The 144,179-nt window shown below is 41.5% G+C and overlaps 1 protein-coding gene and 1 long non-coding RNA gene across 7 annotated transcripts; one reads left to right on the plus strand and one right to left on the minus strand.

Moving 5' to 3' along the window:
• The first annotated feature begins 3,740 nt into the window (after positions 1-3,740).
• On the plus strand, positions 3,741-77,213 carry KCNQ2 (potassium voltage-gated channel subfamily Q member 2). 6 transcript variants are annotated; one of them, XM_072110901.1, is made up of 17 exons: positions 3,741-4,276; positions 31,331-31,421; positions 32,143-32,269; positions 33,325-33,500; positions 35,820-35,948; positions 41,360-41,470; positions 41,782-41,877; positions 43,969-44,063; positions 44,880-44,903; positions 46,444-46,512; positions 51,596-51,625; positions 64,872-65,095; positions 65,862-65,970; positions 66,054-66,185; positions 67,665-67,772; positions 71,002-71,125; positions 71,943-77,213. In XM_072110901.1, exons 1-17 carry the CDS (start codon positions 3,975-3,977, stop codon positions 72,666-72,668), a joined length of 2,673 nt encoding a protein of 890 aa, XP_071967002.1. In that variant the 5' UTR covers positions 3,741-3,974; the 3' UTR covers positions 72,669-77,213. The 6 variants fall into 6 exon arrangements, with proteins under 6 accessions (XP_071967002.1, XP_071967004.1, XP_071967003.1 ...); XM_072110902.1 differs by having other exon boundaries at positions 3,742-4,276; positions 65,865-65,970; XM_072110903.1 differs by lacking the exon at positions 44,880-44,903.
• A 52,945-nt stretch (positions 77,214-130,158) lies between these two features.
• Positions 130,159-142,077, minus strand: LOC140066058 (uncharacterized). The gene is made up of 3 exons (XR_011848094.1): positions 141,284-142,077; positions 131,592-131,725; positions 130,159-131,220 (listed from the first exon to the last, which is right to left on the minus strand). It is a non-coding gene; the product is annotated as an uncharacterized lncRNA (long non-coding RNA).
• Between the last annotated feature and the right edge of the window lie 2,102 nt (positions 142,078-144,179).

Below are 144,179 nucleotides of genomic sequence, written 5' to 3' on the forward strand. Positions count from 1 at the left end.
GTAGTCATAGCGCAGCACACAGCACGGCTGCTGCTGCTAGTGAATTAATGGATCTTCCCAGTGGCGTAACTAGAGGCTGATGGTCTCCAGTGCGAAGTCTGAGCCAGGCCCCCGACTATGATATATGATTTATAGTAAAAGTCTTCTCATATGGGAAAGTGACACCATAAGGGCCCCCTTAACCTCTTGGGCCCTGGTGCGACCACAACCTCTGCACGCCCTCAAGTTACACCCCTGGATCTTCCTCTGAAAGCAGTAGCTGCCGCAACTTTCACTAGCTGCCACTGCCAGGAAGCACAACCTCACCCCTGCTTTCAATCTAGCTGCTTTATATAAAATCTAGCTGCTTTATAAGAAAAAACCTTCCTCATCTATGGCCTGCTAGCAGGGAGCCTTTTTATGGCCAGGGGAACCCTGGGCAATTGTCCTGTTTACCTTGCCAGCATTGCCTGCCCAGTTTCTTAAGTGATGGTTATTTTTTGTCTCCTGACTTCTGTCTCCTTGCTATTGCGATGCCTAGTGGCCTAACAAAATCCCAGTGGGCCCCGTTAGAACTCGTGGTTCCCCATAAACCTAAACCCTCGCTGCCATCCCCATCCGACATGTTATACTTCAGAATACATGTATACACTCCACAGACATAAGCGCACTTACACCATATATACATAACACACTTATAAAATCAACATCATATATACTCTACACACACTATATTTATGTTACACATACAAAAACACACACCATATATAAGAAACACTCAAGTATAGCTGCACATAAATATATACACACACCAATACCCACATACCTGTACAATACTAATAATGTTGCAGTAATCAATGCACCACATACATAAATATATACCAGCTTGGAATATACTGCACATTTCTATATAGCGCCAAAAAAGTACTGCACTCCAGGTCAGCCATAAGGGAGATATAGACATCACTTACTGCATAACTCAGTCGTAGCTCCGACCTTCTGCCTCTGCCTTCTAATCTTGGTGGCTCCTTGCAGATGATAATTCTTCTCTATCAGTTACAGAACTTTGAGAACTTCTCCAGAAATGATTTATCTCTACAGAATTCACCACAAGACGTCTTCAGCTCTGTGCAGCACATCCAGAAACTGCACCTCTACACCATAGTCACTTACAGTATATTGTCACAAAGATAAAAGCCATTTCCTAATTTATATACTGCCCCCCCACTAGAAGTTATACAGCAAAAACATCCTTTTATAAATGTAGGTTTATTCCCATCAATGAATATTTACTCCAGTACCCCATTCATTTACATGTACCCTGCACCCCATCATAAAAGTAGCCCTCTCACCGATCTATATGTAGTCAGCAGCATCCCCAGCAATATGTAGCAGCCCCTCTTACTAGTTAATACACGGTTCAGCAGCCCCACCAACCCCAAAATGGTAACACTGGAAAAAGCTTCTCATCCCGCAAAAAAAAATGCTGTCACATGGCCCCATGGCCAATGAGGAAACTAAAATCCTGGCAGCACCAGAACAATCCTTCCCTTCTGTGCCTCGCTGTACGCCCGTAAAACAAGTAACAGCCACATGTGGGGGGTCTCTGTACTCAGAAGAAATTGCATAACAAATTGTAAGATGAGTTTCTCTTTTTATCTTTTGGAAATGTGTACATTTTAGGGCTAAATGAACGTATAACTGACACAATTTTACCATTCTAAATTTCACCTCCATTTTGATGTAATTACTATGAAGATCTCACGGGGTTAACAATCTTCCTAAAATTGTTTCTGATAGTTTGAGGGGTGCAGATTTGAAAATGGGTTGGTTATATAGGGGGTTTTGATGTTAAATATGTAAAATTTCATTCAAAACAGTATTTATCCCCAAAGTGGTCAATTCTGAAAATACGGAAAACCGATATTCTATTTGTAAGCCGCGTAACGTCAAAATGAATTATCCAGACATTTCAAAAATTATGAAAATGTAAAGTAGACATATGGGAAATGTTATTCAGCAACTTATTTAAGTGGTAAATCTATCTGCCTGAAAACGCGATGATTTCGAAAATGGCAAATTTAAAAAAATTTTCATAATTTTTTCTTTTTTCTGTAAATTAACGCAAAACTTATCAGCCAAAATTAACCACTAAAATGAAATACAACATGTGAGGAAAAAAACAATCTCAGAATCGTTTTGATAAGTAACAGTGTTCAAAAGTTATAACCATATAAAGCGACGCAAGTCAGAATACAAAAAATTGGGCTGAGCTTCAAAATGGCTTCGTCCTTAAGGGGTTAAAGACTAAATTTCAGAAAGACCCACAAAAAGCAGCAGAAAACCACTTTGGTAATTGTCTGGCAGAGCACTACAAACGCAGCGTCCAGTGATGTCCATACGGCAGTCAAAGGGTTTTCAAGTAATAGAAATTAACATTTTATTTACAGTTATTACATTTGTCCAATTTCTTTTGAGCCTCTGAAATGAAGGGATTTTATTTAAAAATGCTTTAGTTTCTCATATTTTTATACAATCATTTTGTTCAACCCACTGCTGCTGAATTAAAGCTGAAAGTCTGAACTTCAACTACATCTGAATTGTTTTGTTCAAAATTCACTGGCCCAGATTTATCATTGTGTCTGCGACAGTTTTTTGTCCATCTTAGTACCAAAGAGAACTTCTTTGGCGCTTACACATGTACTTATGACGTGTTTGTACCACTTTTGTGTTGCAATTGCACTTTGTCTGACACTTTAGAAAACTGTGCACCTAAAGTGACGAGGTAGTGCTTAGTCTGAGTTTGCGCCACATTTATTACTGAGTTTATTACAATTCCATTGCAACAGCAAGAAGCAAAGTGCACAAAAAAAAAGGTGCAATTGTGTCACATCCTTAAAACAGACCAGATTTACTAAAAGGGTGGGCCACTACTGGATTATCTGGCGCGAAGTGTACATGAGACAGATCGCACCACTTTTGATATATCTGGGTCATTGTGGTAATGTGAAGAACTAAGAACAACCAGAGCTAACTGGATCTTCCATATTATAAGGGAAGCAGGGGAAATGTCCGGACTGAGGGATTGTGCCCTAGTCACGCCCAGTGCAGGCGGGCCGGTGCGATGCCAGTGACAGGGTGCAATCCAATGTGCACACATCTTGGGGGTGGCCGGGAGTCAATAGTGAACAAGCTGCTTGAATATGGGACTGGAAAGCGGCGAATATAACAAAGATTGGGCTGGAAACCTTACTATGAGCAGCGTGAAGAGCCCCCCCTTACATACAATAACCTGGCTGTGGTAGACACACAGGAGGAGGGAACACTGAGATCTCTTTAACCTCTGAGCTGCCAGTGCACAGCATATACAATGCATACTGTGGCTGAAGGGGCAGGGTCTAGCATGGATGCAGGCGGCTGAGATCTAGGAGCTTTCTATAGAGCAGGGAATAATCAATGCATATGGTTGCTGATTGTCTACAGGCTCTTTTCATCAGCCTTTAAGCCTTTCTGAAAACAATGTATGTGATGGGTCTCAGTGCTGAAAACAAATGAAATGAAGTATTCACAACACAGCTAGAGGAGTACTAGCAGATGTAGCTGCAGAGGTAATTGTTGCAATATAAGCAGTGAGGTTCTGCAGCAGCTCTGGCACACCAGTAGTGTGTGCCTGACAGAGGGAGTGCATTACTAGGCAGCTCCTCCTTCTTGTGATAAATTCTGATACCCTGGCTGTCATGTGCAGTCTCTATACTGGAGTAGGTAGAAAGGGTTAAACAGGGAGGTGAGTGGCTGCCTGTCAAGGAGGAGCCAGCGCTTCAGAAAGCAGATTGCAGAGATTCAGTGTTCATCACTGATATTGAGCAGCTGCATTGATAATACCAAACCTCCCACCATCCAGGGTTATGAGCCCCCTACCTGAAGAGACCGGTCCGGTCTGTCCACCATCCAGTATGGAGCACCGGTGAGACCCCTACAAGTCTCATTTATTAAGCATGGTGCAGAAATCCCGCAATGGGGGGGTCTACCCTGGCCCCACCGGAGAGAAGAAACTGAAGGTGGGCTTCGTGGGGCTGGACCCAGGGGCCCCGGAATGCAGCAGGGACGGGGCTCTGCTTATTGATGGCTCTGAACACAATACAAAGAGAAGCAGTATCCTCAGCAGCAAGGGCCGCTCCGCTGTGCCTGGTACCGGGAAGCCCCCAAAACGCAACGCCTTCTACCGCAAGCTGCAGAATTTCCTCTACAATGTGCTGGAGAGACCACGGGGTTGGACCTTCATATACCATGCTTACGTGTGAGTACACTGGGATGGGAGAAGAATACACATTAATGGGGTGCTGACAAAGCCCATTGATAACTAGAGAACAGTGCAATATGGGTGTGCAATACAACAGAGGGTCAGTGCATAACTGGGTTCTCCATTAATTAGCTATAGCCAACTGCAGGGCATAGACACCACTGGAACATATCAATAAATGGGTGATATCTGTAGACTACAGTTGATATTTAGGGGTGCTCTTAACATTGGGTATTTACTGAACAATAAGGGTGTTTACAGACTGGGCACACTTATCAGTAGAATACAGCTGGTAAATGAGGGTGCAGAAGACTTAAGGTTAGACCAGAAGATAAAGAACTGGTCCTTTGGATAAGTATGTCTGTAAAAGCAACTCGGGATAAATAGTTAGATTGCACATAGTGATGACTATTCTGTAGATTTGAAACTGTGATAACCTGATACAGAACTCGGTCTAAAAAAAATTGTGACAAATAAGGAAATGTAGGGTGAGCAAAAGATGGGGTGCTACTGTAGTATTGACACAAAAACTGTAGGTAGAGCAGTTATGTAAGCCTTGAACCTCAGATATAGGAGTGGTCTTCTAAGACAAATCTCTGATTCAGATTTTAGGGATGTTGGTCAGGAGAGTTAAATAAAAGACTACATCTAAGGGCTATACCATCAGTACAGATTTATCGTTGAACTTGTAAGTTACATATCTAAAGTCAAAATTTGGGGTTTCATACACAAACAACATGTCTTGGAGACTACAAAATTCTGGGTACAAAATGGAAGTCATGTGGCTTGTCATGTTCCTAGAAAGACTTAGCAATATGCGATGCTGTATTTAACAGTGTAAAATACATATTCCTAAAAAACAATGTTAGTATTGACGGTGAGGAATGGCACTTTGATAACTAAGATACATTTTTCTTAACCATTTAGATATACCAAGACAGGTGGGATGCTCTGAAAACTTCTTGAGTCACAGCTATTCATATATACCTATAGATTATAATGTGTACTGTTGTTTACAATAAATGATGAAGATTTGAGGACTAGGCCTTTGTTAGTCACGTTTCATCTTCGTTCAAATAGAGGATGAATTACATAAACATTCTCCAATTTGAGATTATGAGAATTTTGGAGAGGATGTGCCCCTGTACTTACTAAGATCTTTTTGCATCTTCAGATAACTATTTCCCTAGACCTATACTGAATGTCTGATGCTGGATGTTAGTTATGCTCTTAATTCAAGAAAGGTCCTGCTTACTGGCTGGTTAAACTCCCCTTTTTGTTGTGTTTGGTTTTGACCTGTTTATTTCTTCTATCATTCCTGGCTTGTTTCTATATTATATATGACTGTAAATGTTTCTGGATTCTTGTAGAATTAGGATCTTTTTGTCGCTTCATTGCTAATTTCTGTTAATATGGCTTACTGACCCAATTATGGAGTAAACAGCAACAATTTATTATCATTTATTCATTTATTATCATCATGCACCAAGAATAATCATTTAAATTTTTGGCGCACATAAAGTCCTGCCTTGCGCCAAGCCACATTCATGTGTAGCAGTGTAGAAGCAGACAGATAGTTGGAAATACCATGGTCATATCTTACAACACAGGTAATAAATCCCCTTTACTACCTCTTGACAACCACACCCAAACAATGTCTTCCTCAAATTGGATAACATAACTCTTAAGCTATCACTGTAGTTCAGGATCTTGTATGAGCCTACCTCCTGCACTATATCTTTCTACAATCTCGGAAGACGGCCTTGTGTGATGATTCTATCATAATGGTCCACACAATGGTTATATCCTAATGAATGGTTGGTTCTGGCTGTGGCATAAGCATAGCACTGATGTTTTTATTAGAATCCTGAGCAATAGAATGAGAGTAGGAGGCAATATTGTCTGTGGACTTGGTCCATCCTACAATTTGTAGACACAAAAGGGGGCAACCTTCCATTCAAAACATCCACAACGTCAGAGCCAAATCTCTTCTGTGGGTTGAAGATGTAGAGATAACATACTGTATCTATCCTCATGGGAGTCATGTTGAACCTTAGCCATTACCCAGAACATAAAAAATACATTCCTTGGAATTTTCTTGTTCTTGGAATGACCGCATGATTGATCTTCCCAGGCAATTACCCCACTGATTGTCAGCTGTATGTGGTAGGTTTTCATAGTGCAGAATGGTGCATTAGACCCTAATACACAGACACTGATCAATGAAGTTCATTGCAACCATCAGCTGGTGTGAAACGACTCAGCAAGGTGCGATTCCTTGTCTCTTGCATGGAAGTGAGCCTTGTATTATTACCTGAAGACTGAAAAGAAGTGGAAAACTATATATTTTTTATTTTTAATATTTTAAATTCTGTCATTGAAATACATTTTGCAAAAATAGTCATTCAAATACAAAGAGAAAATGTAATTTATAGCCTTAAAAAATCAGTTAAATCTAGATTGTATATATACATTAATGTTTAGATAAAGCTGCTGATGTCAGGGTGGATTCATCTGATTCTCTAGAAGAGGGCATTGGACTCTTTATGATGTATTAGAGCAGTGGTTCTCAACCTGTGGGTCGGGACCCCAGCGGGGGTCGAACGACCAAAACCGGGGGTCGCCTAAAGCCATCGGAGCCGCAGTTTTACTGTGTTTTTACTGCGAGTTGCATGGTTTGGGGTCACCACAGCATGAGGAACTGTATTGCGGGGTCACAGCATTAGAAAGGTTGAGAACCACTGCCCTACTGGCTCTCAGTTCTCTGGCTTGGTAGGGAGGAAGTGGACACATATGGCAAATGGTGGTGTGAATAATTAGTGGACACCGGAGCCAGGTGCCCCAGAGGCTCGTGCAGCATTTTAAAAGGAGATTTTCTCAAAAACTAAGAGATTAAAAGCAAAAAGAAAGGATTCTTTTTCAAGTGACACACCTTGGCCTGTAAGTGTGCTTGGATTAGAAGACTGCTGTATAGTCTTACAGTGAGACTATTAATGGACTTTACATTCATGCACTGTATCAGTTTTTGGTATGTGTCATTTTGTATACAAATGCTTTGATAAAGTAAGATATTTTGCATCACATATATTCCTTTTATGGATATCTGATTGTCTACATGTGTGGTAGAGGTGTGGTAAGGACCTCTCTATCCTATTCTGAATCCGCTCTAGAGAAATTGGGTCTGCTCTATTCATTTGTACGGCTGGCTTAGAAGCCCTGCATTCATGTGGAAGATTTCCTTTAGTGGTATTTAAACTAACATTATTCCTTTCATTATATTTTCGTCTGAAATCGTGGCTTATGTGGATGTGTGCTGTACGGCACAGTCGTGTTTGCAAATTTAAAATAAGTTATTTATATAACATCATAGAGAATAACAATAATATTGAACTTTCATATAATTACATTTCAGTTCAAATTGACATTTTAGCTTTTTTTTGGATTAAAGGCCTTTGATAATAATAACATGACAAATTGTTTCTCTGGAGAGTAATGAATGTTCACATTTGTCACATATACATGGGAAGAAAACTATGCTTGCGGAAAAATCAAAGTGATATTAATCAAAGTAGTCCTAGTTTTTCTATTCGGCATATTACTGACAAAAACAGATACAACAAGTTATCATAAAGCTGTACATTAAAATTGGTACCTGTTTATGCTACTTTTGTACAACTCCGACTCAGGAGCTGTTCACAGTATGGACAGCAGAGAGCTTCAAGAAGAGTCTATATCCTTTTTTTTACATCTAAAGAATATGGACGGTTATGTTAGGATATAGAAGTCTTTCTTTTAAATCCCTCCCTTATCCAATCCCTTCCCTTCCTTGGTTAACTTGATTTAATTTTGGTTAACTTGGTTAATTGGTAACCAAATTCAGACAGAAAGGAAACAGAAATGTATTAAGCAAAAAAAACCCTGAAATATCACATGGTCATAAGTATTCAAGCCCTGTGCTGTGACAATCATATTGAGCTCACATGCTGCCCATTTCCTTTTAATCCTCCTTGAGATGATTCTACTCTTTCATTGGAGTCTAGCTGTGTTTAATTAAAGTGATTGGACCTGATTAGAAAGGCTCACACCTGTCTATATAACAGTGTAGAGCATAAATGATAATCATGAGACGGAACACTGGCAACTATCACCTCAGCCTCCACCAGTTGGGGCTTTATGGCAGAGTGTGCCAATGGAAACCTCTCCTCAGTGCAAGACAAATAAAAGTACTTTAAACAGTTTGCAAAAAAAAAAAAATACATGAAGGACTCCAAGACTTTGAGAAATAAGATTCTCTGGTTCTAATACCATGTCAACCAGTGAAACATGGTGGTGGCAGTATCCTGCTATGGGGGTGTTTTTCAGATATAAGGACAGGATGACCGGTTGCAATTGATTGAAAGAGGAATGCGACCAAATACAGAGATATCCTGGTTGAAAACCTCTTCCAGAGTGCTCTGGACCTCACACTGGGCCAAAGACAATCTTCCAACAAGACAATGACCCTAAGCATACTGCTAAAATAACAAAGCAGTGGCTTCAGAACAACTCTGACCATTCCTGACTGGCCCATCCATAGCCCCGAATGAAACCCAATTGAGCATCTCTGGGATGACCTGAAAATGGCTTGATTTGGCTGTCCCAAATCCAGGTGTGAAAAACTTATGGCTGCACTAGCGCAAAAGCTGCTTCTACTCAATACTGAGCAAATAGGCTGAATACTTATGACCATGTGATATTTCAGTTCTTCTTGTTTAATAAATTAGCAAAATATCTACACTCACCGGCCACTTTATTAGGTACACCTGTCCAACTGCTCGTTGACACTTAATTTCTAATCAGCCAATCACAAACCGAGCATCAGTATGGGGAAGAAAGGTGATTTGAGTGCCTTTGAACGTGGCATGGTTGTTGGTGCCAGAAAGGCTGGTCTGAGTATTTCAGAAACTGCTGATCTACTGGGATTTTCACGCACAACCATCTCTAGGGTTTACAGAGAATGGTCCGAAAACGAAAAAACATCCAGTGAGCAGCAGTTCTGTGGGCGGAAATGTCTTGTTGATGCTAGAGGTCAGAGGAGAATGGGCAGACTGGTTCGAGCTGATAGAAAGGCAACAGTGACTCAAATCGTCACCCGTTACAACCAAGGTAGGCAGAAGAGCATCTCTGAACGCACAGTACGTCAAACTTTGAGGCAGATGGGCTACAGCAGCAGAAGACCACACGGGGTGCCACTTCTTTCAGCTAAGAACAGGAAACTGAGGCTACAATTTGCACAAGCTCATCGAAATTGGACAGTAGAAGATTGGAAAAACGTTGCCTGGTCTGATGAGTCTCGATTTCTGCTGCGACATTCGGATGGTAGGGTCAGAATTTGGCGTCAACAACATGAAAGCATGGATCCATCCTGCCTTGTATCAACGGCTCAGGCTGGTGGTGGTGGTGTCATGGTGTGGGGAATATTTTCTTGGCACTATTTGGGCCCCTTGGAACCAATTGAGCATCGTTGCAACGCCACAGCCTACCTGAGTATTGTTGCTGACCATGTCCATCCCTTTATGACCACAATGTACCCAACATCTGATGACTACTTTCAGCAGGATAATGCGCGATGTCATAAAGCTGGAATCATCTCAGACTGGTTTCTTGAATATGACAATGAGTTCACTGTACTCAGATGGCCTCCACAGTCACCAGATCTCAATCCAATAGAGCAGTGGTTCTCAACCTGTGGGTCGGGACCCCAGCGGGGGTCAAACGACCAAAACCGGGGGTCGCCTTAAGCCATCGGAGCCGCAATTTTACTGTGTTTTTACTGCGAGTTGCATGGTTTGGGGTCACCACAGCATGAGGAACTGTATTGCGGGGTCACAGCATTAGAAAGGTTGAGAACCACTGTATTAGAGGCTAATGGTTATTACACACATTACCCACTGTGGACTTTAGATCCAAAGAAAGTTTTATATTGCCATTACGTACTGCCTGAAAAATGCCTCCTTTTTCTAAAGCATGTGATGGATCTTCTTTAATGATATAAGGTGAATTCACTTTTGGAAGTTAGGCAGACCTTGGCAAGACTATGCTATTGTTATTTGTCATTTTACAATTTGTCTTGAAACATTGAGTGGTGACGGAGGTGTTCTCAATAATAGTAAAAGCAACATTTTCATATCTCATTGAGGGAATTAATCATATGCCAGTGCAACGTGCGGTGGCGTATGATGGAAACCACATTGCGGGGGATGCATTAGGAGGCTTGGAACATCCAGGGCCTCTTGGCATGGAGGTGTCATAAAGGGGGAACTGGGAAAAAATTCGCATTTACTGACTTTTCGCTTGTACATACAAAACTAATGTACAAATCCTGATAAATTTCCACCCCTAATTCTGTTTAATTATGTTTTTAACAACTGGTTTATTTTAAAGTGTTTTATTTTATAAATGTCATAAATGTGCCATAAATGTGTTATCTGAATTCCTATGTCTCCTTTTATTATGGTGAGGCTCTCTTAAAGCAAATGGAATCACCTATAGAGGTAAGTGAGTGTTGTGCTCCTGGCTCTTTTCCTAACTCCCATACTACTTTACTCACCTATGGGGGAGAATGGGGGGGGGGGCGGTCTGCTGTACAATATGTGAAGACCCCACCTATGGGATCTTCAACTATATGGCATTAATGGCATTTTCTGTAGACTGGTTGAGAATGCACATGCGCTTCACAGTATGTATAAGCAACAATGTATCTTTGTAAAGCATACATAATGAGTAAAGTAAAGAGGAGTATAATACAAAACATTGTTTTGTAACCTTGCCCAGATCTGTGCCTTGCCACAATTCTGTTTCTTAGTTGCTTTGGCAGTTCCACAGACCTAGTGATTATCATGTGCTCTGACATGCCCTGTGAGGTCATATATAGACAGATGTGTGCCTTTCCTAATCATGTCCAATTGGTTTAATTAAACACAGCTGGACTCCAATGAAGGAGTAGAACCATCTCAAGGAGGATCAGAAGTAAATGGACAGTATGTGAATTAAATATGATCGTCACAGCAAATGGTCTGAATACTTATGTATTGCAGTTTTTCTTGTTTAATTAATTAGCAGTGTACGTTAATGAGCCAAAAAAAAACTTTTTTCATCTTACCAATTAGTGAAAAATATAAAGGGGTTTACAGCGGTACTCACTGTAAATGATGGTTTGGCGCAGTTATTTTGAGACACCATTTATCTAGTACTATCTTTTGGGTATTTTCTGCTTGACACTATTTTCTGGAGTTACTAAAAATTGTGACATTATATCAGTAATTACCATATTTGGAGGCCACTGTGAATATTGCAAGTCAGGAATTGGTGATAGCAGCAGCTGGAAAAGCTTCAGCTGGTAGAATTCGTCATGGTGACCTGGGCATATTGAAAGATTAATGACCCGGTATCAGTGCAAGATAATTGGAAACTACACCCGTAGAATAGTAGAATAGTGCAGCTCTGGAATACTATACAGACATGCACACAACCATGTACTTCAACAGGCCGTAACCCAGGCGAAGCACATGGCCGGGAGGAGAAGGGAAGGGAATTGAGCGCTCCTCACCCATCCCTTCTCCATATGAAGCAAATCGGTCCAAAGATAGGATTATCTTTGCAGTGCAGCCTCCCAGCTCTATTGTGGTGCAGTGAGAAACATTGGGGCACATTTGCTAAGAATGTAGGAAACTGCACTAAAAGTGTTCTCCCTGTGTCTAATGCTTGGTGCAACAGATTCATTAAGAACCTGCTACAGAATCATGAATCTGGCGCTTCACTGCACTGGCCCAACAAAGTTCAACAACTTTTTTGTGGTGCACCTTTAACATAGGGCATGCAACAGACTTTGCATGTTAAATCTGGCGCACGGTCTGACTGAGCACCAGAAAGCCCCTTAATTTGTGTCACATGGTGCTTAGTGCAACCATGGCGTGAGACACATTTGTGGTGAAGACACTTCTTAAATACTTGTGCAAGCAGTTTCCACTAGAAAAAATGTGCAAAATCCAAAAGAAAACTGGCGCAAAGCCCTTAGTACATATGCCCCATTGTGTTCCCCTCACCATTTCCTGGTGTCATAGACCTCTATGGGGGCCGTTATTTGGTCGCAATTTGTACAGTCAGATCACGGTCCCCAATTAGGCAGTGTGCATGGAGCCTACTGCATTTACATGTTGTCCAAAATTTTCTATAGCCAAAGCAGCAGTGACATAACAAGACTCTAGGGGGCCCCAGTGCGAACTAAGAATCAGGGGCCCGTATACCTAAACCCTCCCTGCTGCCTCCATCCCTCATATTTTACTTCAGAATACACATATACCATATATACACTCCACAGACATATGCTCACATATACAGGTGGTCCCCTACTTAAGAACACCCGTGCCTTCCTCCCCCCATAAATAACTTATCTGTCTGTGGCTTGTGGTTCTCAGTGTACAGGCGGTCCCCTACTTAAGAACACTCTACTTACATATGACCCCTAGTTACAAACGGACCACTGGATATTGGTAATTTATTGTACTTTAGTCCTAGGCTACAATAAACAGCTGTAACAGTTATCAAAGGTGTCTGGAATGAAGCTTTATTGTTAATCCTGATTCTTTAACAACCCAACATTTTTAAAATACAATTGTCACAGAGACCAAAAAAGTTCTGGCTGGGATTACAATGATAAAATATACAGTTCCGACTTACATACAAATTCAACTTAAGAACAAACCCACAGACCCTATCTTGTATGTAACCCGGGGACTGCCTGTATGTGTCTGTGAGCTCCGTCCTGGACTGCAGGGGGCGGGGCTAGAGTGCAGGGAGCAGAGGCAGAGAGACAAGCTCTGTGAGGCATCAGGCAAGATGGCAGCCGACCCTAAAGTAGGGTTGTGTCTAGGGGCTAAAATTGTGTACACCAGGACTGACAGATACAGGTTGGAATTATATCTGTGAAATGCTGTATTTTTGTTAATAACAGTGAATTAGAGAATGTGTTATTTTGTTATCCTGAGTATATTTAAGAAACTTGTCTTCGTGGGAATACCCCTTTAATTAAATGTAACACACCACTGTCCCCTCCCTAATATATACTGCAGAAAGACCCCCTTACATATAAACTGTCCAGTAACTGCCAGGCCTCATTATTAATTTTACTATCCTGCAGTCCCCATTTATTATTACACTGACCAGCAGCCAATAAACGCAGTACTCTTTTCCCCCGCTTTGGAAACCCTAAAGCTCCCCCTCACTCCACTTTATCAGAGGCTCGTGCTCTGCCTGCACACAAACTGTGATTTGCTGAATCAGAATGTATGTTGGCAGAGTGCACTGACTTGTTTTTGTCTGCGCCAATCTGGTAATCTTAACGGTAACCTTTCTCCACAACCCCCATTTTTGACCCTGCACATGTTCCAAAAACCAATTAACATATGAATTGCATATGTGCTTTTCTTATGTTTGTGGGTGGAGGTTACTGGCCCTCTGACTCCTGGGTGGTGGAGGGGTTGGGTGGAATTCAAGTTCAAACGAATGTCTCCTCCTGGATCTTGGAACCAGCCCACGCCCACAATTCCCTCCTTTCACGAATGGGAAGCAGCTAGGAAGCAAGGGAGAGACGTCTATTTCCTAGCTGCCGCTCATCCATGATGTCAGCTCACCACAGAAAGCCTTTTTCGGCGCTCTGACATGCGCCGGGAGTGCTGAGGACGAGTTGCCTCATCTCCACTCTCAACGTTCATGCTTTGTGTTGCCCAGCAAGTTGCTAGGCCGTGAGGAATTTGTGGATCCTCCGGCGTCTCATCTAGCTTCCATCAGTAACTGAGCGTCAATCTTGTATTCCCGCTCAGTCACTGAGGCCTCAGTAAACATCTACAGGCATCTTCTCTCTTATATTTCTAACAATGTGCATACTTTTAGTGGTGGGGGCAGTGGCTGGCATTACTATGGGGCACTGGCTGGTATTATTGTGAGGAAAGTGGCTGGTGTAAGGGGGATAGTGGCTGGTGTAAGGGGGATAGTGGCTGGCATATACAGGGTTGGAGGTTGCAGGAATATATAGGAGTCAGTGGCTGGCATAGATGGGGGCAGTGGCTGGCATCTATAGAGCGCCATGTCTGACATATACAGGAGAAAGGGTGGCTGGCGTATACAGGGGAAAGGATTGCTGGCATATACAGGGCGAAGGGTGGCTGGCATATACAGGGCGAAGGGTGGCTGGCATATACAGGGCGAAGGGTGGATGGCATATACAGGGGGAAGAGTGCCTGGCATATTCAGGGGGTGGTGGCTAATATATATAGCTGGGCAATGGCTGTAAATGCCAGCCATTGCCCACCTGTAAATGCCAGCCACTCTTCCCTCTGGTTATGTAACAAAAGATTGCTCAGTCACTGAGGTTCTTGTTTGTTGATCCAGCAAACAGGACAGTACCACCCAAAAGACTTGTCAAATAAAATTTCTTCATGCTTTATTTCAGGACCATAAACAAGTTTACAATATTCCACGTATCAGCTTAAAAAATCCCATTACAGCAACGAGTTTCAAATGCTCAATGCATCCTTCCTCTGTGCGGTCAGATGGGGCAGGCATCTATCCAGATAACTTACAGTAATTGATTATAGCAAACCTATACAACATGACAAAAGCACATATGGCATTGTCATTTTATGTGCTTTTGGAACATGTGCTGGATCCAAAATAGGGATTGTGGTGACAGGTTCCCTTTAAAAGACATCTCAAAGACATATAGATTTATAATTGATTATCTTTCCATTTTCTCGCAGACAGCGGATGCAGGCCCCCTCCAATCCCAGTAGTGGTAGCCGTCACAGGGGGATCTTACATCTTTACCTTATACAAATATTGATTTCACAAAATTTGGTAACCTCGAAAAGCCCCATGTAAGCCTTCAGATGGATTTATTTCTAAACATTTGGTTACTGCCAAGCATGGTGATAAGTTATGTATTCTCCCCAGAGAATTTACTTTATTCATCAGCTGGGTAATAACATGAATAATCCGTATCTCAAACATTTCCTCTTTTTAAAGAACAAGTTAATAAATTAGGAATCTATTAACATGACAGTGTGTTAATATTTATCATGAATCTGAAAACTGGTATTAATGCAGTAACCTGGGAGTGATGGGCTTGCTGGGTGTTGTAGTGTCACGTGGCGGTATGCAGCCCTAGAGTTCCCAAGTATCACACGGACCCCTTTAGTTCTTCCGGAACATCTTTGTGCAGTGTGCAGGGTAAATAACTTCTATCACAAAGTTCAGGTGAACCAGATACTTTATACTGAATGAAGTGCCAGAAAACTATCACAGTCATTTGCCATATAACAGTTGGTTGGCAGTGTATAGCGGATAGATTCTCCAGTAAACCTCTTCACTCTCTCTCTCTCGCTTGGGATGGCAAGGATTAAGGGAACAGTCTCTTGTGCAGAGTAGGAAAAATGGAGGCTCCTAGCTCAATTACTTTACTGCAATCCAGGGGACTTCCACAGCTTGGCTTACCATGGGTTGTGAGGTGGTTCAACTCGATTACCGGATCCGTCTTCTTAAGCATATTGCACTGGGGAACCCATTAAAGGCAACAATACTCGACAGAGAAGGCCTTCACTGAATGTTATCTTCTCTGACAAATAACTGCAGGAATGTCGTAAAGAAAAATACTAAAATTTCCTCCTAGTTGCGGAGCTTGGCTCAAAAGTGTGTGTAGTATGCTTTGGATCAAAATAACCAACCTGAGTCTTCGACTCTAGCCACCAGGGCAGCTGCTTAAGGTAGGTCATAGATGGAGAGAGCAGAAGCAGGCCTCTGCCCTGGCTGAACTCTAGCCCACCACACTCTAACTGAGTAGGCCCAGGGAAAACTAAACACCTCCTATGGGGGTATTGACCTTGCACAGGGTCTCCCCAGCCAAACACCAGGGACCCCTGTGTAAATTCACAATGTAAGAATTTCACAAAGGGACTTCCGGAGGGTTCCAGAATATTCTGAGTGACAGAGGAGAGAAGATCCCAACAGTGACCCATCAGCTATTACATAACTGTAGCAATCACATTTTTATCACAATGTCAAGACAGTATAGGTAGTATAAAAGAATATCAATCTGAAAATAGGTGCTTTTGGGTAATCCTGTAAAACAACAAAGTGCAAATATAACACCTGCCATCAAAAGTACAGGAAAACCCTAAAACATACCAAAGTGGCCCCTCTGGGTCACTGCATTAACACTGGTTGCAATATACAGTAATATGATAGTGCTCCAATGCATCATATTGTCCTAATTGTCTTAATAAAAATCTTCCAAATGGTTTGTGAACCCGTACTTGCAATTACAAATAAGCCATGTGTGTAGTCTGGACCTGCAGTCAGGTCATGGAAGGGATTGTACTAAGACAGGACTCACATAGGGCATGGTTATATATGTTTGCGCTAAATGAGGGCTCCCCCATGTCACCATAGAGAATAGTATACACATTCCCAAAAAGTTTTTATAGTAAAAGAGCTTTTTATGAAAAAAACATAAGTTGGATGGAAGTTTACCTCCTCTGTATGCAGAACTGTCCCAGTCCCATGGGAGTGGTATGTAAGGAGTGGTTCCGCCCCTCAGGAAATCGCTCCGTCATGCATCGATTTTAACTAAAGAAAAAAAAAACTCCTATATCTCCTCCCCTTCTGTCACTTACCCCCTGAGGACATCAGGACATGTCTGCCCCACTCCAAAATGGCCACTCCCAAGTGACTAGGGACACCGCTCTGCATACAAGAACGTAAACTTTCATCTAACTCTTTTTTTGGAAAATAATAGTTTTACTATGAAATCTCTTTGGCAATGAGATGTGCACTATTCTCTATGGGGACATCGGGGAGCCAGAAAAGGACTCCTGATGACAAATTCCATTTAAATCACCTTGAATTCCCTACTTCACAAAATTGCCACCCTGGACAAAACTTCCCCCCCAATTCTAGGGAGTCATAAACTCTGTTTTTTCTGGCACTAGAACGTAATAAATATGCCATAAAGACAACAAAAATGCCAGTCCCAATGCCAGAAAAATGACTTAAAGGAAACCTACCATTTCAAATGGTCGGTGTAAGCTGTAAACACTGAGCACCAGCTCAGGGTGAGCTGGTGCCGGTGCTTAGTTTCGTTAGTGTTAAAACCGCGGTATTGCGGTTTTAACACTTTTTAAACTTTATAGCAGAAACTGCTTCGGCGCTGCGTGCGCACGATCGTGCGCGTGCCTACATAGGAAATGCCGCAGGCGCCGAAGCAGCTTCTGCTATAAAGTTTAAAAAGTGTTAAAACCGCGATACCGCAGTTTTAACACTAACAAAACTAAGCACCGGCACCAGCTCACCCTGAGCTGGTGCTCAGTGTTTACAGCTTACACCGACCATTTGAAATGGTAGGTTTCCTTTAACTGCCATAATACATCTCCCCCAATATTAAGGGTGCGTTCATATATTGCAGTTAAAACTGTATCATAATCAGTTTTTATGTGGTTTTAGGTGTAGTTTCTTTAACTGGTGAAAGACATTAAAGAGGACCTGTCACCCTGGAAAACGTGCCCCCCATAATCCTCCCCCCAGCCCCTTTCTTCCTAGCCATTTTTATTTTAAATTTATGTGCAGTAAATTCATTTAAACCGATCCGACCTCTTACTCTAAGAGGTCGGATCGTGTATCTGGTGTGCTGGAAATCGGCCTTATTCATTAGGGGGCATGCTGACACACCACCAGCACGCCCCCGCCGGCAGTCACATTGTAGGAGAAGCCGTCAGCATCGCATCGCTGACAGCTCTCCACAGTGTGGCCGCACCGCACTAACACTGGCTTCGGCCGCAGCCTGAACTCACATTGCCGGCTGCCGATGCTGCCGGCTTCTCCTACAATGTGACCACTGGCATGGGCGTGCTGGGGGTGTATCGGCACGCCCCCTAATGAATAAGGTCGACTGCCAGCACACCAGATACTCGATCCGACCTCTTATTTAGTAAGAGGTTGGATCAGTTAAAATGAATTTACTGCACATAAATTTAAAATAAAATTGGCTAGGAATAAAGGGGCTGGGGGGAGGATTATGGGGGGCACATTTGGTGGGTGGGTTTTCCAGGGTGACAGGTCCTCTTTAACTGAACAGATGAATTTTATTTTGAAAGGGAATCCTGTTCTATAAATGTGATTCACCTGTTCAGTTCATGTCTTCAGTTGTTAAATTGTTGAACCACCGCAAAACTTGTTATGACGCACTTTGAACTGCAACGTGTGAATTCATCCTAACACAATGTTAACGCAATGTGATTAGGCAAATCTCCTCTCCACAGCTGTGGAATTGAGTGAATGCGACGTGTGACCGCACCCTAAGATGAGTCAGCTGAGGGGTGTAGGGGGTGGCATAATTCCACTTAGTTCTGTAATACCCAAATTCCTTAACACTCACAACACCTTGCACTATCAAGTAATGTAATCTTTACTGACTGAATTCTTTTTTTGCTGGTCTATATTGCTGTGCACCCCTCTGAGTTTTAAACTGTGTTTTCATTTGATTGATGGTGCAATATGCAGTGCTGAATAAGATTATATTTGATAATATTTACTATATTTTTTTCTTATTCTCAACTATTCATATATTTGAGGGCATTCTACCATTTGGTCACACACTATATATTATTTATTTATCATTTATCATTTATTGTTTATCAATGTGCTTTTCTTGTCTATGTATAAAGATTTAAATTATTACAGCACCTCTCTTTTTTTATTATATATATATATATATATATATATATATATATATATTCATGTACTCTTTGTTCAAACATTTCATCCAGTGGTGTAACTACATTGGTAGCAGCCAAGGAAGCCACCATGGGGCCCACAGTGTCAAGGGCCCTAAAGAATGGAGGATGTGCACCATTATATACATATTATGCTGCACATTATACAGCATAGTATGTATATAACATATAGGTGATGTATATATGCTGTATATGTGTGTGTGTATCTGTTATGTGTATATGCTGCATGGTGTGCATATACTGTATTTGTATATATATTTGCTGTACGTCTGTATATGGTATTGTATATGTGTATATATGATATATGTATAGCCTCTATATGTATGTAAATTTGTTTGCAATGTATAAATGTGTATAGAAATGTGTGTATGAGTGAAGAATGGTATGTTTATGTATATAAGCATATAAATGTGTGTTTGTATGAGCGTAATATTTTACACTTGGTTTTTCACCTAAAAAGTCACAGAACAAAGAAAACATCTGTCTTGGAAAGATACATTTAGGAGCACTGCAACAGACAAAACCAACAGACCTGGCATAGTTGCACAAATGCACCTAGAAAAAAGGTTTTATTTGTAATCTATAGTATATTTTTTTACATTTTCAAATTAACTTAAAATGAACATTATTAATGAATTCACTTTTGTTTAGGTCATTTTGGTATCTAATGTCCTACATTTACACTGGCCCCTGTGCCAGTTTTCTGTCGGATTTTGCACATATTTTTTCAGTGCAAACTGCTTGCACATGTATTGAAGAGGTGGCCAAGACACATTTCTAGTGCATGTGACACAATTGTGGCGCACATGACAATTTGTGGAGCATGCTGCACTATACCCGATGCAACACCATGATAGTGTACGAGGGCAGAACTTGGCCTAATTGCATATGCATTTCTAGGGATATGCAAACAATCAGTAAAAGAGGCCCGCCCCTCTACGCTAGCACCGCGTTTGTAATACGTGTTCCAAATATAACAAAAGTGGTGCAAGCTGCCTTTGTGCAGTTTGTCTCACTCATGTGCAGGTTGCACCAGGTAATCCAATAGTGTTGCACCTGTGTGTATTAAACTAAAAAAAACCCTCTGTTTCTTACCTTACCTCATTTTGCCGCAGCAGTCCCTTCCTCTTCTCCCTGGCTCAGACAGTACCTCGGGGGAGGAGGGGGGATGATCCTGCCTCCTCCTGGCCATGAGAAGCCTGCTGCTTCAGCTGCTCCTCAGCTCTAATGTACGGGACCAGGAGGAGGCAGGAGATATTGGGGGAGAGGGGCAGCCAGGGACAATATCCCAACTCCCATGACAGCAGTTGCAAACCAGGACTGTCCCGCCAATTCCAGTGCGGTTGGGAGGTAAGAAAGTGGCACAAACTCCGGCTAAACACTGATATGCCTCTTTAGGTGCACACTTTTCTTTGTCTGTTGGACAAAGTGCAACCACAACACAAAAGTGGCATAAACAGTTCTTAAATACACATACAAGCTCCAAATGCACTTTTTCTGGTGCAAACACAATGACATATCTATACCAGTTGTTACTGATCACATGAGTTTCCATGGAAATGAATACGCGATCGGTCCCTGTGGTTCAAATGGAAAGTTTGAAAACAGCTGAGCTGCTGACCTTAGTCTTCTAACCCTAAGATTCTAATCTTAAACCAATAACCCAGTAATCATAAACTTGCCCTACACCACTAACCCTGACATATAATAAAGTTCCAGCTGCCTTCCCCCTGGGTTGGTTCCACCATGCACCCCTTTAAAGGGTGGTAATTTTATGGGTGCACAACTACAGGCTTGAGGGGGTCTCCTAAGAAGCTACATATTTTGGCTGGTATTTATGAATCTTCTGTGGTGTCAGAGTTGCAAATTTGGCCTCTGATCTTATTCACATGCCTATTTATCTTGGACATTTGTTGTCTTTGTTCCCCATTGACTATGCAAAATCATATCCTCAATTGTTACAATATATTCTGTACAGGAACCCAGTGACGGTGACATTAATTTATAAATCATTCTTGAGGTGGTGGCTGCTGGGCGGCTGGGAATTGTCCATGGTTCATTATCATGTTTTTCATAGTGACAAACTTTTATGTAGCTGGATCCATTTTTAAAACTTCCTTTCCTTCCTTTACCAGTCTATCGTTACTTTTACCATGAATTAGTTTCTGCACTGCTGACTCTGGAGTGAATAAGGCTGTTATTTTGGAGCAGTCCACATTTATTTGTCTGCTATCAAAACATTTATGAAAGTGTTTGCCTTTAGGGTTGTGATGAATGGAGTCAAATTGGTTTAAAATACCTGTATAAAAATGCTACATGGCCTGAACTCACCTACATTGCAATAGAATATTACAGTATGTAGTAATATGTCATAATACTAAACTTTCTCTTCTGGTTCCCTATTACATCCTGCTGGAGGCAGAGTGTAACCAAGATCTTTAGATGACATGCCCAGGAGACTTGAAGAATAACTCCTGGCTGTTATGACCCCACTTAAATATCAGAAATGTTGGCACCCATATACATGTTAAATGTCAGCACTGATCGGGAGCGATAATCATGAGAATATAGTAGACACCCTCCCTGTATGGAGAGGAAACAGTCTGTGACTCCTTTTACATACAGTGTTAATAAGCACACATGGTTCATGTAGAGAAAGCAACCTTAAATTAGATTGGTTTGTTATGCCCTTTGCACAGGGTATCTTCATCACTTACATCCTTCACATTATTCCTGTGATTTAAGTGCTGTTGTATAGTGTGAATAATTCTCATTTTACACCTATGAGCTGCCGTGACCGTGATCTCATGATGCCCCATAGAATTGAATAGAGTGCTGCTCACAGATAGGTCAGGGCCAGGAGACTTACAGCATTAAGAATTTTGCTGTAAACTGTAACCACAGCAAGATCTACCAACATACTATTTGGAAAGAAAGACTATCAAGAAGAGAAACCTAATAAAATGGCTTAATATGTTTTTTTTTCTATAAAAAATGCCTGTTTTCCATAGCCCCTGACCTAGTTACCTTTTCACTATTGACAATATACATTTATCTCCTATCCACAGGTTTTAGGGTAAATGTCTTATTGTGGGGGGTCCACCAGAGCTGCTCTGTATTGAGATGCCTTGTTCTAATTATTGGTAGCGTCCTGGCAGTCCTATGAATGGGGATAAATGCTAATACAAACCCTAATTTTAAGGGAAATTCCCTTTAATTAGCATCTGCTGTATTTTAAATGACTGTAGCAGTCCCCCCATACATCTCACCACAGCTAATCACTGCACCAATTAGAGAAACCAAGTACAGAACCCCCCCGCAATCTGTCAGCATTAAACTCCAGATGTCCCCAAATTCTCCTCAATTGATTTTTCATTTGCTTTTTAACTAGGTTACAGCAAGCAGAGGAGGCCTGGTATTCAGCGGCTGCAAATGAACTCCACTGCCATGAAGAAGACATTGCCAGGCTCCTCTGCCATTTATCACGAGTGCTGGCATTAAACCTGTGAAAATTATTCATTATTTCCTGGGTGGTGTAGATGTATCTGCAACTTAAGTGGCCTAAGAAATTGTGCAGAGGGTCAGATGTCAGAGGAGAGGCTGGGTTAGGGGACCAGGCTGCAGCTTGTAAATTCCCGGATATGGATAGTGATGGAAGGATGTTGGGGCTCAGAAGTTACTATATGTCATGCTAAAAGCAGAGCACTTGTACTCTATGCCCTTTATATGGATTTTTTGGTCCCAGTGGTAGTACATTAGACTGTAGGATTTACTGTTTTCTTTGCTTTAAATGGATGTAGTGGGTTGGTTAGCTATTATAGGCCACTCACTATAATTCATAGAGTCATCTTTTTAGCTGTGCGCTCTATCCATTTCTTAGTCATGTCTGATGTAAGGAGAGAGGTGCTATTACACATAGTTGTCAACTTCCAAGGCCTGATTCATACAACAATGTGCAGTATACAGGACATGAACAATGGACCGTCTACCTTTGGTTAGTAGGACATGGGTGGGCTCTGCTCACGTTGCCGGTGAACATCAAAATTGTTAGTCAAAGGAATACGATCAGCTCTATCATTTGGTGTCTGGGTGCCTGCCACTTTCACTGCCTCATCGCACCTCACCTACTGTACATTAGACCTCAATGGGGGCCGTGAGCTAGCCGCAATTTGTGTGGATAGATCACAGCCCCCAAATATGGTCATGTGCATATAACCAAAGAAGGAAAACACAAAAGGATTAAATGGAAGGAGATGCGCCGTTTGCAAATATACCGTAAATTTTATTTGCACAATTTGTTTCCAAGCTATCCCTGATTGGGATCATGAGGCCAAAGTAACGTTAAGAAGATTAAGTGGTAGACAAAATCACCATATTCACAAACTATTTATTTAGGACGGAATACTTAAAGGACATCTACCAAAAGCATCAAGTATTGAAAAACAAAGTAGCTCCTCAGACCCATTTGCATAATTTTTAAAACCTTTTTTTCTTAAAAACATTGGCATAGATAGCTTAAAGAAGAGTGGAGGGAGCACACACCATCCTGTAAGTGAACTTCCTTGGTTTACAATCCTTGATCCTGACGTTAGATTTCGTGAGATCCCCTAAAAAATACAGACCACAGATTAGATCACCCAAATAAATAGAGACGAGGCCAGATTTTGCATATTTGAAGATACAGGTTCTGCCTATCTTTTATTCTACGTCTGGAACATGATCTTGAAAGGCAAAATATTACATCAGGAGCAATTTCAGATTCAAGTTTGCTTTCAGATTTACAATATTTCTTGTGGTTCAAAGTCATTAACACTGAATTTTGAAACTTTGGAAATGTGATGTGCTTATGTGTAAATGTGGTGCTGAGTACAGTGTTCATTTTAGGACATGATCAGAAGTCAGTCATAGGTCACATGATGGCACGTTTGATGCCTAACACTGACACCTGAATCTGACACCTGATACTGACACAGTCTAAGGTGTCAGGTGCCAGATTTTAGGCGTACAAGCCCTGATAAATCTGCCCCATACTGCATAACTTACATGTTCATTTACATGCCTGAATCAAATAAGACATCATATAGAACAGTTGCTGTCCATAGGCCACATATGATATTGCTCAGCCACATTTACCCTCATGAAGCAATATTAGACACATCCTATAGATAAGAGTGGGGCTACATCTGCTGTGTGAAGGGTTTCAGTTTTAGGATACAAACCAGAATAGTTTTATTCACTGACATCTATGATTGATTGTGTTGCAGAGGTGTTTAACTTACATTTTATATCTAGACTGAATACAGATGGAACAGTTGTAAACTATTAGATCTCTACAGGTTTTCAGCCTCTGCTGTGTCTTCAGATGTTGAGAAATTAAGTCATTACTTGTACTTGTAGCTTTTTATTGTACTATGAACTATTGTCAGTGCTCTGGCAATGAGTGGGTTAAACCTAAGACATCACTTAGTCTGCTTGCCAAGGATGAAGAAAAAACATCATGTCAGCATAAATGGACCTGAATCCAGCTCCTCCTGATGCTGCCGGGTCCAATTTCATCAGTTAAAAGCTTTAAGTAAATGAAATGCAGTTTTATTGCAACTGATTTGTGTTTATCCTCTTGTTTTTCATCCATATTTGTGAGCAATCTCCCAACATATTTGTCTCAACTACCTTATGCCCATGCGGATGGTGCCTTTGCCATCGATCGACTCGCCAGATTCCTATGTCCTCCACCTATATGGTAGAGTTTAGACTATATGTTCATTAGTGAGATGGGAGGCTTGAGGCAGGTTGTACATCATGGGCCAGATTTATCAAGCTGTCTAAAAGTCAGAATATTCTTAGTTGCCCATGGCAACCAATCACAACTCCCCTTTAAAATATTGATGAGCAATGGTAAAATAAAATCTGAGCTGTAATTGGTTTCTATGGGCAACTAACAGGGGCGTAACTAGGAGAGACTGGGCCCCATAGCAGACCTCTGAATGGGGTCCTCCCTTCGCCAGGCAGTCTTCTTATCCCAGGGTGGTTGAGGACTCATATCTGTTTCAGTGACAGCAGACCACATGGGGGAAGCAGACAGCAAGCTAGAGATGAGAGATTCCTGGTCCATCTGTCTCCTCCCCCATCATTTCTTATCTGAGTTCCCAACTCAGCTGTGTATTGTAGATTATTTCACTGTTATATACATATTATGATGTGCAATGTGCAGCATAATGTGTATATAAAGGTGCACATTTGCCATTCTTGTGTCAGGTTGGAAGCTGGGGCCCCCTGACACTGTGGGCCCCATAGCAACCACTATGGCTGCTACCACTGTAGTTACACCCCTGGCAAGAATATTCTGACTTTTAGACAGCTTAATAAATCTGCCCCTATGTCTCTGAATTCACTAGAATGAATGACTATGCTACATATGAGCTCAGCCTGCACTGTCATGTATGTGCTGTTATAGGAGATGTCCCCTGTAAAACTTTTGTTGGCACTAGACTACAATATGACTGTGAGGCAAATTATACATTGGGGAAAAAACGGGTAGCAGAGCTGGGTTTCAGGAAAAGAAAGCACAATCCAGCGTGACTGTCCAGCAACTTCAACTTTTATTCACATAGAACATCTAATAGTCAGAACTGGGGTTGTCAGATGTTGAAGATAAAAATCTGTTGTATCATCTAGCAATGGCTAGCCTGTGTTAGATGCAGTAGTGCTAAGTTTGTTTCAAAGGCAGCAGTATTGAGTTTGTCAATTGGCAATATATGTCATGGATGGTTTCACATAGGACTGCTGGTAAAACTAATACATTTGGGGGGATTTAACAATGTGTCTCAGATTCCGCCAGTTTCTAGCTAGAAAACACTTATCGTTTGCTGCGCCAGATTTATCACTGTGATGATGAATCCTGGTGCAGGATAAGACTGTCGGTTCCTACTTTAGACCTACTTTTAGTTTGTCTAAACTGTGCGCCAGAATTTTGGGCGCATGGACGATTTCCCACAAGCCACACTCCTTTCTAGTGAGGCCACGCCCATTCCCCCCAAAGGTCACGCCCCTTATTCAGACAAGTTGGAAAGCTGACAAAAAATTGTCTAAAAGCCTTGATAACTGTGGTGCAAGACATTTTAGACAGTGTTTTAGGCGCAAAACCACCAGAATTGTGGTACAAGTGCGTTTATACATCCCCCCCCATTCTGTGAAATCAAACTGCTATTTTACAATATTCAATAATTCAATTTACTTTACCTCTGCTACATATTTGGGTAAAATTGTGCACTACAATTGGTCCATTTAATTTTCCTCCATAAAGGAATGATTTTTCTGGAATTCTGGGTAATTGTTTTGATTGGATTGATTTTATGAGTGACATTTTCTGTATATGTCTGGTTCTTGGGTCAGTAACATTTTGGGGGCATTTTCTCTGCATAGTACGTGTCTTTTCTTGTGCCCAAATCCATTCTGCTCCAGATTTATTAGGTGTCAGTGGCAAAAGATTTTTTTTCTGGGTTTTTTGGTCACTCAATTTGGGCACAGCTTTTGCATCCCGATACTTCTCCTGCACTTCTTGTTTCCTGACACTTTTTTGGTGCACAATAAGACCACCAAAAGCAAGTCTACCAACTTCTTAAAGGGAACTTGTCACTAGGAGATCCATTTTTAGCACCCCCCAGTCCCCACAGAGCAAAGTACATACACCAAATTTTTTATACAAAAACTCTTTGGCAGTGTATGTACTATGTTCTGTGGAGACTGGGGGGTGCTGAAATGGGTCTCCTGGTGACAGGTTCCCTTAAACCCCTTCATGAGTGTGCTTTGTCATTTCTGACGTTCATTTGTTCTTCATAGGGTGCGCCAAATACATTAACACAGCTAAAATCTGGTGGCAGAAAATAGCCTTGCGCCACACATTAATTAATGTGCGCCATTGTGTTATTCATAGTCTGGCACCAGAGATTCTTCAGCCATCAAGGGAAAGAGAAAGGTTTTTTGAGCGGCAGGTGGGCAGAGTTATGGGGCTACATATTCAAAGGCACAGACCTTCTCAATACAAGCAGAGGACAATTGTATGCTGAGGCCTCTTTTGAATTAGATGTGGGCAGACACGTTCCTGTGGGCATGATGTTGGAGGTCTTGTTCCGAAATCCTGATGTAGAGAACATGAGTGCAAACCGCCATGACAAGTATTAGGTCAGTACCAGTTTTCAATATCTGAATATACACAAGAGCATAAGAAATAGAATAAAATGGAAAGTTGCTAAATTTTCCGGCCTAGGGCTGACTATGGATAGAGAAGTCTGGTCAGCAGGTCATCACAACGTTAGATGATGTAATATTGGAGACACCAAAGTGAATATTTGCTATTGTAAGAGCAGCCAGCAATTTAAGTAAATATAACATTAAAATCCATCATGTTAAACCAGGGACAGTTAATATAATTTTCTTATGTTTGTTATCCATGGCCTCCTTCCTTCTAAAATCAACTTTTAAAATTAAGATAATGAGCCTCTGTGATCAAGCTTTGCAGAATATAACACTGTCTCGCTGTCTTTGAAGATCCTCCAAAGGTCCTGAAATGTCTCTTGTGTACATGTCTATTGAGAGCATGAACAGATGTTTGAGGCGGATTTCTTGGGTGAAGGTCCTTCTCAGTATAGAATTTGATGAGTGGTTTGGGTGGCCAAGGTCCCCGTAGGAGGCTTGCACCCAAAACGCCTATATATACTATATAATCCCCTACTGTGGACAATGACCCAGACAATTATGTTGTAACATTAGGGCAAGGCTCCATATCACAGTGTTACAATAGAGTAGAAGAAAGGGTGGAAGCGTGGGAATCCAAGGACTGAAGAAACAGAAGAGAGCATATGGTCTCCAGCAGCACAGAGTTCCATAGAATATGTGTGCGTGCACTTTTTAGGTGGCAGTGATCTATATACTGTACTTTTTGGACTATAAGATGTACTTTTTAGCAAGAAAAAATCTTGCTAAAAAGTGCCTGCGTATAGACCGAAGGTCACGAGGATCCAGCACTGCCGTACATTCTTGACCACTGTAAGGCAGATCGGGTGATGCCCTGATATAGAGCTGCACCCGATCTCCCAGAGAGGAGAGCCTCTGCACTGACTGCTCTCTCCTGAGTGTCCTACAGGACCTGTGGTGATGTCAAAATCATGTGACTGATCACGTGCTTCATGCTGACCTGGGACAGGGTAAGAAGATGGGGAAGGGGGGAAGTGTGGGGGGTTCTGTGTGTATAGCTCAGCTGTGTGTGTAACTGTATGGATGATGCAGAGCTGTGTGTGTAACTGTATGGATGAAGCAGAGCTGTGTGTGTAACTGTATGGATGAAGCAGAGCTGTGTGTGTTACTGTATGGATGGTGCAGAGCTGTGTGTGTAACTGTATGGATAGAGCAGATCTGTTTGTGCTGTGCTTTAGTGCGACCAACAGGGATATTTTAATTGGTGTAAAATATATTTTTCCTATTTTGCAAGTCTAAATCTGGCTTATGGTACTTATGTTTGATACCAGTGAAGACTGTGCTGTAAAGGTTCCTCAGCTGTCACCCCCTTCACTTATATATATAATATCATCCAGGGGCACCATCTCATAACTATCTCGTATTATGTTAGCCGGTCCCTGTGATGACAGTCTTGGCTTGCGGCTTCTAGAGCTTCCTGATAAATTTATAAAATGTGTGTTTTTACTAAAACCACAGCTTAATTTTCCATCTCATTATCTAGTTATATTATCTCAGAATAACGGGATGTTATAAATGTCTCCAGGGCAAGTACGAATACAATGGGTGTGTATTACTCCTGGGACATTTGCCGGGTGTAGTTAACCAAGGTGCTGACTGTAGAAAAACCACAAGGAAGTGCTGAAGTCAAGTTATTAACTGGATATTGCTCTCTTCTCTAAATTTGAGATGACCCCCGGGAGTGAGGAAAAAGGATCCCTTCACTCTCTCCCCAATAATTGTTCTGTGTTTGCTGTGCTGTACCTTGGTACCTCTCTTGGGAATCTGTCCATCAACCATCCCCCTTCTCTGCAATTAACAAAGCCATGTAATTCCTGTAGGTGTTGGTTTCTCATATGTCACGTAGGAGGCAGGAGAACAGGAACATAATATGTAATGCTTTTGTACGATTGCAGTGTACAAGTGATATGGAGGAGTGCTCCTAAAATGTGCCTTACCCAAAAATACACAATTTTTTATCTGTAACACTAAAGAACAATTAGAGGTTATGGAAATTTTACAACACGTGCAGATATACATATTGTACAATGGGATTCCATTACAGTACACAGTAGGGGTGCAGCTATAGGGTGTGGAAAGGTAGTTATATCCTCTAGAGACTGATGGGGCCTCATAATAGGGGAAAAATTAATAGTTATATTCTTGTACATAGGGGGCAGTATTATAGTAGTTATATTCATGTACATTGAGAGCAGTATTAAAGTAGTTATATTTTTGTACAAAGGGGCAGTATTATATGAGTTATAGTCTTGTACATAGGGGGCAGTATGATAGTAGTTATATTCCTGTACATAGGGGGCAGTATTATAGTAGTCATATTCCTGTACATAGGGGACAGTATTATAGTAGTCATATTCTTGTACCATGTGTACATGTAGAACGTGAAGACGGGTGGCACTACTGAGTGTGCGCTGAATACACTGAATGTTGGTCTCCATATTTCATCATGATCTCTGCAAGGGATTACCAGCATTTGACATATAAGTCGTGGATTGAGGGAAGTTGATAGGAGAACTGTGGTGCTCTAGATTCCCAGCATAGATATATCCAAATGTTGAAAACAAGTAATGGAATGGCACTCACCGCGATACTCACAAAAACAAGATGTGTTCGTTACAATTCATGGGGAGGGGAGGACGCAGGGACTCACAACATGACAAATAGGACAGCTGTTTCGCGCACACGGCGCTTCATCTGGCTTGTCTGTTCATATTCTTGTACATAGGGGGCAGTATTATAGTAGTTATATTCTTGTACATAGGGGGCAGTATTATAGTAGTTATATTCTTGTACATAGGGGGCAGTATTATAGTAGTTATATTCTTGTACATAGGGGGAAGTATTATAGTAGTTATATTCCTGTACATAGGGGGCAGTATTATAGTAGTTATATTCTTGTACACAGGGGGCAGTATTATAGCACTTACATTCTTGTACATAGAGCAGTATTCTAGTAGTTATATTCTTGTACATAGGCGGCAGTATTATAGTAGTTACATAGAGAGCAGTATTACAGTAGTTATTTAATTGTACATAGGGAGCAGTATTATAGTAGTTATAGCCTTGTGTATAGGGGCAGTATTATAGTAGTAATATTCTTGTACATAGGGGGCAGTATTAATAGTAGTTATACTCTTGTAAGTAGAAGCCAATATTATAGTTATTGTATTCTTATACGTAGGGGGCAAAATTGTAGAAAATAGATTCTTGAAAATACGGTAGTATTATAGTAGTGTTATTTTTGTACATAGGAGGCAGTATTATATTAGTTATTTTCTTGTACATAAGAGCAGTATTATAGTAGTTATATTCATGTACATAGGGGGCAGTATTATAGTAGTTATATTCTTGTACATAGGGGGCAGTATTATAGAAGTTATATTCTTGTACATAGGGGGAAGTATTATAGCACTTACATTCTTGTACATAGAGCAGTATTCAAGTAGTTATATTCTTGTACATAGGCGGCAGTATTATAGTAGTTATATTCATGTACATAGAGAGCAGTATTACAGTAGTTATTTAATTGTACATAGGGAGCAGTATTATAGTAGTTATAGCCTTGTGTATAGGGGCAGTATTATAGTAGTAATATTCTTGTACATAGGGGGCAGTATTAACAGTAGTTATACTCTTGTACTTAGAAGCCAATATTATAGTAATTGCATTCTTATACGTAGGGGGCAAAATTGTAGAAAATAGATTCTTGAAAATACGGTAGTATTATAGTAGTGTTATTTTTGTACATAGGAGGCAGTATTATATTAGTTATTTTCTTGTACATAGGAGCAGTATTATAGTAGTTATATTCATGTACATAGGGGGCAGTATTATAGTAGTTATATTCTTGTACATAGGGGGCAGTATTATAGTAGTTATATTCTTGTACATAGGGGGCAGTATTATAGTAGTTATATTCTTTTTCATAGGAGGCAGAATTATAATAGTTGTAAGTCAATGTTCTCTTTATTTTCAGGTTCTTGCTTGTCTTCTCCTGTCTTGTGCTTTCTGTGTTTTCCACTATTAGAGAGTATGAGGAGAAATCTGAGGGTGCCCTCTACATACTGGTATGTAAGAAAAATAGCAATAATGTGTGTAATATAAACCATAATAAGGTGAAGTGATGTGTTATGCAGTCTGGGACTATAGTAAAGCATCCAGAGAGCTTCACCAATCAGCATCTTAGGACCCTATATTTCAGTACAGCTGAGCTTTAATAGAAACTGTCATTGCAAACAAAATTTTATATTGTGTTAGGGGTGAGTGCTGTGAACATTTTTTTTAATATACTTTAGTTTCAGAAACATTTCTTAGTTTGTAAAGAAACAGCTGCAAAGTGCCCCTTATTACTAACTTCACTTCTCAGTTGTTTAGGCTGATTTGTCTACCAGGTTGAAGATTGAACTCTTTCCTCTCCTGTTTGTTTTGACAGCTCTGAGCAGTGAGTGTTAACCCTCTCTGCTCCCTCCCCGCAGAAGTATGTTATAAGCATTATTTTTAAACATCAAGCTGAAAGTGAAGGGTTGTAGAAACACAGGGAGATTATAAGTGACCTCATAATGGATCTCTACAAGAGAGTTTCTTAACAAACTAAGCATTTCTTGGTCAAGTATATTAGAAAAATGTTCACACACACACGCAATATTGAAAAATTATCTTAATTGATAGCTACACTTTAAATTCCAGACAGATACCATTGACAAGTGTAATACAATTTCTGAAAGAATGGAGCCATGTTTTAGTTTCTGAATAAACAATTTTAAAATCCAAATCTTTTTCTTCTCACAGGAAATTGTTACCATTGTTGTCTTTGGGGTAGAATACTTTGTCCGGATTTGGGCTGCTGGTTGCTGCTGCCGTTACAGAGGGTGGAGAGGACGGCTGAAGTTTGCTCGCAAGCCATTCTGTGTCATTGGTGAGCCCATTTTGGCCATGTTTGAGTGTATAATCTTCTTTAAAGGAGTTTTCCGGGAAAAAAAGTATTGATGGCATTTGTGAAATGGGTCCTAAAAATCAGATCAGACCCAACATATCAGCTCTTCACAGAAGCTAATAAACAGAGAATGGAACAGGAAGAGAACAGCTCCATTCTCGGTGTAGTGGTCAGACCAGATTATTGCAGATTGAATGAAATGTATCTAAGTGCTCCCTTTTCCATTCTCTTACATAGGAGAAAAAAAGTTGATCTGTGGGAGTCCTGTTTGTAGGGCCAACACAATCTGATGACATATTCTTAGAATCGAACATCAATGTGTTTAGCCCAGAAAACTTCTTAAAGGGAACCTGTCATCAGGAAGGTCATTTTTACATGGTGACAGGTTCCAATAGCCTATGGCATGTTGGTTTCCAATATGCCTTTGTGATTCATCTGAATAATTGTTTATTTAACATTAGCTGCCAGCAGTGTGTGGTGAGTCCTGGGGGAAGGAAGGCAGTTCCAATGGACAAGTCATCTTCTCACAGCCACAAACAATTCTCATTTGAACTGCTCTCCTACGGGACTCACCACACGTTGCTGACAGGGAGCCAGGTATTTGTTGGAACCTACCACAGTGTAAAAATGACCTTCATGATGACAGGTTCCCTTTAAACTTTCCTCTTGGATGAACATGTAGAGAAATGTATATGTTGAAGACAAGATTTAATAATAATAATAATAATAATAATAATAATAATCTTTATATAGCGCCATCAAATTCCATAGCGCTTTACAAATAATAGGGGACCTATGTAAATATAATTACATTACAGAGTAAAAACAGTCATATGGAACAATGGGGGTGAGGGACAAGATTTTGCATGATTCTAGCAATAGATGCCTATCCTTGTATGCCTGTATAACTTTGGGGCAGCATCTGATGTTGCTGGCTGCAGTGCCATGAGACATCCAAATTCCCTTCTGTCAATTAAACCATTTGGAATGTTTAATATGTGTAAGAATATAACCCTTTTTATTTACTCTCCTTGCAGACATCATGGTGTTGATAGCATCAATAGCAGTCCTTTCTGCAGGGTCACAGGGTAATGTCTTCGCCACCTCTGCACTTAGGAGTTTGAGGTTCTTGCAGATTCTGCGAATGATCCGTATGGACCGGAGAGGTGGAACATGGAAGCTTCTGGGTTCTGTGGTTTATGCACATAGCAAGGTATAAAGACATGTCATGTATGTTTAATCTTTGAAAGGGTGGTTAAAATAAAACATATCTAGTTAGGGAAACCCCCACAAGGATTTGCATATTTTAGGAGATGCAGTCAAAAAGAGACTCACCTTTATCTATGAACACAAAAATGATCACTTAATTGAATCCCAAATGTGGTTCAAGCTTAAGACTGCAGTTAAAAAGAACCTGTCACCAGCTTTTACCCCACTAAACTACTAGCCCCCACAGATAAGATATGAAATTGCCTTTCTAGAATGTGCTAGAGATGTGTCAAGTATAGTGGTTGCATGGGTAGTGTCACTTCTGAAGCCCTTATGTTCTATAGTACTTTTTTGTGACATATTAAACATAAGGATCTCATCTATTAGCTCAAATGAGGTTTATGGCTTTGAGATACAGAACCAGAGATATAGGCAGTTAAAGACATAGGGGCACATTTACTTACCCGATCCCTGCACAATCCCCGATCCGGAATGTTCGACGAGGATGAACTCTGCTGCGATTCACGTTGATCCTGTGCCCGATATCCGGCATGTGTCGCATCTCCGCTCAGGTCTGCCGGAGTTCATCATCTTCTAGGTACTATAGAACAGGAGATAGGGGCATCTGAAGTGACACTACCTCAGCCTCCACTAAACTTGACAGATCTCATGTGAAAATTAAGTGAGAAGAGTCAAATTTCCCTTTCCCAGGGCACAGAGGTGCCGATCATTGCCATGGCAACCTTGAGGTCCAATAAAGACCCAAGGGCTGCCTTCAGTAGCAGTCTGTTAGGATTGTGCTTACAGCACAATCTAACAGTGCAGCTGTCAGCCTATGCAAAATGTACATTGGTATTGCAGTATATTACAATGAACAAGTGATCAAATGGAAAAAAAAGTGTAATTAAAAAAAGAATTAAAAAAGAATGAAAGTCCCCATCCCATGCAATAATCAAATATCCGTAACAATCCGTACAATTGTCACTGAACCCGTACCGTGAACGCCGTTCACCAAAAAACTTCACAAAAATTATTACATTTCCACATTTACCCCAACATGATACCAAGATAAAGTACAGCTTGTCGCACAAAAAAATAAGCTCTAAAACAGCTCTGTAAACAAAAAAATGTTACATTTGTTACTTGGCGATGCAAAAACAAGTGAATTTCTCACAAAATGACTTCTATATTCTGCAAAACAAGTTAACCTTAAAACATCTATATAAATGGGGTATTGCCATAATCCTGATGACCCATAGAATAAAGATAACACATTATAACTAGAAATAATGATTTTTTTAACCACCACCAAGAAAGAGTTAATAAAATCTGATTATTAGCTATTGAACCCCCTGTAAATGATGTACCTGAAAAGTGGATCTCGCCTACAAAAGAAATAATCCTCCATATGTCCAAATTACAAAAAATAAACATTTTTATAACCTGTAAAATTTGACGATGCAGATCTGTCCTGGATGGCGCTCCTTCCGTTCTATGCCCGGTCGTGTGCCCATACAGCAGTACCACCACATATGGGGCATCCTCTCCACTTTGTGGAGTTTTTCGTCATTTAATACTTTGTGACGGTTTAATTTGTGGCCAAAACTAATGTATTGTCTAAAAAAATGCCAGCTTTTAAATTACACCTCCATTTTGTTTTAACCCCTGTGAAGCACTGACGTAACTGTATTTGGGTGTCCTCTGCTCTAGATATTTCTTTCTTAAAGGAAATCTACCATCAAGATTGAGCATGACAAACCAGGGGCACTTATAGATCCAGGCACCATGACTATCGTAATCTTCTTATATGATCTATCCATGGCTTCCTTCTTTGGACTCTAGAGAGGTTACTAGAGCCCATCTGTGCTGCAGCTTCACGGGCTATTACACAGTCTCTCTATCCTGTGCTCCTTTAGCACTTCACCTCTGTTCGTGATGTAATCTCACTTCAGCAAAGTTAGTTTCAGCACAGAGTGGGAGTGGGGAAGTGCTCCTGCACAGTGTAAGCTACAGCCCTTCTGTCTTATTAGAATAATTTTAAAAGTTGATTTTAGAAGTAAATAGGCCATGGATAATAAATATAAGAAGATCATTAAAGTTACAGTGTCTGGATCTATGACCAAATGTCCCTGGTTTAATGCCCTTTAAAATAGAGGTCTAAGAATTCTCTGGATTTTTTTATTAGTTATAGAACTAGGAATGGATGATAACAGGAAGAAAAAGGTTGCAGTAAACAGCACGGTTAATGGAGAGGGTATGGAATTAAGTTGCAGGATTCCTTTAGGAAGAATAATCTTGACTCTGACTTTATTTTCACTTTTAGGAACTGATAACAGCCTGGTACATAGGCTTCCTATGTCTCATCTTGGCTTCGTTCCTGGTGTATTTGGCAGAGAAAGAAGAGAACAGCGACATGTTTGATACTTATGCCGACGCCTTGTGGTGGGGACTGGTGAGTGCCTGAAGAATCATAGGGAACTTGTAGAAAACCTCAGATTTTTTTATTCATTTTAAAATGTATCTTAGTTTTGTACCAAGTGGAAAATGATGATCCAGGGATTCTTTTGTTGTAACATTTAAGAATTGTACTGGATTTCTATGCAGCTTTCCATGCAGAATCCACTGCAGATTACAGTACTGTTTAAGTCAAAGTGATTTTATTATTAATATGCACAAAAAGTAACAGATTTACCAAGTTGTTTGCAACAGAATTCCGTAACAAAAATCTCTCTAAAACACGTTGCACCCCAATTTATCAAAAGGTTTTAGACCACTTTATACCCTTTAAACACATAGGTGTGGCTCAGATTGAGACGTAAATTGCAGATTTTTCTTCACCCTTTAATAGGAGGTGCAAAGTAAGACTAGACTGTATTAAATGACGCCAGAATCCGACACTTTGATAAATCTTAAATTTATTGGATAACTGATCTAACCACATAATAAAAACAAGGAACAGAACACAGTATACATTGTGACCTTATGTGGGTCCTGTATTTTCTAATTCAATATATGTGGAGACTCATATCTACCACACTGAGTCCAATAGCCAGCACAATCCCCTAATATATAATATACAGTATCAGCAGAAATCATGTAGTAACAGGGCTATGCAAATTATGGGATTGTTCTGGCTATTGGAGTGAGTCTCCACATAAGGATCTTCAAAGGTCCTAAAATGGCTCTTGTCTACATGTGTATTGTGAGCAGGAACAGATGTATAAAGATTTCATGGGTGCAGATCCTTCTCAGTATAAAATTTGGGGGTTTTGGGTGGCCATGGGCCCCCTAGAAGATTTGGGCCTGGGCAATGGGCCAAACCACCTATATTATAATCCACTACTGGGCCTATTCTAGGCTGCTTTATATTTGTCCCTTTCTCTGCATTGTTATAGGTGTTGACTTTGATAAATCTGGCACAGTATAGGAGTGTCACAGCCTCCCCCTTCGTTGTGCGCAAAGCATAGTGATGCACCAAACTATTGCCCAAAGGAATATGGACATGTCAAATGCAGTTTTTTTTCAATGGAAATTGAAAGTTGACCTGTCCTGTTGGAACATAGCCTAGAGGTCACCTTGCCTAGCCAGGCTGAAAACTGGGAGCAGTTTCAGAAAGATATTTCCTTTTAGGTATAAAAGGCTAATCTAAGGTATCCTATCTGCTATGTACAGAACAAACATTATGAGAAAGCATCTTCAAAGCTCCCATGAAACCTGAACTTCATAAATAATTGACGATGAAGTAAAATCACTGCTTCCTAGAATAATTCTGTAACTCGCTATTACAAGCTATAATATAATATGAGAATGCTCCAATCTGTACAGGTCCATATTAATGTGGATTATAGTAGATTAACTCTTGCATATAGAGAACAGTATAATATTCTATTACACACAATACAGTATTATAGTAGTTATAGACAGATGTATGGGGAAAGTGTTATAGTTGTGATTTTCTTGCATATTAGTAATACAGTTGAAGTATACCGGGATTTTGTATGTTAGGGGAGTTTTAATGTAGCTATATTCTTGTACACAGTGACGTTAAATAATAGTTATGTTTTAGTATATAAAATAAGTATTATATTTGTTATACTCTTGTACATGGGGGAATCTTTATTGTAGTTGTATTTTTTACATTTTGTATATAGGAGGAGTATAATGAGTTGTATTGTTGTACATAGGGCTATTAAAGTAGTTAATAGAAAACAGTATTACCGTATCATTGTTGTTATAGGTGCAGCATTATACTAGTTTTATTCTTGTACATTCGGGAAGTTATTTTAAATAGGGTCTGTGTTATAGATGTATTATTGTAATATATATAATGTATAGAGACAGTGAAATATAATTCTACATTTTTCAACCATTATTAATAATTAATACAGTACATATGTCTGCATTACTGGTAGATGACTTGCACTTACTGTGCATTTGCTGTTTTACTACAAATAAAATTTTGTTATGAGGTTTGTTTATGATCACAGAATCTGAATACAAGTGCATCAGCATATATGTAATACCATTATGCAACGAAAAATGCAAATTGAAAATCTGCTACCCCTACTGTACTTTCCAGACTTGTGAATGTAGTGCCTTTATAAATAATTATGACCCCTTTAGGTCTATTATCAGGCTGACTTTTAGGTTATCTGCACATGTTGCGGAATGGCTGTGGATTTACCCCAGCGATTTCCACCAGAAGCATGCTTAATTGGTTTTTTTCTGATGACGATATTGGGGGATATTTATCAGGACCTCTGCGCACCGCCAGTGGCGCAGAGGCCCTGAAATAATCGCAAATGCTTGCTTATTGCTTGCTAGTTTTTTGCAATTGTCTTCCCCAAACCGCCACCTTCACGCCAGTGGGGCGTGAAGGGGGGGGGGGCGCGGCCGGCCGAGCGGAGGGCGCCACCAGCCGGGAGTGGGCCGGCGCGGGTCGTTACTGTCCCCGCACCTGCGCACTCGCTGCTCCCGGCGACTTTTCATACGTTTTTTTTTTCAGGTGCTTTTTTCTACGCCAGGTCCTGCCTGGCGTAGGATAAATACTGCGCTGCTGGCAGCCCGATACATCAAGAGGCGGAAGCAGAGGTCGCATTAACCCCTCTAGAAGCGTCATAGACGCTCCTAAATGCAGTATTACTCCTTGAAAACTGCCCCATGCGTCTAAACACGCACTGACTTTTCACCTTATTTGGGACGAGTGAGGACGGCAGGGCATAGCAGAAGGGCTGCTGCAGCCCCTGACTTACACAGCCGCAGCTGAGAGGAGATGGATGAGCTGTTGTATGTGTGTGAGCCTGAGCCGTGCAGCCCCTGACTTACACAGCCGCAGCTGAGAGGAGATGGATGAGCCGTGCAGCACCTGGACACACCCCCTCCCTAACCTGATGCTGTTTCTCTTTGGCCGGGTCAAAGTGGGCGGGGCTACCCGAAGCCACGCCCACCCTACGTGCCGATGTCACTGCACCATCGTTGTTGCACATATCAAAGGCTGGAGCTGACCCAGAGGAAAATGTGGCTACAAGTCACCAGGGATCTGGAGGCTTGTGACCAAGGGCTGAAATGAAGTGAGTAGTCACATCAGTGCAAGATCTGTAACCGCCTGCTGCCCAGGTTATATATGGAAGAGTTATATCATGTATATAAAGTACAGAAAAGAGCAACACTTGTAGCAGGAGGACTTTGGTGCAAATTCCAGAACCTTGACAAGGTAAAAGTTAAAAAATGGCAGCACTCCAAGATTCAAGGGGAAAAATGTGTTTATTCCCATGTGTAGCTTTTCAGCTGCTCATAGACCTTGAATCTTGGAGTAGTGCCATTTTTAAATTTTAGGCCCCTTGAACACGAACATTGTGGGGACATATATCCAGTTTGTGGGTGGATATCTGTCCCCACAGACTCCAATGGCACATATGTGCCACTTGACCACAGTGTGCATGGGGAAAAGATAATTACAGCCCGGCATCCCTATGGACAGGGGAGGGGTGAGCACCACACTTCACTACGCTTCTCCAGCAGAACATATGCTGGTTCTGACATGGGCGTAGCACAAATTCATGTGAAAGTAGCCTTAAGTTGTATTTACATGGTGCGTTGTACTTGAAAATGAATTGTAAATGCTTCAAGCGAAACACATGTGCATTGTTATAAGAGTGACCACGTTTTTATATGGTAAGGATTATCATTGACTTAAAGGGGTTGTCCGAGTTTATTTAAAAACATACCTTTTCCTGCACTACCGTTCCGCCACTGCCGTCCTTCTGTCCATCAGTGCCGTACCTGTTTGTTTACAGAGGCAGGCACGCTCCAATCCGGCATCTTCTGCCCGCCTGGAATGTCCACCCATCCCCTGTCCAGGCACCTGATACAGCATTAACATCAAAGTGCATCAGCTACTGGGACAGGTGGGCATGCTAGGCAGGTGAAAGTTGCCCGATCACAGCGTGCCTGCCTCTGTAAACAAACGGCACAGCATTGAAGGACAGCGGCAGGACAACTGGTCTGCAGGAAGTTTTTTTTTTTTTTTTTACAGCACCCCGCAGGCTACCAGAAGATTTTTTAATAGACTCAGACAACCCCTTTAAAGTTTTTTTTACTAAGCACATGCATATTATGAGAATTCACAAGCGTTTTGTCATCCTTTAGGCACGATGTGTTTGCAATCTATTACCAAATGGAAGCTAACCACCCCATGTAAAAGCAGCTCTAGGTCAGGAGACACATGGGGCGGCTTGACCGCAGCATAGCCACATAGTAATTGTCTACTCTACAGAGACTTCCAGTGACAGCAAGGTGGATGGAATGAGCAAAGTGCACTGGACAGTAGTCTTTGCATCATAGAGAAATATGATGCTAGGACTCCCTGTCTGCCAGCCAAACAGCAACGCTGCTGTTATAATAGGAGTCCAGTGCACTCCCCATATTACTACAAATTCCATACTCTTCCTTGACTAAAAATACTCCTCAGAAATGCCAAGAGGAGTATTTTTACTCTGCCAAAAAAAAGTTAGTGCGACCTCTGGGCGGAAGCCTCTTGATGTATCGGGCTGCGAATTTGCCAGCGTATGATAAATATCCCCCATTGCCTTGATTCTGCCTCAGCCAGTAATCAGAGCCCAATCCAGGCATTACAAAGGTTGATTTCTGAACCACAATCTGCAGCAATAAGTGACCGGTCACATACTTGCTGCATTTCTTTTTTTTAAGCTTTGTGTGTATGGGATAGTTATCAGTCCCATACACTGTATTAGACTGCATTCACACGAATGTATGAAAACGGCCATATATACATGTAGCATATGGCCCAATTCATTACAATGAGTAATACGGCCATATTGTGCACCGTGCCATACCATTTTAGAGATGTAAAAAATGTAGAGCGTGTCCTATTTTCTCATGTATTTCCATTCCGTATGCCCTATAGATTATGGGAACATATAAAATACGGGTTTCCTAGGTGCTGCATAAGGCTGTGCCACGTATGCTGCCGTATATACGTGCAGTATCTGGGGATCTTGGGGCTGACTAAATTTAGTAACATCATTTGCCAACCCACAGTTTTTTTTATATGGATATAGTGACGTACGAGCAAATACGGATGAAAAAGCCTCACATATATAGGGCTTCATACAGCATGGAAAAACAGGAATGGAGAAATCATATGTTTGTGTGAATGAAGCCACTGTGGGGGTCATTTATCTGGAGTCGGGACATAAGAGGAAAAAAGAGAAAATACTAAGTTAAATAACCCCCATAAAATTGCTGTTCAGCAAATTTGCAGATACCCTTAAACTCACATGGTGTCATGAACAGAAGCGATCGTAATATTTTACCAGTAGGGATTTGCTTGTGTTTCCTCAGATAACTCTTACCACCATCGGTTATGGAGATAAGTATCCACAGACATGGAACGGTCGTCTACTCGCTGCCACCTTTACTCTTATTGGTGTCTCTTTCTTTGCGCTTCCAGCTGTAAGTACATGGCGCAGCAAAGGATTGCATTTTGGAGAGGGTATGGCATATGTTCCTTTTAAGCACATGGCATGACTGGACTTGTTTGGGATTTATGCGTACACCCACTGGTATTGATGAGTACACTGAAATGCTTCAGTTCCCCTGTGGTGTTACCTAGCATTGTGACCCCTTTCTTATTTTGACACAGTGAAGGTCATGACACTCTATCATATTAAATCCATTTTAGTAATTTTGTTGTAATTCCCTTTCAATGTTGTGTTTTCAGCAGCGTGATAAATTTCTGTGTTAATGTAATTCTGAATCCTCAGGGGATCCTTGGATCTGGATTTGCCCTGAAAGTCCAGGAACAGCACAGACAGAAGCATTTTGAGAAGAGGAGAAACCCTGCAGCCGGATTGATTCAGGTAACGGATGTCTTCCAATTATCCAATCCCACTGCTGGGACCTGTTTTAGACCATGTGTGGGAGGTGTAATCTCTGCATTATCAATCTGCCCATTGTTGTCAAAGCACCAACGTCATCTTGTTCAGCCCCGGCTCAGAAACAGATGGCACCAAAGGAATTTTTAGGGAGAGGTGAGGAATAACACAATGTAGAACAAATCCCTTCTGAGGAAAGTAAAATTTCACAGCAAAGACATAATAATAATCGAACGAGTTATACCAATGAAACTGTTTTGGAAGCATGTTGCATGTCGTGGTATGCTAGACACCTGACACCTCTTATGTTTGAGGAAAATAATCTTTTTACCGGTAGATAGATTTATGTTTTATTTATGTTTTTTAGATACAATGGGGGGGGTTGGGGGGTGCGCTGTTTAAGCTACAATTCTGGTGCACTTTGCACCAGATAACTTAACGGCTAGCATCACATTTATTAAGGGTTTTAGAACATTTTATTTCCCCCACTTTTTCTATTAGAACGACAAAGAGGGCATGGCCTTAGAAAAGGGGCTTAACTTTTCAGGGAGAATTATGTGCTGCAAGAATTCTCATATGCTCATATGCCAAAGTTTTCTGAAGCGAACTAGACAAACTGATAGATGGTGCAAAAAACAACTAGACAGTCCTAGGCTACGCCACATTTTTCATCCAGCATTAGACACTGTGGTAAATCTGCCACAGCATAAAACTCAAAACCGCCAGATACACCACTTCGGAGGGTGGGTGGTTGCTGGCTATGCAATGGCCTGGTACGGGGTGACAAGGTTAGAGAGCAGACTACAGCGCAGTTTTCAGTGGCGTAACATGACTCCAGTGCGAACTTGGAATCAGGGCCCCCATGTACCTAAACACTCACTGCTGGCCCTATCCCGTACATTATACTTCAAAATACACATATTTCTTATACACTCCACAGACATAAGCACACATACTCTATATATGCAGAACACACATAAACACATATTAACACAGCACCATATATACTCTACACACACTGGGGCTTATTTACTAAGGGTCAGTGGACACACTCTCGTCTTTCCAACGTTTTCGGGAAACGGGGGTTTGCACATTTTGCACATTTGCTATTTGCACATTGTAATAGATGATGTGGAAAATCGGCATATACTGCCGTACCACACACAGCTCCGTACACTGAAGTATGCCCTCCTGCTGCTGATTGATTCCCGTGTGGCAATTCCCCCATGTCCTACTGCTGCTGTTTTTTTCCGGCATGAGTATTCCTTCCCCCATGCCCTACTGCTACTGCATGAAAACCCCCTAGCCCCTACACACTTATGGTAATATCCCCTACACAATTATAATAGCTTGCACACATATATAGTAATGGCCCCATGCACAAATATATAGTAATGGCCCTCTGCACACACACACATATAGTAATGGCCCCCATACTCACACATATAGTAATGGCCCCCTACACACATATATAGAAATGGGATTCATTATATTACTGTAATAGGTCCGGCCCGGGACCACACCTGCCAACAGGCCCGGTCGCGGTCGCACCCCCTTCAACCAGGATAGTTATGCCCCTGGCAGTTTTATGCCAAACAGGACCCGCCATAGAACTGAGCTGGTTACACAATGACAAAGGAAACCACAATTGGACCTCCATTGCTCTATATCTATCAGATGTAAATGAATGAAAATATGCTTGTGGTGTGTCACAATGTATGTGTGTAGGTAAGAGCTATCAGCTTGGATTCTAAGAGAGGAAATGTCACAAGACAATAATTGTATTGTGTTACATGGATTGCACCCAAGAATAAACTTTCTATCCACTTATTTTTGATTGCCAAAAATAAGTTGTCTAACTGACTGGTGGCCCCCTTATTGCTCAGTTGGACATGTGGATAGGAGCTGCGCTGTACTGTTGTATGTGCAGCCCCTATTACACTAGGAACAGGTTCTTTATTGTACATTTGTCCTAATGACACATTTGATGCATTGGCTCATACTATTTATCTCTATGGCAGACAAGGTCAGAACAACACATTAATTAAATGGGTAACCAACCTTCTCTTTTCTTAGGCGTCCTGGAGATTCTACGCCACAAACTTATCTCGTATTGACCTACACTCTACGTGGCATTATTACGAGCGCACGGTAGCTGTGCCAATGTACAGGTAGAAGATCTAGCTGTGTGTTGCCTGATACCCCAAATAAGGCTCATGCCACCCCCCTCCGTTATTTCATTGCTTGAGAATTTTTAGTTTGTTTGATTTTGTTTGATTTTTAATTTTGTATTTAGTTGTGATAATTTTATTCTTCAATTTGCTTTTGTGCAATTTTTTTATTTATGTTTTTTTGTTTTCTCATTTGACCCTCACCCCTTCCATTATCAGTAGATTTTTGTTGTGTCATATGAACGTATGAAGACGGCTCATTCTTCAGAGGATACTAGGTAACTCTTCACAATGGTTTGGGATATGGGTGTAATATGACTTTTGGGCGGGATAAATGTGTAGGACAACTTGTTCCAGCATAGTGGTCAATGAGCAGAAAGAGATAACTTTTCTTACCCAATGTGGGATAAACAACAGGAGTAAATAAAAAGTATGTAGTTATGTCTGTGCTCACATGTTAAAGGACAGAACAGTAACTTTGAAGTACATCAAGTAGGACCATGCAGAGTTTTCACTGATTGATCAGGTTTCCCCTGATCCTAAATTATAGTAACCATAGACAAATCTGTATTAGTATTCTAAGCATTAGTCCTACTTTCAGAGTCATCTTTGGTTTACATATAATATATGTGATTTCATAATCCAGATGCTTCTCATAAAATATACATAGAACTCTACCTTCATGTTGGTAATCACATTTACACTACTGTCTCATGTAACTCAGTTCAGTCCGCACATACCCCCTCATTTCAAGCACAAGCACAAAATTCTTGATCTTTTTTGCTTTTCTCCCCTTCTTCGCTGTTCCACGAGCAGCTCTCAAACGTACGGTGCATCCAGGTATGGCACAGATATATGTGGAACGTGATGTCTTCCATCCTTTCCCTGGCATTGTGCTGTTGGTTTGCCATTTTACTTGTGTTCTCTTGTACCTGTGAAATCTCTGTGACCATTTTGTGGTGACTTTGTGTGTACATATTAAAAAACTACAAAAAACATATGTTTGGTGATTCACACGCAACATGACTGGGAATAAGGTAGAGCATTTGAAAATATGAAAAGTTACTTTTTCAAATGTTATTTACCATTGGGTTTACCAGGCTAATGAAGGCATGTTGTAATCTCCTGGTACCTGACGCATTGATTCAGGCTACAATATGGCTACCTCTCTGGCAACCATTTTGTGGACTGTCCAATTGCACTCTGTTAAATTAGGAGAGTCTGCCTTCATAGGTTAAATCTGGTGCTTCTTTTGATTCCCATAAATTTCTTGTGCTGTGTCTGCATCGGTCATAAGATATCTGGTGTCTGTGAGGTAATTTTTTTCATTTGTTATTCTGTGTTTGTGGCTCAGAGGTTGTCTCTCCTGAATAATGTTAAGACATATATTACTTTATTACTTCATTTTAATGCCCTCTTCTTTGGAAAATCTTTATTGACAACTCACTATGATGAGAAAAAATGAATGCCAGTGTGACAATGAAATGTACCATAGAAAAGTGTACACTCTTGGATATGATGGATATTGTATTAAATGAGAACATACATACATACATTGGCATTTAGTCATATAGTGAGATCCAAATGCTTTATGGTTTTGTTTTATCTGACACTGTCAGATAGATGCTAATTGTGGAAGACCTACAGTATTTTTAGTGTTCTCCACAGCTGGGAAATCTATTTGCGATGTTGAGTAGACTGATCTAACTGTACATCTTGGTGAATAAAGTTTAGAATTTTCCTCCATCTCTCGTCATTAACCTTCCTTCTAGTGGCTTTGCTGTCCCACTTTCTCTATTACAAGTGTCATGTATTATACATTTGAATAGTAAAAAGCCATCAACTACATGATGAATATAGAGAACTGACGAGTTATATACATTGATGGTGGAGCTATGATGGAGGACTTGTTCCCTTGAATTAGGAAATCTGGAATTGGATGCTTTGTTTTGGGATGTCCACTGGTAAAGATCAAACCTCACATCTTGAAATATCTATCAACCAGCTTTAATGAGGTTTACTCATATTGTGCGTCATCATTTTCTTTATACTTTTCCTGCTAATGACCCATAAACAAATTTTGACTTACATTACACCTTTGCTATTTATCTTCTTTATATTTACAAAAATATACATTTTCCCATCATAATGGAAGTTTTAATGTACATCATCATCTTTGAAGAAATCCATTTAAATATTTGAAATTCTATCTATACAAGCAATGTATTCTGTAAATGGACTGCCAAAAGGCAAAACCTAAAACTGAGGCTACGCTAAAAAAAAAAAAATTAAATTAGACGTAAACAGAATAACAATTTATAATGAAAGAACTTTGGTTACAATGCATTCTGATATCCTGTCTTCTATATCCTTTTCTTAGGCTAATCCCACCACTCAATCAACTGGATCTTCTACGGAACCTGAAAAGCAAATCGGGACTTACATTCAGGTCAGATGTGCCAGGGGAGTGTTTGCAGGGGTGGTCAATGAAATTATTTTTGCATTATTATGAACTCTACTTGATCTATCAATAAAAGGTTAAGTTAAACTACCTTGATCACCCATTGATCATGTAGTACAGCAGTCCCCAAACACTGGGCCACAATCCAAGACTGGGGAACATTATAAATTGGGGATGGGGGGTTCTATAGAAAAAAGGGGTGTTATAATGCAAAAGGAGACTGCAGGAAAGAAGGCATTACAAGGTGGCTTTCAGGATAGGGCACTTCATAAAAAGGGGTCTGCAGAAAGAAGGGCATTATCAGGGGGCAGCTACAGCTCTTATAAGTGGGGGGGGGGGCATAATAAGAGGGGCAATATATGGGTTGGTGTTAGGTTGCAAACCTACCAGTTCTTGTTAAAAAAATGTGGGTGGTCCCTGGACCACTGATGTGGTATATCTCCAGCTATATCCAGTCTTTGATATTTGTAGTACTATCTTTTGCAGCTTAAAATACTAATTCTAAAGGATGGGATATGCCAAAGAGGTGGCATAATGGAGAGGGTAATGCCATGATTTCCTGTAGATTTCCGGGTGACAAAGTATTGCAAAGTTTATTTAATCATTCTACAGTATTGCAGGTGAAACAGCCCAAGTCCATGTTTTTGGTGCTAGAAGACATGTAGCGCTGAACTTACGTGTTCTCCCATATTGTTGAATCATTATTTCTTGATATTTATGTAACGGTACAGTAAGTTCTCGTAGCAAAGTAAACATATGTGAACATTTTTGTGGATTGTGTGTGGGCAAGATTTTTTTTTTTTTTAAATGTATATATTTTTTTATATTTTAAATTTTAAATCTTAAACAATAAAAATGTATTCTTGTATTCTACTAGGAACTTTGTGAATTTAAAAGACTTTTCCGTACCCATTAGTTGTATATGAAATATCAAGTAATTCGATAATAATAGTTTATATACCGTACATATACCGACCCGAGTATAAGCCGAGACCCCTAATTTTACCATCAAAAACTGGGAAAACCTATTGACTCGAGTATAAGCCGAGGGTGTAGTATACAGCCAGCCCCAAGTGGTAGCCAGCCTGCCCCCTAATGTATACAGCCAGTCTGCCTCTTATGTATACAGTCAGCCTGCCCCTCATGTATACAGTCAGCCTGCCCCCTCATGTAGACAGCCAGCCTGTCCCCTCATGTAGACAGCCAGCCTGCCCCCTCATGTAGACAGCCAGCCTGCCCCCTCATGTAAACAGCCAGCCTGCCCCCTCATGTAGACAGCCAGCCTGCCCCCTCATGTATACAGCCAGCCTGCCCCCCTGTATGTACGCGGATCGGGGGTGAGTATCGCCGGAAGGTAAGAACTAAGTTTATTTATTTAATGTGCTGAACTTTGGGAGCCGCCGCCGGTGGGTGAGTATTGAAATTTCTTTTTTGACTCGTGTATAAGCCGAGGTGAGGTTTTTCAGCACATTTTTTGTGCTGAAAAACTCGGCTTATACACAAGTATATACAAGGCCCAGCTTTTTCCATGTTTTGCAGCATCATATTTCCCTACCTACTACAAGGGAAAATGTAACAACTGTACCATATTTCTGTAGTAGTCATTATAATGCGGCGTTTGTGACTTCTGTTTTGCCCACCTAAGGCCAAAAAATGTATAACAATGTAAAAGAAATTGTAAGAAAAATTTCTTGGCTTAAATTTTTGTTCATCCTGAAATATTCATGAGCAATCTTCCCAGATTCATTTTTGATGTTCTGTGTCTGGGCTCGGTCATGACAATAGTTTTTTTTCTAAATTATTTATGGAGTGACCGCTATGGGAACACCGGGTCAGTTTTTTATTTGACGCCCATCCAAGTTTATGTTCAGCTTCTAAGCCATTCAGCCTGCGGTTTCCATGGCTACAGGCTATTGCGGTTACCATACCAACACCTCCCTCTTATCCTGTGACTCATCTATTTCTCAAATCCAATGTATTTGGATAGAAAGGCACAGGGGCTCCCGGATGGCCTAAGCAAACCCATCTATAGGTCCCTCCTCCCCCGCTCTTACACATTATTGCTACTGTTTAGATGGGGATTTTATATAGGCTACTGAAAATGGCCTTTTAATACTATTATCAGAACTGAATGGATATATGTACCATATGTAATGTTTTTTTCTTGCCAAAGCATAAACCATTCTAAGGAAAAAATGTTCCTTAGAGAAGAACAATTTCAATCATTAGGCATTTCCTAAATACTGTATATATACTTCATCGGGTATATTTATTTATTACTCTCTGTCTTTTTAGTTATGTAATCGCTTTAACCCTTTAAGGATGCAACCTTCTTCTGTCATTCATTTTTCACAAAAGCCAGAACTTTTACATTTTTCCATTTACTGAGCCTTTGACGGCTTGTTTTCTGTGTAAGATTATACAGTATTTGCTGTGAAACTACACATTTGCACATTTTTTATGGGCTTTCATTTACAGATATTTAGACATTTTTTATGTTATGTTGTTCACCACATACAATATTTAATTTTATTATGCATTAAATGTTTATTTTATGTATGTTTATTGTTATGTGCATTCTATAGAAAGAGGTGATTTATTTTTTATTTCTGTTATTTTTGCATTTCTGTTTTTTACATCCCACTTTCCACAAGGCATATCTTTTTATTCTTCCAATTATAGAGACAAATTTGTGCGTGTAATCTGCAGGACAAATTGTACTTTCTAATCACACCATTTTATATTTTGTTCATTGTATAGGGAAGCTGGCATTACCAGCAAATTTTATCTGTGTTATAGAGCTGACACGTATATAGAGAGATCAGCCCTCGAGCCCTTTCCATACAACCCTTGCTTCATATATAGTTGTACAGCAGTAAGGAAGTGGTTAATTTTTTTTCCTTGCCTTCCCAGGTTGCTTAAACCCTTGGGGCCCCAATGGTCAAACAATATGCTGCAATGCGACAGTAAAGCATTATATTTTTAATATACTGCTTCCATTTATATCCTTCCTCCAGGATTTTATTCATGAATCATTATTCAGTTTACCTTAATACATCAATAATAATTCCTTTATTTATATAGCGCCTACAGATTACGCAGCGCTGCACACAGCTTTCTAAACTGGTCCCTGTCCCCAATGGGGCTCACAATCTAGTCAACCTACCAGTATGTTTTGGAGTGTGGGAGAAAACCAGAGGACCCTGAGGAAACCCTCAGCACAGAGAGAACATACAAACTCTTTGCAGGTGTTGACCCTGGGACTTGAAGCCAGGTCCCCAGCGCTGCAAGGCTGTAATGCTAACCACTAAGCCACTGTGCTGCCCTCAACATTTGATTGTTTTTTTTTAAACTTAAAGAGAACCTTTCACCACCTCTCCCAACTACAACTCTTTGCTGGAATACAATTTTCCAACACTGATGTATTTCAATATTGATTCAAAACTTTATTGTTAAAATGTCCCATATTATAAAAACATGTCAAGGTGCACAAAAAAGCTTGGCGATCAACGCCTTTTAGCTAGAACTTTTATCGTCTTCTCACTCCAGCTGGCTTGGGAGTTATCTGTGCACTGGATGTAACCACAACAAGAGGGTGAACTGGCTTAACGCAACTTAAACTCTTTTTACACCTATTTTGATGGCTTATTACTGATTTTGATTTACGGTAATCAGTTTTTTCTCAAGCTCTTACCATTTCTGAGCAATAAGTTTTTAGTTTTTGCATCCAATATCCAAGACAACAATGCTACTGTGCAGAAATCTTAGCTCCGATGAGTAGCCAGTGTTATGTGTGAAATAAAAGTCTCTCTTAAACACCTCAACAATGTAATAGTACATTGTCTGTATGGGAAGGCTAACCTCTACAACTCTATCCATACAGGGCAGTTGTCTGCTGTATTATACAGCAGACACCTTCTGTTAACACCCCACTAACTGCTAACAAGGTTGAACTTGAATGCAGTATCCGAGGAAGCTATCTCGTTTCTAAGGGACAACATGAATACATTTATGAGAAATTATCTTCACACAGGAACATTTTTTTTCATAACATCCAATTGAAGAAATGTTTACATATGGCAAATGAATTCAATTAAATTCAAATGCCCAAATGGGAATACCCCTTTAAATGGGAACGTCACATGCTAGTGCTATATTTGACAAGATTGTCTCCCCATGACTTGATCGGAGGGGTCTGTTTCTCTGGTGCTTTGAAACTCCCATGTCTGCCAAAGAGGAGACTCCAGGGTTCAATACACATGCACCATATTGGAAATATACCGCATTACAAAAATAAATAAATCTATTCATAAACATGTTGAGTACCCCCACTTTCCAAAGTGCCTGAAAAAATATAAAAATAAGTATTCCATACAGTGAGCACATTAACAGAAAAAAAAGCCTCCAAATGTACAAAGCCTGCCAAAAGTGACATCCTGCACCACTCCATACATTAAAGGAGAAAAAAGCTAGTAGTGTTAGGATATAACAATACTGTCTTTTTTTCGGCGGGGGGATGGGGTGTGTCATTTTAATAGGTATTGAATCATAATAAAAATTATAACATTATGCAAACTGAATATGAAACAACACAGCACACAGCGAACTCTGTATAAACAAATTTTGTAAGAAAATGGCACAAATTAATTTTCTTTAATTCTACTGGATTTGTTATTTTTTCCAGCTTCCCAGTATACAAATCATATACAGTGAAAGTAAAGCTTATCCTGCAGAAAACAGTCCCTCGTACATCTCTCTTATGGAAAAAGTTCTGGCTTTTTGAAGCAAGGGAGTCAAAAACCTAAATGCAAAAACAGAAAAGGGCTATTGTGTTAAGGGGTTAATAGGAGTTTAGGCACATAGTCTGGCAGATAAGACTAGTCTCTGTTAGCTAAGACAACAATGTAGTTTTATTTTAAATCTGTACCTCCTCATCCCATTCTGTCCTGCAGCAGCCATGTTTCTTGCTTGCTTTAAATCTCGCTTGTGTCCCATGCAGATGAGAATTAACAGAGAATGCATCATTTTATCATTGCATTACAGCTAACATGATATTGCTTCTTGTTTTAAGGAAAGAGCAACAGGCTGAACCACCACCCAGGTTGGTACCTAGACATGTCACCCTACTGTGTGCCCTCCTCATTCATGGTAACCCTTACTGACACCCACCTATCAGCTTCTGTGGCTACACAAGACCTCTCATGGCTTCTGTAATACCTGTTCTATTTCATAATCACCCCTAATGTCACTAACAGCACATCACACCTGTCGCTTGCACGCAAGGTGGGGCACGTATACAAAGAGTGAGACAATTTTAATAAGTGTTTTTGGTTAATCATGTGACGACATATTGTTGCTCCTCGTTCTCTCTGTGTAAGGCTACATGCACACAAACATATTTTTGGGGCCATTTGCTAGTGGTTATTTTAATGGCTAGCCCAGGGCTCTATGTATTTCAATGGACTCACACACGCCCATGGTTTCCAAATTTTGGAGCAGGGCCTATTGCTGCCCATGTTTGATTGTGTTGGCTCTGCCAACCTTTTGTTCTGTCAATGGCACATGAGCAGAGCCCTCACATTGATGATACACAGGCTGCAAACAACATGTATGGTCATGTGCAGGTAGCCAAAAATGAGGGAGCATTTATGTTTTGGGCAGTGGTCCTAGGGAAGGTTTCATCCCATAACAACTCTTCCTTTTTTAATTGAATGTCCCTATAATCCTGAATTAAAAGGTACAACCGTGTCCACTACACAGCTTACTAAATTATCAGTCCGGGGCTGAGTGATAGCCAGACTCTACTTTTGGGAACAGTTGAAAGGCTTTTATTATTTAAGAGAAAAATGGCAATTTGTAGACAATCTCCTTTTGTACTCCCTGGGAATACACAGCGGATAAAGTGACAAGTTGCGGCTTATCCCATATCCCATATTTATTCTAGAGGATTTGAGAATATTTTGCTCATTGATGATAAAGCATAAGATCATATCCATATTTCCTGACAGTATTGTCATGTATAAAGCTCCTGTAAGCTGAAGGGACTCAATATTTTTAGACTTCTCATTTAATAAAAGCTGTTGTAGACTTTGGTGTTGATATTGTACCAATGGTGTCTGATGTATCCTAGTCCCAAGCTGAATTTAAGCCATTTAATATATATAATATATATTTACTATATAATATAGTGATGAAATGTATTGAAGCTTCTTCAGGGGCACTCATGTTGAAGGCTAAACTAGATGATAGCATCATAAGATGGCTTCTTCCTGATGAGTCCATTTATAGGCAAATAGACATGTAATGTTATAGAAAATGCGATTCATTCTGATGAAATAATATACAGTTGAAAACTTGCCTTGGAACAGAAAATTGGCATCCTGGTAAAAAAAATATATTTTTGTACAGAATGAATAGGCTGCTACTTATTTCAGTCTTCAAAATGACTGCCTTTTCTGTAAGGGGCATGTGAATATCCTGTGATCACTATGTATCTCAGATGTCACATGATGTACATTCATGTACATGGTAACACAAGCTGGTCACCCATGCATGGATACTGAATTACAGACATGTTACTTTGTGCCATTTCCATGTCATTTATTGCAGGAGTGGTTATTCAGGATCTGTGGTGGTTGTGTAGAAATGGAAATTAAGCATTTTAGTTGTTGTGTAATACTCGCTTTAGCCACTGGGTGGCTCTTTAAACCATTGGTTGTCTTTTTCCGAAGTGTTTCTGTTATGAAAGCAATAACATCCGGACTGCGCCTCTTCTTCCAACGTATCAGATCTCCCTTGCTTTTTCTTCTTTCTTTTCACCTGTCATGTTACTACAACTGTCATTGTTTTTCTGTTTTTTTTCCATTCATTTATATTCTTCCACTTTCTTTCCCATTTATGTTCCATCCGTATGATGTCTTTAATCTCCTGTGTAGCGTTTACCTAATTTTATAAACGTTCTACATTTTTTTCGTTATGGTTTTTTAATTTCTTCCACTGTCTTTTTTTGCTCTTGCTTTTATCCCTCCTCCTTTCCTTTCTGGATACCTTCTGTTGTGCGTCCTATTCTCATATTTCCCTTCTCTGCTTTTTCTTATTTCTTCTCACTTTTTCTCCAGTATTTACCCCTTTTTGCTCTCCATCTCTGCTTTTCACCTGACATTTTTTTCACTTTTTTAATTTTACTTCTCATTTTCTTTTTTGTTTTATCTCTTCATATCACTTCTGCTACTGTACTTTATTTCCCTGTTCCATCTTTCCTTTTTTCGTCTTCCCCTTAGCTTCTTATTTCTTTCTTTAGTCATTTACCCATAAATCAATTAAATAATTTATAGAAATCCATGACATTCTAGAGAAAACACACACATCATACCATGTTAAAGCACTTATAGATATATGGAACACACATCAGGGGTTCAGAAAGTATTTAGACCACTTTACATTTTTCAATCTTTGTTTTAATGCAGCCAATTTTTAAGACCAAAAAAGTTATTTTTTTTCTCATTAATGTACACTCCGCACCCCATCTTGACAGAAAAATAGAAAGATATCTTTATAAAATAATATTCACTCATTGCACTGACACTCATATTTAACTCACATGCTCTTCATTTTCTTCTGATCCTCATTGAGATAGTTCTACTTATTCATTGGAGTCCAGCTGTGTTTAATTAAACTGATTGGACTTGATTAGGAAAGGCACACACCTGTCTATATAAGACCTCACAGCACCGAATGCATGTCAGAGCACATGAGAGTCATGAGGTCTAAGGAACTGCCAAGGAGCTCAGAATTGTCAGAATTGTGGCAGGTCACATATCTGGTCACGGTTGCAAAAAAAAAAAATCTACAGCACTCAAGGTTCCTAAGAGCACAGTGGTCTCCAAAATCATTAAATGGAAGACTTTTGGGGTGACCACAACTCTTCCTCGACCTGCCCGTCCATCCAAATGAAGCAATGGTGGGAAAATAGCTTTGGTGAGAGAGGTAAAGGAGTATCCCAAGATCACAGAAACTGAGCTCCAGAGATGCAATAAGTAGAAAGGAGAAAGTTCTACAAAGTCAACTATCACTGCAACCGTCCACTATTTGGGGCTTTATTTGCCAATGGAAGCTCCTCTTCTGTGCAAGACATATGAAGGCCGTGTAAAGTTTGCAAAAAAACGGAAGAAGGACTCCCAGGCTATGAGAAATACTTTCTCTGGTCTAACGAGACAATGATTAAACTTTTTGGTGTTATTTCTAAGCGTGTTATTTTCTAAGGTGTTGTCATCTGCTCGTCATCTGCCAAATACAATGGCAACAGTGAGACATGGTGGTGGGCAGCATCATGCTATGGGGTGTTTTTAAGCTGCAGAGACAAGACGACTGGTTGCAAGTGAATGAAAGATGAATGGGGCAAAGTACGGAGATATCCTGGATGAAAACCTCTTCCAGAGTGCTGGACCTTAGACTGGGCGGAAGGCTCACCTTCCAACAAGACAATGACCCTAAGCACACAGCTAAAATAACAAAGCAGTGGCTTCAGAACAACTCTGTGACCATTCTTGACTGGCACAACCAGAGCCCTGACCCAATCCAAATTGAGCATCTCTGGAGAGACTTGAAAATGGTCTTCACCAACATTCACCATCCAACCTGTGGGAACTGGAGAGAATCTGCAAGAAAGAGGATCCCTAATTCCAGGTGGTACAAACTTGTTGCATCATTCCCAAGAAGACTCATGGTCGTACTAGCTCAAAAGCTGCTTCAACTCAATACTGAGCAAAGGGTCTGAATACTTATGATCACGTGATATTTCAGTTTTTCTTGTTTAATAAATTAGCAAAAATATCTACATGTCAGTTGTTTTCTGTCAAGATGGGGTGTAGAGTGATCTTATTAATTGGCTGCAATGAAACAAATAGTGAAAAATGTAAAGGGGTCTGAATACTTCCCGCACCCACTGTAGTTTGAGATATGTGCTTTTCTTTGTTGGTTAGTCTATCGGGTGTTTGTATTGTATTTTATTGGTTTAATGAATTTAATTGGTTTACTGAAGAAGTTTTCAGGTCAGCTAGGTATCTGTGATTTACTAATGAGTATGCAAAGTTTACATTTCCCAATATAATCATATACAGTTTTAGATATCCTCTCAAACATATGAGCATGAAATGTTCAGCTATGTGTATCTATGATGTGCAATTATTATCTTATTATTTGTATGGAATACAACATCAGCCACATCAGGGACAATTTTGCTGTGAAACTACATTTTATGTGTATTTTGCCCTTTCACTGTTGTTGTATGATCGTCAGAAGTGGAGACGTACACTTTAATACAGCTGCACAATGTGCAATGAATGGAAATAGTCTGTTGCAGTGTGTGGATTATGAAAAGAATATTGGTCTTACTTTTACTGGTAATACTACAGGATTTTTTTTAGTTTTTCCCATTAAAGTTCTGCTTAATTGCAACTTAAAAGGGTTTGTCACTTTACCTCATGTTTATTGTAATGCACTTGTAAGTGTGGGGGCAGGATATGAGGTAATTTACCAATATACATCTAATAAAAAATCTGCACCGCTTTACTATATATTTATTATAATTGTATTCATTCCATCTCAGCGTCACCACCTGATCTACACTCCTATTTTAAGGCAGCAATTGGGCAGCTCCTGATCTGCACTGCTGTTAGGTTCTTCCCCTATATTATTTCTATCTTTCATACTGAACGCCCATACATTTTTATTGACTGAGGGCAGCTTTGAGCCTCTGTAAATCATCTCAATGTGGCAGCTTGCCATGGTGCAGCAAAGTGTTTAACCACAACTCATGATTTAGCTTCCACGGAGGTCATATTGGGTGACAAATATTCACACGTTCAAGCAATCCTGGCATTTATGTGTTTCTTTGCTTCGAATAGACTAAAGTAACACAGAGGTAATTCCCCAAGGCCAATTATTTCATGGAAGCGACAATAGCAGGGAGTCTAGTCCATTCATGAAATAAATATAGTGGGATAGAGCTACCTGTTACAGGGGCAGTGTCAAGATCTTCTTCTCTTCTTATCAAGGGAATAACCTAATGGAAGGGGAAGGGTGACCATAAGTGCTTTGCATTTTTGGACATAAGTTAGCTGTTTTTGGGGTAAGTAGAGGCAGTGACCTTATGTGATGATGTTGGTGGAACTTTATTATTTTTAAAGGCAACTAGTGGCTTAGTGTCATCATTGGTGCCACCTGGCTTTTTCTCCATTACTCCTACCTGTATTAATATCACACAAGTGCCCTATCACAAGTGAGTTTATCTTCTTTAATTTGGTCACAAAAGTGGACATGTCACTTCTAGTGTCAATACTAGTATTGTCACTTCTTGAGAATACTGTATGAGTGGGTAAAAAACACTCCCAATTATGAATCTGAAAACAGCAGGTGATTACATTATGATTACATAATCATTTTCTAATTAAATTGATAAGTCAATTCTTGAGATCTGGAAATGTTTTGGCACAATGGGGGAGATTTATCATTAGGCAGGATTTTGAGCAGTTGTCTATGTGTCTAGTTAATTGTCTGATCTTGTAATGGGGTAGAAAATATAGTGTAGCTGTGAACCAACACATGTAAAGCGGGTCGATGGATAAGGTAACTGGACAGAAGGGTAGCAAATGATATAAGTCATCACCAGATTCAAGAGATTCTAAGAATTGCAGTGACAAATTAAATTATTTTTATTTTAATTGTATTAAGGGTACCATGGGCCCCCTACATGCCAGCATATATAATTTGCTGAAATTCACTTTGGTATCTGGCTGGTAGAGCGCAGCCTAGTACTCGTCAGGGTCATGGTCACTGGGTACCGGAAGAACAGGCCTCACAAGAAAAGAGGGAGAGGCTGCCCTGGGGCAACGACTATCCCTGGCTAAATGGGGCTCACGGTTGGGGTTTGCTGCATATTGCATCAAACACCAACCACTATTACTCCCTTGATCGTTGCCGGAGGCATTTATAAAACGACGGCGCAGGTTACACATACATATACACACAGGAACCACAGACACAGGTTACATACACCTACCTTCATGTTGTCAGGCTGAAGTAAAACTGGTGGAGACTGCAGGAATTGTGAAAGAGGGGAGATCATACCATATTTTTCTGAATATAAGACGCACTTTTTAGCAAGAAAAAATCGCTAAAAAGTTTCTGCATCCTATAGACCGAAGGTCAGGAGGATCCAGCACTGCCAGCCCCTCCTGACCGCTGTAAGGGGGATCAGGTGATGCCCTGATATAGAGATGCACCCGATCTCCCAGATAGGAGAGCCTCCGCCCTGCTCTCTCCTGGGTCTCCTACAGGACCTCCGGTGATGTCAGAATCATGTGACTGATCACGTGCTTCTTACATCACCACATACTGCTGAGAATGAGGACATGCTGCCCTGGGGCAGGGTAAGAAGATGGGGAAGAGGGAATAGGGTAGGGGGGAAGTATGAGGGGTTCTCTGTGTATAGCTGAGCTGTGTGTGTGTGTAACTGTATGGATTATGCACAGCTGTGTGTGTGTAACTGTATGGATGATGCAAAGCTGTGTGTGTAACTGTATGGACAATGCAAAGCTGTGTGTGTAAATGTATGGACAATGCAAAGCTGTGTGTGTAAATGTATGGATGATGCAGAGCTGTGTATGTAATTGTATGGAGGGAGCAGATGTGTGTGCTGTGTTTTAGTGCGACCAACAGGGATATTTTAATTGGTGTAAAATATATTTTTCCTTTTTTGGAAGCCTAAATCTTGGGTGCGTTCTAAAGTAAGAAGCGTCTTATAGTCCAAAAAATACGATATTCAGTGTATGAAGGACTGCTGCTCACAGCACAAGGAGATAGGATCAGCTGAAGTAAGCTCCGACCCCTCCGCACACCTCCAAGTGAATGCAGGCTCACTTTTTAGGGCAGTATAATGAGGATCAACCATTTCTGGAGGCAAAAGGCATTTGAGCACTAGATATGCAGCCACATTTAAATTAAAACACATTTCAGCTAAAGGCTCTGTTTTCGCCCTGCCTTCTTCTCTGCTTCTGAATCAACATGTTTAAAGAAACACTTCACTATTCAACGGCTTTTCACTGGTTAAATCTCCATATTATACAAAATTTTCTTGTCAAATCCCCCCCCCCCTCATTCCACACAAACCACAAACACCACACACACCACACACAGAACCTTTTACATGTCTTTATACGTGTTAAACTGATGCCTCTATTCATGGGATTAGAGCCACCACTCCGAGGCAGGGAGCTGCAGTATATAGTCAAGCTACCAAAGAACTTAAGCTGATACTGCTATCCAGGTTGAAGGTAATTCCTGATAGTGTGGTGAGGAGAAAAGTTGATTTCTCGTCACATAGCCGGCATCACTCTCCCCCCTGCTTCCTGAGGGTGTAGCCCAGTTAGCAGCGTCAGTGAGGAGGTGGCGTAGCTTGACTATATACTGCAGCTCCCCACCTCCATGACTGGAACAGAGATCATCAATAAAAGTCTTTTTTTGAAGAAAGTGGCTGTACTCCATGGATAGAGGCATTAGTGGAACATATATAAAGACATCCAAAATGATGTTACATGTCCTATGTAACCCCCCCCCCCCACACACACACATAAATTTAAATGTTGATTTTAGAAGAAAGGGGGTTGTGGATAACAAATATAAGTGCCTGGATCTATGAGTAAGTGTTTGGTTTCTCATGATGTATTTTGATGGTAGATTTCCTTTAAACATTTTTTTTTTTTTGTAAAGTCTTAAACTTCTAAAACTGCTTCCAGAATTATGCTCTTATGTTTAACTATCCATTTATCTTTGGTTTGTTGTCTTTACTACAATGGCATATCATATCACTGGTATTATAAACAGTCACTTACTTTGTAAAACCGTAGCAGAAAAAGATACCCCTTGGGGGGTATTGGTGGATGGTAAATTTAATTTTAATGATCAGAGCCAGATATCTGCTAATAAAGCAAATATTGGGATGTAACAAGAGAGGGATAGATTCTCATGATAAGGACTTAGTTTTGCCCTTATACAAATCCCTGGTCAGACCACACATGGAATATTGTGTACAGTTTTGGGCACCAGTGTATAAAAAGGATATAGTAGAACTCGAACGGGTGCAGAGGAGAGCAACCAAGATTATCAGGGGAATGGGATGACTAGAATACAATTACAGATTACAGAATTTGGGATTATTCAGTTTAGAAAAAAGATGTTGGGGGGAGACCTCCTTACAGTTTCCAAATACCTGAATCGGTAGTACAAGCATCACTCCAAAAATCTTGGTATACCTAAAACAAAGGGGCATCCTCTACACCTAGAAGATAGGTGGTTCTACCATCGCCATGGACAGGGATTCTTTACAGTAAGAGCAGTGAGACTATGGAACTCTCTGCCGCAGGAGGTTGTTATGGTGGACTCTTTGTACAAGTTCAGGAGAGACCTTGATGCCTTTCTGGAGAGCAAAAATATCACAGGTTTTGGGGAAAAACATTTGTTTAATTCTTAAAAGTAAAAGTAAACTTATCCCGGTTCTCTATGGCTGAGGCAGATCGACATGGTTTAAATATGAAATCTTGCTTTTAAATTAATGTGGGAACTTAATACACCCTTTTTTGTACCTAAAACTCTGATTTATAGAGTCCAGAACTGTAGACGTCTTTGCAGAACCTCAGAGTCCTGTCTTTGTTTCATAGCATTGCGTGTCCTTAAGACTAATTTTATACTTTCCCCTGATTTTCAGTAAAGGCAAAAACCTCTGCAGTTGCTGCTCGGGGGAAAATAGGTACTGTGAGAAACCACCACAAGGCCCACTTATAGCTGCACGTTCTGTCCCTGTCATTTTCTAACTCTCCAAAATCAAAGTAGAGTTTTCACAAGTCCCAGGTCTCTAACACTCAAAGTTGTAACGTACAGATACTACTAGTGTAAAATGGTTATGTTGAACACCAGTTGACTGTGACTTTTGACAACTCTGCTCAGCTTGATCCCATCAAACTAATATGGCAACTTCCTAACCATGAAATGTGGCACCTCAAAAAGATACTAACAAAGATATTTAATGATATATTATTAAATTCTATCATTCTATTTAGTTATTTTGCTTATAAGCTTTTTATTTTAAATAATGCAAATTTGTGTTTCAGTTATTTCTTGGACTTTCAATTAATCCTTAACTTAGAATAGACCATCCATAATAAATTGATGGGGGTTCATCTGTCAGAGCCCCCATCGATTAGTGGACTAAAGGATCTGTGAGCGTTTAAGCACTATACCCCTTCATTAACAGAAACATCTTCATAAATTTGGGAGCGGTAATATCTGGTTATTGCAAATCAGTTACATTTACTAGAATCTTAGAATTGCATAGAACTGCACTACAAAGAGCAGTTACTTTTAAATGTACAGTGCAATGTCACTTTTAGAGGTCATTATGTGACTTGTAATCTCCATTTCCTATTCATTTTTTACATTGCAATCCTTCTCTTTACATTGTGACCACTCTGATCTTTCATACATTTTTCCTCCCCCCGCCTCCTCCATACATTGTTGCCCCCACTCCTTCTAGTGTGCCCCCTCTCCTTTTTGTATAGTAATAATAAAAAACAACAGATACTCACCTTCCCTCTCAGCAGTCGTGCTTCCAACTCTGCTTTCACTTTGCACAGCACTGAAGCCAGCAGGCAGCATGACATCATCACATTGTGCCTACTGGTCTCAAGAGGCACAATTATCATGCAGGGAGTGGCCGGCTTCCTTCATCATCATTGCACTCAACTCTATCTGTATCCGGAACAAAGAGATGGAGTTGCAGTCCAGAACACACTTCCAATGACCCAGCAAAGCGGGACAGAACCCGAAATCTGTGGCAGTTGGGAGGTGTGCAATTGATCATTAAGTCAGTTGGAGACTGGAACTCTGGGGCCCAGCCTCCCTCTTGTGGCCAGGCAAAGGCCAGTATTCTACCCCAATGGCGGTCCTGCTTACTAGAATGACCAAAACGATCAAACAGATATGTACATTTCAGAATGAAAAGCAGAATAGGAGGCGAGATAAGAGCCGGTGAGGATAAAGCCTTTCTAATAAGATATAGTAAAACATTTATTGTATTTGTTTACTCATACTTATAATCAATTTTCATTTTATTTCATTTCAGCATTGGCAAAAATACTAAATTTTTTATACTTTATTTTTAGGTCCCATTTTTTGACTTTATAGTAAAATATATTTCATCCTTCATGAATACATTTTGATTGGGCCATGAATTTATTTTTATATATATTAAATGGCATTTGTGTAATTTATTCGAGTGATGATATTGGTGCAATAATTTTATTTACTTACATTTTATGTAAATATATTAAATATTTCTGGGCTGTAACTATATTTACAGTTGAAACCAGCAGTTTACATACACTATAAAAAAGACACATATACATGATATAGATCTTTTATATACATTTGAAACCAGAAGTGTACATACACTATATAAAAATAGACACATGCATGTATTTCTAACTATTCTGACATGAAATCAGAATAAAATTTTCCATTTTAGGTCAATTAGTATTACCAACATAATGTATATTTTCCAAAAGCCACATTAATGAGAGGATAATTTTCAAGGCATTTTTATAACTTTCTGAAAAGTCAAAAGTTTACATAAACTAAAATTACTATTCCATTAAACAGTTTGGGACAACCCATCTTAACTGTGAACCATGGGGCTGGCAGCATCGTGTTGTGGTGTTGTTTTCCTGCAGAAGGGGCTGGCGAACTACACAAAATAGATGGTATCATGAGGAAAGAACATTTTGTGGCAATACTGAAGCAACATTTCAGATATGAGCCAGGAAGTTAAAATGGGTCTTCCAAATGGACAATGACCTGAAGCAACTGTCAAACTGGTTACAAAGTCAATGTTTTGGAGTGGCCATTACAAACTCCTTATCTCAGTCCTATTGAAAATGTATGGTCAAAGCTGAAAAGGCAGGTGCGAAGAAAGCGACCTACGAACATGGCTCAGTTATACCAGTTCTGTCTGTGGAGGAATAGACCTATATTTCTACCAACTATTCTGAGAAACTTGTTGATGGATATTCAAACCGTTTGACCCAAGTCACTTTGTTTAAGGGCAAAGGTATCAAATACTATTGGAATGTATGTAAACTTTTTACTTTGCAGAAAGTAATAAAAATTCCTTTTAAAAATTCTCTTTCGAACATTATTCTGCCATTTAGCAAATATAAAAAAGAACTATATCACCAGACAATTATTAATTTTATAATTCAATTAATTAAAAGCATCTAAGAAATTATTATTTTTTTAATTTCACTGAAGGAGTATTTCATAGATAAACTAATTTAGCAGTTCTTGCCTGCCCAGAGGGAAATAGTGGGATAATGTTAAAGGTGTTTACCCACAAACTAAAGTTAGGCCCTATCCATGCTGATTTCAGTTTCAGTGCTGAGACCCCCACAGATCGTGAAAATGAGGGATCCGTTGGACCCCTTTGCCGCTCCTCAGGCTAATGGCCGCGCATGACCACTCATGCAATTCTGTCATCTCCCTAGAGATCAATGGAACTGAACGGTCATGCGCCGCCATCTGCTCCATTGGTATGCCGGAGTGGCAAGGGTTTTTGTGATCTGTGGGGGTCTCAGCACTGAGACCCCCACTGATCAGCAAGTTATCCAGTGAATAGGGCCTAACTTTAGTTCATGGGAAAACCCCTTTAAGTTTTAGAACTGTGATCACCAGCGATTGGAATAAGGATCTGTAATCAGTATGAGACTGCCAAAGACTGTGCTCAGATACTGCACTTTCACTTTGAAAAATAAAGAATGTAAAGAAAACATTATCTCAAGCAAGATGGCCACCCCTAAAATAATGCACACAAAAAACAAAAACATTTATGATGAGCTATTTCCCCAGTAGGGAATGCAGTTACGGCATTCGATGACTGATCTGGAAACTGACTTAAGCTGATGAGTATGCAAAACTATATTGTTTTATAGTTGAGGCTAGCGATTGAGCAAATCTATCACATTGGCCACAGAGAAGTTAAAAAAGCTGGTCAAGGTAGTAGTTGTAGCGTTGGATTGCAGAGCTGGAATGTGGCTTATAAGGATAAGTATTGGAAACTATTATTTTAACAGTTCCTACATTTAAAAAAAAAATAAATTGATAGCCCAGATAAATTCTTGGATACAAGAAGCATTATTACAGTAGTTAGATTTTGTGTGATAGTGTCTTCTGATGTTAAGTACCCTTTAGGACTGGAGAATATAGTGAGATACTCATCCAAGTGTCATACCATCCAAACGATTAATCCAGCACATGACTTTTATTGAGTTCAGTTGATTATTTTATCACTGCTAAAAAATGCTTCATCCCCCTTCCTTTACCCTTCTTCTACCATTATCCCTTGGTTTCCATAGTTCATGTGACTTCAGTTCTCTGCTTCTTACATATACATGTCTTCCTAAACTATTCATTTCACTTTTGTATATAACACATACTAAGTGCATGAAAATACAGTCTTGCGTCTTCTCATGACTTTATATTTTAATGCATTACTGTGGAAATTTTAATGCATTTTTCTGTGGTGCATTGTTACAATTATTGCAACAATGAATGCATGATCCTCGTTTAAACTCAAATATTCCTATAGCCTCCGAATATTGGAAAGTTCATTGCATAATCTATAAACTCTAGTAGTAACCAATAGGACACTTTTTAAAAATAAAATCTAAGTTACATTTTCAAAATGAAAACTAAACTCTATGTTTTCATGATTTTTTATAAAAAACTTTATACCGTCTACTACTTTTGGTAGCAAAGCTGCATGTCCTGGCAGCCCGAACCCACAACTTATCACAGGATACCCACAGGTTGAAGTCCATACTTGATACCTTCTACTATCAGTCATGAAATAAAATAGATTTGTCCACCTGATACAACATCCCACAATTAATAGGCAGATGTATTCATTTTACATTTATGACTATATCCAAAGACTATAAATGTTACGTGTTATAACTTGTTATGAAACCATTAATGTCTACTGTACTGTATATCACTGTATATGTGTCATAGCTTCGTTTAGATGGTAGTTAGTACCAGGAAATCCTGTCTATATTCCTATTGGTATATATAGATTTAGATTTAGTTTTCAGTTGTGAAGCCATTAACACATTTAAAAACATATTACAGATGTACTCTGTCAGGTCTTTTTCTTACGTTACCTGATCTTATTTATTTGCATCATATTGATATATCTTTACAAAAACAGTTCTTTGTGTAGACTTGGTTTTCCTGTTTCGCAGCCAAAAAGTGAGCTTGAAGGAACGAGTGTTTTCCAGCCCTAGAAATGTTGCTACAAAAGGAAAAGGTTCTCCACAGTCTCAAGGTGTACGCCGTTCCCCCAGTGCTGACCAAAGCATGGATGAAAGCCCAAGTAAGGTGCCTAAGAGTTGGAGTTTTGGAGATCGTGGGCGAACTCGTCAGGCTTTCCGCATAAAGGGATCAGCATCACGGCAAAATTCTGAAGGTGAGAATGTTGATTGACCTGACAGTAACCAAAATGCTAGTATAGACTTTGCAATAAGAGAAGCATTAAATACCTTTTGGACTATGTACCTCACCAGCTTCTATGCATGCTTTTCTTTTTATAGTCATAGTTGTTAAATGTCATCAGGATTTTAGCAAGTAAAGTGGATACATATATATATATATATATATATATATATATATATATATACAGTATATTTCTTCTCTTATTTGGCTTTTCCTGGTGGCCTAGGGTAGGTTTCATAACTATATCACTAGAAACATAAGCTATTCTAGGTATTAATGCCTAATGAACGATTTTTCAAAGTTAGGCTACATTCAGATGACCATTGGGGGAGATATATACGGCAATGGCAACTCACCCCCTCCTCCTCTCCCGTGCGCCGCAGTGCTAGGGCACGCTGGGTACATGTTTGTCTGAATGTAGCCTTACTGATACACTGATCCCTGTGATCACAAATATTCAATGTTTTGCTATGTTAGCTGGCCACTTAACATTGGCCTTATTAACCAATTATATGTATTTCAGTAAATTGTACCAGTGATCAAAATGTAACAAAAATTAAAGACTGTGGCTTTTTACCTCTTATGTTTTGTAAAAATATGTTTATTATTAACAATCCTTTCTTTTCTCTTGCTTTTTCCTGTGCTTTTGTATTTCAAATAATCAATTAAAAATGTTTTCAAAATCAAAGAGCACTCTTGCTAATATTGTGGTGTAATTCATGGGAGTTGTCTCCTCCTAGCAGCCAGTCTTCCAGGGGAGGAGATTCCTGAAGACAATCGAAGCTGTAATTGTGAATTTCTTGCTGAAGACCTGACTCCTGGTCTAAAGGCTTCAATTCGAGCTGTGTGGTAAGTCTTTCCCCTTTTTTGATATGCCCCCTCATAGTAGCTATATTGCACACTGACTGGTCCCTTTCTTTTTTGTTTCTAAGCATAATGAAATTTCTGGTAGCAAAAAGGAAATTCAAGGAGAGCCTCCGTCCATATGACGTCATGGATGTAATAGAGCAGTATTCAGCTGGTCATCTTGACATGCTTGCACGAATTAAAAATCTGCAGTCCAGGCAAGGAATCCTCTCAATTTTTCTGCCTGCCTTACATATGCAGTAATATACACATTTATGATAGCACATGTTGTTGTGATTGGCCCAGATTATATTAAAACTTCAGAATATGAAGTAGAATGTAAAATATGGGTAGCAAATACATACAACACCTCTTGGCTGATCCCTCAGTTATGAGATGTATTTCATTTAGTTACCCAGAAGATTCCAACACTTGTATGTACAATGTTGATATCATTGTCAGATTGAGGTAATCATATTTGTCCGATGTGTATACATGCAACCCAGAGTGTGCCTGTATGGTAAAACATTGTTATTGAAGAGCCTTTTTTTTGCTCTTTTATGGGGAAAAACATATTTGGCCATTTGGTTCTGTTGGGCATTAGTGATGTGGTAGCTTGTTAAACTGAAATTACATTTATGGAATATTAGAATGAAAGATGGTCCAGGTTATGCGCAAAGTATATTGACTGCATGAGTGAGACAATGGCTTCCTAGAAGTAGGGGCTTCAAGTACGGAGAAATGCTGATGTTATTGATTCATCCCATTCTGAATAGAATTTGTCCTCATGTATCAGAGTTGTTGTCCTGGAAAGTAGGCAGCTGGAACATACTTAGTATAGTAGGTTGAAAGACCCATTTCAACCTACTCCTAGAAAAAGACTACAAGAGAACAGATATGTGAAATTCATCCCAAGATGAAGCAATATTGGACCTTTTTACTTCAAAGAATTAGTAAACATTCAATGTATGAACGTGTAAAGGTGTCTTCACTTTTTGTCCAAGATTGTAGACCAGTGTACTGAGTTTTGCTTTAGCAATGGGTATTATGTAAAGATTTATAAATCTTATATAACTATATCACCTTTGACTTTAGACCTTGAAAATAAAAGTTGACCATAATTGTCTCCCAGGTTGCTAAAGATTGTGTCTGAAACTTCAGTCGCAGCAGAGTTTGAGATAATTTCATGTGTGTATGTTATGTATCTTCTAGATGATAACTCTAGAAGATGATGTCAGGTTCAGATTAGTTGGGTAATGGGTAACAATAGCATTAAACAAATTTTGGTTTCACCACAGATTACACTCTGACCTGCATACGTACAATGACTACTTTTGTTACCAGTTATGTGTCTTGTGTCATATTGTGTATTTTTCACTCTTCCATCATGACGCACAAACCCTCTCTATACTTTCACACTGTGCCTGTCACCTTGAACCATAGGAATATATGTTGATCTATATCCAGTATTCCAACCAGGATATTGCTACATATATACATGCAAATATATTCCAGTCTCCTCAGTCATCTCAGACTTTGACTGGTGGTTTTGCAGCAACCTACACATTGACACAGCTGAATTCAGCCTAATGGAATATATTTCCACTCTACTGAAAAATTTTCCCTTTTGAATTTTTCCCAACGTTGCTTCATTATGCATTTTTGCTGGTGTTTTGTTTTTCTATTTACTTTGCCAGGATAGATATGATTGTGGGTCCCCCACCCCCTTCAACACCCCGGCATAAGAAGTACCCTACCAAAGGATCAGTGCATTCTACCAAAGAATCTCCCTTGTACTCTCCTAGGTTAGGATTCACCAAAATGCCTCTTTGTATGGACTGCTTTTGTTCTTTTTACTTTCTTGAAGGCGAACCTCTTCCAGTCCATGGTTTGTGATGGCATGTAGATGCTGGGAAAACATTGGGAATGACAGATGTCCTTATTAGGATTTTAGCTCTGCCTTCCTCTTTCTGATAAAATTCTTGGTATATATAAACAGATATAAGGGCCCCAAATGAGCTTGAAGATGCATACATAGTATAGGTTGTAGAAAAAAAACAAGTTATCTAGTCATCACTTAGAATACAGATCTTTATGCTGATTTAGATAAGTTATGAAGAAACTTTGATAATTGGCAATGACCTCTAAAGCTTGCTGATTAGTGAACACAGCGAGCTCTTGCGAAGGATCACTAAATCTATTGTCTATTTCATCAACTGAATTGTGTCAAACAGTGTACTGTGGGTTCAGTGTTCCTTCAAGATATTATAGTTTAAACATCATATTAAAGGGAAACCCCAATCCCAATTTGGGAGGTGATTTTAGGAATCATAGTACACACCAGGTAGAAACCAAGTTGTCAAGGTGACCCCATGCAGAAGGTAAGTGTCCATCACATAAATGGGTGAAAGGGGTTTGCTGGTATTTCTTTTTTTTGAGCTGCATCGAGGTTGAGAAGACAAGCATCCTCCTTTGTTTATCTGTTGCTAGTCTTTCTTTTCTGCTCTGGATTCTACCTTGTTTTTGCATGCACGCATGTATTCTAATGGAGCATGACAAAGATGGCATCGTGGCTGAAAATGAGCAGCATTTTTATGTTTCTATTAATGTATTTTTTTCTAAAAAAAATGGTCTTGAGGTCCCACCAAAAATTATTCTATGGCCCCTTCACTGAAGGAACCATTCAATAGAACCATGAACTCTGTATACACATGCATTGCTGATCTCTGCTTTGTTAATGGGTATGTAACCATGGGTGTTGTGTCTGGCTTTGGTAACCCATTTCCAAATTTCCAAACTACCACAGGAGATTTCCCTTCTCAGAAAATCTGCTTTTTTAAAGGCAATCTACCATCAAAATCAAACATGAATAAACCACTTTCTGATAGGTCCTGGTACTATGACTGTGGTAATCCTCTTACTTTTGATGGTAGATTTCCTTTAAGCTACACTGAGGGAGAGTGTGTCATTTTTCTACACACAGACTAAACATGGAGGCAAAACTGATGTCCTTCCATTGGCAACTACTTTCATCTATTAACTGAATCCACAAAGTGGACGATGAAAATGTGATATGAACAAGACCATGAGATACGTGTCCAGAACTGCTCTTGAAACTGGAGTCCTCATGGTCACTTATTGTATTCAATGGACAGCATACATGTTCATTTATTACAATGATCATCTTTCTAGTATTTGTCTTCCCTTGTTTACATATATGCACTCCACTCTATCCAAAGTGGGGAGCCATATTTTAAACAGAAAGATGGGTAAAGTATTATCTCAGTGACCATATAGAATGTTTTGAGGACTCCAAATGTATCAAATTATTTTTCAGTTTTTTTTTACATTTTTGTCAAATTTAAATAATAAAATATATAAGATATTGTATTAAATACTGACAAATTTGAAAATAACCCTAGTTACCCTGCTAAATGTGCATTTGGTCAATAGTTTTAAAGTTATGCCAACTTTGTAACATCCTGAGAAAGCATATGGCATATGTTAGCCTTGAATCCATTAAACTAGGCATGTACATTACAATCCAATAATATTTGAGAAGTTACTCTTGAGTGATCATGGGCCCCTGTGCATCCCGACAGGTTGCACCAATAGTATTTATATCCTTGACCTGAGGTTAACATTGTTACCATTTAGTCATGACATTAGTATTGATTCCCAAACTGGTAGATGCCAATTCATTCAGTGTAGATAAAGGCAAAGTGTACTGTTTAGTCCACTAGCAATTTGGTGCAGAAAGCAAGTCTCCTGACATGTCTCCATTTTTCTTTGGATGATATTGTACTTTTAGTCCAAACAAGCTCTCTACTATATAACACCATTTCCTTGTCCATCATCCACAAGATAATCACAAAATAATCAAGGAGGTCCGTTATTCACCCACGAGTGAACATACAATGACCAAATGTTCTTGGTAGGTTTCCTTTATTGGATAAAGGAGATATAGGGGCAAGGTGATGAGAATTAATAACTTTTATGTTGAAAAGGTTACAAATGGTAATACAGATGAAGAAAGGATCAGCAAGATCTTTCCTGATTTACTGTATAATGAGGTCTTATAAAGGTTCCTGGTTCTTGCAAGGTTTAACTTGGATACTAGCACCTTCTTTTACGTACACTAGGGCATTCTTGTCCTGCTCAGCCTCATTGTTACTCTCTACAATATACTGGCAAACCAAGCTGTAACAGAAAATATCCAGCAGCCTTGATTCAAATTACACATATTATAAGCAATAGTCACATTTAGCATATCCAAAAAGAAAAAGGTGTATTATAGCCTAAGTCCTGGGACTCATCTCATCTGACCTAGCAAATAAAGCAAAAAAAAAGAAAAAGAAAGTTGATGTAGGATGTTGCTTTCTGCCTTGCAGTATCCTGGCCACTTCATCTTCTCTGCTGTCACTGTGTTTGTCTGTGTCCTCTCCATCCTTGCCCCCACCACTATCATTTAGTGCACGTGTCCCCATCACATATCATGCCAGCTGGTGGGAGCCACCCAGAAATCAAAAGTGTGACACAATCATTCTGAACTGATGGGGTGAGGGGTAAGGGTTCTTTTAGATGTTTAACACTGTCTCAGATGTTGAAAGGGTTATACAAGAGAAGCTGTTCACACCTACCCTTTACTGATAAATGAGCCTTTTTGATGTAACTGATGTATTCACTTTATAGCCCACAAAAATAATGCAGACTGACTTTTTTGAGCTAAATTACAACTATGTTTAGGAAAGAGCTAATATTCTTGAGAGATTTTAATCTTTTGAATCAATTGAAAACATGAACTCTTGTAGGACTCTTCACATCTGTTTCGGACATAGCCTTAATTTCCTTGGGTTAATGGGTTCCATTGGTGTTCTAAAACATGTGGCTTCCAGTGTAGTCTAAGCTATAATGCTAATACTAGTTTAATTCTGGACTACTTTATTGATTATAACCGGAAAAGTTGCATTTGAAGCTTGATGTGACACTTAACTAATCTTTGGGCATTCTGGGGTATATTTGTGTTCTTGGTAGAGTGGACCAAATTGTTGGAAGAGGAGGTTCCATCACTGAGAAAGACAGGACAAAGGGAGCAGCTGAACCTGAGATGCCTGAGGACCCAAGCATGATGGGTCGTTTAGGCAAAGTGGAGAAACAGGTTAGTCCTATTAACAGCAATACTTGAAAAATGTAATTGTGTTAAATTACCTTTAGTTTATATGATCTAAAATATTTATAAAATCTTATATCCAACCTTTTAATTAAAAATTAAAACCTGATCTTACTTTGCATAACATGTATTGAAGTGAATCTTGAAGTGTAACGTTTCAGCAACATGGCATATCCTATTCCAAATCTTGATATGCAAAGTGTGCTCAGCACTATATTTTTATATTAGACAAGAATCCCTAGCCAGAGCTCTTCCAATCAAGGGGGGTCCAACTGTACATTATTATTATTATTATTATTATTATTATTATTCCTAGAACCTTGTAATAAATCCACACATTGGGGCTCATTTACTAAAAGTCCGAATCACGCACTTTCTTCGGGTTGAATTGCCATTGGATTTTGACGCATCGGCGCCGGCTTTCACACGACAGAAATCGGGGGGCATGGCCGTCAGACAACCAGACAAATTCGGAAAAAACACGAAATTAAAAAAACATTGTGTCGCAAGATCAGCAGTTACATGCACCGGGACGAAGCAGGTGAACTCCGGCGGACCTCGGCGCAGCAGGGACACCTGCTGGATATCGGGCGCACCGACCTTAGTGAATCCCGGCAGACCCGAATCTGCGTCGGAGAACGCGTCGCTGGATCGCGACTGGACCGGGTAAGTAAATGAGCCCCATTGTTATGTTTGAGTTGAGGTGACAATATGGTACTCAATATTAAACCGTAGGGATTCAATTAAAATATTTATCAATGTAGCCCGGTGTGAGCATTACTGTTTTTTTTATATTATTTTGCAGGTGTTGTCAATGGAAAAGAAGCTTGACTTTCTGGTCAACATTTACATGCAGAGAATGGGAATCCCACCCTCTGAAACAGAAGCTTATTTTGGGTCCAAAGATCGTGAGCCAGCTCCTCCATATCATAGTCCAGAAGATAGTCGAGATCCTGTAGAAAGAAACACCTGTATTACTAAAATTATTAGATCCACAAGCTCCATGGGCCAAAAAAACTTTAGTGCTCCTCCTGCACAAGGCACAACTACAACTTATTGCCCTCCATCTACATCGTGGCAGCAACAACAGCCATGTCATCGACATAGCCATGGTTCTTCACCAGTGGGAGATCCTAGTTCCATGGTTAGAATTCCTCCACCTCCATCACATGAGCGCTCACTTTCTGCATTTGGAGGAAGCAGGATAGGGACAGGTGAAGAAGGGTCTGCTAAACAAAGAGAGACAGCAGCCTTGCGTGATAGTGACACATCCATATCAATTCCTTCAGTGGATCATGAAGAGTTGGAGCGTTCCTTCAGTGGTTTCAGCATTTCTCAGTCCAAGGAGAACCTGGACGTTTTGAACAATGGGACAGCGGCGGGTCCTGGTCCCAGCAACAAGGTTCGTCCATACATTGCTGAAGGAGAGTCAGACACAGACTCTGATCTCTGCACCCCTTGTGGGCCACCCCCCAGATCAGCCACTGGTGAGGGACCATATGGAGATATGGGATGGCCAACTAGCAAGTAATCAGATGCCTAGAGCTCTAATGTAGATATTGGCAACACACTATTAATGTATTACTCCCAGATTTAAGGTCTTTACATTCTCTTCTGAAGGTGCAATCACATCAAAAGTATTTAGTAGCAAATGTGGTAAAGAAGTTTTGGTGGCAAAATTTAGCATTAGGTCACTTATACCTGTAGTTTAGAATTGCTACAATAACACAGTTCCCTAGGGCAGGTACCCTATACCTTATTGTCAGATGTTAAGGTGGTTGGCCATTTGGAGTCACTAGCTGTTGAGTTTGCAATTTGAAACTGGTTGATCTCGGTTCATTGTCTCTTCTCAGCTGTGGGAAACTAGGACATCTTTGTAAGTCCACTAAGCTATTTATAGACTGTTTTCGTATCTCAGACATCTTTTCTTCATTGTACAGTATTTGTATAGAACGTTACAAATCTATTCCATCTATTTTCACATTCACCCATTATTAGTCTATTTGAATTGTAGAGTTTTCTAGACCTCACATTTTCAGTGCTAGTGTACATAGCTGTACAGAATATTTAAGATCCACCTTCCCCATAGGACTTTTTTCACATGTACAGTTGTGCAGTAGTATGACAATGATCCAGATAAAAATATCATTAAAATAGATAGACACAATCTTCATTGGTCTCTTATGCATGTATTTCAATGTCATAAGCACTTATTACATTATGAATATTTTGAACTCCATCTCTCTTTGTGCATGTTCACAAACACATATCCATGAGTGATGGCTCATTAAGCAAACTCTTTGCTGGTAAAGCTGCCAACCTTGATGTCCTACAATCAAACTTTATTTTGAGTTTCTAGACTTTGATGTCTCATCTGGTGCTCTTTAATAGTTTTTTTGGTTGGATATTAGTATCCATATCACCTACTGCATGTAAAGGGCTATCTTTAATCACTACAGCCCACAATATGCCTACTAAAGGTAGATGTTTCTATATTTATATTTACAGTTGCGATGCCTTATACTGTGGTCTAAAAGGGGCTAGTGAATTTTTATGTTGACACACTTTATGATCACTTCTTCACTCAACACACCTGACCATAGTATCTCAAACACAAACTTGTATTTCCTCATGAGGGCTCATTATAGTAATATGCAAGCAATGTTCATATGTTCTGCTTTCACCACTCATTGTCAGTTATTCACTATCATGGATATCAATCATCATGGTCTTCTCAACTTTCATATATGTTCCTCTATTGCTGCAAATACACATAATATAGCCTTTCCATTTGTTGGAGGTCTGGTCTTTAAGGGCAGTGGTGGCGAACCTATGGCACGGGTGCAAAAGTTGGCCCCCTCTGTGAGCACCAAGGCACAGCACAGAGTTCGTTCAGGACATGCAAGAGGAGTGAGGTGGTGTGGAAAGTCGTGGATTATTATTGGAGCTCATTTTCTGTGCCCCATGATACTTTCTATTCAGAGCGACCCTGGAGAGAAGCCAAAATGATAATCCAAATTTCTTCTCTTTGAATGGTAATGAAATATTCAGTGCCAATACAATTTAAAGATGTGGTAGAGCAGTTAGAAGTAAGTTTGTGCCATGTGTGTCTGTAGTACGGTACTCGTTCTCGAAAGGGTTCACCATCGTTGCTCTAGGGGTAATAATCACCTAGCACAGTAGTTTTTGAATGACTTTTACTGACCATAGATTGATAACCAATCCTTATATATGAATACCTTAAAAACCCCTAACAAGAAGATAGTTTGCACAGGTACACTTTTAGTATTTCTCTTGTGCTCATAAATGTGGTAGTGCCTATGCACAGTTAGATAGCACCCCAGCAGAAGTGTGCGTGGCATACAATAGAGGGGAATAGATAATCATTTCTGCCTGAAATGCTGTGCACCACATTTATTGATGGTTTTAGGCCTCTGGAGAAGGGGCATGGTCTAGCCCAGGCGCCAGAAAATTCAGTTTGTGACCCGCAACATTCAGTCCGAGTGCCAGAAAATTCTGACATAAACTAGACCAACTAATAACTGGTGTAAAGTATGACTCCATAATTTTAATTATTACTGTGTAACAAATATTACCAGTAACAAATATACATTACTACCCTCTTGTGAGTATATAGAAGTAGTCCACTTTTTCTTGGGTATGGTCCCATTTTTGTGTAATATAAACTAGAGGGAATATAACACACATTGGAGCGCTGACAATCAGGGATACCACAAGTGGGACCACCACTAATCTAATGATAATGACCTGTCTTAAGACTATTGTTTTGTTTTGTTTTTTTGCTGAAAAACATACTCATAGTGGTTTTGTGGGCTACAAAAATATTAATAAAATATCCTTAGAATAGTTCCTCAAAATAAGAGTGGTCGTAGGTTCAACAAACAGAACCCCTGATTAATGGATAAACAGAGCTGAGATCCAGTTATTTGAGCCTCTACACTTAGGATGGCACTGTTTATTTCCTGTTTTATTCTGTGTTTATTAGTAGCAGAAAATGACTAATCTGTAGGGAAGTTGAGTATTGGGTTACTCTGGAATTTTTCACTTATCCTTTAAGTCCTTAAATCACCTTTTGTGCTGTTCTTACATGGGCAACTCTGTAGCAGTGCTATACTGCTGTGAAATCTCCTCTGAAATCACGTCATGTCCTCCGATCAATCTACTGATTTTGAAGAAATAACCAACCATGCTTTTGCTCCAATTGAATTTATCTAAAATAGAGTTACCCATGTAAGCAGCATATTATGCAATTCCCATCCTCCACAGATTTCTTGGCTTGTACTATTCTTGTGGCACCTACATAGAACATGCACAGATACAATTCAGCATGTAGGCCATAGACACAGGAAAGGATAAGTCAACCATAAACATTTTGCAGGCACAATTCTCATTAAAAGACCATTTATAGAAGCAACCAAACCATAAAGACTTACTTTTTGGGTTTCTGTTGAGTCGATCAAGAGGCCAAAGCCTTCCTTGAAGGGGTCAAAAAGTGTGATATTTTTGTAAATAGGTCTTATTTCTATAGAAATGTTTGATGCCATTTTCTTTCCACACTTGTTGCTGTGATTGTAGCCATACATAAAGAACATTAGAGAATGGTTTTATGATGTGGTTGCACCTTTCATCGGCAGAGGAATACTCTATTGGGAGGAAGGACATTGGATGAGTATAAGGAGCCTTCCACAATTACGCTCAGGAAGGGTTGTGTAGGGCAAAAAAATGCAATGTACTTACTTGTTTCTTCAAAGTCTTAGGGGCAGCTGGGAGAAAACCAATATTTTATTTAATATTAAGACTTCCAGGCTACATTTTTTAATCACCACTATTGCAGCTGCCCCAATCCACTATTGGCCCATTGGCTTTGCCTGGATTGATTTGCATTTCTGCCTTGGCTTTTTGTTGCACTTGTTCTCTCCAAAGAAACTTTTACATAAATGCCTTTTTTTCTTCATTTGTAATCCCAGTTATGTACTTGGGTGGTCATGCGACCTATGTATATGGTCCACTCTGGGTTTACTGGGGGTGGGGGGCCATGTTCGCTTCACCACACTGTCTGCATCTTGGGTTTTCTGCATCTTGTGCATGGCTGTTCTGCTGCAATGTTCTCCAGCCTGCAAGAGATGGCTCAATGCTACTCTCCCCTTTATGTTATGCATAGTGATTTGCCAGCCTTAAACCTACAACTGCCAGAAATGCATGCAATGTCTACAGAGCTCCTTGCAAGTTACAAAGGCAGGGAAGAGGTAACTATTGATAACTAAATGACCCCTTTTGCAGACACAAGGTGCTGCTGCTCATTGCTGTGCAATTTGCTGCAAGCTTCCTTTTGTGCAAAAGGGTAGTATGCTCTTAAAGTAAAAATTTAATTCATTACTTTGGATCTTCATGGCTGGCTATGGTTGAATTACGCAATTTAGTAAGGATTTCGGCAAGATTGTCTGAGTGGAAGTGTGTAAATTCTACTTTGAGGGGATACTTCCTTAAACTGTTGGTATATTATTGACAGACTGGTCCCTGTAGTCCTTGGAGTGGTATGGAAATGATTTCCAATCATTCCATGAATCATTCCTAGATTTACAATCTCCTATTAAGTGATAATTACCATAATATCTACATCACAACTGCAAGAGATGAACTAACTGGCTACAGAAACCAACCAAACTTAATTGACCATACAACCCTGTGGGGACCAGTTTTGGTACAGTAAATCCATTGAACAGGAGTAAGACAGTATAAGATACTTGGAATAGCAATAGGCTGCTCAAGTATTTGTAGATTTCTCATATCTCCACTCGGAATCCTCCTCAGACCCAAGTAAACCAGAAAACATATAATGGTTTTATGGCTATAACTACAGAGTGTGTAGCGTTCTTGCCATTTCCCTGCCAGAGACCAGGCTGCTATTGTTCTCTGGTAAAAATGTACAAGATCTCCTATAAGTACAACAAGGACCTTGGTTTTTGAAGGTTTTCCAGTCTTGTAGAGTGCCTTTCCGATCAAAGGCTGCTATGGAGATACATTGACAGAAAGTCATTAAAAAATATTTGTAGGACTCACATGTGTCTTGTGTTTATTTGCTACAAAATGAATGTGACTGGAAACTATGTCATATAACTCTTCCATAGAGATTGTCTCTAAGACTAAAATCATTTGGTGTGGTTTCAGGTTAGTCTTAAGAGCAGGGAACTAGAAACTGGGTCTAGGTTGGAGACCATGCTATCTCTACAAAAGCGGTGTCTACATGGTGGTCTACAGAAGTGGTCTGAACTAGATCCTCCCTCTGGTTCTGGGGATGGACCTGGGCAGGGGCGTCGCTAGATCAAAAGATCCGGGGCCCGTAAATGTCCCAGGCAATTTTCCTCACTTTCATCGCAATCTAAGTCCTCAGGACGTAGATAGCAATGAGGACTGAAGAGCGGATGAACGGAGCCGATGGCACTGATGAACACTGTAGCGGTGAAGGAGCCGCCGGCACTGATGAACACTGTAGCGGTGAAGGAGCTGCCAGCTGGGTTCTCTACTACAGGGAGCAGGACACGCCGTGGGATGATGTCACCGCGCCTCAGTGCTGCAGTGAAAGGTGAGAAGCCAGAAGAGAGACAGAGGTGAGAATAAATGTTTTTTTTAATTTATGCAAAGTGGAGGGGCCGCATTTAGGGGACTTGTCATTACTGATGGCTATGGGAAACATTACATTACAGTGGGCTTTATTGGATATTACTGGGGGCTGTGGAGACACTATAGGGGGTCGTGGCAACATTACTGGGGACTGTAAGGAATATTACATGGGGCTTTGGGTACATTACTGGGTGCAGTAAAGACATTGGGGGTGTGCTGTGGAGGACATTACTGGGGGCTGTGAAGACATTGGGCGGGGCTATTGGAAACATTACTGGGGGCTGTGGGGGAACCCTTACTGGGGCTGTGAAGACATTGAGGGGCTGTGTTAGGGACATTACTGGGGGTCTGTGGGAGCATTATTTGGGGGTTGTGAAGACATTGGGGGGCTGTGGGGGACATTACTGGGGGTCTGTGGGAGCATTATTTGGGGGTTGTGAAGACATTGGGGGGCTGTGGGGGACATTACTGGGGCTGAAGGGGACTTCTTTGTGGGCTGGGACAACATTGGGGGATCTGTGGGGGACATTATTGGGGCTTTAGGGGACTTCTCTGTGGGGCTGTGAAGGACATTGGGGGCTGTGACAACATTGGAGGGCTGTGGGGGACATTGCAGGGCACTGTGGGTGGACTTTGTAGTCAGGGTTTTGGGGAACATCTTATTGGGGCTGTGAGGGACATTACTGTGGGCTGTACAGACATTAATTAGTGTAGGTATTAGATGAGGTGATTCTTTGGGGCACATTTACTTACCCGTCCCGTCGCGATCCCCGCTGTGCATTTCTGTCGATTCCCCCGCTAAGGTCCGCTGGAGTTCACCTTCTTCTTCCCGCTGCATGTGAGTGCTGATCTTGCGACACAATTTGCTTTTTAAATTCCGAAGTTTGTCCGAATCAGTCAGGTTATCCGACGTCCATGCCCCCCGGCGTGTGTCGCATGCAAGCATGTGTCCCCCCCCCCCCCGGCATGTATCGCATGCAAGCCGGCGCCGATGCATCACAATACGATCACATGCGCCCAAAACCCAGAGCAATTCAGCACAAAATGGAAAAAAAACGCGAAACTCACCAAAAATGCGCTCTCCGGACCCTTAGAAAATGTGCCACTTTATGTGGGCACAATTAGGCTGGGCATTAGTAGAGAGCTATTTTGATGGGGGGCACAGTTATTAAGTGTAGATTGCATTCTTACTTGTTAGTTCACGATTAGGGAACATTATTAGGTGTGTGGCACAATGAGGAGGTGTAATGTAAATTACGGGTCTTTTATTATAAAATGTCCCCGCAATGGGGACCATGTACTGTGTGTACACCAGATTGTATGTATATGTGTATATATATATATATATATATATATATATATATATATATATATATAAATAATGATTTATAGGTTATATAGGTTTTATCGCTTTTATGTTATATTAGGAAGCATTTATTATTTTTGTGTTAACAGTATTTTCAGGAGGACTTTCTGTGTTATCTCTTTTCACATGATCGTATATGACGGCCATATGCTATCTGTACAAACTGGGGCTAGCATACGGTACGGTAAGCACAGTTGCGCGTCACTGTACCATTGCCGGAAAAAATATGTTATTCCATAAGAACGGCCCAGCTGCAGGGCTACTTATGAAGACAGGAGGGGTGAAGAGCTGTCACCCTTCCACCTCCCCAGTCCAGCAGTCCTGGCCTGCGAAAGGGGCCTTACAGTACAGTAGACAGAGTGTTAGGGGTAGCAGCAGGATAACACTGTTAGGGGACCAAGATGATGGGGACAATAAAGAACATAAGATGTGTGTGTGGTGAACTCCACAGGGAGGACTCGTGGCTGAAGAGGAGACGCGGTGATGTTGGCCCTAACAAAGAGGATAGAGGACAACTACACTTCACCTCCTGACACTGGATGTAACAGGTCCCTGTGTTTTCTGTAGCTGTATGTGTTGTGTGCAGGGGTGGGCATTACTAAAAGTGTGATACATATGCATTGGGGCCCGTGCCTTGGATGTTTTACCACCCTAGCAACGCCCCTGGACCTGGGAGACTCCTTCTTTAGAAAGTTCTAGAAGCTTCAAGAAGAAACCTGCCTGAAGGAAGGTCATGGGACCAAATCTCTTGCACCTATACAAAATCATCAGTAGATGGCAGCATTAGGCAGGCATTTGATTAACAATCACACTATACATTTAACCCCTTATCACCGACACTAGTTTTCAGCTTAATGACCAGACTCGATTTTTCGCATCTGCCCTGTGTCACGATAATTGGTTATAACTTCAGAACGCTTTAACATATCCCGGTGATTTTGAGAGTGTTTTCTCGTGACGCATTGTACTTCATGCTAGTTGTAAAATTTAAGTAATAAGTTTTGCGTTTCGTTCTGAAAAAAATGAAAATTTGGCAAAAGTTTGTAAAAATTCTTCATTTTCAAAGTTTGAAATGTTCTGGTTTCCAGACAGGAAGTAAAACTACCCAAAAAGCTTGATATTTAACATTTACGGAATGTCTGCTTTATGTTGGGATGATATTTTATTTGTCCTCTCATTTTTCTAGTATGTTATGAGGCGCAGAACTTTTTTCTCATTTTCATGAAAATAGCAAAAACTCACATTTTGAGGGACTACTAAGCTTCCAAGTGACTTTGAAAGGCCTAAATAATAGTAAAACCCCATAAATTACCCCACTGTAGAAACCGCACCCCTCAATGTATGTAAAACTACTTATATTAAGTCTATTAACCCTTTACGTGTTTCACATGGGTGAAAACAATATGGACCTGCGATTTAGAAACTTTTGAATTTTTTTGATAAATACATTCATTTTGGCCAAAACTGACAGCTTCATAATGAATAAAATGACAAAACGCTCTGCAAAGTTTGATGCCCAATTGCTCCTGAATGTACCGATATCCCATATGTGGTAGTAAACTACTGTACGGGCGCACGGCTGGGCATAGAATCAAAGCAGCGCTATTCACAGCAGATTTGTATTGTCCCATTGTACAGGCTATAAAATTATATTTTTTTGGTAATGCGAGCATATGAGGGCTTATTATTCGCAAGGTGAGATACAATGTATAAATAATTCATTTTGGGGGTCTATAGCTTATTCATGAGATTTTATTAACTATTTCAAGGGGGACACAAACAAACTCACCAATTTTTATTTTGGATTTTTATCACTTTTTTCCCCGCTCACAGTAACGTAAAAATAAAATTTTATCTTCATACTCTGGTTCACTATGACTATGGTGATACCTCATTTATATAGTTTTTCTTATCTATTCTCAATTTTACTGAGCAAAACCAATATTGGAGAAAATCACGGTGTTTTTACTATCAACAACTTTTCAGGGCATAACTTCTTTCTGTTGTCAGATCTGGTTGAGGGCTTCTTTTTTACAAAAAGACTTGTTCTTTTCAGTCGTATCATATTAAAGCGTATAACTTTTTTGATCACTTTTTAGAAAATTTTTGTGATGGTGTTTGATGAAAAATTGTATATTACTGGGAGTTTTTCATGTTTTTCATGTTTTTTTTTTACGTTGTTCACCAAGAGGGATCGATATTGATTTAGATTTATTGTACAGTTTAATACGGACACGGTGATACCAGATATGAATGCATTTTGATGTTTTTGTGTTTTATATACTTTATTTGCATTTTATGTGTAACTGAAAAGATTATGGGACTTTTATTTATTTAATTATTATTATAAAATGATTTTTACTTTTTTAAAAACATTTTTTCCACATTCCATACTTGGATCCGATTGCTTGTTCATCCGATCTCTTGTTCAAGCCCTTACACTGCAATACTCTTGTATTGCAGTGTACAATACCTCCAACCAGCAAGTTAACCTGGAACAAAGAAGGCAGATAAGGTGGGGGAGGGAGGGGTGGATCGTCTGTGGGGAAGGAAACCCCACACGTCACGTATCTATGACTTTGTAACTGAGCATGCTGTGCTCAGCATGCTTGACCACAACGTGTAAGGGGTTAAACACCCGGAATCTGAGCTTTTCCAATTCAGGGTGTTAGTGCCGGGTCTGGGCTGTGACATTACAGCCCGACACTGGCACCAGCAAGACCCGGTGTCCCAAAATCTTCTTCTGACGCGCCGCTGTAGAAAGGCATTGCATCAGAAGAGATGCCCTTAATGACCACCGTAAAAAGATGATAGGGTGGTCATTAAGGGGTTAAAACAATTCAACTTGACAGCTCAAGTAACTTGGAGGAGATACTGGGACACTGAATTTGCTGTATTATACAGCAGAGACCCATCTCTAAAGGCCACATTCAGTGCCACAAAAACATAATGCAAGGCAGGTTCGTTGTCGGGGACAGGCAGGAGGTCAAGACAGGCAGCAAAGGTTCAGGGTCAGAGGCAGAGCAGAAGGTCAGGGCTGGCAGTGGTGGAGCGTAAACGGGAACAGGTTCGGGGTCACAAAGTGAAGTCAATATACTGAAGCAAGGAAAGGAAACAAGCTTTCTCGACGGTATAAAGAATGAAGCTCTGGCAGGGTGTGCAGGGAGAGACAGACTTAAATGGTCTTCTGGAAAATGGCCAGCGCCAATTAACGGCACGCTGGCCCTTTAACTCTTCTGAAGCCAGTGCGTGTGTCGGGGACATGCGAGCACAGCCGAGGGAGCAGAGAAGGGAACCACGAATGGTAAGATGAGGGGCACGCGTGAGCCTGCGACCGACCCTTGATATGTATGTATGTCCGCTAAAGGAATCTGCACCGTCATGTTTACAATCACCAAATTTTGCACAGCCGCTCTCTGTGACTCAGGGAATGTCTTAGACTAGGTTGAATCTAAATTTTCACCTCACTATCCCCAAAATACACTTATTAACCACCATATAAAGGAGCTATTGTCTTCTGGCAGCTGTGGTAGTAAGCAACTGATCACAGCTCAGCTTCTATTTTGCCATTGTCATTAATATGAGCTCTGATTGGTTAAAATAGACAATGAGTATAAGACAGCTTATGTGTGAGGTAAGATGATAGATAGACAGGTAGGGAGATAAACATATACATAGACAGACATGCAGATAGATACACATAGACAAATATACAGATACATATTCTCCCATTCCACTGATGTTTCTGCATTTCTACTTTTTGCTCCATAACTTTTTTTTTTATTTTTCCCATGTATGGAGCTTCAAATTGTACTTCATATTGACTTTATTTAAAATTCCATGACCTTGACGAAAAAGGCTTTTGCGCCATTTTCTTTGGGGCTATTTGTTCCGGCTTTCACTGTCCGCACCAAATGACAAGAGAAGAGAAAGAGCAAGAAGGAAAGGTTGGAAGAGAATGAAAAGGGTAAATTGGAATAAACAAAGAAAGAAAGCAAGAAAGAAGAAAAAAAGAGAGAAAGAAAGAGAGACTTCTGTGTTGAAAATCATCAGCATTTTTACTGCTTTGAATTTGAGAAATTGTAGTGTAGAAGTATTTCAAATTTGAAGAAATCTGAAGCACATACTGTAGAAAACAAAAACTAAGACCTCTTGCCTTCTATAATTCGGGGGCCTCTCCTAGTTTTGGAAAACATTGAATGTAGCTCTCAATATTTCCGTTAGGGGGCAGAAGTAGATTCTATTATGTCCACTGGTAATACAGGGGAACTCAATTAAATGGAACAATTGTCATTTATTTATATTTAGTTTTGCTTTATTTGAAGCATTTATGGTATAGCATGTGTGTAGGCAATCCAATTAGAGAAGTAACCCGATATAAAGGGTGGGTGTTTATGCGGGATATAGAATTAAGCAATTTTTTTAATTATTTGCTGTATTGCAGTAGAGCAACTGTTTCTGGACATTTATGGTTCATTCAGGGGAAAGATACATTTTTGTTGTTTGTCTTTGGAGGAAAGGTGAGCTCTGAAGGATTTTAACATTTTTTCTACAGTGACTTGGAATGGGTTTTTTTTAGAATGTTTCAGAAGGTTAAGATAATGATAGACAGTGATGTTACAGTAAACGGGTAATAATTGTGGTTCTATTGATACTTAGAGATAATCATTGCATTGGTGTTACAGTAAAGAAATAATGCACACAGTGATATTACAGGGATAGTGAACACAGTAATTTTTTTGGAGTAGACGACACTCCCAGATTTAGTCATCCAAAAAAGGAAAATTATATTTGACACCAATTCCCTGGTGGTCACCAATGCTACATCCACTTACTCAATACACACGGCTCTGCTCCACCCATTCCCTTTCAGACACACATCACTGCTACATTCATACACTCAAACACAACATTGCTACATTCGCTGACATGAACACACTCACCAATGATACAACTATACACACACAACACTCTTCTTCATACCAAGTCCGAGCTGCAACTTTGTCTCTGGCCCCATCCCCCATCCTGATGCATAACTGGAAGCAATGAATGGGGGACAGGACCTTGCAGTGATGCAGGAAACGTGATTGGTCACATGCCTCTAACATTACTCCAGGTCTTTATCATTTTGGGATGCTTGGAGAGGTAGAGTAGAGCATAGGCAAATGAAATGCTTTGTCCTCTTTTCCTCCATCTTCAGTACATGTGGTCAGATAGACCTTGGGACTATAAGATGCAGGCAATATTTAGCGAGACTTCTTCAGAAAAATACATTATATGTCCTGGAATTGAACGGTGGTGGCTTTATAAATGGGTTCACAGGTTTTCATGCTAAAAGGCTTCGTCTGTCATCATATAGGACAGTGGTGGCGAACCTATCGCACAGGTGAAAGCTGTGGCACTCAGAGCCCTCTATATGGGCACCCTTGCCATCACCCCAGGGCAGGGTTTGCCAGACATTACTCAAGGCCTCTTGCAGTCTCACGCAGCCCAGGACCCTAGCAGGAAGCTACAATGATGATCCAAACTTCTTCTCCTTCTTTCTACTGTATTGGTATCCTCAGGTGCCTATACAATTTAAACCTCTGAAAGTTCAGGAAGTAATAAGTTACTGCTTAAATTGTCGCATTGGCACTTTGTTAAAAATATGTGGATTTTGGTTGTAGTTTGGGCACTTGGTGTCTAAGAGGTTTGCCATCACTGATATAGGAGGTAGAATAGCCACCACATTCCTAAGAAAATTGTGTTTTTTTAATCAAAAAGTTACTAGGATTTCTAAATCAACGCCAAATTGGCATCTTCTTCTGGTCAGTAATTTAGAAATGATGCTATTTCACCATCATCATGCACAGATATTCATTACAGTTCATGTGAGGCCTGGATGCCTTGCTGTTTTGTTTTCTGGAGCACAGGGGCTTAGTGTTGTATTCTGCTTCCCTCCTTCCATGAGCCAATAGCTACACCCCTGTTTTCTAGCAAAGAATAATGTGACTGTTTCGCCACACGTAAACGCATGTAGGATATTGCTTTGTTGTTTAAATCACTTTGTGAAAGCATATCACAGGGGGCAGGAGGCTGGCTATATACTAATAGGGGGCAGGCGTTGGCTATATACTAGAGGGCAGTGACTGGCTATATACTGGGGGGCATGTGCTGGCTATATACTAAGGGGCGGGGCTGGCTATATACTAGGGGGCAGTGGCTGGCTATATACTGGGGGCATGTGCTGGTTATATACTAAGGGGCGGGGCTGGCTATATACTAGGGGGCAGTGGCTGGCTATATACTGGGGGGCATGTGCTGGCTGGCTGTATACTGGGTGGAGGCTGCGACCAATGCTGTGACTCTAGGCTTATACTCGCGTCAATAGGTTTTCCCAGTTTTTTGTGTTAAAATTAGGTACCTCGACTTATACTCAAGTATATATGGTATTTAAGAATGATCCGCACCACAGATGTGTCGCACGTGACCCTTTTATAGCAAGGCTACACTACTAAACACAAATTTCTGCACTGAAGGGGGCATACCAATGCTCAGTCAAATCGTGCCTCAGATTTAACATGCAAAATCTGACAGAATTATGTTGCATGCCCCATGTTAAAGGTGCACCCAAAACAAGTGATTCACTCTGTCGGGGCAGTGCAGAGGGCACCAGATTAATGAAGAACGAAGGCCAGAAATCCTGAATCTAGCGCCCTCTCTACTTTACATAGGCAAACTGCATATAGTGCAGTTTGCACACTTCTCAGTAAATGTGCCCCAATGATTTAGCTCTCGGCAGGGGGTAGGGCCTATGTCCCTGTAGTTGCAGCTTTTATTAAATGGCTTGTATTAAAGATGAAGAGTTGCCATCTGAGAACAGATGACTGTAAATTGGAGAGACTAAGAAGTCAAACATTTACTGCTGTGGTCGGCAGAAATGAAAAGCTTATCAAAACATGTAAGCCAATTGCCAAATGGAAATACTTCTTTATTCAGCTGAACGGCAGTTTATTCCAGTATAACCTATTAACATCTGAAATATCCTGTCCGGGAATACAACATCTCGTTAGAGGTTTTATTAACAAATATGGAAATACATTTTCCTAATATATGACATTAAAGTAAAACAGTCCCTAGCAAAAAAAAGATATAGCGGCACTGAGGTGTTTCATCCATCACTGTCAGAAGAGCCTATTTAATAATTGTTTCCAGCATCGGGCCCGAGGTTTAATCTTTAAGTGGCTGCATAGACTCCAGAAATCGATGGGTTAAATACCTAAACAGCTGAAAGAGTAGCCGCAGACTGACTCTTCTGCTCCTACATATATAAGATGTCCTCCAGAATCAGTTCACATAGAAAGTGAGTACAAGCAGTAGAAAGAAAATGTACCAAAATATGTCCCTGGGAAGGGTGGAAGAGTGGTGGGGACTACAAACTAAGTGAGAAAGGTAATTAAATTGTCACAGTGAAGACACAGAAGAACAAGAGGATAAGGGAAACAGCATCATATAGTGATCACTGTAGTTAAAACATTTCTCTGTGTTTTTCCAATAATGGTTTTGAAAGGGGTTTTAAATAATGCACATTATATTAATATGAATTTACTGTACACGTCCTTACAAGACTATTTTGCATATCCTTTTATATACGCATAGATATATATATATAGATTTTTAGTGCTTTTAATTAACCTGATGAAGGGAGCAGTCCGCTCCTGAAACTTGTTGTTTCCTGTCAGTCACAAAAAATAAAACTCTTTGATGAATTAATATTGGCTGCTTTATATAAACGTCCAGCGCTCTCCGATGAGGTAAAAAAATCTTGTTTGACTATATTTCAACTTCTTAAAAAATCCATCAACATAGGCTAACAAATCCTCATATTTTGCCATCTTGGAGGAAAATCATGATTAATCATGATTAAGGCCAGGTAGGCTGAAACACGTACATACATAAAGTATACACAAACATACAACTATACATATATATAAATATATGTACTTACTTTCACTTTTGGCAGATGGACAACTGTGCAGTGGAGCGGGTGGCTGTGTGTATCATCGGCTGGGTTGGACAGGTGGATGTGGCCGCAGGAGGCTGGCTGTGGCATTGTGACAGCCTGCAGGTGGCTGTGGCATTGGGCGGGTGGCTGTGTCTTCAGAAGGATAGGTGGCTGTGGTCACGTGCGGGCGGGCAGGCAAGTGGGGACATTGGGGGGGCAGGTGGCTGTGGCATCAGGGTGGGCAGTTGTTGGTTGTGGCAGCATGGACGGCCGGATGTAGGAAGCAGGTGTGTCATCAGGCGGGTGGGCATGCGAGCGGACTGCAGATGAGGTGCAGATGAGGTGCGGGCTTTGTTGCTCTGCCTCGGAACCCCTGTCAGGATGGAGGGACTGGCCCGGGAGAGCAGTGCCATCACTCTAAGGCTAACTGCACATGATGTTTTTTAGGACGTAAAACTTTTTTTTTATGTTGTTAATGAGGTCATGGTCACTGTGTGTTTTTCCTACTCCCTTTGTATTTTGCTTTCGTAAGCAACATCAGATATGAGACGTGTCCTATTCCTGGATGTTTTCTTGTCCAATTGAAATGAATTGAAATCCATAGAAACAACTTCGTTCAGTTGTGAAGTGCGTGTAATCTGTGTGCAGTCCATTTATGCATCTACTGCTAGAAAATATCATGTGACCTGAGGCTTATACAGTATTGTGGTGCAGACCAGTCTTTTGGTGCACAAGCCCTGAAATAATTCTAGCTATTAGTGAACTGCCAGTGGTTGTGATTATTTTGGTTTGCATGGCAGCATTACTTATACCTACCATGCATGGCAGTATTATATGTGTACTGTATATTTACTACTGTTATCCTGCACTTTTCCGAGATGCCTTACATGCACACTAAGCCCCATACAGGTTAGACTAAAAAGGTCCCATCCATCATTTTTGTCAAGCTAGGGTGACCATCTAATGTGTATGTCTCTATGTGCTGGTTATCTAATGTCAGCTCTTTCTCTCCATATATTATACTTGCATGCTTGGATGAAGGATTATGAAGGAGTTGGGAGCTGAATGAAGGTTTGGACAACAGTCAAGTGTGTATGGGAGACGTTGGATTTGCACCATAGGAATCTATATTCTCTTTCTGTGCTGCTCATGTATCTCTCCTGTATAAGAGCCTCATGAAAATGTGTTTTTTGCATCATAGGCTAGGTTCACACCACGTTTTAAGTATATGCTAAGTGTGTACGTCGGGTAAGCTCCCGACGAATATGCTTAGCGTATACATTGACAAATAGTGGCAGATGGAGGCATAGTTGTTGCTTCTGTCTGACCACTATACCTCCCATCCGCCAAAATAAGCAGGGTAGGAAGATGGCAATGGATGGCTATGTGTAATGGATGCAGCATATTGCATTTCTCCCCACAGCCCTGCCAAACACATACGTCGCTCGACAGGAAGGAGGACCCGCTGATGTCATTGTCCATATTAGGACACGGACATGACTAGGGAAACACCACCTTCATTGGCAGCAACCAATCACCGGCTGCTGCTGATGTACACTCCTCTCCCCGCATTGAGGGGGGTCCCACAGTGTTGGCATGCATCGGTATCCTGCACACACAAGGAAAGATAGAGCATGCTCTATCTATTCCCCGTGTATGACGCGGAACGCCACCAGGCCTTCATTGCCATGACGTATATATGTGGCTATGAATTTGAGGCCGCATATATGTCCCCCCAGATGGTCATGTGAATAGTGTTAGTAAATCTGTCCTGGAACCTGTAATATGTGTTTAATCATGTACTTTAAAGGGGTTGTCCGAGAGTTATGAAAATGAACTAAAGGTGGCCGGAGGGGGCTGCTTAAAAAAATAAAGAACTACTTACCTTCTGGTGCCCTCTGGTGTCCAGCGCTGCTGTTGCTCCGGTCCGGGCGCCATGTAAACAAACATGGACTGGACTCGGCTTCCGGCCGGGCACGCCAGTCCGTCCCTATTCACAGCATTGTGAATGCGGGCCGGAAGGTTGTCGGGTCAGGCCGCTGGACACTGGAGGGCACCGGAAGGTAAGTAGTTCTTTATTTTTTTAAACAGCCCCCTCAGGCCGCCTTTAGTTTATTTTTATAGCTCTCGGACAACCCCTTTAATAGGAACTGTGACTGGACTTTATCTTTAACAGCTAAGGGGTCACTCATGACTTGATTTACAGTTTTATTGGTTTGTGTAGACAGACTATTGTTTGGCTTTTGTTGATACATTCTGAGTCTGAGCATGAATTTATCTGCATTCTGATAAAAAATTGTGAAATCACACAGCATGACAGAAAATCCTCAGACTCCTTCCCTCTATCTCCTCTGACATGAAGGGTCATCATATTGAAAAATGACTGTAAGCACAGTGCACAATATCCACCTCTGGCATCAGGTGTAATTCAAAGTTGGTGAAATGTTCCATTTCACTCCAGTGACTTTTGGGACAGTGACATGTTTTTGGAGCATTGTTTTCTATGTAGATGATACATTGGGGCTCATTCACTAAGGGCCCTGCGGACCGCACTTTCGTCGGACATCCCAATGATTTCTGTTTTATGTGATCAGATTTTGACACAATTGCGCTGGCTTTCATGCGACACAGATTGGGGGGTGGGCAGTCGGATGATCCGACGGATTCGGACAAACCGGCGGACCTGATCAGGGAAGTGACACATTCAGCAAGTCGGTCGCACGAACTTCTTGAATTGTCGTCGGACAATGCACTTTTGGGATCTCCTCCGAACTAGGTAAGTAAATGTTTCCCATTGTGTATTACCAAAAATAGTTACTTGTCCGTTAGTCATGGAAAGAAGGGGGTGGATATTGTGTCTTGTAGCTTTATCACACCTTCCCTTCCGTTTTCTGGCTCCTACATGTCACCAAAGAGAAAAGTGTACAGATTGCCAAAGAGTTTATTTTAGTAAAACAGGTTTTTTACAAAATAAAGATAAGTTAGATGAAAGTGTATGCAGAGCTGTGTCCGAAGTCCTATGGCGCAAACAAGTATGACGTCCTGAGGGGGTAAGCGAAAGGGTGGGGTGTGGGAGGGGAGATATGGGGGACATGGGATGTTTTTGTTTTTTTTTTAATTTGAAATTGATGCATGACAGAGCAGGGGGGGGGGGCAACTTCTCACTAGCGACTTCCTTAGGACTAAGGACACAGCCCTGCATACAGAATAGCAAAATTTGATCCAACATCTGTTTTGGAAAAACTGTTTTACTATAAAAACTCCTTGGCGATGTGTACACTATTCTCTATAGGGACATTGGGGGAGACATCTCCTAATGACAGTTTCCCTTTAAAATAAGAAGGTTGTCGCCATGGCGAGGGCAAGAGGTTTGGGGTAGTCTATATCTTAAAATACGTTTTAGAAAGACAATGGAAGCGCAGGTGGGCATGCCATGGGCCGATCGCATATGCGTTTCTATGAAACCACATGCGATAAGTATCCAGCACTTCTAAACGGAATCACTGTGGTATGTGTGACTGCACTCTTACCTTAACCAAATTTCACATTGTTTAGCTCTCCTTATGCTTTCCTGCTTTGGCCCCTAAGTTTGATTGCCCCTTTTTAAGTATACACTGATTTTATGGGGCACATTTACTCACCCGTCCTGTCGCGATCCCTGCTGTGCCTTGGCCGGCGCGGATTTGGATCTTCAGCGATTCACATTGCTTGTGCGCCCGATTACCTGCATCCATCGCTACCCCCGCTGAGGTCCGCCAGAGTTCACCTTCTTCTTCCCGATGCATGTGAGTGCTGACACAATTTCGTTTTCTGGTGCAATTTTAAAATTTAAATTTTTTTTGCTAAATGAATGTATTTTTCCAAAAATGTACACATTCTCAGTGGATAAAATACCAAAACGCTTTGCAAATTTGTAACCCAATGTGATGTTAAATTGCAGTATGGACACATGCCATGGCATTGAAGGGAAGAGCAGATTTGCATTGTCTCATTTTTAAGGCTATATAATTTTTTAACATAACTTTTTTTGATATAAGAGCCTCATGAAAATGTGTTTTTTGCATCATAGGCTAGGTTCACACCACGTTTTAAGTATATGCTAAGTGTGTACGTCGGGTAAGCTCCCGACGAATATGCTTAGCGTATACATTGACAAATAGTGGCAGATGGAGGCATAGTTGTTGCTTCTGTCTGACCACTATACCTCCCATCCGCCAAAATAAGCAGGGTAGGAAGATGGCAATGGATGGCTATGTGTAATGGATGCAGCATATTGCATTTCTCCCCACAGCCCTGCCAAACACATACGTCGCTCGACAGGAAGGAGGACCCGCTGATGTCATTGTCCATATTAGGACACGGACATGACTAGGGAAACACCACCTTCATTGGCAGCAACCAATCACCGGCTGCTGCTGATGTACACTCCTCTCCCCGCATTGAGGGGGGTCCCACAGTGTTGGCATGCATCGGTATCCTGCACACACAAGGAAAGATAGAGCATGCTCTATCTATTCCCCGTGTATGACGCGGAACGCCACCAGGCCTTCATTGCCATGACGTATATATGTGGCTATGAATTTGAGGCCGCATATATGTCCCCCCAGATGGTCATGTGAATAGTGTTAGTAAATCTGTCCTGGAACCTGTAATATGTGTTTAATCATGTACTTTAAAGGGGTTGTCCGAGAGTTATGAAAATGAACTAAAGGTGGCCGGAGGGGGCTGCTTAAAAAAATAAAGAACTACTTACCTTCTGGTGCCCTCTGGTGTCCAGCGCTGCTGTTGCTCCGGTCCGGGCGCCATGTAAACAAACATGGACTGGACTCGGCTTCCGGCCGGGCACGCCAGTCCGTCCCTATTCACAGCATTGTGAATGCGGGCCGGAAGGTTGTCGGGTCAGGCCGCTGGACACTGGAGGGCACCGGAAGGTAAGTAGTTCTTTATTTTTTTAAACAGCCCCCTCAGGCCGCCTTTAGTTTATTTTTATAGCTCTCGGACAACCCCTTTAATAGGAACTGTGACTGGACTTTATCTTTAACAGCTAAGGGGTCACTCATGACTTGATTTACAGTTTTATTGGTTTGTGTAGACAGACTATTGTTTGGCTTTTGTTGATACATTCTGAGTCTGAGCATGAATTTATCTGCATTCTGATAAAAAATTGTGAAATCACACAGCATGACAGAAAATCCTCAGACTCCTTCCCTCTATCTCCTCTGACATGAAGGGTCATCATATTGAAAAATGACTGTAAGCACAGTGCACAATATCCACCTCTGGCATCAGGTGTAATTCAAAGTTGGTGAAATGTTCCATTTCACTCCAGTGACTTTTGGGACAGTGACATGTTTTTGGAGCATTGTTTTCTATGTAGATGATACATTGGGGCTCATTCACTAAGGGCCCTGCGGACCGCACTTTCGTCGGACATCCCAATGATTTCTGTTTTATGTGATCAGATTTTGACACAATTGCGCTGGCTTTCATGCGACACAGATTGGGGGGTGGGCAGTCGGATGATCCGACGGATTCGGACAAACCGGCGGACCTGATCAGGGAAGTGACACATTCAGCAAGTCGGTCGCACGAACTTCTTGAATTGTCGTCGGACAATGCACTTTTGGGATCTCCTCCGAACTAGGTAAGTAAATGTTTCCCATTGTGTATTACCAAAAATAGTTACTTGTCCGTTAGTCATGGAAAGAAGGGGGTGGATATTGTGTCTTGTAGCTTTATCACACCTTCCCTTCCGTTTTCTGGCTCCTACATGTCACCAAAGAGAAAAGTGTACAGATTGCCAAAGAGTTTATTTTAGTAAAACAGGTTTTTTACAAAATAAAGATAAGTTAGATGAAAGTGTATGCAGAGCTGTGTCCGAAGTCCTATGGCGCAAACAAGTATGACGTCCTGAGGGGGTAAGCGAAAGGGTGGGGTGTGGGAGGGGAGATATGGGGGACATGGGATGTTTTTGTTTTTTTTTTAATTTGAAATTGATGCATGACAGAGCAGGGGGGGGGGGCAACTTCTCACTAGCGACTTCCTTAGGACTAAGGACACAGCCCTGCATACAGAATAGCAAAATTTGATCCAACATCTGTTTTGGAAAAACTGTTTTACTATAAAAACTCCTTGGCGATGTGTACACTATTCTCTATAGGGACATTGGGGGAGACATCTCCTAATGACAGTTTCCCTTTAAAATAAGAAGGTTGTCGCCATGGCGAGGGCAAGAGGTTTGGGGTAGTCTATATCTTAAAATACGTTTTAGAAAGACAATGGAAGCGCAGGTGGGCATGCCATGGGCCGATCGCATATGCGTTTCTATGAAACCACATGCGATAAGTATCCAGCACTTCTAAACGGAATCACTGTGGTATGTGTGACTGCACTCTTACCTTAACCAAATTTCACATTGTTTAGCTCTCCTTATGCTTTCCTGCTTTGGCCCCTAAGTTTGATTGCCCCTTTTTAAGTATACACTGATTTTATGGGGCACATTTACTCACCCGTCCTGTCGCGATCCCTGCTGTGCCTTGGCCGGCGCGGATTTGGATCTTCAGCGATTCACATTGCTTGTGCGCCCGATTACCTGCATCCATCGCTACCCCCGCTGAGGTCCGCCAGAGTTCACCTTCTTCTTCCCGATGCATGTGAGTGCTGACACAATTTCGTTTTCTGGTGCAATTTTAAAATTTAAATTTTTTTTGCTAAATGAATGTATTTTTCCAAAAATGTACACATTCTCAGTGGATAAAATACCAAAACGCTTTGCAAATTTGTAACCCAATGTGATGTTAAATTGCAGTATGGACACATGCCATGGCATTGAAGGGAAGAGCAGATTTGCATTGTCTCATTTTTAAGGCTATATAATTTTTTAACATAACTTTTTTTGATATAAGAGCCTCATGAAAATGTGTTTTTTGCATCATAGGCTAGGTTCACACCACGTTTTAAGTATATGCTAAGTGTGTACGTCGGGTAAGCTCCCGACGAATATGCTTAGCGTATACATTGACAAATAGTGGCAGATGGAGGCATAGTTGTTGCTTCTGTCTGACCACTATACCTCCCATCCGCCAAAATAAGCAGGGTAGGAAGATGGCAATGGATGGCTATGTGTAATGGATGCAGCATATTGCATTTCTCCCCACAGCCCTGCCAAACACATACGTCGCTCGACAGGAAGGAGGACCCGCTGATGTCATTGTCCATATTAGGACACGGACATGACTAGGGAAACACCACCTTCATTGGCAGCAACCAATCACCGGCTGCTGCTGATGTACACTCCTCTCCCCGCATTGAGGGGGGTCCCACAGTGTTGGCATGCATCGGTATCCTGCACACACAAGGAAAGATAGAGCATGCTCTATCTATTCCCCGTGTATGACGCGGAACGCCACCAGGCCTTCATTGCCATGACGTATATATGTGGCTATGAATTTGAGGCCGCATATATGTCCCCCCAGATGGTCATGTGAATAGTGTTAGTAAATCTGTCCTGGAACCTGTAATATGTGTTTAATCATGTACTTTAAAGGGGTTGTCCGAGAGTTATGAAAATGAACTAAAGGTGGCCGGAGGGGGCTGCTTAAAAAAATAAAGAACTACTTACCTTCTGGTGCCCTCTGGTGTCCAGCGCTGCTGTTGCTCCGGTCCGGGCGCCATGTAAACAAACATGGACTGGACTCGGCTTCCGGCCGGGCACGCCAGTCCGTCCCTATTCACAGCATTGTGAATGCGGGCCGGAAGGTTGTCGGGTCAGGCCGCTGGACACTGGAGGGCACCGGAAGGTAAGTAGTTCTTTATTTTTTTAAACAGCCCCCTCAGGCCGCCTTTAGTTTATTTTTATAGCTCTCGGACAACCCCTTTAATAGGAACTGTGACTGGACTTTATCTTTAACAGCTAAGGGGTCACTCATGACTTGATTTACAGTTTTATTGGTTTGTGTAGACAGACTATTGTTTGGCTTTTGTTGATACATTCTGAGTCTGAGCATGAATTTATCTGCATTCTGATAAAAAATTGTGAAATCACACAGCATGACAGAAAATCCTCAGACTCCTTCCCTCTATCTCCTCTGACATGAAGGGTCATCATATTGAAAAATGACTGTAAGCACAGTGCACAATATCCACCTCTGGCATCAGGTGTAATTCAAAGTTGGTGAAATGTTCCATTTCACTCCAGTGACTTTTGGGACAGTGACATGTTTTTGGAGCATTGTTTTCTATGTAGATGATACATTGGGGCTCATTCACTAAGGGCCCTGCGGACCGCACTTTCGTCGGACATCCCAATGATTTCTGTTTTATGTGATCAGATTTTGACACAATTGCGCTGGCTTTCATGCGACACAGATTGGGGGGTGGGCAGTCGGATGATCCGACGGATTCGGACAAACCGGCGGACCTGATCAGGGAAGTGACACATTCAGCAAGTCGGTCGCACGAACTTCTTGAATTGTCGTCGGACAATGCACTTTTGGGATCTCCTCCGAACTAGGTAAGTAAATGTTTCCCATTGTGTATTACCAAAAATAGTTACTTGTCCGTTAGTCATGGAAAGAAGGGGGTGGATATTGTGTCTTGTAGCTTTATCACACCTTCCCTTCCGTTTTCTGGCTCCTACATGTCACCAAAGAGAAAAGTGTACAGATTGCCAAAGAGTTTATTTTAGTAAAACAGGTTTTTTACAAAATAAAGATAAGTTAGATGAAAGTGTATGCAGAGCTGTGTCCGAAGTCCTATGGCGCAAACAAGTATGACGTCCTGAGGGGGTAAGCGAAAGGGTGGGGTGTGGGAGGGGAGATATGGGGGACATGGGATGTTTTTGTTTTTTTTTTAATTTGAAATTGATGCATGACAGAGCAGGGGGGGGGGGCAACTTCTCACTAGCGACTTCCTTAGGACTAAGGACACAGCCCTGCATACAGAATAGCAAAATTTGATCCAACATCTGTTTTGGAAAAACTGTTTTACTATAAAAACTCCTTGGCGATGTGTACACTATTCTCTATAGGGACATTGGGGGAGACATCTCCTAATGACAGTTTCCCTTTAAAATAAGAAGGTTGTCGCCATGGCGAGGGCAAGAGGTTTGGGGTAGTCTATATCTTAAAATACGTTTTAGAAAGACAATGGAAGCGCAGGTGGGCATGCCATGGGCCGATCGCATATGCGTTTCTATGAAACCACATGCGATAAGTATCCAGCACTTCTAAACGGAATCACTGTGGTATGTGTGACTGCACTCTTACCTTAACCAAATTTCACATTGTTTAGCTCTCCTTATGCTTTCCTGCTTTGGCCCCTAAGTTTGATTGCCCCTTTTTAAGTATACACTGATTTTATGGGGCACATTTACTCACCCGTCCTGTCGCGATCCCTGCTGTGCCTTGGCCGGCGCGGATTTGGATCTTCAGCGATTCACATTGCTTGTGCGCCCGATTACCTGCATCCATCGCTACCCCCGCTGAGGTCCGCCAGAGTTCACCTTCTTCTTCCCGATGCATGTGAGTGCTGACACAATTTCGTTTTCTGGTGCAATTTTAAAATTTAAATTTTTTTTGCTAAATGAATGTATTTTTCCAAAAATGTACACATTCTCAGTGGATAAAATACCAAAACGCTTTGCAAATTTGTAACCCAATGTGATGTTAAATTGCAGTATGGACACATGCCATGGCATTGAAGGGAAGAGCAGATTTGCATTGTCTCATTTTTAAGGCTATATAATTTTTTAACATAACTTTTTTTGATCCCTTTAAAGTGAAGGAATTTGATGAAAAATTAAAATTTTTTGGAAGTTTTACGGTGTTAGCCGAGCGATTCCAATAAAATTTCTGATTTATAGTACTGATTGTTATGGACACGGTGATACCAAATGTGTGGGATTTTTTGTGATTTTGTGTTATTTTACTAGATGTATATGGGAAATGAGGCAATGCCTGAGTTACATTGAGTTTGCGCAACCCGGTGCACTTATCAGACCCCAGGGTTGCCATCTGAGGATTGGCGTCCCCTGGTACCACCACACTCAGCAGGCCACCTCAGAGCTGAAGGACTGAACCTAGCAACGCTGACAGTCACGTTGGGACAGGTGTTGTCAGTGGTACGGAACATTAGTACTAGACTGTTAAGGGTGACATAAGTGACAACCAAACATTAGTGGATGATGATGTTGTTGTTACTCAAATGTGGAATCCGTGGCAAGAGATGGACTCGTCATCATTAAGGGGTTAAGATGGCAGCAAGTCGATCATCCTGTATTGTGGCATCAGAGCTGGTGTTTAGTGTGGCGCGGGCATGTTACCCTGACAAAAACAGACTTTTCCACACAACCATCAGATTAGGGTGGGCCATTTATATGGACACACCTAAATAAAATGGCAATGGTTAGTGATATCAACTTCCTGTTTGTGGCACATCAGGATATGGGAGGTGGGAAACTTTTCAAGATGGCTGTTGACCATGACGGTTATTTTGAAGTTGGCTATTTTGGATCCAGCTTTTCTTTTTTCGGGAGCGTGACCGTATTGAAAAATTTAAGGGGGGGCAATTGTGGCATACTAAAAGCAGGTCTAAAATTAGAACTCGACAGTCTTATACTGAGACAGATTCATCATCACAATGATGTATCTGGAACAGCACTAGACTCTCTGAGCCTTCAACACATTAATGAATTCCCTCTATTGTGTCTGTGGCATCACAATAAATAAAGTGCCTCCCTATCAGAATTTATATAGTGCCTCCCATAGTACAATTCATATAGTGTCTCCCCATCACAATTCATTTGGTGCCCCTTTTATTACAATCCATACGAGTGCCTCCCCATCACAATTAATACAGTGCACCTCTTCTATTACCATTCATATAGTGCCTCCTATATATAAATTCACACAGTGCCCTTTTATTCCAATTCATATAGTGCCTCCCATATTAAAATGAATATAGTGGCTCTCTTTATACAACTCCTAAATCGCAGCCTTCATTCCAATTCATATAGTGCCTCCCATACAATATTTCATATGGTGTCTCCCCATTACAATTCATATAGTTCCTATCCCAGTCACAATTTATATAGTGCCTCTCCTATTACAATTCTTATAGAAACCTTCATTCCAATTCATATAGTGCCTCCCATACAATATTTTATATGGTGTCTCCCCATTACAATTCATATAGTTCCTATCCCAGTCACAATTATATAGTGCCTCTCCTATTACAATTCTTATAGAAACCTTAATTCCAATTTACATGGTGTCACCCCTATTATAATTCATACACTTCCTCCCCCATTACAATTCATAATGTGCCTCTCACATTACAGTTCATACACTGCCTCACAAATAAGAATTCATATAGTGCCTCCCCAATACAATTCATATACAGCCTCCCCTATTACAATTCATAAAGTGCCTTTGCAATACAATGAACGTATATACTCGAGTATAAGCTGAGTTTTTCAGCACAATTTTTCATCAAACCCTGGGCTGGCTGACTTAATACAGGGGCGAGCTGGCTATATACTGGGGCAGGAGTCTGCCTATATACAGGTGACTAGCTGGCTGGCTATATGCCCCGTGTGACCAATGCATTATCCACCCGAGGATTATACTTGAGTCAATAGGTTTTTTCTGGTAAATTAGGTGCCTTGGCTTCTATTTGGGATGGCTTATACTCCAATATATACGGTAATATAGTGTCCTTCCATTCATATAGTGCCTCCCCTATTATAATTCATATAGTGCCTAACACATTACAATACAAATAGTGCTTCCCCTATTATATTTCATATAGTGCCCTCATTACAATTCATATAGTGCCTCACATATTACAATACATATAGTGCTTCCTCGATACAATTCATATAGTGCCTTTTCATTACAATTCATATAGTGCCTCACACATTACAATTCATATAGTGCCTTTCCATTACAATTCATGTAGTGCTTTTCCATTACAATTCATATAGTGCCTCACACATTAGAATTTATATAGTGCCTTTCCATTTTAATTCACTACGTACCTACCCATTATTCAACACAAATCATGTAGTTTCTCCCACATGTACATCCAGAGTTCCTACCCCATTACAATTCATAGTGCCTCCCCTATGCAATTCATATAATGCCTCCCTCATTACAATTTATATATTAACACTCCCCCTTACAATTTATTTATTAGTAGTACATTTGTACTCTGAGCACCTACCTGGGTATATTCTATTACTGAGCAGATTTCCAGCTGTTTGTTGTGTGGTTTTCACATATATAAGCAGTTTACACTAAGAAGTGCTGTGCTGTGCTTGTTCCCTTCAATGTGTTCAAATATTTGTGGTTATTGCTGTTTGTCTGTTCCAGTTTTAGTGATAGCCATAAACAGCTGAGACCTGAGGATCAGTGATGGTGGCAGATACTGGATCCACTTACACTTGCAATAACATAGAGAACTCATGGCTGCGTCCATGACAGAAGCAAGAAGAAAGAAGAAGAGCCGTGGAGAAGATAGAAGACGGAACACGCTGACATCGGGGACAGGGGCAGGGGCAGGCTGTATACTACTAGGGGCTGCTGTAAACTACTAGGGGCTTGCTGTATACTACTAGGGGCCTCTGTATACTACTAGGGGCTTGCTGTATACTACTAGGGGATGCTGTATACTACTAGGGGCTTGCTGTATACTACTAGGGGCTTGCTGTATACTACTAGGGGATGCTGTATACTACTAGGGGCTGCTGTAAACAACATGGGGGCTGGCAGGCTGTATACTACTAGGGGCTGCTGTATACTACATGGGGGCTGGCAGGCTGTATACTACTAGGGGCTGCTGTATACTACATGGGGGCTGGCAGGCCGCATACTACTGGGGGCTGGCAGGCTGTATACTACTAGGGGGGGGGGGGGGGTTGACCAATGCATTTCCCACCCTCGGCTTTTACTCGAGTCAGTAGTTTTTCCCAGTTTTTGGTGGTAAAATTAGGGGTCTCGGCTTGTACTCGGTTTGGCTTATACTCAAGTATATACGGTAGTTAAAGAGTAGCAACAGAGTCACAGAGGCCCCACAATAGCCAGTATAGATAAAGGGGCCACGCTGTAGCCAATATAGTGCCCTACAGCAGTGAACTAAGTCAAAAAGTCCCCCACATTAGCAGGCCCCCTGCTCCCTGCACACCTGGTTGTGGTTACACACCCTGCGATCACAATCATTACACCCCTGGTTGGATCTAATACTGTATTAAATAAGTGATGTCACACGTTTTATAAACTAAGGAACAAAGACAGGTATTATTTTTTGTGGGCACGGTAATCAATAGGGTTAGGGCACACCACAACAAACAGTTTTGGGTAAGGGGCCTTGTCAAAATTTTGCTATGGGGCCCAATCAATATTGGTGACATTGATGATTTGATATTGACATCTTATCAATATCTATAACCCATCCCCTTAAATGCTCTGATAACACGTTATGCAATAAGCTCCTAAACCCTAGATCTAAGCACAGATCTAACCCCTATAAAATAAAATTTATATGGGCTAACACACACACAATATAACTAACTAGCACACAGTATTGGGACTATGGTAACATGACTTTAAAACCCTGTATGAAGGATGTGTTCCAAGATTAAAGGTTATCCCTTACCTACAAAGCAGGAGATAGAATGCTGATCGGTTGGTGTCAAACTGTTAAGAACCTCACTTATCAATAAACTTAAGTAATTTCTCTCCATATTGCTCTGATTTGCTTCTTTTGGGTGTAGAGCGTGTCACTTCAATTTTTTGTTCTCCCACCCCTTCTGTCATCACATGAATGGGAGCCCCGTTCCCGTAATGAAAGCAGTGGCAGGTATGTCTATTGGTCTGATAACAAACTGCGCTAGCAGGTGTGAGGCGCCAATAGGGCTGCATACATTATTTGTGCAGAGCTGTGAAGTATGTTGGTGCTATATAAATAATGCACAGTAAATCAGTTTTAAAACTCCCATGTATCATTGCAACCTAATGAAATGACTTCCTTAGCCTATGATGCATACAGCACCTCATATACATTAATATGTGTTAATATTCCATGGATACAATCTGCGTTATGAGCTGCAGAATAATTTAAAAGGAATCCAATAAATATGGAATATTACTTGTAAATAGGGCACCATTCCGTGAAAGCTTTGAAGCTGGGTACTTTGAGACTAAAATGTACATTTTAGCAGCCAGTTTGATAACCATTAAAAACCTGATACAGTAAAATAGTGAAATCACATCTGTAAGTTGAATTCTTGGAAAATACAGTCTGGGTTTTATAAATTATATATAAATATATGGGTGGCATGAAATGATTTAGTTAGGGCAAGCCATGGTGAAGACCATAACTTCTTTTATATGTTAATGTTTTTTAAAGGAGAAGTGCTAGTATAGTTTTAAAGGGTTTGTGTGGGATATAATTTTATATTAGTGGTCTTAATAAATGATAACTAATAAATAAATAAGAACTAATACCTACCTTGGTTCTTGTGTCTGGTCCAGCACAGCACCTCCCACCACCGCTGTCCTCTGCAGGTGGAGTGTCATGTTAAGGCTGCATTTACACGGGCGTTGGGGGGCGTATTTACGTCACATATACATCCCCCATAGGCCAGTAAAGGGCGCCTGGTGCCGTATGGAGCGATACGGTGCTGCACATGTGCGGCACCGTACTGTTCCATACCTGGGAGAAGGATAGGACTTGTCCTATCTTTCCCCAGAATACAGCGGCGTGCGCCATACATCGCTGTTATGAGGAGCATGGGTGAGCAGCGCTCACCCCCTCCTCCTCTACCGGGCACCAACGTGTGCCTGCCGTGCTAAGGTACAGCGAACATACGGTTGTCTGAATGTAGCCTAACACTGTGCACTACCTACAGCCTAATACACGCCACATGCTTACAAGGGTGCACATTGTCAATGCAACTTCAGCTTTGTATTACTAGGTAGCTAAAAGAGGCATGATTTTCCTTATCCCACCCTGGAAAACTTTGCATATTTTCTCAGAATCCCCCTAGTGGAGCATCCATGGCTATAAGACTCCACACGCCTATACGATTGCCATAATTGGCAGTCTCCATGAGGAGAACTCTTATTTCCAGTAGAGCCCGGACAGTAGCTTGTGAAGGGGAGGCCGGCATGACAGGGCCTGTTGGGAGGGGACAGTAGTTAAGGGGCAGGGTTAAGGGTGAGCGGGAGTTGTCAGGGGAGGGTTGGCAGGCGTCACGCAGAGAACCGTTGATCAGTCTGTGAGGTGCAGGAGAAAGTGTCAGACGTACCTCAAGATGACTGATTTGGCAGCCTTGACCGGGACTTGAGGACAGCGTCGGCCAGTGAAAATGGAGCATTGGTGCGGGAGCGAGTGGCGGCGGTCCTGGATGCCAACATTTTGGGGACCGCGGGGTGAACAGAGAGCCTGAACTGCCCGCGGAGATGCTGGCGGAGAGGAGAAGAGGGGCTCGCCGCTCACGTACACCTGAGTGACTGAGCCCGGAAGTCACCCCCCCGGACACAGAGGAGGGTAAGGAGCCCCTCTCGGGACCCTGGGCCAAGCGTGGTTACTTCTGCTGCCCATCGGTGCGCACGTGGCGGCAGGAATCCTACCACCCCCTCCGGTCCTGCGGCAAGGGGTGGGTCAGCAGCCGAGCAACGGATCGCGTCACCCCCGAGGCCGGCGCAACGGTCCACGGTCAGGAGCAGTGTAGCGGCACACTTTCCCGGCGAGGCGGGGCGGTAAGGCAGACGGGAGGCCTTGTGGAGCAGAGGGAGGCGCGGCCTAGAGGACGGAGCAGAGACAGGGGCGGGGCTTGCAGCAGCTTGGAGAGCGCAAGTGTGGCAGGAATGGAGTCAGCAGGCAGACCCGATGGGTCATCACGGGAGAGCTGCTGCGGTAGCCAGTCATTGGAGGCAAGAGACGGCAGGCGACAAGAGGAGCCAGGCCAGGAGGACATCGCCCGGCGTGTGGAATCTGGAGAGGTCGCTGGTGGGGTAACAGCACTCATGCAGCAAGGTCAGTGTATGTCTGTAATGAGGGAGATGATAGATGGGGGAGCGAGGGGTGCAGGGAGTGCATGTGGGGTGAGGGAGGGTGGAGTAGGGGAGGAATTAAGGTCACTAGTAGGTAGCGTTAGAGATCTTTTGGATAGGTGCGGGAGTAGCAGTGGTGGAGCCCCAACGGCAGCATGGATGCCATGGTGGGGACAAAGTGGGGGTTCCGGGGTGCGCAGGGAGTCGGGGGTGGCAGTATCTGTGCAGACGGAAAAAGATAAAGAAGAGCGGGTGCGATTGGACGATAGGGCAAAGGGGGCGGTATATGTATGCTTTGAAGAACCATTAGGGTCGCACTTAAAAAAAGAGGTGAAGGAGAAGATTTGGCGGGATGAATATGTCGAAATTTTCTCACTCCTGCCATTGGCTAAATTTAATTTGGATAAAGTAAAAGATGGGATGAGATGGGAGAGCGGGTGTGGTGTGAGTTGGGGGTTTGAATGGAGTCTGGAGTGGTGGAGGGGGTTTTGTTTTTGTGGGGACATTGGGTGGGTAGGAGGTTTGTTTGTTGTCAGAAGAATAATAGCCCTCTTCCCCCCAATGTTTCTTTTCTTTGTTGTTTTGCAGGAGGGACAGCTCGTCTGGTCTGGATATTAGGGCACTCCTACGTGCATTGGGGAGCCGAGAGGGCAGCAGTTCGTCCTGAAGGGAAGCAGTTGGGTTTCCTAAGAGAAGAAGTGGTGGTGAGGTATTTGGGTTTTAGAGGGATGCGATGGGCAAGAGTGTTGCAAGAATTTCACAAGTTTGTTCGTCTGGACAGAGAGCCGGACATCCTGGTATTACACGTTGGGGGGAATGATCTCGGGGCACAACCGGTGCGTGAGTTGATCAGGGATATTAAACATGACCTCTTGCGTTTGTGGGTGGAATTTCCCAACCTGGTGGTTATATGGTCGGATATGTTGTATCAGAGGGTGAGGAGGCAAGCTCGGTCGGTGGCTGGTTTGAATAGGGCAAGGGTGAAGTTGAACAGGTCGGTTGGGAGCTTTGTGGCAAGGAATGGGGGACTGATTGTCCGCCATAGAGATTTGGATCCAGGACTGGTTTGGATACAGGGAGTTTTGGTTGGCGGATGGTGTGCATCTTAATGCTATTGGCATTGACATATGGGCGTTGAATATTCAGGGTGGCATCGAAAGAGCGTTGTTGGTGGTGGGGGGCCGTCATGCTTGAGGTGGTCAAAGCAGGCCAGCTGTGGCAGGGTGAGAGGTCCTTGGAGTTGGTGGAAAAGTTCGGGTGATGGAAACAGACGGGATGATTTCCTGGTAGAAATGTGGTTTTGGTTGGTCTCCCGCTGGGTGGTGTCCCGGGGAGTGTTTAAAAAGGGGAGGGGGGAGTTTTGCCATGCGGTGAATTGGATATGGTGCCCTCAAACCAGAGGGGGTGGTTGAGGGTAAGTAACAAGTGGACAGGTTGGCATACTCTCTCCTTTAGTAGCTCCAAGGACCTCCTCCTTTCTTGGCGGATTGTTAATTTAATATGAATATTATTTATAAAAGTTTAAAATGTTATTTATGTTTAATGTGGTTTTTAAACAAATGGCTGCTGTGGCCAATATTATCCAACCTTTGGTGTACGTGTGGTTAATGGGGAAAGTGGGAAGCGGGTCAGTGGGTTGGAGGGCTGAAGGCAGTCAGAATCTGGTTGGATTGGAAATTCGAAGGTGGAAGTGGCCAGAAGGAAGAAAGTGTAAGAGTTAAATTGCAAATGGGACCGAACTCAACAGTGCCAATGTCATGACCCTAGTCACAAGCCTCTCATCGAGCCAAACCAGTTCCCTATTCTGTACTGAGGAGACCTAGTCAGGTGGAAACAGCGCTGTCTACAGGTGGGAGTCTGTTCCTTCGGGAATAGATATACTGGTTTAGTTTTAATCCTGTCATAAGGCCTCTTGTAGGTCATGCCTGATGTCAAGGGGGCTGCCTTACACAGTAACTAAAAGAGGTGTGGTTTTCCTTATCCCATCCTGGAAAACTTAGCAAATTTTCCTAACTACAGAGGCTGGCAGAGATAGAAGCAGGGCCGCATCTGCCATGAGGCGAGATGAAAATCTCGCCTCGGGCGGCAGAATGCGTACCTCTTTAAAAGCGGCATTTTGCCGCTCCAATGCGGACGATTCGGGCACCCTTTCCGGCTGCTGGCGTCGCTCCGTACAGTGCAGTGACACAGGCGGCTGATGATGACGTGACGCCGCCTGTGTCACTCAGCGGAGCCGCGGCTGCCAGAAGAGGCGCCTGAAGACGGGAGTCGTGCGCCGTGGGACCACCCTGCCCGGGGGTAAGTAGAAGTTTTATTATTTTTACTGTCCAATCAATTAAATGTGGCCATATATATATTAGGGGGCAATTACTCCTGTAACGTGGGGTGGGGGGCTGTAGTGGTATTATTAGATCTTCTATATATGCTTATATGAGGCCAGATTCCTTTTTTTTTTTTTACTGGGGAGCCTGTGTACATTTATAAGGGGCCAGATCCAATTTTTCCTGGGGGGGGGGCTGTATATATTTATATGGGGGGCCAGATTCTGTTTATTCTGGGGGGCTGTATATATTTATATGAGGGGCCAGATTCCGTTTATTCTGAGGGGGCTGTATATATTTATATGGGGGCCAGATTCTGTTTATTCTGGGGGGGCTGTATATATTTATATGGGGGGCCAGATTCCGTTTATTCTGGGGGGGGGGGGCTGTATATATTTATATGAGGGGCCAAATTCTTATTACACTGGGGGGGCTGTATATATTTATATTGGGGGCCAGATGCTGTTTATTCTGGGGGAGGGGGCTGTATATATTTATATGGGGGGCCGTATTCTGTTTATTCTGGGGGGGGGGGCTGTATATATTTATATGGGGGGGCCGTATTCTGTTTATTCTGTGGAGCTGTATATATATATATGGGGGGGCCGTATTCTGTTTATTCTGGGGGAGGGCTGCATATATTTATATGGGGGACCGTATTCTGTTTATTCTGGGGGGGGCTGTATATATTTATATGGGGGACCATACTCTGTTTATTCTGGAGGGGGCTATATATATTTATATGGGGCAGGATACTGTTTATACTGGGGGGGGCCTATAAAAATAAAATATATATATTCATTAGGGGGTGCTATATATTTACATTAATCAGGGTAGCACTCTATATAAATTCACATGTAACATAATAACAGGGTGGGATATATTAGTTATAGGATACCATACTTAGGATTACTTTGCATCATGTAAACCAAATGTTAGGGGTCTGTATTAATAAATTGGGGGTGTTGTATATTGATTGGAGTGCTGTGCATGCTATAATTCCAGTAGAATATATATAATAAGGAAGGGATGTTTTATATGTGGGGAGAGTCAGTTGTGTTGTGAGTGGTATATAATATTTAGGAGCACAGTGTTGTTATCCAGGAGACTTTATACTGTAAGTGACTGTGGTATTTTTAGGGACGCCGGGTGGAGATGCTGCACGGAGCTGAAGATATCTGCCCGTGAATTCAGCTGTGATACGTCATGGATTGGAGAACCCGGAATAAAGTTCTACTGATGGAAGAGATTGTCATCTATAAGGTACTAGATGCCACTAATGCCTCTCAGATCCTGTAGTCAGTCACACAGTGTCAGGGAGCTGTCTGTAGGGATGTTACTTGTTTTACTGCATTTTAATATTCGCCTCAGGCAGCAAATATGCTAGAATCGGCCCTGAATAGAAGAAGATATTGCTTTCCTGCTCATAACTATTGTCAGTGTTACTTTACATTCAAAAAACTTTTCTGATTCTAGTCCAGTCTGAGAATCAGCCCATGTGTGCTCTGGGGTTTTCACTGTCCAGTCACTGCAATAGGTGAATCGGCTTGCGAAGATGTTGCCATAAATTAAATACAAAAATTCATGTAGACAAAACTTTTTCGTTTTTATTTGGATGGTGGATCGCACATGATTAAAATCTATTGCTGTGTACATGGGGCCTAAATTGGATATCTGTTTTCCCAGGCAATGGGTCCATAGTCTATATAGTCGGAAATCCTCCTTATTTTCTTCTGTGGGACACTGCCCTTTCCTCATTTATGCCCTCATATTTTGGATTATGTTCCATATGAATTATAAATCCATTGAAATGCTCTTCCACATACCTTACAAAGGCAGCACCTTTCCACTATCTGACAGAAAGGATTTCTTGACTTTGCGTATAAGGCATGTGAAACTTGGGGAGGTTTGTACTTTGCCTCATGAATGGCGCTCAGGGTAAGACGTTGTCACTGAAAATCAACACACAAAATAGCTTCCAGGACTAAACAATTGATGTAAGGTAATATACAAGTGACAGAAAGTCAATTCATATGTGTTGTCGAGGGTCAGAAAAAAGTCTGCTTGACATGAACATTACAAGATAAGTCTTTGTCTTATCTTGTAAGAAATGATCCGTTCATTTCCCCCAATAAAGTACATGGACATTATAGAGGAGGTTTATTTGTAAGCACTCTTTGTCATAGACATAACATTATACATGGCTTCAAGCACTAATGCAAAATACTGTGTGAAAGTGGTACAATGTTATTTAAACCGGGTAACACTTTATTTCCTCTATAGGGGTCAATGCAGGGAAAAGTCTGACTGCCCATGGTTTCTCCCAATCAAATCAGCTATGTTATGTTTTTTTTTATACAATATGTGGACGAGATGGTGAGAATCCCGTTTTAACTTTGTATTAATGTAATGCTACCTCACGTTGCTTATGATAATCACTTACACACAGCACTTTATCGCCATAAGCACTTTCAATGTCGATTATTACTTACTCTTTGGACTGTATATGCACTTGCACTTTACTATGAGATATATTGATGCATTGAATGTCATTATTTCACTTGTAATACACTTGATTATGGCACTTTGACAAACAACATGTTAATGAGGGGGGGGGGGATTATTTGTATCATGTGAACACCTATGTTTGCCATATATATGTAATGTTCACCCTTGTTACTTGGCTTGAAAAAGGCTCCAAGTTGAGACGAAACATTGCACTTTATTGTACCTGTCAACATGGAATAAAGAACTCATCTTTAATACCACCAATTGGACGTTTTGGAGTGCTGCCTACTTTCTCCTATCTTTACCTTTGAGAGACCTGAGGCCTGGTCCCAATGTGCCTGCACCCACCCTTACCTACATTGTTTGTGAGCTGCTTACATTTTCTTCAAGTATATTTATAGACAGCTATTCATTTTCGCTTAGTACTTAACGGAAACCTACCATTTGATTTGATACATTATGAACCAAACATACCTTGAGAATGTTGTAGCTACACTGATGCAGAAATGTATCTTGTTTAATCCCTCAAGTGAGTGGTTTTGTTGAAAAAACAATTATAAAATTGTCATAATGAAGCTCTGTCGCTCTTGTGGCTAGCTCGGCACTTCTCCTCTTAGCCTAATTATGCACTGCTCCAGAGAATGATGTAATTACTGTGTTCTCCCTGACAGACAGAAGTAATCAATCGCTGCACCATTCCCAGCTGCAGTATATGAGTCATCCAGCTCAGGTTGATTAGTCCTGTCTGGACAGTTCATGAAGCTCTGTGTAATGTGTTAATGTATGGCAGCAAGCATGTAACTCAGCTTTCCCAAGGTCTTGAATTTTATAATTGTGTTTTGAGCAAAACCACTCTGGTCAGGGATTAAATAAGATTTGTTTCTGTATCAGTGTAAATACAGCATTCTCAGGTGTATTTGGTTAACAATGCATGAAAATAAATGGTAGATTACCTTTAAACTGTTAAACCACTATAACCTCCTTGAATTGGGTTACAACTGATGAGACCAAATTTAAATTAAGGGTTTAATATTTTAGAACACAGAAACCAATGAAGCTAACATCGGCTTCTCTTATTTGTAAGGTGCAAAGCTGAAGGCCATAAATGAAAACATTGGGGGAGATTTATCAGAAGTATCTGGGGGTAAAACTGTTCTAGTTTCCTGTGGAAACCAGTCAAAGCTCAGCTTTAAATTATAAACAGCTGTTGGGAAAATAAAAGCTCAGCTCTGATTGGTTACCATGGACAACTAGATTAGTTCCGTTCTGTTAAATGCCCCCCCCCCCCCTTGGGTCATTAAATGTAATTTTTATAAATTCTTCGTCAACATCACAGAAAATTGCACTTCATCTCCCAATGTATTTCATTATATCTTGCTGAGCCATTGTGACTGATTTATCACTTTGTGGCTACAATAAACCATTGTGTAGAGATGGTAGAGATATTTTCTCCGGCCTCACAAAAGAACATGTCATTTTCATGAATGCAATATATCTCGAATAAAAAAAAATTCCTTGCTCGATAAGGGAGAGTTAACATCAGCATAGGAACATTTCTACTGCCACACAAATTCAGCGAAACCCAGCGAAGGAGAAGAGTAGCAACGATGAAAAGTAATGTGGAGGGATTGTGAAGGGGCAGCGAGAGCATAAGGATTCTGTAAGAAAGCATCGAAGGAAAGGTAGCCAGCAAGATTCATAGAGGAGAGCACGTCCCATTGACTTGTCAGGTTGTACTGTGTTATGACACATCATGAATACCGATAGCTATGGTGGTAGACCTTGTCACAGATTGCCATTGTCTTGTTTATTAAACAGCGGAGAGAAATGTAATCTTGTCTGTGGCAAATAATTACCATGACATGCAATATTGACTATAAACACTGCATGTCCTTCAAAAAGGTCAAGGAGTGTCATTAAGGAATTATCTTTCAATAAGAAGTAGCTCCAGTCACTCAGATTCCCAGGCCTGACAACCCTCATGCTACATAAAAGGACCATTATACATGGCTCGGATTATGGTATTGTAGTGATTATTTTCTTCTACATAAGGGATCAGTTTTATAGTAATAATCTTTTACACAACAGTAGCAACATTTCGGTACATAGCAACACAATTACCACAGCTGTTATGACTTGATTCTCTATCATGCCACCGCCCAGCTGCAGAAATATGACCAAATTAAATTAATCCAATAAAAGCTAAGTTGAAGTACTTCCCCTTAAGTTCTGTAGTTCATTAATAAATTTGTGAATTTTGCTTGGATACAGTGGGGGTTATTTATCATAAGCCAGGTACATCAAAAGGCTTAGGCATGTGCGCAGGGGTCGGCACAGGAACGCCCTGTGCAGGACCACTTCCCTGACGGCCATGCCTCCCTCCATACCCTCCACGCTCTCCTGCCGTAGAGTTGAGATGAAGGGGAAAATATTTGCAATATGCAAGAATTTGGGATTACTTCATGGCTTCTATGCCAGTGTTGTGTCACAGAAACCCTGATAAGAAAGCCCAAGTGAGTATGTATGGTATATGAAGAAATACAGATCTGTTTATCAGATCTATTTATCTGATTAGGAACAGAGATCAATAGATTCAGAGTGGCATGTAGGTTTTACTATACAATCCAAAACACAGCTAGCAATCTATAGAAGTATCCTTTTGAACTTAGGTGGCAGTAAAACAGTAGTTATAATATTTGTACATGGAACAGCATTATAGTAGTGATATTCATGTACATTGTAGCAGCAAATCTTTATTTGACTGTTGCTGCATCATAAGTATTAACATTTATAGACTTTACATTATTCATATGGAGTGAGTTTTAATTTTAATGTCGTTGTCATTTATGGTAATTACATAACAGCACTTAGGCACATTAAAGAAGACAGGGAGTGGGGACGTCAGTGCTCTATAAAGTGTAGGATGTCTTTTATCCTGCAACAGAAATCCCAGGAGATCTTTTGGATCTGTGCAGTAAATGCCAAAATAAGGGTCATTGTAAAGAGTATCTAAACCTTTGAAATAAGTTCTTTTTAATTTGAGAACTGAATAGAGCAGATGATAACGGTAAACTTTGTAATATACTTCATTAAGCAAAGCAGCTTCTCAGAACCTTTTTTCCTGCTTTTCCTTCTACAATGAGCAGTGTATCTGAAAGCTTTCACCTCTCTATGCATCTCAGGCAAATAATAAGACTAATGATAAACTCTTTCCATACTATGTGCAGTTTGCCTGTAGAGGGTACAGTCTGCCTGTGTAGTGTGCAGGGTGTGACAGGTTCAAGAAATGTGTTCAATGATCTTCATGAGTCTGGTGCCCCTTCCACTGCTCTGGCAGAATGCACCAAGTTTTTTGGTGCACCTTTAACATAGGGTGCGCAACACAATTTGGTTAGACTCTGCATGGTAAATGTGTCGCATGGCACAACTGTGCACAGGAACGCCCCTTCTAGTGTTGAATTTTGTGTTGTGATGAGAATAGTGCAGCCGTGACACAAATATGTATCATGCACCATAAATGTGTATTGGACACTTTATAAATACACGTGCAAGCATTTTGCACTACAAAGAATGTGCAAAGTCAGACAAAAAACTGGCGCAGTTAATCTGGGTCTCGTGTATAAAGATGTAAGTAACATATTTATTTAAACCCTTACCAACATGCGCCATACTAATACAGCACGGGTCGGGAGCGGTTGGATAGAGAGGACTCACAAGGTGGGTGTTTGCTGCACACTGCACATGGTTAACCATGTCAATGCATCCGGGAAAGTTGCCGGAGGCATTTAAATCCCGGTGGCGCATGCACGCATTTGATTGCCGCCCCCTGTGATGTCATCAGGGAGCGGTGATCGGTTAATATGACAGCCGTCTATACTAGACTCCCAGGCTTGTCATTCAGCCTGATCTCTAATTGTCTGCTGGAGGCAGATGCTTTGAGATCACCAGCAAAGCTACCATGTACTGCAGTATTGCATATGGTAAAAGCTATCTGACACACAAGGGTTAAAGTACCCTTAGTGGTCTAAAAAATAGTTTTTAAAAAAGTAAAAAAAAACAATAGAAAAAAATAGAAAAACCTAAAAGTTTAAATAACTTATTCGCCATATCGCAACTTTTATAAATTTCATAAAAAGTGATCAAAGCATTGTACAGTCCCCAAAATGGTAGCTAACGTCATCTCATCCCACAAAAAAATGAGACCATACACACGTCTGTACGCTGTAGTATGAAAAAGTTATTAGCGCCAGAATATAGGTAATTTAAGGCACTTTTCATACTAAAATCTTTTTTAAATTCTATTAAAACATATTAAATCCTATATAAAGTTGGTATCCCCGTGATTGTACCAACCCATGGAATAAAGTGGAGGTGGCAAGTGGAAGCTCTCAGCGTCATAGTAAGTGTGCGGGCACAACGTATAGACATGCCTGTGCCCGCACTGCTCGAAAGACACCAGTAGCCGCGAGGAGAAGAAGCTGGGAAGAGTGAAGAGAAGAGGACCTGTGGGGAGCGCCAAAGGGTAAGTACTAGGTTTTACATAGACTATATATACACTCAAGTATAAGCCGAGTGGGGATTTTTCAGCACAAAAATTGCACTGAAATAATCTGCTTATATTCGAATATATATAGTAATCAAGTAGTTGCAAGAAATTGTCTTTATTTTAAATTGTGTACTCCAAAATCAGAAAGTGTTATGTTTATGATGATAAGGTGAAGAGCAGCTTCCAATCCATCTACTGAAAGTATCCTGGTAGCCCTAGCTTCCAAAAAGCAATAAATCCTTTTGACAAAGAGCAACAGGGAAACAGTGGCTCATGTTGATCATGACTAATGCTCAGACTGTTTTAGTTTTTGAAGCTTGAAAAGTTTTGTAGATGAGTCAGTTTGACATCTGTTTCTTTTTATTTATTCCATACTCCGTTCCCCAAGTAGCATTCTGAACTGTTATCTACACACTTATCTTGATCGTGTTCATCTTTTATATCCATTGCAGGGTTAGTATCTGATGTTGCCTAGGTTATGGGATAAAGAACATAATAAAGGACTTTCTTTTTGTATCCTCCTCTGATTAAGAGTGCTTATGTCTCATCATTACTTAAACGCAGCTGCATCAACAACCTTTGTTAGTAATCATTCCTATTGTCTACCTTGAATAAGCGCTAAAACAGACACAGCATCAAATACACTCAAATTATCAATTAGTCGAGACCTTGAGCAATTAAATATCTTGTGTTTAACCTCAATAGAACTCTAAAAAAACACAAATTAAATATAAGTACAGTACTCACACTGGCGAATGTAGATGACTGAAAAATATTGGTAAATTGGAGGCTAGATGTATACCAAGTATAGGTTTTATTGCACAGATTTATTTGGCGTCTGATGAAATATATGAAAAATAAATTCCATCAACAAGATGTCCATTTGTATTCACTTTTGTATGGACTTTGTCTCAAAGGCAGGGGCGTTACTAGGGTCCTAAAAAGATCTGGGGCACGATCCCAATGCATAGGTACTGAATTTTTAGTAGTGGCAACTCCTCTACAAATGCAAATGCTAAAAACAACAGTACTTAAAGACAGCTACAGAATACACAAGAGGGTCCCTACCTTATACAACCAGTGACCGTAGCTGACATGTCCTCAGATTGTAGTTTTTCTCATTCCTTATCTTCTCCATTAGGCCCTTCAATTTGCCACCCACCTAATAATGGCTCCTAAATGTTTCACCGACCTAATAATGGTCCTTCAATGCGTCAACCCTCTAATAGTGACCCCTTGGCCTGATATGTCCTGACATGAATACCACACCAAGAGAATACCCCTTTAAGACCCCTTCATTCCCTGAATGTGACACCCACAATACATAATTCCTCTATACTTTATGTCCCCTGATTGTGCTCCCCCCTACCTAATACCCACTGTAACATCTGTGTCCTTGGTCTGTGATGTACTGAGGAAATGTTCATTTCTGCTCAGTCATCCTGGAGCAGAGGCTCAAGTATTCTAAGTCTCCATTGGGTTGACTGCTGGTGATAGTTTATCCTGACATACTCCGTACCTTGTGAAGGAGATTCTGTTTGCTGCAAATTTGGTATTTTGATCTTGGCTCCTGTTCATACTTCTCTTCTACTTTTGTAATTGTTTACTTCATTTCTATTTCTGTTGTGATCCAAATTGTTGACTACCCCTTGTGTTGTTTGTCCTGTTAGGTGTTTGCACTTTGGTGTAGAAAAGCTGTCTACTGCCCCCACACTAATTTTCCCTCATGCCTGTAATGTAAATTTTCCCCAATGCCAGTAATGCCCCACACTAGTAATGCCCCCAAACCAGTAATGCTCCCTCACTCAATTTGTAATTATATATATATATATACATATATATATATATATATATATATATATTATTTTTTCTCACCTCTCTCTTCCCCCTTGATCACCTCTTGTCACACTGTCCCAGGCTTTAGCCTGTGCCCAGTGCCTTTTGACCTCAAAGGGTTTGGTAGACTTTAACAAGCTCTTGACTTTAACTTCACAGTTCTGTTATACTCTATACATGGAACTCCACTTCTCCCACCATTTTCCTACTACTGGAAATGACTACAGGCGGTCCCCTACCTAAGAACACCTGACTTACATACGACCCCTAGTTACAAACAGACCTCTGGATTTTGGTAATTTACTGTACCTTAGCCCTAGACTACAATAAACAGCTATAACAGTTATCACTGGTGTCTGCAATGAAACTTTATTGTTAATCCTGGTTCTTATGACAATCCAACATTTTTTAAATCCAATTGTCACAGAGACCAAAAAAATTTGGCTGGGGTTACAATGATAAAGTATACTGTTCCGATTTACATTCAAATTCAACTTAAGAACAAACCTACAGACCCTATCTTGTATGTAACCCAGGGACTGCCTGTATAATACAAATCAGTTATACTCTATAAATAGAATACCACACCTCCCAATATGACACAGCCACTGTACATGATCACAATGCATTTGTATTACATACTATATATCCTAGCATGTGCAAGTCCATAATACAATTGTATTATACATATATGGTCGTATACATATATGATATACTATATGATCAATATAAAATTCTGTTACTGTTACACAACACTATAACCTGCAACATAACAATAATACAATTCGTTGCTCTATAGATAGAGATAGGTCTCAGAATGACAAACCTCTCTCGACAGTTGAGCAGCTGAGACAGCTCAATTTTTCATCATTTCAAGTTATATTTGGATCTATCGTGAAGCAGTTTTATGACCTTGTGTAAAAGTGACACTATGCAATGTTGCATGGAAGGGACTTGGAGCAGTTGACCTTTTACGCGTGCGCACTTTTTTGCTAGAGGTGTTAGAGTCAGGCAGAGAGTGTCCCCTCTGGGGGCTGCACGTCAGCTTTGCTCAGTCTCAGAGCCTTCTCTGGCCTTGTGCGATCATCAGTCAGCCATTAGCCATCTTGATTACCCGACAGTGAAATGTATCCAACAGTGAGAACTGAGTCACGGCATGTTAACCTTTTAATTGCCCAAGGGTGGTGTTAATTGCTATAGGTATTGTAAACCTGAAGACCTTATAAAACAAGATGCTAATATCCCCCATCAGTGTATGCGGTAGTGTTTCCAGAAAGGCTCCAGGACATGTTATTTGAAATAAATCTTAAAAAATCTGAGAGCATCAAACTGTCTTTTAACACTCCAGCATATTGCATGCACATTTGCAAGTGGTTATTTGTACTGTACTGTTTGTGAGCATGTTACATTCAGTGTGTTTCTGTATGGACTCCAGACAAGTGTGTGCCTCTCCTGTGAGCTGTAGTGCATCGAACAATAGAGAATACGGTGTGCAGCTTCTGTTGGGTGGTAAAGTGGCACTCTGTATCTCATGAACTGGACCCAACTGTAGCTTGGACTGTTGTTTCCAAAAAAAAACATGTGTCCCTGGATTGTTGTAAGTGATTTCAGGAATATTCTAGAAGACTGTTTGTAACCTAATGAGCCCTCCCAAGTTTTACAGTAATCTGCACCAGAATTTTCCAACTGGTATGGAAAGTGGAATGGCATCTGAAAATGGCTTCACAGAGAAAAGTCTATGCACCATAAATTATGCAACATTTTGCTGCAGTTTGTAGGAGTAAACCATTACTCCACAGTCTAGTGTCTTGTACTATAACCACTTTCAATTATGACAAATGTTTGAGAACAAATAGTTTCACTTTCATTGCTTCTTTGGTGGGCTCCCCAGGTAGGGGCGAGACCTACACAAAATCGATAGATATCACCAAATAGCAGCCCATAGCTAAACTTCCAGGTCTGTAATTAGGAAAAAAAAGGTGAACTTGGGGGTAGCTGTCCAGTCTGCATCTAGATTGTCTTCCTATACAAGAGGCAGTGACACACGATTTCAATTGCTGACATTGGTAGAGTTACTAGAATTTTGTCTAGCATTCCTCTTATTATTCATTTCTCTGGTAGATAATAAGTATCTCAGGGACCCGCACATTGACCTGACACCCTATGTGTGCACTCATGTCACACACTCAGGTTTCCCATCTGTTGTAATATTAAAGGGAGATGTGGAAATTGTGTGTGTAGCGACCCCTGCTCTCTTGTACTAACACATCTGTATTTTGTGATAGAACCACTCAGGATCCTGTCAGAAGTACGAGGCTCCGCATTTTGATTCCTTATCTGAAGATTTATTTTCCTGCCACTGAAGCACCTGAGCAAAGTCGAGAGCCTGGAGACCTGCACAGCAGGGCCGAGGAGTTAAAGAAATTGCAAATGGACATGAAAAAATAGAAATGTGAAATTTAACTCTATAGTAAGAACAACTGCAACATCCCCCACCGGGGCCTAGCCCTTGAGGTGAGGCCTGGAGACAGCCGGGGCCCGCGGTACCGGAGTGGCTGGCGGTTGCGGCCTAAGCACGCTATTGTCACGGTGCTTGGTACAGGGGAACCGGAGGGCTGTCCTACAGCCTGGCAGGTCTCCAGCAGGGTGGTGTTGGCAAGAAAAGATGAGGGAGCGGCTGCTATAGCGGATCTCCCTGGGGCAACCCCTTAATGTCCCGAGTGTGAGTCTCTGGGTGATGGACAGGGTGCCGGTGATGAAGGCAGCCGTATTAGCAGGGACCAGACGGAGACAGAAGTTGAAGAAAACAACTTACAGTTCTTTATTTGAACCGCAGGAACCGCAGCAAACGTGCCTTTAACAGGTAGGTAGGGTGCTGAGATGTGAGTTGGAGGGAGCCTCAGGAGATAGTTCGCCAGCCTGGATGTAGAGGGCAGGCTGGGTGGCAGCTGTGTCCTGGTAGGAAGCTTCAGCTTGTCCTGTAGGGCTTCAGGTATCACCTTTAAAGGTAAGATGATACCCCTTTTCCTCACTACACTAACTCTAGTCTAATGCTCCACTCTTCAGAGGCAGGGGCTAGGCTCTTCCTGCTCTGGTATGGGCCAGACAGAGATTACTCACTCACTCACTGATCTCTAAGATTCTCCTCTTCTCATGAATCTCTCTGAGAGAACTCCAGAACATTCCTGGCCAGAGGTTTTATTACCTCCCTTTGGTCAGGTGGTGGCTGCTCCTCCAATCACATCTCAGCTCACAAAGCACAGGATGTAACACATATCATTGGATGACAGAATCTTACATCATACAAAATACTTAACCTCTGCCTTGCCAGGCAGGATTCACCACTGCAATATCCCTATGTCCTATCAGAACCATGTTGTGTAATGGGATTACATGCAGGTGGGACGTATTCGCAAACCCTACCTCGCCATTGCATCGGCAAGGGTGTTGCACAACAAATTTAGATCTTTTGAAAACAAGTGTTTTAGTCAACTAGAAGACTAACTTCTTCCTATTTCTTTTAAATGAACAGAGATGCCAGAAATGCTATGGTCTGAAGTGTAGATCTCAATAACATCCATGAAACACATACTAGACTCCATACTCTGGCATGGATTTGAACACTATGAATATCCTGTATGGAAGCTTGGTACTTAAAGGGAACATGTCAGCCCATTACCCCCCTAAGCCCACCAACAGTACCTTGTTATGTTTTATGGATTTCATTGATGTCCTTCTGTCATATTTGTATGTATCAGCTCTCCTGGAAAAATCCTCTTTTGTTCAAATGTAAAACGCAGTCAAGGAGGTAGGGCTGCTCGTCTAGGCAGTCAGGCAGCTCCAACTCCTGACTGCTGTATGCTCTGTCTACTCCAAGGATCATACATGCCAGCCCTACCTCCTAACACCTGCACGTCATTCTCCTTGCATATTGGCACATGTGTGGTGTGCCTGTGAAGTCAGCATGTACGCACATCCGGCTCCAAGATCACAGATGCACTGCACATGCACAAGGTCTCACCGCTGAAGTAGAATGATGGATGGGCGTTAGGAGGCAGGGCTGGCACACATAATGCTTGATGAGTGGGCAGAGCCAGAGGAGGTGGGGCTGCCTGACTGCCTGGACATGTAGCCCTACCTTCTTGACGGCATTTTATATTTAAATAAAAGATTTGTCAGGAATGCTGGCAAGTAGAAATATGACAGAAGGACTCCTGGGAACATCCATAATACATAAGGAATTACTGTTTGTGGGCTTAGGGGGCTGAGGTGCTGACCAAAAATTATACTCTTTTCTGAATGATAAATTAAAAGATCAACCACATAAACAGGGCACATCATATACCCAATAGCCACTGTAGTACTGTATATTTTTGCCAAGGTTTTCAATTTCTGTGAAAATGGTTTGCTATATTTATAGAGCAGTCAATCTAAACCCATTTAACACACCCACACTGGGGCTTAGCCTTTTCTTGGGGCCCGGAATACTGAAGTGGTTGGCTAGTGCGGCCTAGCGAATGCTGTAGTCACGGTGCTTGGTATGGGGACCGGAGCGCTGACCTACAGCCTGGCGGGTCTCCAGCAGGTGGTGTGTGCAAGAAATATGGAGGGAGAGGCTGATGCAATGGTTTCTCCCTGGGGCAACCCCTGAGGTGTCTGTAGGATAAGTCTCTTGGCGATGGATGGGGGAGCCCGTGGTCCAGGGATTAGAAGGAGGCAACGTTGTGCAAATCAACATACAGTTCTTTATTCAACAGCAGGCAACAGCCAAACAATTAACAGCAGGTTTCAAGCAACAAAAGTGTTAAGCTGGAAGAGTCATGGAGAGCTGGTCCACAGGAAGGCTACACACAGCCTGGTAGTAGCTTCAGGCTGGGCTGGTAGAAATGATGGTGATGGATCTCAGCTCTGGGCTTAAATCTGGGCTTGTCCTGGGTGCTAGGCAGGGGCCTGAGGCACCTGTGGTTCCTTGCATTAGGACACTGGCTGTGGCAGCACTCATATGTACTGCTCACCAAGACCATGTGCTTCCACCTAGCAGGGGTTTATATACTCCCCTGGTCAGGTGGTAGCACTTCTCAAATCAGCTTGCTTTACAAGAACATCATTGGACAGTAACAGTCTCCAGTAATGGTGATAGGTGATCGGTCTCCCTGACAGCTCCTGACATGGAGAGCACGCTTTTCAAAAACTACCACCTTGCCTATGCATTGGCAGGAGTGTAGCCTCTTATAGTGGGAAGATGCCAACCTTCAAAGGATATTTCAGAAATAAGCATAATTCATAATAAAATGGGTCATTAAAATATGAGCTAACATGTGATTAGTTGTTATTTAAAAATTTGCAAAATAGCAGAAAAATGTTGTGAACAAACACTATGATTAAGAATTAAAATGCTACTGGCTCTTTAATCAGTCCTGTAACTTTGTCCCATTAAAGGAGAAACAGGACAGAATATGGCCGCTGGTCACTTGTCCACATCATGTGTCCTGCACCTGCCTTGGCAGGTCATTTGATCATCACTATGTTTGGCTGTAGTCGGTTGGTTGCAGTGTACCCAGTATGGCCAGTGTTGTGGTGAGACACATTTCAGTGAAGCAATGTACAGTGATGGCAGTTACTTACATCATTACTATGGTAACAGAGCAAAACAGGCAAAAAATCATTACTGAAAGCAGATCCTGAGAGAGAGGAGCTGTTATCGAGAACTGCGGGATCATGGGACTTGTAGTTGGAGATGGCGGCCATTTTGGAGATAAGTCCACTTTAGAAAGCCCATAAAATTTTGTGAATCATAAAAGCAAACTATTTAAGCTCCATTTTGTGATGAATGATATTGAGTTTTGTTGTATTCATTTATATATAGCATTATGGGTTTTTGTATCAGAAGTTCCTATTCCCGGAATACCCCTTTAAGAGGGAGAAGGGGCCAACCATACTTCTGGGGGCCGACAGTCTTCACCTTTTCTAGCTACAAAAAGCTTTGTCAAATGGGAAAAATTCCTATTACATATGTGCAGAGAAAGATTTGCATATGACCCATGGAGTGCCAATCATCTCCATAAAGCCAATAATCTCATGCAGGCCCTAGCAGCCAGCATGGTGCAAATACTCTAACCAAGTAGGTAACTGTCCACTGAGTGTATGATAAAGAATTGGTTTTAGTTAATAGCTTTGGATACATGGCATAGGCTCCCTGTCAGTGGTAATCATTGTTCTTAGGCTCCTGTGTTCTCTTTGCCTGGCAGCACATCTATAACTGTATTATCTGTCTACTTATGAGGGTATCCATGTTCAATATGTCAGCTTGTATCTGTGTATTTGTCGGCTTGTCAGTGTGTTGTCAGAGGCGACATTCACACGCGTCTCATTCTCCGCCTTTCTGAACATGTGTGAATGAGAAGATTTTAACCTTATTTTCCAGCATTAATCTGTCACAGAGATAACGTGCTCCAGTTCTGCTGATGGGAAGATGGGACTTGCTAATAAGATGGGTCAGGCAGCACATGTACTGGGATGGATCTCATCCTACTTCTGTCTGTCATCATCCATGTCTGTTGTCCTCATTAAATCAGCTCATGTCTCTTCCTCATCCACAGCCTTGCCGGATGGCAACGGGACACTTTATTTTTGGAAGCATGCAAGAAATTACAAGCTTCATGTGACAGGGGGCAGCAAGAAGCCCATTCATCAAAGTCTGACTCCCCACTAACAAGCAGACTTTAATGGGACTAATTAATCCTCCTGTAATGTACAGATGCTTTCCACAGCATTTAACACCCAAGTCCCAGGCTCTGTATACACCATTCATCACACAGCAATGTAAATGTCCAATAAAATTATGACAAGCACTAACTACCACACTAATAACTAATATTGGACACATACCCCAATGCTCACATGAGATTTATGATTTTTGGACACAGGTTAAAAAATTCGATAATTCTACAAAAAAGATTAGTGCAATAATGGACACCGACAGCAGGTGGCGATGCATCATTTTATTGTACAGTCGTTTGTGACTTCTAAAAGTAAATTGAATATACCAACGTTTTCTGAACATGATAAAGTATGCTTAAAGAATGCCAATCAGCTACAAAATGCCATCCAGAATTAAAGCTTGTATTATGCAATCATCCTACCTGTAGAACAGAAGTGGGGCCAATTTTGCAAATTTGCCTGCATTGCTTCACCTATTTGTGACCACAAATGTAAAGTATATAATAAGTATGATACTGCCCCCTATGTGCAAGAATATACTATAATACTGACTGTTATGTACAGGAATATAACTACTATAATACTGCCTCCTATGTACAAGAATATAACTACTATAATAATGTCCCCTATGTACAAGAATATAACTACTATAATACTGCCCCCTATGTACAAGAATATAACTACTATAATACTGCCCCCTATGTACAAGAATATAACTACTATAATACTGTCCCCTATGTACAAGAATATAACTACTATAATACTGCCCCCTATGTACAGGAATATAAATACTATAATACTGCCCCCTATGTACAAGAATATAACTCTTACAATACTGCTCCCTGTGTACAAGAATATAACTACTATAATACTTCCTCCTATGTACAAGAATATATCTACTATAATACTACCTCCCATGTACAGGAATATAACTACTAGAATACTGCCCCCTATGTACAACAATATAACTACTAGAATACTGCCCCCTATGTACAAAAATGTAACTACTATAATACTGCTCCCTATGTACAAGAATATAACTACTATAATACTGCCTCCTATGTACAAGAATATAACTACTATAATACTGCCTCCTATGTACAAGAATATAACTACTATAATACTGCCCCCTATGTACAAGAATATAACTACTATAATACTGCCCCCTATGTACAAGAATATAACTACTATAATACTGTCCCCTATGTACAAGAATATAACTACTATAATACTGCCCCCTATGTACAGGAATATAACTACTATAATACTGCCCCCTATGTACAAGAATATAACTCTTACAATACTGCTCCCTGTGTACAAGAATATAACTACTATAATACTTCCTCCTATGTACAAGAATATATCTACTATAATACTACCTCCCATGTACAGGAATATAACTACTAGAATACTGCCCCCTATGTACAACAATATAACTACTATAATACTGCCCCCTATGTACAAAAATGTAACTACTATAATACTGCTCCCTATGTACAAGAATATAACTACTATAATACTGCTCCTATGTACAAGAATATAACTACTATAATACTGCCTCCTGTGTACAAAAATATAACTACTATAATACTACCCTCTGTGTACAAGAATATAACTACTATAATACTTAGGAAAAGTAATTACAAGATGTTTACTATTGCAATACCTGCAATATAGCCCTTATGAAGAAGAATGTAACTAATATACTATCCCAATGCATAAGGATTTGTTTACTTCACCAATAAAGATCAAAAGAAAAACTACCTTTTTATTGCTTAGTGATCAGTCACTGGCCTGCACACAGCTATAAGCCAACACTATGAGTGGCATCAAAACTAGCTGGCAGGTCAGACTACTGGAACCAGAGAATGAGGACATCCTCCCACTCACCATCAATGTGTAAGATAGTGGCACCATCATGGTACTGGGCAGTGAGGAACATCTGGAGGAATTTGAACACATCTTTCCTCATGTTTTAGATCAAGTCCAAATTTATAAGAAAGACCAAACTTCTACAACCGGTGATATCACCTCACCTAAACACACACAGACAGTCACCTTCCTGCTGTTTTAGTCTTTCTCAATTAGCATGGGACTTTATTCAATTCAAGGAGGATGACTGGTTAAGGGGCAGCATTTTAATTTATTAAATTATTTTTAATCCATTCCCTTATAAAGAATGGACCATTATACAAGCTCTTATGCCTTTTGTGTCACCCCCTCATCTTCCTCATTCTCATTCTTTCATATGTTCTTAATCTGTAATATATTATTTTACTTGTATATGTTCCCCATAATCTGTGATGTGCTACAGAATTTGATGGAACTTTGTAAATACAGATAATTATTATTTTATAATTATTAAAAATATTGCTGCCATTATACAAGAAAAACTTTTCCTATTTAAAAAAGAAGAAAAAAACGATCACACTACCCTCATGGCCAAGAGTATTATTACTAGAATGCTGTTCTCTGCAGGGGCGTTGCTAGGGTGGTAAAAGATCCAGGGCACGGGCCCCAATGCATGTGTATTGCACTTTCAGTAATGCCCCCTCCTGTACATAACCCCCTCACATGTGGTTGTGCCAATAACAAGGTTACTTCTGGTATATACAGCTACAGAGAACAAAGGAGAAATCCCCATCACCACATCTTATGTTCCTCATTGTCCCTACATCTTTGTTCCCTGGCAGTGTTATCTGGCTGCCGCCCCTAACAATCTCCCCAAATACTGTAAGGCTGCGTCACACCTTTGTCTTGCATTTAAACAAAACCAGGAGCTCGTTACCCATCACTTGTGTATTACTGGAAAATATATGTGATCAAACCAAGGCCTGTCCTAGTGCCATGTGTGAACACGCTCCAAGAAATGTCCCCCACACAGACCCCCCATAAGTAATGTCCTCACACAGCCCCCCAGTAATGTCCCCACACAGCCCCCCCAGTAAGTAATGTGCCTCACACAGCCCCCCCATAAGTAATGTCCTCACACACAGCCCCCCAGTAAATAATGTGCCCCACACAGCCCCCCCCATAAGTAATGTCCTCACACAGCCCCCCCAGTAAGTAATGTCCCCATACAGCCCCCCAGTAATGTCCCCACACAGCCCCCCCAGTAAGTAATGTCCCCACACAGCCCCCCCCATAAGTAATGTCCTCACACAGCCCCCCAGTAATGTCCCCACACAGCCCCCCCAGTAAGTAATGTCCCCACACAGCCCCCCAGTAATGTGCCTCACACAGCCCCCCAGTAAGTAATGTGCCCCACACAGCCCCCCAGTAAGTAATGTGCCTCACACACAGCCCCCCCAGGAAATAATGTGTCTCACACAGCCCCCCAGGAAATAATGTGCCTCACACAGCCCCCCAGGAAATAATGTGCCTCACACAGCCCCCCAGTAAATAATGTGCCTCACACAGTCCCCCCAGTAAATAATGTGCCTCACACAGTCCCCCCAGTAAGTAATGTGCCTCACACAGCCCCCCAGTAAATAATGTGCCTCACACAGCCCCCCCAGTAAATAATGTGCCTCACACAGTCCCCCCAGTAAATAATGTGCCTCACACAGCGCCCCAGTAAATAATGTGCCTCACACAGTCCCCCCAGTAAATAATGTGCCTCACACAGTCCCCCCAGTAAATAATGTGCCTCACACAGTCCCCCCAGTAAATAATGTGCCTCACACAGTCCCCCCAGTAAATAATGTGCCTCACACAGTCCCCCCAGTAAATAATGTGCCTCACACACAGCCCCCCAGTAAATAATGTGCCTCACACACAGCCCCCAGTAAATTATGTGCCTCAAACACAGCCCCCCCAGTAAATAATGTGCCTCACACAGCCCCCCAGTAAGTACTGTGCCTCACACAGCGCCCCAGTAAGTAATGTGCCTCACACAGCCCCCCCAGTAAATAATGTGCCTCACACAGCCCCCCAGTAAATAATGTGCCTCACACAGTCCCCCCAGTAAATAATGTGCCTCACACAGTCCCCCCAGTAAATAATGTGCCTCACACAGCCCCCCAGTAAATAATGTGCCTCACACACAGCCCCCCCAGGAAATAATGTGCCTCACACAGCCCCCCAGTAAATAATGTGCCTCACACAGCCCCCCAGTAAATAATGTGCCTCACACACAGCCCCCCCAGGAAATAATGTGCCTCACACACAGCCCCCCAGTAAGTAATGTGCCTCACACAGCCCCCCAGTAAGTACTGTGCCTCACACAGCGCCCCAGTAAGTAATGTGCCTCACACAGCCCCCCCAGTAAATAATGTGCCTCACACAGCCCCCCAGTAAATAATGTGCCTCACACAGTCCCCCCAGTAAATAATGTGCCTCACACAGCCCCCCAGTAAATAATGTGCCTCACACACAGCCCCCCCAGGAAATAATGTGCCTCACACAGCCCCCCAGTAAATAATGTGCCTCACACAGCCCCCCAGTAAATAATGTGCCTCACACACAGCCCCCCCAGGAAATAATGTGCCTCACACACAGCCCCCCAGTAAATAATGTGCCTCACACAGCCCCCCAGGAAATAATGTGTCTCACACACAGCCCCCCAGTAAGTAATGTGCCTCACACAGTCCCCCCAGTAAATAATGTGCCTCACACAGTCCCCCAGTAAATAATGTGCCTCACACAGCCCCCCAGTAAGTAATGTGCCTCACACAGCCCCCCCAGTAAATAATGTGCCTCACACAGCCCCCCAGTAAATAATGTGCCTCACACAGTCCCCCAGTAAATAATGTGCCTCACACAGCCCCCCAGTAAATAATGTGCCTCACACACAGCCCCCCCAGGAAATAATGTGCCTCACACAGCCCCCCAGTAAATAATGTGCCTCACACAGCTCCCAGTAAATAATGTGCCTCACACAGCCCCCCAGTAAATAATGTGCCTCACACAGCCCCCCAGTAAATAATGTGCCTCACACAGCCCCCAGTAAGTAATGTGCCTCACACAGTCCCCCAGTAAATAATGTGCCTCACACAGCCCCCCAGTAAATAATGTGCCTCACACACAGCCCCCCCAGGAAATAATGTGCCTCACACAGCCCCCCAGTAAATAATGTGCCTCACACAGCCCCCCAGTAAATAATGTGCCTCACACAGCCCCCAGTAAATAATGTGCCTCACACAGTCCCCCCAGTAAATAATGTGCCTCACACACAGCCCCCCAGTAAATAATGTGCCTCACACACAGCCCCCCAGGAAATAATGTGCCTCACACAGCGCCCCAGTAAATAATGTGCCTCACACAGCCCCCCAGTAAGTACTGTGCCTCACACAGTCCCCCCAGGAAATAATGTGCCCCACACAGCCCCCCAGTAAATAATGTGCCTCACACAGTCCCCCCAGTAAATAATGTGCCTCACACACAGCCCCCAGTAAATAATGTGCCTCACACAGCCCCCCAGTAAATAATGTGCCTCACACAGTCCCCCCAGTAAATAATGTGCCTCACACACAGCCCCCCAGGAAATAATGTGCCTCACACAGACCCCCAGTAAATAATGTGCCTCACACACAGCCCCCCAGTAAATAATGTGCCTCACACACAGCCCCCCAGGAAATAATGTGCCTCACACAGTCCCCCCAGTAAATAATGTGCCCCACACAGCCCCCCAGTAAATAATGTGCCCCACAATGTTCTCCCCCTTCCCTAGTCCCTGTCATGTTTCTCACCTCACAGATGCAGCTCTCTCTCTCTCTGTGCGCTGCTTTCCCCTGCAGGTCATGTGATCATGACATCATCACAGGTCCTTGAGCCTCTGGAACTCCCGGAGGCTAGGTCCTTGCAGGGGAAAGCAGCGCCTGCACTCGTTCTCATCACGATCTGAGGACACAGATCGTGATGAGAACGAGAGGGAAGGAATCTCCCGGGCAGCGGGGCAGATGATCTGCTGACCCGAGGAGATTCGGGGCACTGGCCAAAAGATCCGGGGCACGAGCCCCGGATCTTTTGACCTAGCGACGCCCCTGGTTCTCTGTATATTGGAATACTCATATAATTGCTATAATTTCACTCTCTATATACAGGAATACAGCCCACATAGACCAAAATATTACTGCTATAATATTGTTCCAATGTACAAAAATATAATTGCTATAAGTATATTCAAAGATATGCCTCCTTTAATACTTACCATTTATGTAAGTTGTGTTTATTAATATAATAGGATATGTAATACTGTGTTTTTCTTTTAGGATGATTGGTGTTTACCTGTGTTTAGTCCTCTTATTGTTACATCTTCTGTTCATGTGGGAATGTGAGAATAATGGTGTTTGGTGATTGGATGTAACGACTGACTAAACAGATTATAGTCTCCAGGGAACAAGCATGGATTATTCTGACCAGCATCAAAAGGTATTTGTAATTTCCCTGTGCAGACGCCGCAGCACACAGAGAGCAGTGTCCAGGCCAGATCAGCAGAGCACATCATCACATGGATCACAGGCAGCAGACACAATGTCAAAGGAGATTTTCTTCACCGCCAAGCTGCCAGCCTTTGGCTAGTTTTGAAGACCTGACTCCAAGAAGAATTTATAATAACTACTCTTTTCGAAGATATCTTGAACCAAAATGTTCATCTTAAGGGGGTTGTCCAGAAATAAACTTTTTATATATGCCTGGGGAGGGGGGCTAATGAAACAATAGAGTCCTTATACTCACCTCATTGCCCGCTCCCATTTCCCACAGTGCCACCCGAAACTGCTGTCCTCTGTTTGTGTACCGCTCCGAACACTGGCGCAAGTGCAACATCCCACACTGGGACCTAGCCTTTTCTTGGTGACCTGGTGGCCTGAATGCAGCCAGGGTCCAGAATACCAGAGTGGTTGGCTAGTGTGGCCTTGGGGCTTGGTATGGGGACAGGCAACGTTGTGCAAATCAACTCACAGTTCTTTATTTAACAGCAGGCAATGGCCAAACATAAGGAAAAATGATGAAGATTTGTTGTAGCTGGGATGCTCACGGAGAGTTGGTCCCCAGGAAATGTGCATGCAGCCTGATAGTAGAGGCTGGTTCAGGTAGAACTGAGTCCAAGTGGTGGAAGCTGTAGTTCTGGGCTCAAGTCTCCAGACTTGCCCTGTGTGCCAGGCAGTAGGCCTGAGGCACTAGAAGTTCCTCGGATTGAATAGCTGAGGCAGCACTGAAGGTGTGCTCCTCACTCCGTGCTCACTGAGAGCTAACTCTTCAGACCATGTGCTCTCACCCAGCAGGGGTTTTTATACTCCCCCTGGTCAGGTGTTAGCACCACTCAATCACATTCCAGTTTACATAACAGCCACATCATTGGATGATTACATACACCAGTTAACTGTTGCCCTTTTAGGCAGTATCTAGAACTGCAATTACACAATACCCAGGTTCTAGAACCTTCCTAGAGGGTTTGCAACTCCACCCTAACAGCTCCTGACCTGGAGAGGGCGCTATTCTTAACTACCAGCCTGCCTATGCATTGTCAGGGGTGTTGCACAATCCTGTTACAACACGAGTTCAAACAGTAGCAGGTTCATGGCAGTAAACAAACAAAGGCCACCAATGACATGTTGTGATGCGGGAGAATGGGAACGCCAGAGGAGGCGAATATAAGAGGTTTATTGTTTTTTTAACCCCAACCAGCCGAATTTACATTTTTTTATCACCTGACCAGCACTTTAAGTAATTCAAGTAGACACTATTTTATGATATATTAATGGAGCATAATGACTCCACTAATACCAAATATCATAACAATTATCAGTAATAAACCTACGTGTAAACAGCACCATTATATTCCACAGAGTTTTGCATAGGTGAAATATATAAACAAAATAAGACATTACAGAGTAATAACATATTCAAATGAAACAATAATCGTTATGGCCTTGCTCATCGGAGCTTAAAATCTACAAGGAGGAAGGGGCGGAAGGACTCAGGAATTATAATACCTTGTATAATGGTCTAGCTATTCTTTATAAAGGAACTGAATAGAAACAATTCTATAAATACATAAAGCTACTGCATGAATAAGTAAACAGTCTCCATCTTATATACAGAGTCCAATGTGAATAGGACTGCAGAGTAACCTGAGGTGAGAAGTGCACAAGGTTGGTTAGTGATAAATGTAAGGAATGTGATAGGCCTGTCTAAAGAGATTGGTGTTTAGGGCACATTTGAAGCTTTGGTAGTTAGCTACTCCTCTAAGGTAGGACATTCAAGAGAATTATTGCAGCTCAAGAGAAGTCCTGGAGATGTGAATGGCAGGTTTCAATTAAAGAAGAGAATATTCTCAGATATCTGGCAGATCGAAGAACATAGATGGATAGGCAATAGACTGAGATGAGAGAGCAGAGGAAGGTATGTGCAGCACTGTGCAGAGCTTTGTAGATGAGTGTGATTCGTTTCAAGGGGTTTTGCCATGAAGGAAAATTCTCAAATTTCAATCCCCTAGTGATGTTAACACAATAAAAATCATTGAAATTGTATACACCAGCACTCATAGAGACAGGTTGGACTTATATCTGTGAAATACTGTATTTCTGTTAATTACAGTAAATTAGAGAATGTGTTATATTTTGTTATCCAGAGTATATTTAAAGGGGTTATCCAGGTTTAAAATTTTTTTTATGGCCGGGCTGGGGAGGGATAGTTAAACATAATAAACATGGACTTACCTCCTCCGGCGCCGCCGATGTCCCGCGCCACGGTCACTTCGATCCGTGCCCCTGTAAACAAACAGGGGCACGGAAGCCGCGCACAGGGAGCTTCCGGTCCGCGTTGTGGATGGCTCCTCCCATCCGTCCCTATCTCTCAGCATTGTAAGCGCTGGGAGATGGTCGGAAGCTCCCTGTGCGCCCTTGTACTGAAACCGGCGCACGGAGAAGACGGGCCGCGGCGCGGGACATCGGCAGCACCGGAGGAGGTAAGTACATGTTTATTATGTTTAAATAGCCCTCCCCAGCCCGGCCATAAAAAAAATTTTAAACCCGGATAACCCCTTTAAGAAACTTGTCTTCGTGGGAATAACCCTTTAAGAAGATTGGTGAAATCAGGCAATGCTTTTTTGCGGCTGAGCATATTTGATGATAAGCTTTCAAGAATACTAATTCTGTTTGTAATCACTTTTAACTGTATTCGGAAGGAGACGCAACCAGTACAGTGACTGGCATAGACAGGAGGCAGGCATGTAGTGTCTGGACCTAAAGACAAGTCTGGCTGCTGCGTTAAGAATGGATTGTAGAGCAGAGAGTTTTGATTAGTATCAAAGACAAGAGGGAATCAGAGGAACACTTAGGGGTTCAGAGGTTTCCATTACAAGAAATGGATGGACAGGAAATATTTTTGAGGTGCCTGTGGTAAAAGCGTGCTAGTGATAATATAAAGTGCAAATGATCAGGGTAAAGTCAGGAGATGTCAGCGTCCAGCACAACTAAGGGAGAAGAACAATATTAACAGCTTAGTGACCTGACTCTTTTGTTTTTGGGTTACTGTTTCTCGCTCCCCTCCTTACAAAAGCCATAACTTTTTTCTTTTTACACAGCTGCAAAGCTGCAGGAGGGCTTGTTTTCTGCAGGACAAATTTTACTTTTTAGTGTCAGTATTTAATATTCAATGAAATGTACTGGGAAGCTGATAAAGAATTCCAAATGGAGTACAAGTGACCAAAAAATAGAGTTGCGCCGTTTTCTTAGGGGTTTTGTAGTTACGGCTTTCACTGTGCAGTCCGAATAATACTTCTCCTTTATTCTTTGAGTTGAATGATAATGAAGATATTCAATTTATACAGTTTTTGGTATGTTTTAAAAACTTAAAAAGTAGTTATTTTTTACAAAAAAATGTTTTTGTTTAGTCATGTCTGTGTATATACCAGATGTAAAGTGTCATTTTTGCAGGCCTAGCTTACCTTTTTGTAACTACCATCTAGGAAGCTGTATAACCTTTTGATCACTCTTAATTCAATTTTGTATGTGTTGGAATGGCAAAAAGTGGCCTGCCACTAGCAGCAGTTTGTTCCTCCTGTCCCCTCCACCAGTAAGTTCTTATAACGCTCAGTATATTCATTCAAAATTTGGATTATTGTGGGTGGTATTCTGAGATCTGCAGTCCCAGTAGTCACCTGTTAAAAAAATGTTATATGTGACTATAGCAATATTTGGGACTTATGGTGATTTTAGATAATACAGCATGTTACATCTAAATTGACACCAAAAATGTTACCACATGAATTGGTGTGATTTTTTAAACTGTATTTAATAATGTTTTTTGGATATTTTAAATAATGGAGATGATGTATGACTCCTTTGTTTCCTGATTATAAGTACTGCATGTATTTAGCACTTAAGGCATCTACGGGGGGGATAGTTTGCACTCCATCTTAAATAATCTGATTGGCGTGAGGTAGCTCTGGTGCAAAATATAAAGTTAAATCAGTCTATTATTTATTGACAGTGAAACAAATCTATGTGACTCAAATAAATTTGTACATACCTCTTCACTCAAGGATGGGATCAAATTCCTCCACCCCTCCAAGGAACGACATGGTGTATTCTGGGTTTTAGCTTGGATAATGTGGAAGTAGATACTGGATATAAGGCCTCCTGGGCCCTGAGACCTAATCACCCCTATTAGTGGATACAAGGACAGTACGTCAGATAGAAGAGAGGTTTTATACCAAATATCAGGAAATAATATTTTTACCATAAGATTTCCAAAAGATAGGGCTCAACTCATCTGTGATATGCATTAAACCGGGGTTATCCCATAAAGGGGTTTCCAGTGGGATCTTAGTGTAGACAGTAGTTTTCTTGGCATGTCTCCACAACATGTGCCTGCAAATATGATTCAGGAGCCCCAGGAGTGTCCAAAGTCACCCACGGCCCGAGAACCGTAGCTGTCCTGCCAGGTACTACAGGCGCGGGTCAGGTAGTGCCATACCCGCTAACACCCTGTGTCTTTGCAATTTGGCCAGCTGTTACTTAGATCGGCCGGAACCCCATATAAAGGGAATCATGAGGAAATTTGCATTGGCAAATGTTGGATATACAAATTTGATGTGACATACAGGCATTTAGGCTGGATAACCATTTTAATAAGGTTTATATGGCCAGCGACTGACGAGAGCAGTTTGGACCTTATGTCAAATTTGGCTTTGATTAGAGGCACTAGGGGGCAATATTTAAATCATACATTGAATTCACCTCTCTGGCAATATGAATTCCCAGGTATTTGAATTCCCTTAAGGCCCGCACGCAGACTCTCATGATTAGGGGGTACCACTGGTCACAGGAACATAACACAAGATTTGTCCCAGTTCATTTTAAGCCTGACCAAAATGATCTATGAGCTGCATAGCCCAGTTCACGGACAATTGAGGGTCGGACATGTACAATAGAAGGTCGTCGGCATAAAGTGGCAGAGGATCCTCTCCCAGATTATATTTAAAGCCAGCAAATATGGGGTTGGCTTTCAGTTGTATAGCCTGAGGCTTCATAGCCAATGCAAAAAAGAGAGAGGATAGCGGGCACCCTTGCAGCAGTGCTGGCCATTTAAAGCTTTGTATGTAGTCGGATTTTTGTAAATAATAGTTATCCACCAGAGAAAGGCTGGGCCAAAGCCAAACCTGTGCAATGTCCTCAGGAAATTCCATTCTATGGAGTCGAAGGCCTTGGCTGCATTTAGTGAGGCCAAGGCCCACTTTTTCCATACCTATCTGGAGGTGAATTTGAGTTCTTAAGTTATCTTCAGTACTGCGACCCATTATAAAACCTGACTGATCCTTGTGGATCAGGGTAGTCATGACAGCGTTAAGTCTGGAGGCTAAGACCTTGGTTAATATTTTATAGTCTTTGTTAGGCAGAGAAATCGGTCTGTATGACCCACACTCACTTAGCTCTATGTATGGCTTCAAAAGCATAATAATACTAGCATCATAGAAGGAGTCCATTCTTAAAGGAATCTGTCAATACCCCTAGTAGTGCCAGCAGTAGGTCTTCCTGACATACTTAAGGTATGTCTATATGGGCAGACTTACCCTTGGCCTTACCCTTGGCCATGGCTCCTCCAGTTCTCCCAATGCGATAGGGGCATCTAGGGTCATTTCCAGGGTGGGGCATGTTATGGTAGACAGAAAATCATTTATCTATACTTCCGTGCAATCAGTAAGTAATTGGGAGTTCGAGGTTACCACATTGCCATCTACCATTTTCACCTCTAGGATGGTGTTTCTGTGTATCAGCCGAGTTAATAAGCTACTGGATTAATTGCCCTGCTCAAAATACTTCTGGTTAGTAAAGAATAAGTCTCTTTCACATGAATACAATGTAGATATTTGTGGCCCTTCTGAAGCCAAGTGTGTTTATTCTCTCAGGTTGGATCAGCCACAAACGTCACTTCCGGAGCAGTACAAGTCTGGCTAGGCTAGCCTCCTCCCTGGCTGCCTCCCTTTTAATGTACTTAATTGATGACTGTCCCTCAAATATGCTTTCAACCCATCCCAATGGAGGGAATGACTAAGGTAAGGGAAATTAGTAGCTTATATATTCTAGAAGTGCAGGTGTTCTGTCATGTTCTGTAATTAGTGAGAGCCCGAACGGGTGAACCTTACAGACCCCTTCTATATTTCTAAAGCTTGCCATAATGGGAGAGTGATCTGAGGGACCCCTGGGCATATGGATTACGGATGTGATAGACAGACGTGCCCTGTAGTTCCCAATGATGTAGTCTATACACAATAGTGTGTCCTTCCCAGATGTGTGGCATGCATATTTGCACAGTTTTTAGCCAGTGGAATATGTATACAGATAATTACATAGGGACTGCAATCAATATTGGCATATACAAAACCTCCCATCAGGGGTCAGTTTGGGATGAGCCTACAACCCACCTTACTTTATCACTAGGGAGACTGCCCGCGAATGGGAAGTATATGTGGAGTATATGGCACTTTATACCCAGGGGCGCTGCCACCTGGAAACTTTGTCAGGTGTTAATTGTGTCTTTACCATACAGACGAGCGAGATGTTACTTTTGGTAGTTTTGGGAGAAGACAATGCCCCTGACATTCCACGTTAACACAGTTAAAGGCATATCACATAAGATACTCGCTAAACTGTACCTTTACTAACAGAAGAGTGAAACATGTAAAAATTATAGAAAACTATCAGCGCTGGGTTAGGGTAACCTAGATCAGGATGGAAGCTCAGTTTACTGCGCAGCATAAGATTGGTGCCTAGGTTGTCTCTGGCAAGTATTGAGCCAGGTGTCGGCCAGGTGTTGGTTACCAAAAAAGATGGTGCGCTTCTCATGGATTATGTGAAGCTGAGCCGGAAAGGCGATGGAGTAGGATATCTGGAGCTCTCGCAGGCGTTTCTAGAACATAGCAAACAAAGCTCTGGACTTATGCAGGGCTGCGAAGAAGTCAGAGTATAATGAAACATTGGCGTTCTGGAAGTATAAGTTTATTTAATTTCAACAGCCTCCCCCAAGGCTGACAAAATATTTTTAAAACTCTTGCACAACCCCATTAAGAGCACGAAAAGTTTCAGCTTCAAAATAGGATGTGATAGAGAACTGGGTTGAGTGGGTTGAGTTTTAATGATTCAGCAGGGTCTCTGAGTGAAGCTGCCATTGTTGCTGGATATTTCTTACACTAATGCTTGTGACATTCAACTAACAGATCGATTGAATCACTATGATTATTAACCCTTACTTAAGGGGCTACAGACCCCGAAATGAAACTTTTTTCTACCAATCCATTAAAAAGCCCCCTACGGATGTTGACCTTAAATTAAAAAATATTACTTATCATTTGGTGTTTTTTACCTATACTGAATATGCTGTATATAACTTACTGACCTGACTTGCCATTCAGGAGCTTGGGAATGTTGGGTGACTTGTTTTAATATACAATAAATAAAAGAGGGAATGATTAAAGAATGAAGTGAGCTCTGGGATTGCAATGACGTGAACAATTCTTGGAGCTGGCTACCAATAAATAAAATAGCGGCTCAGAAGCTGAGGAAATGTAATAACAATTCTGCAGGAAAGCGGTTGAGAGAGAATTTGTTAAGGCAAAACCTACCCCAGGTGCAGGGTTGGGAGGGGGAAGACACCTCAAAGGATGCTTAATGAATATGAGCAGTGATGTGGAAGGTGGAGGGCTTGGAGGACCTGTGCTCCCCTCCCTCCTGTACGCAGAGCTAGCTGTTCGCCTTCTCTACATGGGGCAAATTTCTTCCACCTTCTGGAGCAGAGATATGGCTGAGCAGAGAACCGAGGATTAAACACTCTCCTTTCAACCTTGTTCGTCTCCTAGTGGTATGGAATGCTAATTCAACTCCGGCGCTAAGTGAAACCCAGGTGCAGCTGCCTGAGAGAACAGGAATGTGAGCACTCGGTGTGACTGGAAACCTGTAGCTGAACAGTGAAGCACAAGCCATTGACTGGCAGGGCATGCTAAGCCTTGTAGTGCCAGAGGCTTTACTTAAAGGGAACCTTTCACCACATTAGGAGTTGCATGAGATGTTCAGATAGCCAGAAAGTGACATTGCAGGGACACAGGGCTGGGATGCCAGATGCATGGAGTGGGCAGAGCAAACAGCAGTCAGGAGGTGGAGTTACCCAACTGCAGGAGGCGGAGTTGCCTGACTGCATCATACAACACAATAAATTATGATTTTTTTATTTAAGCTGCTACCTAGAAATGCTAAAAAGAGCTCCAGGGGATGTACATATTACAGAAGAAGATACGGTGGGCTTAGGGTTAATAGTGTGCTAAAAAGTTCCCTTTAAATCTCTTAGGCCAAAGTATAGAATGTGTAAAAGCCCCTTTATTCCTATATGCAATTTATAATAATTTATATCAGGTGTCTGCTACCCCTATAACTCCTATTATAATATGCTTATGAAATGCCAAATATTTGTAAGGTCACAGGGATTAATTATGGGATAAATAGGTAAAGTATGCTGTAACTTTGATCTATGTGCAAACGGGTTTCTGTTTTGCGCCGCATTTAACAGGGTTTTTTGGTGCACGCGATCGGATTTTGGCGCATTGGTGTCGGCTTGTACACGACAGAAATGGGGGGACAGGCCATCGTACAACCCGACGGATTCAGACTACGCGCGGGATTTAACATTTTTAAATTGTATCGCAAGACACGCACTTACAAGCATCGGGAAGAAGAAGGTGAACTCCAGCGGACCTCGGCAGGGCAGCGACGGATGCAGGAACTTCATCATCTTTGCCGGACCGTCCGAATCAGAGATCGCAACAGGACCAGGTAAGTAAATTTGCCCCATAGAGTTTTATATCACAGGTATCGTTGGGGAAAAGGTATTAAATAAAATATAACTTTTAATTAATGTACTTAAAAAGTTCCTCCAACATATGCAACAGTGTGTACAGGAATCGTGATAACGTACCACACTGTCACAAGTGATAGATAATTAAATGAATAAAAAGGACTTTTCCAGCTCAGAGAGCGACAGAGAGCGCACTCTGTATGTATTATTAACAGGTGCAGGTTAGCTCCATGGCCAGTAGGCAGGTAAATCTAGAAACGTGTAGAAGGTATAACCGTTTCCCTACGTATATTCTGTGTGCATTAAAGCAGCTACGGGGATTATTTCCTGCTCCTACAAAGTCCTGTGGTGCTACAATATCTAATGTCCTAGCTTCTCATCTCTCCACCTCTACGCGTTTCGCCCCTGATGGTGGGGCTCGTCAGGAGAACCGTAGAGGATGAGATTACGTGGAACGAAGTACTGTATTCAACATTCATTCCGGACAGAACATGAAAAAGAAAAAACCTCGCTGGCGTCCTGATGGGTGGGCGCCAGCGTGTGATAGTGGTAGCCACCAGCGCGGCGGATCAGCTGGAGTATAAGTCCAGAAGACTCCACCTTCTTGGCCGAACACATCACCTCATTGGAGGAAAAACTGGTCTCATCCAATCGGGGGGGGGGGGGAGGCGGTTGGTACGTATGACGTCAAAAGCCCCCCCTTCAATCGTGATAGGTTGGCACGTACCGGAGGGGTGGTATCGGACTATACCAGGCCACGCCCATTCCCTTGTACGATGCTGTGGGGCCGCTTCTGCATTCGCGATTGGGCGCCGCAGTGGTGGGTGGCGGCTCAGGGCAGTGAACAGCCTTTTTTGTCCCAGGTCCCCCCCATCACCCAATATCTCTTGCGAGAACGCAAGGACCAACTACCACCCTAGAGTCACACATCCTATATCCCACCCACCTTACCACTGACAGACCAAGGAATCAAGAGGAAGCATCCATAACAACCACCAATATGGGAGATGATTTACAGATCATCAATCTCTCCAAACGTTCACTCTCCACTCACGAACTTCAAGTGTTGGCCAAAGGACTTTCCTTTGTGCCCACGTGTAGGTTTGACCAATTTACATGGGTGAAAGACGTGACACTGTTCACCCTTAAATTACGATGGGCCAAATTCATGGCCATTAATGACCGCAAAACCTGCAGAACTCTAGGCATAGAAGAGTCCGATCTAACTAATCTCAGAACGCTGGATGGACTCTGGGATGAAGGGCAAAGAGCTCCAGGAGAAGGCCCATTTACGGACCTAAAAAACAAAAGTAGAGCAAACCCCCCAGTGTTTGACACCAGCACTATTGATATCTTTGAGGAGTTAGTTATGAAGGAAATTAGCGCCATATCGGGCTCAGACAGGTCAAGGTCTAACCTGGATAGGAATCAGTCCATTATTATAAAAGCATCAGACAAGGGGGGGAACGTGGTCTTGATGGAGAGGAACGACTATAAGCTGATGTGTCAATCTATACTTTGGGATAATGAGTGCTATAGGGTATTGCAACAGGACCCGACCCAGACGTTTGCAATACAACTACGCAGGATTTTGTCCACGGCCATGGAAATGGGCTTAATTGATAAACACGAGTTTGATTTTCTATTGCCCAAGTATCCAACCATTGCAACCTTCTACTGTCTACCGAAGGTGCATAAGGGCTATCCGCCTTTAAAAGGACGACCAATCGTCTCAGGCATTAATAGCCTAACCCAGGGCATATCCACATATGTGGACAAGATCCTACGTCCTTTTGTATTAGCACTCCCATCGTATGTGAGAGACACGATGGACGTCCTGAGGAGACTAGATGACATCACGGTCCCTCAGGGAACGTTCCTGGCTAGCCTGGATGTAGAAGCCTTGTACAGCTCCATCCCACACGATGAGGGCTGCACTGGAGTGAGACACTTTCTCTCCACCAGGGGCTCACATCTGGCTAATCACAACCAGCTTATCATGGATCTTGTGATCTTCATACTCGAACACAACTACTTTCTGTTTGACGGGCGTTTCTTCCACCAGCTCAGGGGCACTGCGATGGGGAGCCCGATGGCCCCCACGTATGCCAACTTGTTCCTGGGCTGGTGGGAGGAGCGTTTCGTCTTTGCAGAGGAGATGGAGGTTTGGACGTCAAAAATTGGTCTATGGATTAGATTCATAGACGACGTCCTACTCCTATGGATGGACACCAAAGAATCTTTCTCTGCTTTTGTGCATACCCTCAATGAGAATAATCTGGGTATCAGATTAACTTCTGAAATTCAGTCAGAGACTATTTCATTTCTGGATCTCCTTATAACCATCAAAGGAGAAGGCTGCTTTGAAACCTCAGTATTTCGCAAACCAACCGCCTCCAACAACCTCTTAATGTGGCAGAGTTATCACCCACCAACACTGAAAAGAGGGATACCCAAAGGGCAGTTCCTGCGTATTAGAAGGAACTGTTCCTCTCAACCTGATTTTGACTCGAAGGCAGAGGATTTGAAGACACGATTCCTCAAGAGGGGGTACCCGGAAAACGTGTTGGATGAGGCAAAAAGTCATGCAAGGGGTCTGGATAGAACTTCCTTGTTGGTCCCTAGGCGAAAAGAGGATGGAGATAACAAGATCAGACTTATAGGAACTTTCGATGACAAGGCCCCAGAGGTGAAAAATGCACTTAAGAAATTCTGGGGGATCCTATGTCACGATCATGATCTAAAAAATAGGATAGATGTCCATCCGGCAATCACATACAGAAGGGGCAAAAATCTGGGCGATCGGTTAGTCCATAGTCATCTGGCACCGATCGCATCAGATAATACCTGGCTCCACAAAAATAGGATCAAGGGAACCTATAGATGTGGAGATTGCAGGGCATGTAAACACATCAACCAAAACAAATCCTTCTGCAGTGTATCCACTGGGGTTTCCTATCAAAACCGTGAATTTATCAACTGTCGTACCAGGGGGGTTGTCTATCTGGCCACCTGTCCATGCCCTCTAAATTATGTGGGGAAGACCATAAAAGAACTAAGGGTTAGGATCCTGGACCACATAGGTAATATCAGAAGAAATGAGGACAGACCGCTGGCAAACCATGTTCACAATTATCATGGCGGCAGCCTGGATGCCCTGAAATTTCAGGGCATCGAGAAAATTCGACCGTCTCCCAGAAGAGGGGACTGGAACAATAACATTTTAAGAAAGGAAGCTCAATGGATTTTCCGGATGAAATGTGTGAAACCGGAGGGTCTAAATGATAACATCTCCTTTGCACCATTCATATAAACCAGTCCTCCTTACTGCTATCTCTTGAGGATAACACAGGGGATCTCCACCCCATGAAGTGCATCAAGGCACATTTATTTCACTGTTTGGTATTTATGTAGTTGACTTTTAGACATCGGCCTGGGTTGTATTACTAGAAAGCCGTTTTGTCTGGTGGATATGATCATCCTATCCTACTTATGGATACATCGATAATGATATTGGGGGCCGCACGGCTCTGGTGATCATCGGAGTAATGGTCCCTATATATCATTTCCTTACCCTGCCATATCTTTTCTGCTGGTCGCCATCCGCAGATAAGACACGTACCAGGACACTTACATCTAAGCACGCCCCCATTAACGATGGTACCATGTTCTTGAAGATGTGTGGAGCGTGGGCAATTCGTGATGGGCGCCACCCACCACTGCGGCGCCCAATCGCGAATGCAGAAGCGGCCCCACAGCATCGTACAAGGGAATGGGCGTGGCCTGGTATAGTCCGATACCACCCCTCCGGTACGTGCCAACCTATCACGATTGAAGGGGCGGGCTTTTGACGTCATACGTACCAACCGCCCCCCCCCCCCCCCCCGATTGGATGAGACCAGTTTTTCCTCCAATGAGGTGATGTGTTCGGCCAAGAAGGCGGAGTCTTCTGGACTTATACTCCAGCTGATCTGCCACGCTGGTGGCTACCACTATCACACGCTGGCGCCCACCATCAGGACGCCAGCGAGGTTTTTTCTTTTTCATGTTCTGTCCGGAATGAATGTTGAATACAGTACTTCGTTCCACGTAATCTCATCCTCTACGGTTCTCCTGACGAGCCCCACCATCAGGGGCGAAACGCGTAGAGGTGGAGAGATGAGAAGCTAGGACATTAGATATTGTAGCACCACAGGACTTTGTAGGAGCAGGAAATAATCCCCGTAGCTGCTTTAATGCACACAGAATATACGTAGGGAAACGGTTATACCTTCTACACGTTTCTAGATTTACCTGCCTACTGGCCATGGAGCTAACCTGCACCTGTTAATAATACATACAGAGTGCGCTCTCTGAGCTGGAAAAGTCCTTTTTATTCATTTAATTATCTATCACTTGTGACAGTGTGGTACGTTATCACGATTCCTGTACACACTGTTGCATATGTTGGAGGAACTTTTTAAGTACATTAATTAAAAGTTATATTTTATTTAATACCTTTTCCCCAATGATACCTGTGATTTATTCCCTTATAATTGTATCTTTGGTTGATACCAAACTCAGCTCCTCAGTGACTTGACCCATAGAGTTTTATGAATGTGCCCCATCCCATTAATATAGATCATGATAATTTTGTTCTAAAGGCACCTGTCATCAAGATTACACCTAATGGCAGGTTCCTATATCCTTTTTACTAATAATTCCCAATATGCTTTTATGATTAACATTAGTGGTTCCCCTCACTTTTTAAAAGTACCGTATATACTCATGTATAACTTAAGTTTTTTAGCACAAAAATGTGCTGAAAATCCTCAACTCGGCTTATACACAAGTCAATAGGGAGCCCAGCACTTAAAAAAAAAATCTCACATACTCACCATCTGATATCCCCCAATGCGCAGCGCTGCTCCCCCGATGTCCGCACTGCTCCCCCGATGTCCGCGTGGGTCTTCTTCTGTCTTCTATCTTCTTCTGTCTTCTATCTTCTTTTGTCTTCTATCTTCCGCAGGGCGCCGCCATGTTCTTCTTCTTCGCATGTGCATGAGAGGTAGGGAAGAAAAAGGAAAATCTAAATCTAATCTTAATAACAGCCATTTTTCTGATATGTAAACTAGCTTTTCTGACTCATCTATGGCAGCCTGAGAGAGGAGAAGAGTCAGAGATACCAGTGAACCACGCCCCATTATTTTGACTGACAGCTCTGTGTCTCTTCAAATCCCTGCTCTGCCTCCTTGTACTTAGGGACCATCTGCTAATATTCAACTACAGACATATAAAGCTCTATGTACAGATGGGAAATATTGGGGGTCATTTACTAAGGGGCCGATTTGCATTTTTGCAACTGGTTAACCGAATTTTTCCGGTTTGCGCCAATTTTCCCTGTATTGCCCCGGGATTTCGGCGCACGCGATCGGATTGTGGCGCATCGGCGCCGGCATGCACACAACGGAAATGGGGGGGCGTGGCCGTAAAAAACCCCGACGGATTCGGAAAAACCACTGCATTAAAAAAAAAAAAAAGTGTCACTCGACATGCGCTTACCTTCACCCAGGTGAACTTCAGCGCATTCCGATGGATCGCGAATGGACCGGGTAAGTAAATCTGCCCCATTGTGTCAATTTTTTTTACACAGTGCCTTGTGTTACATTTATGACATGTGACCAGTGACATCAGCCTTCTAAGCATAGCAAACTGTACATGAAGTAACAGCAGCCTCCATGGATGATGGAGAGTAGTAGAAGTCCATGGAGACTGCTGTGACTTCATGTGGTCAGATACATGCATGGGGTATAGTTTGCTTTCAGAAGGCTAAGGTACCTGAGATGATGTCACTCTGGTCACATGACATGAGCAGTGACCAGTAAGGAGGCATAAGGCATGGGGAGGAGTAGATGGGAGGGACCGGCCAAGCAGGACACGCCACCTCTGATGACAGGTAATATAAGATAAAAGGTGTTTTATGTGAATGTAAGCAAAACAGTTTTTAGCTAAAACAAGGGTGTCAGTTAGTTAATAGAGCTCTATAGGAACCTGTCACTGGCTGTATATGTGCATATGTGGTGACAGGTTCCCTGTAAACCCCATTCAAAGCAATAATGAGCCTTAAACTTTTGAAATGTATGCATTTTAGTACTTCAAATAATCAAGAGGTTTTCAAGAACTTTCTATAAATCAATAGTAAAAGCAAATATAAAAATACTTCAATAAAATGCCTTTCTCCAATTATATGGCACTGCCATACCTCCCCTGGATCTGAAAGCCTATCTTCCTAGAGCAAGACAGGCAGAAGGTCCTTGAGTCAGATTACATAGAAGTATGCGGGTCACCAAGACCTCAGCAAGGGAGAGCAGTGATATTCTCAGAGACTGCTGCAGATAGCAAGCCTTGTATTGTTAGGGTAGGATTTATGATATCCTCTTTTTAGTGTAAGGAATGACTCAGACAATTGCTGATTCAAGTCTCACATGCTACTGCCCTGGGCAAAATCAGCACTGCGCAAGTTTTATTCAGTCTATCAGTCTATATAGAAAAGCCGGAAAAAAAGTAGAAAAGGAGGAGCACACAAAGCATAACATCTCTTCTTGATTGGAGAGTTTTCTGCTGTCTTATGCTGGTGTCACCTTTAGGGCATTCCTGAAATTCCTCAGCCTCGAAGTTTTAGGTGCGGTCCATGATGCCAGCACCATCTTAAAATGTATTCTCTGTTACAGTGCTTTAAGGAAAATAAGACAAGTAGAAATGACAGGACTTTCTTCAAATAAAAAAAGTCAGTACTATTCTAAAATGTAGTATGTGACACTGGTCATCTCCTATTTTCTCCATGTGCAGTGTATGGGAGACATCATAATACATTTACTAAGAACAGTGCAGTGTGTACTATATGCAGTTTGCCTGTGTGGTGTACAGAGGGTGATGTTTTCTAGCACACGTTCTTCATGAATCTGGTGCCCTCTGCATTACCACTACAGAGTGCACCACTTTTTATTTTGTGCACCTTTAACATGGGGTGTGCAACACACTGCTGTCAGACTTTGCCTGTTAAATCTGGCATACAATCCAACTGAGCACCGGAACGCCCCCTTCAGTGCAGAAATTTGGTCGCATGAAGAATAGTGCAGACGCGCCACAAAGTGTTGTGTGCACCAGAAGTGTGTCAACGACACTTCTTAAATACCTGTTCAAGCAGTTTGCACTGTAAAGAACATGCAAAGTCCGACAGCAAACTGGCGCAATCACCTTAGTAAATGTGCCCCTTAATTCTTATCCTCCTCCTTTGAGCCAACTGAGAATTTCTTGGAGCTTTACTAATCACCCTTGATTATACCCAAACTTAGTGGTTCTTCGGATTCAAGCTAATACTAGCAATACTATAGCTGCAGAACTGCTGTTTGGCCCCAGTTCCCTTGCCTGACTCCATCTCTCCCCTGTGTGTCTGTATTCTACTCTGTTGAAGACCCCAGCTTGACCTTTGTCTGCCTACCCTGACCCTAGGCCTGTACCTTGTAGAGGCCAGTTCATATGCCTGTATAGGGGTGTAAGGGTAAAAACCAGGACTCATGTATTAGTGAAAATGTTTGGATAGCACAGTGGGCCGACAACACATTGTTTGTTATAAGGATAAGAAATAAAGTAAATGTTAGAAACACTTAAAGGGGTATTCCAGGAATGAGCATAATTCATATACAAATGGGCACTCAAAATATAAGCTTATATGTAATTAGTTGTTATTTAAAATTTTGCTCCCGTTAGCAGAAAATGCTGATGACATAGACT

The sequence above is a fragment of the Engystomops pustulosus genome, chromosome 6, assembly GCF_040894005.1.
Source record: "Engystomops pustulosus chromosome 6, aEngPut4.maternal, whole genome shotgun sequence".
Taxonomy (NCBI): Eukaryota; Metazoa; Chordata; class Amphibia; order Anura; family Leptodactylidae; genus Engystomops; species Engystomops pustulosus.

Bases quoted from the DNA above. Each gene is read 5' to 3' on its own strand.
- KCNQ2 (XM_072110901.1), top strand. From the start codon at position 3,975: ATGGTGCAGAAATCCCGCAATGGGGGGGTCTACCCTGGCCCCACCGGA. The intron at 31,422-32,142 runs GTATGTAAGAAA...TTCTTCTCACAG, and splicing joins AGGGTGCCCTCTACATACTG to GAAATTGTTACCATTGTTGT. The intron at 46,513-51,595 runs GTCAGATGTGCC...TCTTGTTTTAAG, and splicing joins AAATCGGGACTTACATTCAG to GAAAGAGCAACAGGCTGAAC.